Here is a 137,083-nt window from a genome sequence, read left to right on the forward strand (position 1 = left end):
ATTCTGGAAAGTGAGGGCTGGGGCAGGGAGATACTGCAGGCGCCACCATGACAAGAAAGAGATAAGGTATTGGTAAGCCACAAGCCACGTGGCAAAGTATAGATTAATAGAAATGGGCTAAATATAAGAGTAAGAGCTAGACAATGGTAGGCCTGAGCTAATGGCCAAGCAGTTTAAATAATATAAATGTATGTATGTTTATTTTACAAATGGGTTGTTGGACTAACAGGGCTTGGTGGCACCTGGAGAGAAGCTCTCCAACAACACAGTATGGCAAAGGAAAGAAATCTCATATCTTTTATATATTTAAGCCATTTTTATATCCCCATAAATTATATCCATATTTTTTAAAGCATCCTCTTGGACCCCTGAAACTTGCATTGATGTATTCAGAACTTTCTTAAATTATTTTCTCAGACCCATATTTAAACTTTCATGACATTTAAATTCTTATATCTTAGAACATTGTTTAGATCCTCAAAACTTGTATAGACTTCAATATTTTTATTTAATTATTTATCAGAGGCATAACTAGTTAGTTATTAAGAACAGTTATTTTATGTTTGAAACCTGTTTATTTTTAAATATGAAGCCTGTGAGTAAGGCAAACCTGTTTGCTTTTTCTTATCAAGAAACTTAGTAGCTTTAACTTATTAATGCATTGATCAATGAATTAACAAGGTGGCTGTAGTCCTGTGGAAGACTCTGGTTGTCTGCGGTTGCTAAGCTGACAAAGTTATAGCTAGCTTCATCGTCAATACCATCAGAGATATGAGAAGGATCAATCCTACCTGAGTGAACAGAAGTGCAAACCAAACAACTTCAAAATCTATTTTTTTAAAAAAAATAGCAGAGATTACCCATTACACAGACTACTGCATTCCAGGCTCCTCTGGTCTTCATAGCATTGGAAGCAGAAGTATTAGGACAGCATCAGTCTTTGGCTTCCAGGTGAGTGTTTTTTCCTGTGGAGGGGGAACTTGGGGAAGATTGGTCTATTTCATCAGTGTCTTGCTTGTCCACAGTTTGAGCCAGGTTCTGGCAGCAGGTGTTGCATTGGGGCATCTTTCCTAGTAGTCAATGTTATCAACAATCTAGGTAGCATCATCATGTTGTTGTTTCATTTCTTCTTTGGAGATCTTGGAAGTCATTGCTAGGATCTGGGAGACTCTATGTGCCATAGTTAGCTTTATCAAATAATTTAAATGCCATATTCATCAGATATTTGACAGGTTTGAGGACCATTATCTATAAAATATATCTGAGCTAAATAAACCAAGGCTTAATCTTGAAAATATATCTAAGTTGGGTAACAACAACCAGGCCATCATTTTAACCTGTAGATATATTAGTCAAATGGACCTCTCAGGTTTTGTTTTTATCTTTGTAAGTATGTTTTATAAGCGTTTTCCCTATCCATAGGCATTACAGGAGCAGTTAGACTGCAGTTTTCATTTATACACCATAAATATGATATTGACAGTTTTAAAGAAGCAGGTTTGGATTTCTCTATGAAACTCTGAAAAGCTAAGAGCTTTACCATTGTCATTTTATAGGAGGCCAAACATATAGAACCCTGTAGTGGGTAGCTGCTCCAGATTTTCCCTGGAAGTACTACCCCCATTGAGGCTTCTAGTAACTGTCACACCAATGAGGTGGGGCTGAAAGAGGAGACCTTAAGACCCAAGATCTGGATGTGTCGGCTTTTTTGGTTCCTGGATCCTGGACGCTGGAGGTAGATGGAGCAGAGTTCTCCAGAGAACACCGCTGGACTGCACCACACCTTTCCCAGACCCTGTAACCTATCCCTTTACTTGTAAGTTATCCCACAAAATAAACCTCCCTTTTAACTACATGGAGTTGCCTTAATACTTCCACCAATAAAACCCTGTAACCCAGAGGGCTGTAATATAATGATTAATTATTAACTTGTATTCTGGACCTCAGTCCTTTCTCCTTTAAAAAGAATGATCCAATTTTTAATATAAGCATTCTCCAGTGAAGAATCATCAGTTATTTTTAAAATGAAGAAGACCAACCAAAATTAACCCAATATGGTCAAATCTCCAACATATTTTACAGTTTCCCTTCAAATTTAGTATAGTTCACACCCCCTCTGGCCTTCTATAACTTCTCATATACCCCCAGGTCTGCCCTTTCCCATCTTTGCTCCTCTGGTTTAGCCAGACTTAGACAATTCCTTCTTTTTCCCTTCCCTTCATTATTCCAGTCTCTTGCCTTATCTTTTGCTCCCCAAGCAATATGCAAATTTTCATCAAAGTCCTTTTGTGTGGTTTCTTCCAGCAGTTCAGAACACTATGTAGGTACAATATTTCAAACAAGAGCAGAATCACACACATATGTGTGTGTGTGTACATATATATATAAACCTTAAATTTGCATCAATATCAATATATAAAAACTTGTATCAATGTGAAACATTTGAGACTAGCAGTAGTTTTTCTGATCTTAATCAATAATAACTTGTAACCAATTTCCTTAAATGGTGACAAGTACTTGTAACCCATTGAATCCAAATGACCAGAACCCATGTATTCTTTTCTTTTCCTTTGGAAACAAAAACATATTTTTCCCAAATATAACATATCTTTGACTTTTATCCTAAAGTCAGAGCTTCTAAAGTATATAGGCTAGTTCAAGTCAACAGTTTCTCAGACAGTATCAGGAGGGAACACAGCTGGTTAGCAGCCAAGACCAGATCTTGACATTATCAAAAAAACCCATAAATTGTATCACAGTGAATGAAGAACTTAGCTTAGGAAGGAAAGGAGGGGAAACACTGGGCACAGAGTACCTTTGGCTGTCTTATAATAGATTGTTAACCACTTCTCTGTCAGGCATTCCTACAGGTTATCAACTGCAGATGGTAATTTCCTGTAGCCCCTGTACTGAGCACCCTACACCCTTTGCAAGAGCCACTGCTTGGTTGCAAGTCTCCCAGTACTGTGGGCTTCTCTACAACCCTGCCCCTGGCCCCTGAAAAAGCCATAGCTGGCTGTGGGCCTCCCTAGTACCCCACAGTGAGGTAATTACCACAATTCAGTTGATTGTAATGAGAAGGATAAATTATATTTGGTGATGAATGAATAGAGAGAGACCAACATGACATGGGTTAGATCTAGAAATTGTAACAAGTGATGAGATTGAGGACACATATTTTTTTTAAATTTTGTGTGCATTGGTGTTTTACCTGTGTGTATGTCTGTGTGAAGGTGTCAGAAATCCTGGAACTGGAGATACAGACAGGTGTGAGCTGCCATGTGGGAGCTGGGAATTGAACCTGGGTCCTCTGGAAGAACATTCAGTGCTCTTAACCACTGAGTCATCTTTCCAGCCTCCAAGGGCACATATTTAAGTTTATTTTAAAATAAATATTGCTGTCAATGTTGGTCTTCATGTTTGCATCATGACAAAACTGATATTTTAAGTCCTACACTCATGATGATTGTGCTGGCTAATTTTACGTCTACTTGACACAGGCTAGAGTCATTTGAGAAGAGGGAACCTCAGTTGAGCCAATGCCTCCACAATATCAGGCTGAAGGCAAGCATGTAGGGCATGTTCTTAATTAGTGATTGGTGTGGGAGGGCCCAGCTCATTGTGTGTGAGGCCACCCCTAGGCTAGGGGTCCTGAGTTATATAAGAAAGCAGGCTGAACAATACATGAAGAACAAGCTAGTAACCATCACCTGCCTACAATTTCATCATCAGCTCCTACTTCTAGGTTCCTGCTCTGCTTAAGTTTCTGCCCTTGATTTTCTTCATGATGAACTGTAATATGGGAGTGTAAGCAATAGAAACATTTTCCTCTCCAAGTGACTTTTGGTCATGATGTTTAATTACAAAAATAGTAACCCTTACAAAGATTACGATGGTATTAGGAAGTGAGGCCATGTGGTGGTGATTAGGTCTGAGAACATAACTCTGATGAATGACATATTTTTTATGAAAAAAATTCCAGACAATTAGGTTGTACCTTCTATCACTTGAGGACTCTAAACAATGATGCCATGTAGAAGCTAGTAAACAAGTCTTCAACAGGCACTGGGTCATTTAGTACTTGGTCTTGGAATTCCCAGTCTGCAAAAGGATAAGAATTTTATGTAGTAATTTTCTCCAGATTGAAACAACCTATCCTGGTGAGAGGCTATTTAAGACTTAGAAAGAAAACAATTCACAAATCTCAGGAAGTCCCTCCAAATTTACAAAATCCGTAATTCCTCTCCAAGGTTATAGTAGTAAAGACTACTGGTAAGAAAGAAACTCTTAGAGCATGAATTTGTCTGGGGAGATTATCTGATCTGGGAGTTGCCAACAAGTTCTTCAGAGAGAAGAATGGATACAACTTTAGCCATCACCCATAATGGGATGAGTGTTTTTCAGCTATTTTTGAGTCATCTGTACTCCCATAAGTAACCCTTACTCATGCTCTTGTAAATAATCCCAATGAACTCAATATTTTTCCAAGATGGACTTCTATGGAATCATTTCTTTCTTCTGTTGTCAATGTCTTGTATAGGGTAAATATGCTTTTAGAGATTCTGGTGGATCCTAGCAGAATTATCACATGTAACTGAGGAAACTGGGGTCCCTAATGAGGTTCTTGGTCTCATTTATAGAATAATTTAAAAGCAGTCTCTGAAAGAAGCTCAAAGGTAAATTTATTATAGTTTAGAAGAAAAGCCACAAGCTGTCAATCTCAGCAGCCTGGAGGAAGAGGTTAGAGAAGAGGAAGTGAGGAAAAAGCCATGCTGCTAGAATTAGATTATCATGGGAGCCAGCAGCCTCTGGAGTTAGAACGTCATGGGAGTCAGCAGCCACATGGTAGGGAGGAGATCTTGAAGAATGAGTGAAGTCCAAGATGTTGGGAAAGCATGTTTAGAAAAGGGATTTTTAAAGGGGGAAAGGAAAAGATTTCACCTTTCAAAAATAGTTCCATGAATCATTCAGGAAAGTAGGCAGCCTTATGAAGCTGCATGGCTGAGATTCTATAAGTAGCTGGACTAGGGAGTGGGAATTCTGAGAAGGAAAGTCCATTATCTTATTAGAGGGATAAATATTCCTCCATTTCTTTAGTATTTCCTAAGGTGAACCCACCTTCATTAGGATGGGTCCCTCTATCTGCTGACCAAATGACCAACTGGATTTCCTCTTAATGGAGGAAAAGATGGCATGTCTTAGAAATAGATATCTGTTTGTCTCCTGTAAAGGAAAAGTCACATGACATAAACACAAATTTCTGTCATTCATAAGCCACTCTGTTTGTGTTATTTTTCCTACAGTACTATAAATAGACTAAAACATTGCCTGACAGATACTTTTTTAAAAAATTGATAAGCAATGCTCATTTGATAGTACAACTACAAAACAGGTAGACATTGATCATCACCATTTTAGAGATGAGAAAATAAAGAAAAGAATAAATAGTTCAGCAACTTGTCATATATCACAGTGTGTTAAGAGATGAAGTACAAATTTGATCCATAGATTTGGGCTCAAAAGCTCAAGCTCTTTGCCATCATAGGACACTACAGAACCTTCAGGATCTGGCAGTCTTCATCTTCATCACAATGGCTTTCCTTTGGTTTCTCCAATATTCTATTTTCTGTCACTTACTCATGTTTTCCTATCAGATTGTTTTCTTTCCTACTACTCTGTCTTCAAGTCTTGACTGTTTACTGGCTTCTTGTCTTTTATACCTTCCTGAATAAATGTTATCTTAAGGTCAACTTCACACATCATCTAGCATACATTCACCTTCCCACCACTCCACTGTTACTTCTTCACATATTTTTGACCTTTATCCCAACATGTCTTATAGGTAGGAAAAATTATTAGGTCAAAGGTTTTGTGGCTGGATTGATGTCCCAATCTCCCCACTGGAAGTCTTTCCTGGTGACAGGAGATGGCTCCTTCAGGCTCCATATCACCCTTTGCTAGACATCTTAGATTCCTGAGAGTTTCCATTTAACCCAGAGATGCCCCAGAAGATTCCAGTTGTCTCTCCCAGTTCTCTCTCTCTCTCTCTCTCTCTCTCTCTCTCTCTCTCTCTCTCTCTCTCTCTCTCCTTCCCTCCCTCCCTCCATCTTCCTCCCACTGATTCCTCCTCTTCCCTTTCTCAGTTTTCTAAGAAACCACTATGTTTCTCAGGGGTGGAGTTTTCCCTTTCTTCCACATCCATGCCAGCATGAGCTGTCATTTGTGGTTTTGATCTTAGCCATTCTGACAAGTATAAGATGGAATCTCAGTATTGTAGCTCAAGTCCCAAGGAACTCTCTTCTTCCATCCTTAGTAACCAGGCACACACATAGTGCACAGTCATAAACCTAGGCAATACACTCATACACATAAATAAGTAAATCTTTAAAAAGACTTTTAAAATCAATTTATACCTATGTAACTTTATTTTAATACAAGAAAATTTGATCAGAAAAATAGTTGCTCTTGAATAAAACTAAGTACTGGAGGTTATGATCTGCTACCCCCATCAAGATTCTAATAAGTTAGAAATTAATTTCACTTCCCAAGTTGCAGGTGGTTGACTGACAGGCTATTTGCACAGCAGTAAGGTGTTTTAGAACTCAGAAGTGCAAACTACAAAATTCAGCGACCATTGTTGAAAATCACAGAGGATGTTTTACCAACACCTAGTCCGTGAGACACCTCCAGACAGCTGCACCTTTAACCTTTGTAGTTAGTTAGTATCACTGTAAGTGATACTACTACAGGATTCAAAGCTTCAGATGAACAAGTTAAAATAAAAATCCAGTGCACAAGCTTAAAATCAAAGTCTGGGAAACAGAGTTTATGTGTTTATATATTTATATACATATGTGTATATGAATACTCACATATTTATGCCATGATATTCAATCTGCCCTATATTATAATGTGATAAACTCTAATTATAGAGTACGCATTTAGTACAGTATGTTGTGTGGGTATGAACTATTGGTGACATCTACCCATTACTCTATTGAGACGTTTTTTCGTTTTCAAAAATGTAATCAAATCTTATAAAATAATAATGCCCTACCTAACTCAACAGTCCAATTTCATATCCTTTCAGAATTCACCATTTCCACTGAGGATTGCACTGGCAATTTCATAGTATTAATTCAGTGAAGGAGGTTAAATATTAATACAAGTGTGAGACAAATGATTTTCTTCCTGTCTTGGATCTTGTACTCCCATTCAGATTTTCATCCTGAGTGCATGAGGCTAATGTACATGGACCAAATAAAATTAGAGATATTAGCATGTCATAATTAACACCAAATGACCAAAAAAAAAATCATTTTTACAGCTAAACTGAAATGGTCTTTTTTATTTTTTTTTCTTGGTACTCTGGTTAATTATAGAGTTTCAGTTTTAATATGAAACATCAACTCCTGGAACTGGCTTTGATCAGCTTCATTTGTATTTTAAATAATTACTGTTTAATATTGTATTATACATTACACAGATATTCACGGAGAACCCAATTACCTGTCACTTCAAATTACAGGTTCCCAGTAATTAGCTTCTGCCTTAAAAGCCACAATGGAACAGATACAAGTTAATAAAAACTTGGAATAAAACTACACAGCCAGTCAGCAGAGCCGGGCACACTGAGCCTAGGCAGGTCCAAGCCCCTTCCCACTGCACCAAGAATGCGCAAGGCGCCACACCACACCACAGGCACCGGATTCTCAACAGCCTGCCCATGCACCAGGGATGGATCCTGATCCCCCTGCCTAATCCCCAAACAGTTCAAGCCAAAAAAACTGTCTTCCGTGTCCTTGATTTGGGGGATGTGGGGAGGTGGAGTGGCCTGGGAAGGAGGGCTGGGAGATGGGAGGAGGGAGGAGGGGGGAGGGGGGATCTGTGGGTGGCATGTAGAGTGAGTAGAAAATGTCTTATTAAAGAAAAATGGGGAAAAATACTAAAAGGCCATAACTTTATTAAAATGACTTGAAAAAAAATGAGAACAAACAAACAAAACTACACAGCCAGTTTGGCATGAGTAGATTTCAAAATTATCCAATGTGTGTCTTTTAGTGTATTCTCTACACGAATTAATGAAATTTCTGTATAACCCTTCTGAGGCTCCCTCGTGTGCAACAGAGAATGAACAAAGATTGCCTGTCTGGGGTAGAAGGCATGAATCTCAGGTGAGAGGATTCCATCAGTAACCTACTTCGAAACACTTTTGATCCAGACAGAAATTGCTTTCAAAAGCCAGGCCTAGTAATTTATAGAGACTAGTATGTGAAGACCTCTGTGACCTCGAAGGCTTTATTGGAATGGTTCTCAACCCTGCTGTGTGTTAGGATTACTCAGAGGACTACAGTTTAGACTGTGAGAGGCAACGATTGGATCAGGAGGAACGGCAGTGTCTGGCATGAGAATATGCTGTAGGTTTGCCAAGTGTGCCGTGTTTTAGACCACTGCCTGACATGACCACGTCCAGTTGAGTTACCCAGGAGTATATCAGAACGGCATGCAATCAGAGTCCACAGATTCAGAAGCTGTGGGAACCTGCACTAGAAAAGCTAATAAGTACCTGAGGGAAACGTTAAGTGAAGACCAGTATTCCAGGATGTTTAATGTGCGTTTCACCTACCAGTAGCGTGAGCACCACCTGGGAGCTTGTTAAATCTGAGGAACCTCAGACCACGCCTGACCCTCTGCATCAGAACCTGCATTTTAACAAGATCTCGGGGTGACTGGGTTGCAAAGCTGGAATGCGCCACTCTGAAGCAAACTTGTCCTCAGACTGGAAGCACTTAGAGGAACTGGATTAAAAACACACGATTGATAAGCTGAGCAGTGGCTCTCACTTCTCGTGTCAGCATAGGAGTGCTATTTTGATTTTTTTTTTCAATGTTTGTAAGAGGCTTTAAGGAAAGGCGGCTGTATTGATATCAGGCAAAAGTGTTTGAAATACCTTTAGCCTCGTCTACTGCTCTCTGCTCCGGTCTCATTGAGATCACAGAATCAAATCTGATTGCTGTTTACAGCTCTACAGAGGACTTCACAGAACCCCTAACTCCTAAAAAGACCCCTGGTTCTCATTCCCACAACGCTCTGCTCAGTTTCCATCCACCATCAAAGAGCCAGAGTCCGTCCATGTTCTTTGCCCTTCCTTTTCTGTTTGACTCTGGGTCGTGTTTTGTCCCGTTTGCCCTAGAGCACAGCACTGAAGAACCTTGGTTTCATTCTAATGGTTTTTTTCATCTCCGTCCTGAACTGGGTTACATCTCTGCCTCCTCACACATCATCAAGCATCAAATAACAAAAAAGGATAAACTTTCTTTTGGTTTTAACTACCACCGAAGTTAATCCACAGAAAATGATTTCTGCAAATCATCTCTTTCTAGTCTATTAGACAATGATAAATTATGGCTGTCTTATGTAAGAAAAATGTCTCATTTGGGCTGTGTCTCAGGAAGTCCCTTAGCTATGAGATGGTCATATGAGGGAGTGGTCCTGTGTTTTTCTGATTTCATTCAGGTCTTCTGGTGTCAACCACAGCTCACTGCCCGTTAACCTGTGGGCCTGCAAAGGTGTCTTCTCCATCCCTGGCAACTGATGCTCACGGTGTGAAGGGAAAGAGTGTACAGCCCCAATGTCTAAGCAGAAAGAGGAGTGTGTGAAAACAGACATTCACAGAAACTGATGTTTGTACCACGTCTGTATGTTGTACATCTACATCAAAGATAACAGATGACAAGACTTTGAAAAATATTTCCGGAAGTCCTTATTTGGACATCTTGCTTGAGGCAGGTCTTCTTTTCTGTTCACTTATGTCTAACTTGAACTCACAATCGATTTCTAGCTTCCAAGACAGCTTGCCTTCCTTTAAATGTCTTTAATCCTGAGACAGTGAGTACATGTATTCAGTGTGTCAAAAGAGATAATGATGGCTCTGGTCATGGCATTTTTGAGTTTGAGGCTGAAAATGTTGACATTTCAGGAGCATTACTAAAACCCAGGCTGTCCTGTTGTAATGGTAATGTAATAAAATGGGAGATGAATTTAAGAAACAAAATAAAGCAATTCCTGAACTGTGGTCTTCACTCAAAAGACATCTGTAGAATGGATATATTATGCACCCGAGTAAAACTTATCTGGGAATCAGAGGACATAGCCAGGCATTAGATTAGACATAGAGACTAGACAGTGATGGCACACACCCTTAACTCTATCACTCGGGAGACAGAGATCTGCCTGGATCTCTGTGAGTTCAAGGCCACACCGGGAACAGAGCCAAGCGTGGTGGCATACACCTTTAATCCCAACACTTGCGATCTCATGCCTTTGCTTGAGAAGCACACACACCTTTAATCCCAGGAAGGAAGATGGCAGGATATAGAAGGGTGTATAAGGCATGAGGAAACAGGAAGTCTCTCTCTTGAGACTGAATATTTTCTGGAGGTAAGCTAGTAGCAGCAGCAGTACAGCTAAGATCCTTTCAGGACAGGACTCAGAGGCTTTCAGTCTGTGGAAACAGGATCGGCTGAGAAGCTGGTGAGGTGAGGCTGGCTGTGGCTTGTTCTGCTTCTGTAATCTCTCAGCTTTCACCCCAATGTCTGGCTCCGGGTTTTGTTAATTAGTAAGACGGTTTAGCAATTAGAGTTACATAAAAATCTGAGTGAATGAAGCACAGAGTTTATGTTATTATTTCATAAATGTAAATCTAAATAGCTGCCTAAGTATTATAAAGGCTTAGCATAGTCTATAAATCTTTACCGGATTTTCTCTGAAAGTAAATCTTAGGTTGTTTTATGAAATATCTATTTATTTCAATATATCATATATCCATATATTATTTTGGATAGCACTAGAATACATAAGATAAACCCTCCAGTTTTTACCTTGGATACTACAATGTGGACTATATTTTAAAATTCCATGTATTTGTCTCTCCACCTCTAGGTCATGTTTCAATGGGTACATGGAGATTTGTCTATATGTTGCTCTAATTCTATTCTGCATCCATATATTTACTTTGTTACACTGGAAAACTGTGAAAGACATGATGTTTGGACATCCAGCATGAGATGAATGTTTTGTTTTGTTTTGTTTTGTTTTTTTCAGTTTAGACAGATGTTGATGTACCTGTATTTTTCTAAACATTTTTCCCCCAAAGGATATTTCAGAAACATCAGTACTCTCATTCTTGTTTGCTAAACCATTCAGCTTCTCATTTAAGTGACCGACAAATATGGCGGCATATTCCAGGACAAGAATGACAAGAGACAGGTAAGACTGTCCTTCATTGCTGATGCTGACAGAAAATAGAATTGTTCAGGAAATAATGCATACTATTTTCTACTGTCTGTCACAAAGAGGTAAGCAATGCTTTTTGTACTTTAAGTATTATATGTAATATAATTAATGTCCATGCCTACAGGTTCTCCCATTACTGAAGGAGTTATAACTGAATATTTTCATGAGCAGCATGGCTGCTTTCCAACTGTGCATCTTAGTTTCTCGGATGCTACACAGCTTTGGAGCATCATCAAGATCTCCTTTAGCCTGTTTCCTTACAGGTAAGGAGAAGCAACAGTCCCACTGGTGTTAGCATTAAGAGAAGTGATTTAGTAATTCATGAAGAGAAGTATTGATTGTCTGCTACATGCCATGCACCATTGCAGGTGTTCGGGACCTGGTGACGAACAGAACAGATGAGGTCCTGTGCTCACAGGCGACCTGTTCTTGTGACGAGAAACAGACTGCATCACACTCAGGAGAAGGGCTGGCACTCAGTAAATAGTTCCTTCTACACATAGTTATTCAGCCCAGGCTAGAGCTACATGGGTTAAAAATAGTCATTGAATACAAATCTTCTCTTGAATGTGTGCATTCCAATTTCCACTGTAATTTTTCTATAAGTTTACAATGAATAGATATTACCTGGGCTATAAACTCAAATAGCAACAAAAGAGCAATGACGTAACTCAATATACATCTAACACTGTTTCATGGTGTCAAGCAGGGGAGTTATGAGTTAGGAAACCATTCCATAAACGTTATTTGCCTACAGTGTTTTCCGTGTAGATAGACTTTCCAGCGCCCACACACTAGCCTATTCATTCTCCCGTATTTCTCTTGTGCTTAGGTTTGGTCTCTGTTCTGAACTTCCTCCCATGTAGAAAGGCAAGTTCACTTTTTTTGTTTTTGAATCCTCATTTAATATAAAATAATCCTAATTTTATTTATCCCTTCTATACTCAGATACTCCCAAGCTCCTATGAGATTTGCTCCATTGGTAACAGGCTTCTAGCGCTCCTTGGTTATTTGTCTATGTAGTGTGCTAAGGATTGACTTTATGGTTTTGCAGGTACCAAGTGCACACTGTACTACTGAAGTACATTGGCATTCCTTGTCTCTTGTTTTTCTACATAAGCTGTTTTCTTATTTAAATGTTCTATGATAGCTCCATATTTTCAACCTTTGTATAATAGACATCATATTTAATGATTTTCTTCTCCTTTTACAGAGTAGTACTAAATCCCTTTGCCTGCTTTTTTAAAAAAATAATTTTTGTCTTATTTTTATTGGGAAATTTCATACTTGCTTATAGTTTCCATATATGCTTATAATGAGACTAATAGAACGACATCATGGTTTTGAAGAAAGATTACTCTAGGGAATTCTTCTAGGGACTGCGAGCTTAGGCTGAGCTAAAATATGCCTTTAAAAAGTAGGCATGACAATTAATGACTACTGTTGGTGTATTTTCCTCAGGGGTGTGGCCCCTGCAACACTGCACATGCTCCAAAGGATGGTCCTGTGTTCATGCACATGCAGGTGGCATCACATGGAATCAGTGGTTTGAAAATAAGAAGAACACAGGGAGCTTGGAAGGAAGTGATGGGAAAGAAGGACAGGGAAGGACTGGAAGGTAGGAAACTAGGGGTGGTTTGATGAAATGTCTATAGTAAACCTTCCAGCTCTCCGCACACTGACATAAGGGTGTGATCCGTTTTCAATGCTGAAAAATATGATGCAGTTAAGAATTAACAAAACCATCCTGGGCACTGAGGAAGCATGATGAGTTCAAACACAAGTAAATACAAAAATACTGAAAACTACACGATTTGTTAGACTCGATCCAGCGTCCTTGACCCCTGCCCAAGTATCTCCTAGATGGCTCTCATGAGTGCAGCCCATCTGCATGATGTTGCTCTAACTGTCTTCACTCTTCAACATGGAAAGACCTGACAATGACTTCCTATTCTCTGGTGTCAGTGCCCGAACAAACAGAAAGTGTTCTGATGTAAAAGTTTAAATCAAAGGGGCGACAAGCTGTGTGAGGCTAAAACATCTAACTTAGTGTGATGGTCACACTTACAATCTCAGCACTTGGGAGACTGAGGTAGGAAGGCTGCATTTGAAACCAGCCTGGGTTACAAAGGACACCTTAAACAACAGCAGCAAACAGGGCCAGGCTCTCCCCACATCCACCTCCAGGACACACAATGCAGAGGGTCCAGGATTCACCTTTTTCTAGTTCTTTCCACCTGTGGAATTGATCTGAAGTATGGCAAGCTTAGAGGCCTCTCAAATTCCAAATGGCTTCCCTAAACATAAAAGATAACAGTTCTTTCGGGAAGACAAGAGCCTCCCTCTAACTATTTAAAGTGGTGACTTGTTCTGCTTTCATCAAGAACATCCATAAAATCTCAAAAATATGGGGTCGTTGTCTCAGAAAAACTTGTTATGTGCATAATGTAATTTTCCTATTCTTTTCTTTGCTCCCAATTTGAAAACAAACATTGAAAGCCGAGCTTGGCTGTGGTCTTCAGCTGGGGAGAATCACATTTTATTTATTAATTTTAAACCCAAGGACACAGAACTAGGACTAGCCAGTCAGATAATTATACACAGCTGGGGCAGAAAAATGGCTTACAGCTTTAATAACCACATGGCTAGAAGGGAGACTTGCTGGAGGAAAGGAGGGGAAGAAAGATGAGAGAGGATAATAATGGGAGAGAGTTAAAATGATCAAAATTCAGTATTTACAGATATGAAACTCTCAGAAAAGAAACCAAAGTCATGCCTTCCTTAAAGCATACAACAAGCTGCTAGGGGAGGAACCTGGGGGGGGACAAGTGTGGAGACCCCCAAAGCAATGCAGTCTACCCATCCTTTGATGGGTAGGAGCTAAGTTAGTGCCATAGTCTTCCTGAAGACATAAACCAAAGATCTCTGAGATCTTTGATAGAGTAAAGAGAAGAGGGTCACTGTGGGTATGTTGGCCAGCCACTCTAGCCAAAATGTGGAACCCCTGGTTCAATGGGAGACCTATCTCAAAGGAACATGGCAAAGAATGATAGAGGAGAGTACCTGATGTCCTCCTCTGGTCTCCATATGCCTCTCCTCATGTGTACACATACCACATAAAACACACACACACACACACACACACACACATACATGGCTCTTTAAAAAGAAATCATTCAGCAGAAACTGCTGAAGATTAATATAGTTTGGCGATTGATTGCGAGAATAACTCAGCGTACAGGTCTTGAAAGTGGAGAGGTGGTGCCATGGTTTGAACGTTTGCCTCCCCTGAATCCTTCATTGAGAAACAATTGCTGTTGTGTCAGTGTGAAGAGGTGGAGTCACTGGAAGGTCTTTAGGACTAGTGAGAGTATGAGGGTGGGCTCCTCCTGTTCTGATTAGTGGCTTTACACAGGGAGGAAGGACTCAAGCAAGGAAGCTCGCTCTGTCTCATAATGTAACTGATGCTCTCCACCAGACTGTAAGAAGACCTCAGGTTCAGGATCGTGGACATCTCAGCCTTTGGAACCATGGGCTAACAACCCTCTATTAGATGCCCAGTCCATAATTTTCAGTTATATAACAAGATAAATCATCAGAGAATTGGCTAAGGACAGGGATAGATAATAATTTATTCTGAAGCATAAGTTTAGTCTTTCTGTGAAATTCAACCATCTGGAACCAAAGGCCACAGTACAAGGAGTATTTAAGCTGTGGTTATGAACAATGTCAAACAGAGATGAAAAAGAAGCAAGGAAATGACCAGGAATAAAGGCTTTCAGAACATCTGAGAAGTCTTTTCTCTTCCCACTGTGGCATCCTAATCATCTCCGTAAGCCTGTGTAACTCCATCCATGAGGACAGATACTCTAACAGCCCCTTTGCAACAGTGGCCCTGTTTTCACAGAGCCTAGACTGTGGGAAGTACTTAAGATTGTTGACTATTGAAATTATTGAATATTGATCTTCAGGTCAATCTGACTAAATAAGAGAAGGAGGCCTGACCTAGGAACTGGGGAAAATTTGAGATCAAATCATGACAAAATAATCTCCTACTTAAAAGCCTCATCTCACTCACCTGGATATGTGAACTTCCTTCTCCCAGATAGTGGGTGCTGCAGAGCTTCGGCTTCTCTGCTTCCTTTTCAGCTTTTAAATTCACCCTACTTTCTGCATTTAAAAGTCTGCCAGGCAGTGGTGGCACACATCTTTAATCCCAGCACTCGGGAGGCAGAGGCAGGTGGATCTCTGTGAGTTCAAGACCAGGCTGGTCTACAAAACGAGTTCCAGGAAAGGCGCAAAGCTACACAGAGAAACCCTGTCTCGAAAAAAAAAAAAAAAAAAAAAAAAAAGTTTGCCTCAGATCTTTCAGAAGTAATCACTTTCATCATACTGCCTTGTTCAACTTTCTCAGCAGTGAATGTCTTTCTTGGGAAGCCACAGGCTTATTCAAAGACTGCAAAGTGTAGTCACTTTGTGGTGGATAAACATTTGCCACCAGTGTGCTCCATAGAAGACCTGAAAGTCCTGGAAAGCCTGTACAGCTCAGTGATCACCAAAGCAGGCCTACCTACCCTCAAAGTACTCCACAGGGCTACAAGGGATAGATGGGCACGCAGAGCCAGGCAACTCCCCAGCTTCAGGTTCACAAACAAACCCAGGGCCATGTGCATGTTAGGCTGTTTACCACTGAGCTATAGCCTATTTCCAAGATGAGTGATTTTGATGACAGTGTGACAGATGTTTTTCAAGTCAGGAGCTCATGACCAAAAGAACAGGAGAACCCCACTGCAGCATCAGCAGTGAAATGCAAATCCTGAGAGTTAACTGTGGCACAAGGAGCATCACAAATCGGGTAGCTCACTCTAAGAAAACAGGAGTCCCTATGTATTTATTTATCTCAACACATTTTCCTAGAATCTAAGAATACTAGGAATTCTATTAAACCAAACAGGGGGACACTGTGCTAAGCGTGACTCGTTCTAGTTTTAAAGATTATTTACTCATAAAAACAAACAAACAAAAAACAAAACAAAACAAAACAAAAAAACCAATTCTGGAAAAACAACTCAAATCTCATTCAGTTTTTTTACTATTAGAATTTTGGAACTTGCATAATTAACATAATTTAAATTTTATAAGAGCTTTACATTGTTCCCGATCAAATACAGATCAGTGAATTACAATGATGGTCATTTGGATAAATTATTCACCTTTATAACTTCATTTTATCGTAAGCAAAAAGTTAAATTTCAGATGTCAAAGACAACTTTTAGTGCATATGTGCTTGATAGCTTAATCAATGGAAAACCTTAAAAAACACACATGTTTAATGTGTTTAATACTGAATAAAATTTGTAGTGGAACTAAAATGAAGGATGAGTCCACAGTTCAGAAAAGAAAAATATGAAATTTCTGGACACGCTAAAAACACAATTTTTCTTCACATTTTGAAAATGATGGTAGTGGAGGAGTTGGAGCGCTGACTCAGTGGTTAGGATCACTTGCTGAGGACCTGGGTTTGGTTCCCAGCACTCATGTGGTAGCTCACAACTGTCTGTAATCCAGTTCCAGAGGATCTTACCACTCTTCTGACCTCTACAGTCACAGGCAAAACACTCATACACATTCAATGAGCAAATAAATGAATGTGAAAATGTTGTAGGGTGGTACTACATACATATTAAAATGCTCTAGCTGAAGTCTACTAAATAGACATTTAAAGAGCCATGGTGCGGTTTAGAGAAGCTGTGTGAGCAAAGGGGCTGCCTTGCAAGCATGGCTACTGTTCAGCTCTTGGCACCATATAAAAGCCAGGCATGGTGGCTTTGACCGTATCTTTGACCACATTGCTGGGCATGGTGGGGTATCCAAAGACAGGCGGATCCCTGGAGCTCATTGGCCAGACAACCTACCAAACTGATGAGTGTGGGTAGCTGTTCCAGCTTTGACCTGGAAGTACTGCCCCCATTGAGGCTTCTGATAACTGTCATGCCTACAAGGTGGAGCCGAGATGGGAGCCCTTAAGACCCGAGATCATGGTGTGCCAGTATCTTGGTTCCTGGATCCTGGATGCTGGATGTAGACAGAGCAGAGTTCTCCAGAAAGCACTGCTGGACTGCACTACACCTTTCCCAGACCCTGTAACCTATACCTTTACTTGTAAGTTACCCCCCAAAATAAACCTCCCTTTTAACTACTTGGAGTTGCCTTAATACTTCTGCCAATAGATGAACTCTATATGCAGTGCAAGACCTTGTCTTAAATACAGTGGAAAGCAATTGAGGAAGACACTTGAACCTCTGGCCTCCTCAAGCTATGTGCACATGTCCATGTAAACATACATACATACATACACACACATACATACATTACCATCTACACACACACATACACACACACACACACATTTTATATGTGGAACAATGTGAAATATTTATTTTAGCAGTGTAATATTGAAAATATTACAAAACAGCATATATATATATATATATATATATATATATATATATATATATTACCATGATAAAACTCGAGACTAGAAGTCTGTGGAGTACCTACCTTTAAACTTTATTTTAGAATGTGCACTATCAAAAATCACTTAATAGTAACTTCCCATAGCAGCGTAGTTTGGGACTTTGCCAGGGATCATTTGATGGACTCACACAAGCTCTGAATTAAATTCCAACTAAAGCCCAGACTTTGCATTGAGTAAACACCTCAACAGACCCATTCTTGTTCTCTTCTGGCATTTGCTCTTTCTTGTCCAGCTGGGTTGCAAACATACTGGAGTGAGTAATAATGGGAAAAGATTACACAGTCTCAAATGACTCATTCAAGATCCTTTATAAACTTTCTGTTTAAGTTTGTTTTAGAAAAGAGTAAACTGGGTGGATTATCCTGGTTTGTTTAGCAAATATGAGCTGCAGCACAGATGAAAAAATGGTGACCAGATTTCAGTGCTAACACCACTCGTGGATCCATTGCTTCAAAAACAATTTCTCTGCCCTTCTCATGTTAGACAGAATTAAAGAGAAATACCCTAAAAATAGGCATTACTAAGTCTTCTACAACTCGATGTTTGTCTTTCTCTGGAACATTTTCCTTCATAGATTTTTCTCTTGGGAAATGGTTCTGCACAGCACATGCAATAAATCAACTTGAATCTTTAGCAATTTTCATGTATTCATTTCAAAACTTCTTAAGTCTGATCTAGTGAGGTGGCTCAGAGGGCAATTGTGCCTGCCACCAAGCTCGATGACCTGAGTTTTATCACCAGGTCCCAAATATTTAGGAGAGAAGCAGTCATCCCCGACCCCCATTGCACATGCATGCCCCCACATAAACACAAATAAAATAAATTAAAATTAAAATGAAAAGTAAATTCCCAAATTCACTGTGCACAATATATAATTTCTGGGCAGATAGAACATAGGACATGCTGGTCCATCCCTTACTTCTTATGCTCCAGGTGAATTCACTTTGGAGCAACAAAGATCTCTATTGCCACACAACAAGGACATAGCTCTTCTTCTACAGCTTCTTGTACTTCGTTTCTGTTTCTGCTACCCTGGATTTCCATCTCCCTTATGCAGTCTCTGTGATCAAAGTCCATATTATCAACTGTGGGGACGCTTGGCCTTTAAAAGTTTAGAGGACCACCTAATGCTGACTTTGAATAGTGCAAATGTGGTACTTTCTCCCAGTATAGAACATCCCACCAATTTAGTTATTAGAGCGTAGCTCACTCAATAAATAAGTTGTTGTAAACATAAATAGGATAATTTCCACTTAGAGTTGTGTTAAAGAAAGGACAGATCATACACGAATGCCACAAACTCAAAATGAAAAGCAGTCTTTGTTTCTCTTTCCTTTGTTTTGTTCATGTTATTTTTCAGTCAGTGTCTCACTCTGAAGCAAAGGCTGGCCTCCAACTCATGGCAATCCTCCTGTCTTGGCCTCCTAATTCCTGGAATTGCCATCATGCTTGGTTTGAGAATCTCATCTGTCCTGTGCAAGTCCAATTTCGTGTGTAGTTTGGATATCCCAAGAGAAAGATCTTAAAATAACTTGACACACTGTGGCTGTATGATATTTTGATTAAATGTGAGTATAATTGATTATTCTTTCATAGTATCAAAAAAGGTGCTGACTAAAATGAGCCCACGGGCTGTATGAAATGTAGAAACTTTTGTATGGGCACAGATGTCAAGCCTATTCTCTGCTGAATCTTCAGAGATTATGACCATGCCTGGAATACAGTAGTGCTTAACAAGGACTGAAAGAATAAGCCTTGAAGGAATCACTATGGATAGCTGAATGTATGAAAGCTTACTGGTTTACATCATCTGATAATTGGATATGATCATTTAGTCTCTAAATTAAACTTCTAGGTATATAGTAGTCAGGAAGATAACATTTAAAGTTTCTCTTGAGTATATTACACGGGGTCTATAGATTATCTCCTTTCACTACATACTTTGTAACTTTGGACAAAGAACTTCATCTCTCAATGCCCAACTCTCCTTCCAAATGCAATGGTGGTTATCTCTGGCCTGTTGTGAGTTGATTCATATGAACAGTGGGCAGTCTCAACTTTGACCTGTCGCTTTCTAATCATGTCTCTTCCATATAGGGGATTCCTGCAGAGTGTGGACAAAAGCACATTGCTAGACTCTGTAGCCATATCTCCAATAAACATAAAAGTAATCCATCCAGGGAATGAGTATCCCCTGTGATGAAACCAGAACATAAAAAGTTTGCTGTGTATTAGGGTTTAAAGTTGGAAATAAACAGACAAGTCACAATATAGTAAAAGAAGGATTTTTAGGATTCTTTGGTGAAACAAAAGCAGATATAAAAAGTTACAAAGATTTTAGATTTTCATTCACAAAAAAGTCATTCACATTTTACACTATACATGTTATAATATAAATACAGGGAAGGATTATGTGCATTGTAATGAAAAAGAAAAAAGTTCTACTAAGTCAACACAGTGATCTCCTGTGCTCTAGAACACATAAGGATGGGCTATGCTTACTGCGGAGACCCAGGATCTTGCCTAAGACACTCTGTATGCTTGTGAAGCACAGTTATTCCTTCTAAGCCAAAGGCAGTTTCATGAAAAACTATCAACATAGGGCCACCCCAGTCTGATCTTTTTCCATTATTGAAAATTTACTTTGATCTCATGTGTAAATCATAAAATTTATCTATGTTTATGGGACACCCTATGATGGTTCCATGCTTGTACACATTATGTGATTTTAAAGTTTGGTTTCTGTTGACATTTTACTTGTCATTTTTCTTAAAGTTGCTCTAAATGAACTTTGTGAAAAAGCCTTAAGTGCCCTCTTTCCAATAGTGGTTTGCTCTCTCCACCTAAAATATCTGGGTAATGATTCAATGTCGTCTTCAGTGACCACTATAAGGGGCAAATGGGATGGGCAGAGAGGAGCAAAAACTTCAGCACATACACGCCACCTAACTGGAAGAAATACCCACACTATTTCTACACTTACACTCTTTCTTGGAATGGGTAAACACCACTTACTGAAAGCTAAATGCTTTTCCATTCTCTGGAACAAACACTTGAAGCATTCTCTTCATCACATGATTGAATCAGGAACATGGTACCTAAATTATGGGGTTTCAAACTGTGAAGAAAGTATAAAAGCTAATGCTGAAAAATGACTAGCATACTATATTGATTTCAGGTCTTGGGGAAAATAACATCCAATAAATTAAATCCGTATGGCTTACTTCATTTATTTACGTGTGCTTCTCAGCTGCAGCATTCATACATGAACATTCAAAAATTTATAAAGGATTAAAATGGTTATATGTACAAAATGGAGGGTTTTTTTTTCAGGAGTGCTGTTTTTTTAAGAACCCCCCACCCTCCACAACAAGGTATAAACCCTTGGTCTACATCCGTTCCAAATGCCTTGATCTGTTACCTTACCAGCATTAGTGTTAAGAAAGCCATTATAAAGGAAACCTGGTTGAGTTAATAATTAGCATTTTGACCCCTAAAAAAAGTTCCAGGTCATAGAAAAGTCCTCCATTCGGGCCCTTCTTGTGAGTGAAGAAAAAGGAACATGGCAAAGCAGGGTCACATCCTGGAGCTTCGAGTTTCTTCAGTCTCCCATCTGCCGGCATTAGCTTGGACAAGCACGGCTTCTGATATAGATGCAAAGACCCAGAAGACTCTGTTTGCTGGCTGTCCAGGAAAGCTGTCCTCAAACTGGCCCATAGGCAATGGGCAGACAAAACCATTTCCAGCCTAAGCAAACTATAACAAAGCAGCCAAACCAATGATTAAAGGCCTAGAAAGCTCCATAATCATCATTAAATATGCTTGAACTCAGTGTGATGTTTTATTTTTATATACAGGATTAAAATCAACATTAAATCATCTTATTTACACGGCCATCGGTGCTGAAATTGCATTGTTTTTTAAATAGTACAGTAGGCTGGCATACAGGAAATGGTCTGCCCTGGAGGCAGAGAGAGAACTAAAGAAATTAGATAGGCTGGAAATGGGTACTTTCTTCACTCATTTGCTTTCATTTTATTCACTTTTTTTTTCTCTTAATTCCATGTTTCATTGAAAATACTTTAAGAGCACAGCAACCCCAAATGACCAGACAGCAGTCCCCAAATCCAAACCAACTGCTAATACTTCTTGAGGTGCTAGGAAAGGCACGGAAAGTCAGGACTTTGGCTGAAACGATGAAGCACATGGTCGCCATTTTTGAGGATCAGCGCCTTGATCCCTGCCACGTCCGGCTCCAGCGATGCTCATGTTTGGAAGTGTTTATGGAATTGTCCTTTGCAGATGAGGAATTTTTAAAGTATTTCTTAGAATAAGTCCTTTGGTATGCAGATGCTACATGGAAGAAAACACACAAAGAAAACACAACAGTATTACTTGCTCCATACCCTACACTACCGATACCACCGCCATAAAATGAGTGTGTCTAGTGTCTGTTAAAGCACGGTTGTCCGTTCTTTCTAAAGGACCACTTACGGTTCATGCAGGTTATTTTAGGCATAGCCCATCTCCCATTTCCTAGACATCGGATAGTTGGAAGGTGACGCTGAATGAAACCGTCTTTGCAGTGATATCTAATCAAGGAGTTGATTTCATAACGTGGTTTCATCTTTCCAAAGGTCTTGGCATTTTCTACAACAGGGGGCTGGCCGCAAGCAACTAAGAAGAAAGGCAAATGGTGTTATTTCCAAGTAACCTAAGTATTTCAATTAGAGTAAGCATCAGAATCAATCTCATTTCTATGTTTCTCCACTGCAATACCCCACGACCCTCAATCATATACCTTTGTAAAAAGGCATTTATATAGAATTTAAAAAATTGAAACAATTTAACATGTTTAGGTTGAGGGCTGTGGGTGTAGATTTATCTCAGATCATGTCATTTTGAGTTGTGTTTTCATTACAATGTAATATCATTCAATGGCTATATGTTTATCTATCCATCTACAAAACCACTTTTCTGAACTATTTCTTGGTTAAAAAGCACCTGTCTGACACCAGTGAGTAGACTACTGGCACTGTCTTTCTTCTGATCTGTCATCTTTTATCAACCATCTTGAGTTGGGGTGATGATGTATTTACAACAGTTAACTATCCTTCCCTGGAAGAAGAAGGATAATCTTTAACACCAATAATTTGACACATAGACATGCACTTCTCAGTATAAATAAAATGTCTGCTCCTACCTATTCTATACAGGTAGGGTGAACAGGATTCTTGCTTCGAGTTTGTTTGTTTGTTTGTCTGTCTGTCTGTCTGTCTGTCTGTTGTTTGAGACATGTAGCCCAGGCTGACCCTGAATTCATTATGTAGTTAAGGATAACATTAAATCCCCAGTCATTGTGCCTCTGCTTCGAACACCTTGGTATGACAAGCACATGCTTCTGCGCATGGTCTATGCAGTTGTGGGGGCTGCACTTATGCTTCCTGCCCATTAAGCAAGTGTTCTTTGTGCTGCATCCCCAGCCCTCAGGCCTCAGTTTCTTAATTAGCTTAACATACCTATTTAAGATCTTGTTAAAGGTAATAAGAGGGAAGCTTAAACACTTTGCTGTATTTTAATTCACAATGGAAAACCTTAACTATTAACAGATTAAACAAGAAGTGGAAATGATAAGAAGTAGATGTAAGACATCTCACTATGTGTAAATCCAAGATGAGAAAATCAGCTCAGCTGAATTAGTATTCATTCAGGTTTATTTGGCATGAATGCAATTATTTAAACTATTTTAAAAAGATTTATTTGTTTGTTTTATGTGCATCAGTGTTTTTCCTGCATGTGTGTCTGTGTGAGAATGTGGGATCCCCTGGAACTGGAGTCACAGCTCTGCACTGCCATGTGGGTGCTGGGAATTGAACCCGGGTTCTTTGGAAGAGTGGCCAGTGCTCCTAACTGCTGAGCCATCTCTCCAGCCCCTGTTTTAACTATTTTAAACAGCTAACAACTATTATATTTTACTATCTATCCCTAATAGAGGTATAACAAGTATCTTCCTAAATGATATTTCTGACTTCACTTTAACAGGTTCAGCACCATGTGCTAATAACATACACTACAATGCATCATAAAATAATATGACTCTTCAGTGGGAAAAGGATAATCAGAAATTGGGTGTTTATACTTCAAAATCTTAATATATTAAAAGTTTATAATTATTAAATTTGTTTACATACTAGAAGGCTTTTTATAAGTACATTGTTTTTCAATTACAGGTTTAATTTAATAATTAAATCTTCCAATTTACTTCTGCTTTATCCAACTTTTGCCTGCACATTGCATTTACTATAATATGCTATAGTAGGTCTGAGATAATGGCAAGGATCAGGTAGACTGAGGCTACAATGATACAGAAGATTAAAATAATCAACTAAGTAATTGATTGTATGTGATTCTGTATTCTGTTGACAAATTAGAAGCTTAATATATTTTTTTCATTTTGAGGAAATAATTACATGACTTCCTCAAAACCATATGTAAAGGTCATAAAAAAAATCTAAAATAATCCAGTTGAATTCGACAGTGGCAAGGTTAAGAAAGTAGGCTGGAACATATAAACTTGATATCTGACAAGAACATGGCAGAGCAGGAAGAAAGGAAGTCTTCAAACATAGAAGATCAGGTATTCATATGGCAAAATATATTGGCTTCCCTACCTCACGGAACACATGGAAAGTCAGTTACAGGTAGCTTAAACACACAAACATAAATGCAAAGTTATAAAACATTCAGCAAACAATACCAATTATCTTTATGATTTTAGAGTTCATAAAGACTTTCTAAAGCACAGAAAAGTTGAAATAATAAAGAATCATTAAAAAGTTTTTAGTTATCTTCATCAAAAAAATAATATGAGAAGAAAAAAACTACAAACTATGAGAAAATATTTACAAACCATGTAATTATCAAGAGATTAAAATTGAGAATGTAATCAGAACCCCTACAAATCAAAATAGGAGAAAGGAACCAATTCCTAAAAATAAAGAAAAGGCATGAATAAAAAATTAACTAAAGAAGATCCACAAATAACCAATAAATATATGAAAATATATTCAATAAATATCCAAGAAAATATAAATTAAATCACAAAAGATAATATTTCATACCCACCAGACCGGCCCCAAATTTCCCAAATTCAGTAAATATCAACTGTTGGAGAAAAGGTTTCATGACAGAACCTCTCACACATGGCTGGTGGGGCTGTGAGTTGCTACAAGTTTGGGATGTAATTTGCTACTAAATCTGATGGTACATAGGTCTTATGACTCAGCATCTTCACACCTGGAAATATGTCTTACAGAAAGTCATGAAAGTCTACCAAGAGCAAGTTTAGTAATATTGATAGAAACATCATTTATTATATCATTAAAAACACTGACTGCAACACAGATGATCCCTGGCAAGAGAACTCATCAATAAAATGTAGTTGCATGTAATGCACTACTTATACAGCAAAGGCGGAAAATACGCAACTACATACATCCACATGCATAAATCTTAACAAGACAGACTAGCAACAAAAATCAAGGGTTAGACTACATATAGTATAATTCTCCTTATATAAGTTCCAAAAAAAAAAAAAAAAAAATGGAAACGAGTAACCTGTTGTTCTGGGATATTACAGGAAAAGGTAAGGGAACCAAGACGTTATCTCTGGCAGGAATTTTGATGAGGAAATAACAAGATGGTCCAAAGACAGCATGAAGCAAAGACATTCTTTTAAAAGTACCACTTTTCTATATAGTAAGCGTCTGTTCTTAACTGTAGTTAATAATTAGAAGAACTACTTGGACAGGGAGGCTTAAAGGTGTATGAAGTATCTAAGAGATTACGTTTTACAAAACCTGTAAACACTGACATTATAAAGCTCTTCTAGAGCTGTGAAAAGGAATCCATTCTCTAATGAAGTATAGTCAGCATCTTTCAAAACCCATTCCCCATTGAGAAATTTCAAATAAAATTGTATTATGCATGTGGATCTTTCTTGGCTCTAGAAGTAAAGTTCTCAACCTGGAACAAATTTACCTTTCTGTCTCAACTGTACCCACCCCAGAGAATAGGATCATGTGTAGAGATTTTTGGTTGGCGCAGTGGGGTACTATTGGTACTCAGCACACAGTGGCCCAGGAGGATGATAAGTATTCTTGATTCTTGCCATAAAGATAATGCCCTGTTCAAAACATCACCAGGGCTGCTGTGGAGAAACTGCTATAGAACAAACTAGCTTAGGAAACAGCATGTTGAAATCACAAATGAAGAAAGCATGACACTGGGACCATTTGGAGGTCACAGAAGGCAAACATGACATTTGGAGAAAGACAAACAGTTTATTAAAGACTCCTAATCCTGGAAAAAGGAAAACAGCAAATATTCGATTTGCTATTTTTACCAGTTCCACGTAGAAGTCTGAGGGAACACACAGGCAGGAAAGCTTCTTGTGGAGGGAGTGCTTTGGGGGTAAGTCCTCCCTTGGGCGAGAGAACAGCAAAGAAGTCATACACAGCAGCTGGGCTTCCTTTAAGACTAGAATTGTGTATATCATAATGTTCTTTCTCCTAATACAACTTGTTATAGGTGTTAAAGTACTTCATGGATGTGTGTGTGTGTGTGTGTGTTCTATTATTTTTAAATCAAATAAATCAAATGAGTTCTCCAATTTGCATTGGTAGTTTGTGCTCATTCTCGAGGTGGGTCTTGGTTGTCCTAGGAAGCAGATATTCACACTTTAAAATCACTATCACAATCAGTGTTGAAATTCTTCCATTAAATATCCCCTTGCTTCAGGAAGTTGCCTATACAGCTTTACTCCATGCTACAGACACTGAAACATACTCATCAATGACAAACACAACATAAACTTAAAGTTCAGCTTTCTTGGTAATTTGTTTTGCCCTGCTTAACATTAACCAAGTAGTTCTCATTCTGGAACTTCCTTTACAAATGCCTTTAGTGTTTCTTGAGTGTTGGAGGTATTTAATTACAAGGGTAGGGCTAGTAGTTTTGTTCCATAAATTATAAGAAGAAAATAACCTCTACAGGAATGTTTAAAAGTGCACATGCCCATAAAGACCAAGTAGCTAGTAAAAACAGTGAATGGTTTTGGTTGAAGAGTGTAGTGAATATGCCTGCATCCCTCTCTGGGGGTACTTTCTCAGTTCTGCATCCTCAACCCATGAAAAACTTGAACAAGTGCACTAGATCCTCTTCTAAAGACAATACTGACTCTTCTGTGATACATTCAACAGTATGGATGGTAATGTCTTTAATATTCTCTTCACCAGGATAAAAATATCTACAGGCTCTTGGCCAGCAATTTCTTTCTTAAAGATGCTACTGGGCAGGTTTCCTGTATAAATGACACCTTTGTATCTTAAGCACCTGAAATCTAAAGTGAGGATGGTACTGAAACTAACACTTTAATTCTACTGAGACAGCAAGGTATCCTTAGGCCACAAGGAAGGACAGACCATGTCTAATTTGCACCTCCAAGGGTGAAACCCTTCCTCCCTGACATCTGCTGCTGGTTGAGATGGAGATGCAGCACCCTGCAGTAGCAGTCCTTACCTGTTCCCTTCTTGCAGGTGTAGGTGAGATGGTAATTGCAGGGAACGTCATTCCACTGGCCATTCTCATGCCAAATGATCACAACACAGTCTTCTCCCGAGGAAAAGAAGCTGTCTGGCTGGTTGGGTCTCCAGTTCTCGTATTGCTGTACAAGTGGAGAGAAGAGAAACACTCAGCAGTCAGAGGGTAACACGAGCTCTCCAGTGCTGTCTGATTGGAATGGACTCAACAATTGCTGTTCAGCCACAGAACTGACACTATTTTCACTGTAAATACTTTCAAACCCTTGTGGGAAATACATACCATCTCAAAGATTTTGTTTAAAAAAAAAAAAAAAAGCTATATTTTTGTCAATAAAATGTCCTCAAAAAATTTTGGTCTAATTAACCCAGATTCCTAAACATGCTATCTGCCCTTGATTTAATAAATTTCATCATTTAATTATTAAATGTATTAATAGTATAAATGAAATAGACAAAATTTTCACGATCTCTCTCTTAATTATGTTTTTTTAGACAGTGAGCATATACAATCTTGTGTAGTTGTAATTTCTTAGGGCAATAGAAATAGGTTTTTCCTTATTTTCTAACTATAAAAAATGTTTTTCATTTAATGCAAATGCTTTTATCCAAATCCATTGGTTGAGTTTGCAAACTTTGCAATTTATTTGTGTTTATCTGATACGCCTGTGTTCATGATTTTTTTTTTTCCAACACTTCAGAATCACTGTGACTGTGTTTAGTTTATTGTTCTTATTTGGACCAAACGGTCAAGTTTTGCTTTCTGTCCTAATCTTTTACTAAGAACATTTATTAAATGTATGCATATTAACATTAGTGATATGCTTTCAAAATGCACCAAACTATAAACATATGTTACTTGTACAAAGTGTTCAGATATTTATTTGAATGGTTTTCTGCTTTCTTTGCATTCATGTTTTTAGTAATATCTGTTGCTGATCTCTCTCTCTCTCTCTCTCTACACACACACACACACACACACACACACACACACACACACACACACATACACACACACAGTACTTTAGCCCTCTATCATAGTGTTATATACCATTTATTTAGCATCAATACTGGATAAAGATTTCTAGATACTTGATCCTGATTACCTCTTATAATAATTTGAGATAGTTGATAACAAGAGCCTCAGAAATCCCCGAAATAAGTTCCTTTCCTTCCTTAAAATGTTGCCTCCCATGGCAGTGAACAATTATATGAAAAACACATACATGCCCGCAGAGAGAGAGACAGAGACAGAGAGTTAGACCGAGACACACACACACACACAGAGAGAGAGGGAGGGAGGGAGGGAGGGAGGGGGAGAAAGACAGAGAGGACAACCATGCCTTGAAGAATGCAGGAATCCAGGCCTCCACAGGAGAAGGTATTTGGGTCCCAGTCCTGGGTGTGTTCCTGGCTTGCCCCACAATATAGCAAGATTTGAATTCCCCATCTGTGAAATGAGCAGGTTGCCACCTTTCCCAGATTTTGATTGAAGTGGCACTTAAGGTATATGAATTTTTGCCCATGGACTGGTATTTTAAAAATTGTACTAATTGTGTGTTTAAATAACAATACAAATGGCATACCAAACCCATGGTTTTGCCAGTATTCCAACATCATTTTTATTTCTCTTTAAATTTATTACAATTTTTTAAAAAGGCAATATAAAGAAAAATGGGTAGAGAATAAAATTTACTTGTGGATGATGTAAAACTAAAAGTGTGTAGGTATTGTTGGGAAAAATGGGGTGCTGGTGAAATGATTCAGTCGATAAAGGTGCTTCCTACATAAGCTGATGACCTGAGTTCGATCCTTAGAACCCACACTGTAGAAAGAGAGAACTGACTACTCTAAGGTGTTCTCCGTCTTGCACAAGTATGCCGTACTCTACATATGGGCACATGAACATGCACATTAAGCGAAGAAATGTAAAGAGGAGGTGGAAGGATGTCTGCAGAGGACCGGAGTACAGTTCCCACATCCACATCAGGCAGCTCATAGTCTCCTGTAATTCCAGCTGCTGCTGGCCTCCTGGGGCACCTGCTCTCACCTACGCATATGCAGAGACACACAGACCTACACATATATTTAACTTAAACTAATAAAAATAAATATATTTTAAAGAAATATAAAGAAAAAAAGAAAAGCACTCTTCATGACTGTGTTCACATTCATATGAATGTGTTATGAGTTCTTCTTTCCTATCCTTTTGACTCAATTTGATGAGTATTGTCTTCTCCCTGAAGCCTGGGCTGAGCTTTACCTGCTATAGGGTCTTATCATGTGTCTCAGCAGTAAGATTCAGTCATGTGTAGCAGTAGTAAGGTCAGTGCTAAGAAGCCTCCTGAACAAGGTAGGCAATGCAGGCTCCGATTTATAGAACAACCAGATGACTACAGCTGGGAACATACACATCTCTTAGTCTTTCCTTGAAGTCAATTTTAAATGCATCTTTGGTTTGAAATCGAGTAAAGATTTTACTTAGGAAATGTAGTCAGAACAAAATGGGAGAATACAAACAATCATTCTGAATTTAGAGTACATGACAAAATCTTTCCTTTACTTAATCCCACCAGTAGCTGTTTTTGTTACCACAAATAGGCATATTTCAGACCTATTTTACTTTCAAATGCCAATTTTTTTGGTTTGGATGCTTGTAGTGTTTTTCATCAAATGTTTCTTTTTAGTTTTGTAATCTTCAGAAATCTTTAGTTTTAGTTAGAGAATCTTCCAGGAAATATTTCTTTACTTATGAAATAATTTTGAGTACCAATAAGCACTACAATAAAAACTGTGCAAGTTTCTCTACTATGACAGAGAACGGCTATAAGTTTTCTTCTCACAAAAGAAAAATGATTTTAAGAACTTTTAAAAGCAGTCAACTTCTGCATATTTGGGGAAGTAATTTGTAAGTAAAGTGGCCCAAAGTTAGAAGTTCTGCCTTTCTTTCAACCTCTTTGCTTCACTTTACTTGAATCTCTTCCATCATGCCAATCTAATGTGGGTTTCTAAGTTTCTCTTTTCCTGTCCTTTGCCTATTTCTGCCACTTCCCTCCATCATCCCTCACCCTCCTTCACCAAGCCCTGTCTGTTTTACATTCTACTTTCATAAGCAACAAAGCAGAGGTAGGAAATTCATGTCCATGCTGCTGATGAGTAAGTAAGTGAGGAGTTTAAAATGAATGAATCAGTGTAGGGCAGAAAGATCCTTAGATTCAGAGGTCAGAGAGACGGTGGCAAAACAGCATCTCTGGACATGATAAGAACATTCTCTCATCAACTCGTGGCAGCTGTGGTTTCCTGCAAAATATCTGGACAAGATCAAGCCCCCAACATTCCAGCATGGATGCGGGGAGGCACATGAGCCCTCCCCATCTCTACTGAGAAGGAATTGACAGTTGATGGTTGCTAAATGTGTAGGAGTGTGAGGGGGGTCAGTTTTCTTTAGGGGTCTGATCTTGGGTGGGGCAGGATGACTATGCACTAGTGGATGGCCCCTCATCCATGTGTACATGGTCAGTACTGCTCCTACTCAGGGTATGAGTGACAATCTTTCCTCAACCCTCTCTTCCATGCTGCTCCTCCACAGTAGACTTATTCTAACAGTCGCTGTACTCTAAGATACCATATAACTTATCCATTTGTTATCGTTCTTCTATGTAATAAAATATATGTTCCATGAGAAGTGGTTATTGGCTTATTTTCTTTACTACTTCATCCTGAGGGATTGGAGCTATATATGGAGAATGTATCCTTTAAGTAGTTTGATATTTAGAAATAATGAACTAGACTGAACATTTCTTAACAATCCAATTTACTATCCCATCAAAGATGTCCCTTGCTGCTAGCAAAGAATAGGAGAGATTGCAGCCATAATTTAGCCAGTAGAAATAAACTTTCTGAAAATTCTTGACAATGTATTTCAAGAACCTCAAAAAGTTCCTTCTATTAGATCCATAATTCTGCTCCTAATATCCTTTTCTAAAAATGAAAAAAAAGATAGGAACAATGTTTATGATAAATACTCTTTATAGCAAAGTTAAATGGAAACCATTATATAGGAAGACCATATTTTGAATAAATTTTGATGTGGCCAGAAAAATGGAATAATATACAACTAAAAAGTATTTTATTTTTGAAGACTATTCAAAGAAATGGGAATACAAATTTAGATATATGATAATACCAAATTCAAACATCATTGCAGGTGCCATTTGATGTATCTATAAGACCAAAAGAAAAACCCAGTAAAAATGTTATAACATGAGTAACATGTGGTGATATTCTATTTGTGCTCCAGTAAATAAAGCTTATCTGAAGATCAGAGGAACAAGCCAGCCACTATAGTAAACATAGAGGTCGAGCAGTGGTGGCACACACCCTTAATCCTAGCATTCAGGAGGCAGAGATTCATCTGGATCTCTGTGAGTTCAAGACCACACTGGGAACAGAGCCAGACATAGTGGCACACACCTTTAATTCCTAGCATTAGTTAACCATAGAGGTCTGGATGTCTGTACAGACAGACAGGAAGTGATGTAGCTGGGTAGAAAGAGGAAAGTGATGTAGCTGGGCAGAGAGAGGAAGTAAGAGGGCAGGGAACAGAAAGGCATATAGGCATGAGTATACAGGAAGTAGCTCTCTCTGGAGGCTGAAGAGTTGGTGAGGTGATGTTGGCTGTGGCTTGTCCTATTCTTCTGATCTCTCAGTTTCCACCCCATTATCTGGCTCCTGGTTTTTTTTGTTTTTTTGTTTTTTTTATTAATAAGATCATTTAGCAATTTATCTTTCAGTACTATGACACAAGCTTACCATATTTTTATATATTTTCTAAATTCCACAGAATAATCACAGTTATGTTCCTAACCAGTGAAAACAAATGTTATGAAATTACCTATGCATTTATCAAAAATAGTCACAGATATTCTAGCTAGACTGGTTTACGCTAACCTCAGCAGATGCCACTCCACATTCCCAAAGACACTCGACAGCTTTGTGCTCTTCAGCTGACATTTCCTACGGGTCTGAAGAGCACCTGTGCCATTTTCACACTGAAGTTAATTTGAGTTCTATGCCAGTGAACCGTTTCTTGGGGCTTAAACTGACAAACGGTATAATAGTCTTTGTGGGGAATGGCGTTTGGCACCTAGCAATGTTCCTAAATATGTGCCTTTGTTATTATGTGCCAGAGCCCTGGCTTAATTGTGTAGGACCAAGTCTTAGTTGTATGGTCTGTATAAGAATGTCTAACGCCTACAGGTATGTCACACTATTGCCTCCTGATAACTGTGCCATGTGTCTTGGCAAGGATGCTTCACATTTGTTCCTGTAATTGCCAAATTTACTCAGCAAAGGAAATAACAGTTTGCTGCTTCCTCCCTAATCCTTTTATAGACTTATTTAACTTTTATGGCAAATGAATGAAATAAACAAAAATAAATAAATAAATGAAATATGACTTTAGAGTCAATAATGTATTTTTCATAAACATTAAATATCAGGAAAAGCCCCTCCTGAGGAAGTCAATCCAGTTACAATAAAGTAAGCTTCTTATCTTCTCTAGCTCTAGCAGCAAAATGAGGGTTCTTCAAACAAAGAGAAAAGCTCACCTACCATGTGAAATCCTTTCCGTCACTAGAGTTATGAACAAGCATCCTGGGTGTTGGTGCTTGCTTGTTTTGTTTTGTTTTGTTTTTAGTAAGCTATCTCTCTAGATAGCCCAGGCCAACTTTAGACTTGCTTTGTGGTTTTGGATGATCTCTTGTGAACTGACCTAACTCGCCCACAGCTAGAGTAGAACTGGCTAAACAGGAGTTATTCTACGGAGCCAGTGTGGGTCGAGAAGATTCCCTTCAAAATATTTAACAAGAATAAGTGCTGGCCATATCTTTACCTGGTTGTGCATCTGAGACTGGAGTTTCTCACTCCAGACCCTGAACTCACGTTGCTTTCGGAGAGAATGCTAAAACTGTTTGGTTCTTTCATTCTGCACTGATGACAAAGAAAAACCACGGCCAAACTCAAAGGACTGAAGTGGAGGAATGTCAACTCAGATGCAAATTTTATTCTGTTTTATCAGAAGATAATTGTTTGACCTAGTATGAAATTGCTTAGTGCTTTGTATCATATGACAAAATTATTCTGGGAGTTCCAATTAAATAGCTAGCTCTCCACACCTGCAAAACAAGTTCTCAAATGGCAAGCATTTCAATTAAATTAAATTTGGTTATTTTTCAGCTATCCCTCCCAAACTGAATTCAAATATATCACCTGCCAAAATAATAAAATGGCTGAAAAAAACCCTGGTTGAACTCCAACACCTAATAACTACGGTTCTATTACACAAATCTTGTCTCCATATACAGAAAAGTTGTTTCAAACCAACCCTAATGTTGCTGGGAAAACCCAGAGCAGACTGAAGTTGTTCATCTTAGGCTACAAAATTGTAAATGCCTAGTTACTTGTTAAAAATAGTCTTTCCTGTCAAAATTTTCCTGCAGGGTCTCTGAAGCCCACATGACCTCCCAGGCTGGCAGCATGCTAGCCCCCAGGGAAGGACCTCAGGTTCCAAAGCAATTGAATGGCTTCTTGGATTGGGTACAGCTACTTCTCTTCCCAGGCTCCCCAGTTCTCCACCTGAAGTGGAGTCTGCTTTTGACAGTTTTCAATAATGGACTACATGGAAAATCTCTGATAATATGGAGCCTAGCAAGTCAGAATACCTATTCATACACAGTAGGTGATGTTTTATCTTTTAAAATATTTAACATATGACTGTGATCAATGGCACCAAAATCTGGTAAATAATCAATGTCCCAAGGACAACTAACAAACTGATATGATTCAATGTATCTAATTCACCCTTCCATATACAGAAATGCATAACTGCCCTTCTACAAAGGGTTATTAAAAGCTTTTTTTCTAGATCTATATAATACTTAGAAAAAAAGCAGGGAGTTTCCTCTAGTTCTTAAAGGGGAGGGGGACCAGAGGGAGTAGGCTTGGGTTCAGCTTTAAGCACTGTTTTCATTGGAAAAAAGAAAACAAGATTTTCAGGCATTAGCTGCTGCTGCGGTGATTGGCATATTGGATTAGTCTTTAGTTGACACAAACAAAGACCAATTAAACTCTGAGGAAGTGTGTGAGCATCTGTGTAGGGAGGACCACAGGCAGGTATAAGAAAGGTTGATAGGGGAATGTCTTTCTGAACGCTGCAAATATGTGTTGCTCTGATTGGTTGATAAATAAAGCTGTTTGGCCTATGGCAAGGCCGCTTAGAGGCAGGTGGGAAGTCCAAAGAGAGAGACAGGAAGAAATCAGGGAAAGATGCCAGCCTACCATCCAGGAAGCAGCATGTAATGGCACACAGGTAATGCCATGGAACACATAGATGAATAGAAATAGGCTGAGTTTAAGTGTAAGAGCTAGTCAGTGGTAGGCCTCAGCTAATGGCTGAGCAGTTTTAATTAATATAAGCCTCTGTGTGTTTACTTGGGTCTGAGCGGCTGCAGAGCAGGCGGGACACAGAAAAACTTCCAGCTACAAAAGATTCTTAAGTATAAACTGGTACACTCTTTCCCCCCCATGCACCACTCCAAAATAATATTTGGTTTTTCTTTTGTTGTTGTTGCTTTTGTCTATACTAGGATTTTTGAAAGAATTCTTGAGAGAAGAAGCAGGAGAAGCAGGAGGAGGGGTGGGGGAGGGGGTAGTAGTGTCTAGGAGGAGTTGGAGAGAGAGTGGATATGATCTACATATACCATCTCCATTTATGAAATTACCAAAGAATACAGAATAATATTTTTAAGTGACTTGAGAGGCATGGGGGTGAATATGATCAAAACACATTGTACAAAACTCTCAAAGCATTAATAATGTGGCAATAAGTAATCTCAAAGTCCATCTTGAAAAGTAAATTTCAATTTGAAGATCAAAATCTTTAGGACACAAGCTAAGGAATTCATAGAATATTAAAATATCTAGTAAGGGACTGGAGAGATGGCTCAGTGGTTAAGAGCGCTTGGTACAGATTCCCAGCACCCACATGGTAGGTTAGAGTTCAGATATCACATCTTCTGTCATTCTCTTCTGAACTCTGCAGGTACCAGGCATGCATGTGATGCACATACACACAAGCAGACAAAACATTAATACATACAAAAATAAATCTAAAAGAAAACTTTTAAAAATACCTGGTTTAGATCTCTTTTATCATCACCTTAAAACTAAGACCTTTTGGGCTAGAGAGATGACTCAGCAGCTAAGAGCACTGGCTGCTCTTCCAGAGGTCCTGAGTTCAATTCCCAGCAACTACATGGTGGCCCACAATCATCTATAGCAGGATCTGATACCCTCTTCTGGAATAAAGGCGTACATGCAGATAGTGCACTCATACATAAAATAAATAAATGTAACTTTTAAAAAATGACAAACAAAAACTAAGACCTTTTAAGTAACTAGAGGCCCTTGCCAAGAGAGAGAGCCCACCCCTCACACTGTCTAGAGGGCCAGAGACCAGAAGCTGTCAGCCCAGAAACCTAGGAAAGAACCAAACATGACTGGACAAAATTAAAAAAAAAAAAAGTCAATGAAATGATTGCTAATGATATTCTGCTACACTTCTAGTAGACCAGAGCCTACCCAAAGATCATCAGAGGGGCTTCTGTCATCCAGCAACTGATAGAAGCCACCGATGTTAGACAGAGCAGGAGATCAAAGTGACAGTCGGGAGCCTGGAGGGGTCTGAGCTAGGTCCGCTGCACACATGTTACAGTTGTGTAGCTTGGTGTTCTTGTGAGACTCCTAGCAGTGGGAGTGGGGAGTGTCTCTGACTCTCTTGCCTGCTTTTGGGATCCTTTTCCTCCTAGCGGGTTGTCTCACCCAGCCTTGATATGAAGGGATGTGCCTAGTGGATATCTCTGGGAGGCCTGCTCTTTTCTGAAGGGAACTGGAGAAGGTGGAGTGATTCTGGGAGAGAAGGGGAGTGAGGAAGGAAATGTTTGGGGATGTAGTAGATGAGAGAAGAATAAATAAAAACTTTAAAAAGAATCTGAGCAGTAGCTAGCGCCCTTCAGATTCTTTCCACTTGACCTTACTTAATTTGGTTGATAACCACTGTGAAAATCAATAAGCCCTGGTTTTCCCAATAAATCTCTCTCTAGAGACTGTGGCAGTCTCTTCTGCGGGCTCCCAGCCACTACAATGTGGAAAAGAAAAGGAAACAGAGTTGTCATAGACATGAGATGATACTGCATTTCATCTGATTGTGGGCCATAGCTTTGAGATGTACCTTTGTTTCATACGAACACACAAACACACGCCTGTGCACACAAGCATGCACAAGAGTCTACTCATATAGCCCTAGTAATTATTGACACCTAGGATGTGTGTGGAAGAATTTGAGGGTGTCCTTATGCATACAGACTTGTGTAGCAGATGAATTTCTGCTGAAATGTATTAGAGGAGACCCACAATAGCCAGAGGAGTAGACAGAAACATTCCCTGTGAGAGGGAAAGTCGAAACTGCCTATTATGCAGACTTGAAAGCTAATGGACACTTGGTAAATGCTGGCTTCCCATCACAGACAGAAGAAATTTGTGCTGCTGGTAATCTCAGATATCACTGGCATCAGAAGTCCTGAATCTGTGACTGCAAGGACCTCATTATATCTCTCTGTGTATCCACACAAATAGTTAGCTATAATTCTTTACCTTTCATGCCATTGTGTTTTCTACTTTAAAATGCACTACACTTTGGATTTCCTAGAGTAATTAAGGAATTTTTTGGAACTATTTTGATAATGCTAAAAACATTTAAATACCATACACATCCTATTGGTAAAAGTAATCTTGACAACTTTCTAGGGATAATTTTGGGGAAATTTTACTAAACTTCCAAGCATATGACTGCCTGGTAGCTTCCTGCTGTGCTTGCAAACTATCTTATCTTGCATTTAACTATAGAGTTTACAATATTATACATTTCAAAGCTATAGAAACCTAAACAACATTCTTGTATATTGTAGTGGTGTTCATTTTGAAACACAAAGCATAATGTGACCACTAGGTGGTGACATAGACCACTCATCATGGTCATACCTTTTTTTGCCAGCATTTAGAATCACAATAATTAACTCTACATGGAAAAAAAAATTCAAATGTTTATCTGTGGCATGTTCTCCTAGTTTTGTGAAAGCTCTCAGTACAAGAAAGATCTTGGCTAAACAGTAACTTCTAATCCCATGCTGTTCTGTTATTGACTATTACTATTGTTATTGACTATTATTGACAGTTATTGACTATTATTATTATTGTTATTGACTACTATTATTATTGTTATTGCCTTAAGAATGTTCTGCCTAAAAGAAGCGCCTACAAAAGCTTGTTTTTCTGTGTTCCTATTAATAATTAATAGTTGACGATTTACATCAGTGGTAAAATTTGATCAGAAGTAAGTAGTCTATCCACCAAACATCTTCACAGCAGGACTGATAAATAATTATGCACCAATGCACAAAAATGAAACACCTGCTGTGTGAATCTGAAAGCGTATGTTCTGAAAATATCATACCTGTACTACAACCTGAATTCTCTGTGCCTGGGACACACTATACCACTACTGAACTCTGAGAGCTACAAACAAAATCCAAATATAGCCCATGCCACCAAGGACAAGCAGACTATTACCAAAGAATACAAGCAAATTCTGTATATAAAACACTTTTGCAAGAGGATGGGCCTCCCCAGGCCCCCGGATGCATGCACACACATATCACTTTTGTAAGAGGCTGGGTACCTACTTACAACACACACAGTCACACACACACACACACACACACACACACACACATGCACACACACACACACACACACACACACTCACGCAGATGGACATACACTGATAAGTAGCTTTTCACTAGGTAACCTCTAGGGTCAACATCAGTCTTTCTGAACACAAGGCAAATGGTTATCTGAGAAAAAGGCACAGAGACCTCTTATTACAAAAATCAAAACATTTGGTACCATTCAAATGCCTTCCCTCCTGGATAGCTCTGGTACACAATAGGCATTTGTTTGCAGTCTGCAGGGGTCACATTTAACTGTTCTGCTTGAATGAGGCAAAGGCCTTCCCTACAAGGTAGGTATACCCTCTTTTGATCCATGCACTCTGGTCTGGGTCATGATTTATTTATGTTTCACTAGAGGTTATGGTTCTTCTGTTATCATTTAGTTGTACCCACAACTAAAAAAGAAAAGAGCAGCTTTGTTTCCGAGCAGAAAGAGGCATTTGTCTGGGTGTTGCTACCCACTGGAAGCCAACTGAATACGCTGAAGGGAAGGAAAATTAACTTGGGGTCTCCAGATAGCTGTTAAAGTGGCCATGTGCCCATTATTTTCCTAGCTGGCGAAGTTCTGTGCAGGAGAGACAATCTGGCCACTCTTGAGCACAGCACTAGTCTTGTGAAATGTGTGAGCTCACTGCCTGACAAAGCAGTAATTATCAACAGCATTTCCAGAGGGATGTAAGTTACTCCCACTGTGAGACCACTGTGAGACAGGGGCCCCAGGCAGAGCCCCATGGAGCAACATGCACTTAATCCATGCAAAGCACTGTGCCAGTAGGCTCCTCCACTCAAGCTTGTTTGCACAAGTCGTCAGTCATGAAATGCTAAGGAATTAAATGCCAGCGAAAGTGCCAAAGCCACTCAGCTTCTTTCTCTTGGCTTTTTCCATGGTTATACATTGCCTTAAAGTAATTAGCAGTTAAATTTAAACATGTGCATGTGATTCCAAAGTTTCCTGTGGCCGTGCTGGAAAAAGGCATTCATTAAGTTTTCTTCACTTGCTGGACAAACTTGTCAATTACGAGTGGTGGCAAACACCGTATTTCAGCGATTTAAATCATCATTAAACATCTGAGCATCAAGAACAAAAGGTATAGACATGAGTTTTATGCCCTAGAACCACACTATGACTCATAATATCCTCTATGTAAGTTCAGAAGAAACATCTGTTGATTCAAATCAAATTAAACCACAACAGAAGTAAAATTTTTCATTAACAATGTCATGGTCTTTGGTAGAAAGAAATCTACAGTCTTCTACTCATAACTAATAAGTTAAAGGCTGAAGAGAGAGCATATGTTTTTCTTGGCTTTGGGGTTAATATAATGAAGCCTGCAAAGTTTAACATAATTAAATTAATATTGACATGCAGTGTGACTTGTTCACAAAGATGTGGCATTTGGCTTGGAGCTAAAACCACATCAGAGATGAAGCATGCACAAATATCTTTTTTAAAAAGCCTTCTAAGACTTCCTAGTTGAATATGTCAAACTCAAAGATTCTTTTGTAGGAGAACAGAATTTTAAAAATATTTTTATATTTCACTGACACACAATAATATATGTTTTAACATACAGTATAGTATTTCAATACATAGAAACAACATGAAATAATCTAATGGGAGTACCTGACCACCTCAAACATTTATTATCTCTTTGTGTGAAAACTCAAAATTCTCTCTTGTTACTTTGAAAAATATTGTTTTAGAAACTTTTATATATATATATATATCTATATATATATATATATATATGTTTTAAATATAATTAAAACTTATAGATATTATTTTAAAAACATACATATGTATATATGAGGATTTTATTTGGGATCATTTTCTGTCAAATCATATACAACTGTTTCTTGTGGTTAGAAACCTATGAACAAGTCCTGCAAACATCTCTGAATTAATTAGCATTCCTACCTTCCCTTTTGTTGCCCATGACATGCAGGAGACAAAGGACAGAACCTTTGGTGTTTGTGAAGGGACAGTAATGGCTCATCACTGCGGAAGGATGGGTAATGGTTTACCGTCTGTGATTTCTTACCACTTTTCTCTGTTCCTTTAGAATGTCTCTCTAGGTTATACACTATTTTTGTATCATTTGTCTTCATTTCAAAGCTATTTTCCCCCACAATGCACTGTTTGTTAGGCTTACATGTCTATTTTATGAAAAAAGGAAAAGGATCTCTGGATGTGAAGGCAAGCCCACACCAATGTGGTTTTGTTCTGTGTCACAACTCTAGTCATAGATTGGTAAAGAAGGGAGCAGATTCATCAGAATTCAAGTTTGCGTGACAATATTAATCACACTTATTAAAATGGGGAGGGAGATTCAGTCATTGCTCAGAAGTACTTTAAGTAGATTTTCCATAAAATAGCAATTAAAATTAATTATACTATTAGTTAACCTATTTTAGCCTACAACACAACTATCAGGTGCAAGCTAAGATGGTTAGAATTAGAAATATGACACTTATAGCCCTATGATTCTGTAAACTTATTCTAGAACTTACTGAAAAACACACAGGTTTGAGGAATACTTCATAACCTCCCTACAGTTGACTGGACAGTGAAGGGAGAAATCTGGGATGGCTTGTACTTAAGAAGCTAATAGCCTCTGAGGGCCCCCAGAGCATACTGAAAAGCAGGACTGACAGACGTAAGCATGTGAAAGGCATATAGAAATTGCCAAAGAAGAAAACCAGAGAATTTTTTTTTTTTAATCAAATTTTCCAAAAGCTTCCTAGCTATTGTAGAAACATGAATTTCCAGTTGTTTTCCTTCCTGAATCTCTGGACATCCATTCAAAGTGCCATGTCCTTTGAAGTAGTTTCATCCATGCCTCTGATGCGTGAATGTAGGCACTACTGGGGTTGGGAGTGGGCTAACCACAGTGAGGTCAGTGCATGCCATGGGGAGTCCCCTTCCCATATAAGAATATTATTCCTGGGGGTCAAAGAGAAATAAATAAATATGGATGCAGCTTTAAATCTAAAGCCCATGGCCTAATTCTCATCCCTTTGTTGAGGGAGCAGAAGATGTAGTGTGCAAGACATTCCAATGTATTGAGATGAACTTAGAGCAAGAGTTGAGAACATGCTTAGCATCAGGGCAAATGTATGGAAATAACAATAATGAGAGGTCATGATTTACTAAAAGATTTGATAAACCAGTCTGCCTCCATCTGATAAACCAGTCTGCTTCCATCTTGGACTGAGAAGTCATCTTTTACCAAAAACTAAACTAGGTTCATTTTGTTTATGATTAAATCTTTGTTTCTCAAGGACTGGGCTGTGCCCCACCTGTAACCTTAACTACAAATGATTCTGTACTGCCTGTTTCAGGAATGAACAACCATGCTGTTGTTTCAGAAAGTTATAATGGCCACCTTGTTATGACCACCTTGCATCCATGCCTATGTTTTAGGAGGTTGTTATGACCAACTTGTTATGATGCTTACATTCTGCTCCTGCACCTCCACTTATTTGACTGCCAAGTCCCCCATTTGGAAAGCTCCTACTCCTGAGTTATAAAAACTCTTATCTTCACCATGTCCCGTGCTGATCTCTTGAACCCTGCCTTAGTGAGAGACAGCCCATGTGCACGAATAAATAAGCTTGCTTTAATTAACTTGGCCATGGATTTATTCTCTTCTCTGTGGTCTTTCTCCTCAAATCTATGAGATCAATAGACTGTATCTTAAAATATAGCAAATGGAATTAGTGTGATTTGTCTTCAGTGCTGATAGTTAGAATTTTATACTAAGCAAGGGGAAGACACTGAATGAAGAATCTTAAGAGAGGAATAACAGCCCTAAACAGGGTAGCTCCATCAAACTGCTCCCCTCGGGGTCCAGGGCACCTCATAGAAGAGGAGATAGAAAGGATGGCCAGAGGGAAAGGAGGACACCAAGAGAACAAAGCCTTCTAAATAAACATGATCTGGACACATATGAACTCATAGACTTAGGCAGCATGCACAGGAACTGCATGGGTCTTCACCAGATGGGTCCTAGAGCTAAAAGGAGAAGTGGACATGCTCCTTCCCTAACCCAGAAGCTGTGTCCTATTGAAAACCACTGGAGAATGGAAATTTAGTTTTCTCCAAGGGAGTCTTGCTGGGAAACAAACTGCTCTTAAGGGCAGGCTGCATGCCCAACAGTAGATGGACAACAGAAAATGAACTCAGTGGCATCTTTGGAGGTTCCTTGTTTCATAATGTCATGCCAGGACTCCTCCTCCTCCTCCTTCTCTTCTTCTTCTATCATTCCTTCCTTCTCTTGCTCCCTCTCTGTTGTTTAAATTTTCTCATTATTGTTTATTTTATTTATGTTTTCTTCTACTTCTCTCTTTGTACCCTACAGGTCCTTTGCGTTTCTATTAAAGCTTCCAGTTTAGTATTTTCATGAGATTCCTGAGTGTGAAAATGGCTGGGTCTCTGTTTCTTGTTCTTCTCCTACGCTCTTTTTATTTGTTTGTTTTGTCTATTTCCAATGTGTTAGTTTTCATTGTATCTTATCATATTTTACCTTATTATTATTATTATTATTATTATTATTATTATTATTATTATTATTATCTCATAGAAGCCTGTTTGTATTCTAATGAAAGACAGAAAGGGGGCTGGCTCTGGATGGGAGGGGGGTAGGGAGGACCTGGGAGGAGTAGAGAGAGAGGAAACTGTAATCAGGATACACTAGGTGAGAAAAAAATCTATCTTCAACTAAAGGGGGAAAAAGAGAGATGTAAAAAGAGTTCAGTGTCCAGGGAGAGGTAATGTCAGCAGCAGCAGAGAAAACACTCAAGACAAATCATTCATCTAACAATTGGTGCAAGAGATAACCTCAAAGTCAGCTAACAGTATAAATTCCTGATAAAAAAAATGTTTGTCCACCTTCTAGGCTTTAATGCATGTTTAACTTGGAGAATTTAACTTTGTGGCTTTGAACATATAACTAAGGTGACCAGGAAAGGAAGTCATAGCCAAAGTCATTTGTCAGTATTTCTGATAAAACACTGGGTGTGCTGTGCTGTCAGATGTACTGAAGATAAAGAAAAACTGACCAGGAAAAAGCCAAGAAGCAAAGTGAAAGCTGAAATGTGTTGAGGAAAATAATAACAAAAGCATAAATTTCAGGAGAGAGAAGTTTGGATACTATTATATTCAGAACTATACTTTGTGAAATTCATTGGGAAAATACTCCCAAAAATAATGAAAAGAGTTCTCAACTATAACATAACCAAGAGTTTGGCTTTTTATCAATATTATCAACATTTTATTACAGAGGCCAATAAAATGTAAAGATTAATCAAAATCTGCGGAATACAGGCAATTCTGATGACTTAGCCAAATGGCATCACTAATTTAGCTCAGGCACGTGAACTGAATTAGTCTAACTATGAAGTACAATCATATTAAATATGATACGATTATACTATGAGCTTATTGGAAACAAAGTTTAGTTATTTCAATAAATGAAATCACTGACACTGAGATCTAATTAAAGCTTTTTTCACCCGGATTATACTGATTATTCCTGGATACCAAAAAGCAAAAGATAGTATCAGGTAAATAGCAAATGTTTTTCTTTTCCTTTGGCTACCACTTTACCTCCCAAGATGGATAACTCTAATAACTGTCAAACAAAATAAATGTGAGAGAGTGGAAGAGGAGAGGAAGCAGTCTAATACAGAAACGATGTCCCTGAAATTACACATGGCCACTTCCCTTTCCCCAAGTGTAAGCAGGTACCAGAAGAAGGTGGGAACTCTGCAGAAATCTAGGATGGAGTTCAGGAGACATCTAAGCTGTCTTGGAAAGGAAGAGGACAGAGGAAAGGGTGGATCTGAAGGAGAAAAGTGGGCCAGAGATCAGTCAAATGTAGACAGGCTGGTGGGCAGCTGTGCTCTTCTGTTTCCAAATGTTCAAAGTTAGGGGACACTCCTTAACATGTTTTTATTTGTTTGACACAAAGACTGAATTAAGAAGAAAACAAGGGTATATCAGTTTGTTCTGGATATACTTTTGTCAATTCTTTGACAAACCTTGCTTGTTTACATGATTTATTTTAGTCAAGGCTTGGTCCTAAGACTTTAATAATATGCGTGAATTATTGAGACTATGGCTCCAGTTGATGTTCTGTGGTTATTGCGTTACATTTTTCTGTCTTCCCTTAAAAATATCCCAAAGAGATATTTCTCCCTTGCAAACAGTGCAGTGCTCACTGTTTTTGCTGAATTTAGAGCCAACCTTGAGTGTAGAACTGATAATTAGATTAACTTTACAAGATGTTTCTGCCCACATGAAAAATGTAAGGGCACAGATGGGGCAGAAAGATCACCAGAGAGAGAAGATAGGAAGACAGTTGCAAACTATTATCTTCTTAGCGTGGCACAGTCATCGAAAACATGATCTCACAGCAGCTATGTTTGCCTACACTGGGCCTTCACAAGACTGGGCCTGGCAACAGTCCTGTGTACATTCAGGAGGGGCTCCAGGCTCTGTTTCTCCCTGAGCAGCTGGCTGCTGATGGCTTCAGGGGAAGACACAGTCATTTGTCTTCAGATGTGTACCCAATGGTGATCACATCAGGTTCCAATGCATAGCTCTAAACCCAAGGTCACACAGGCCAGGCCATTCTAGTGAAACTCTGTGGGTCACAAAAAAGGACAGAAAGATGTGACTGTGGGAAAGGGATCTGTAGAGAGGAGAGAAGATGGCAGGAGAGAGAGGGAGAAAGAAAGGATGAGAGTAAGACGGAGAATGCACTCCAGCTCTACATACGTACAGGAAAATGTCAAAGGACACCTAATAAGTAAGTACAAAAATAACCAACACAAACGAAAGTGACTTGATCTGCTTTCTTGTGGAGTAGGAAAATAATGATATATCAAGCTCACCTGTATGTCACATATATGACAGAGAAGGTACACTCCCTAAGATATTTTTAATACTCCAGATAGTGGCCAGAAAGAGGTAAATCTGGCCTTATTGAGCTAGCTTACAGGGCTCAGCAATATAGGCTTTATTCTAGATGTGACAGGAAATCAAAACAGGGGTTGGGGGTGGCACAGATCTACAAGACACATATAGTGCCAAGCCAACTTGACCAAGTAAGTCATGAGCATTCAGCTTCTGTTCTAAAGAACAGCTCACAAGGAACTACACCTCTCTCTAAAGTGTGAGAAGGGAAGATTCGTAGCCGTTAGACTTGAGCAGAGACTATCCTAGGACTCCGTTTATTGTACCAGAATTCAATAAGGGGAAACATTAGAAGCTTGATGCCTGTTCCAGCTCATCTTGTTATGACTTGGTTCTGAAATGTCCCTCAGCAGCCCATGGCTTGACCACTTGCTAGTCAGCAGTGTTATTATCTGGATGGAGTTGGGGAGCCTCTAGGAAGTTGGACCTAGCTGCAGCATGCATGTTTAGAGGTGGACTTGGAAGGCTATTTATTGCCTGGTTCCTGCGTCCAGTCACCCTCTGCTTCCTGAGCTGCCATGCTATAAGGACCCATCAAGCTCCTTCCATTATCAACTATCCTATTCTGCCCTTCTTGCACAGCAAAATAAATCTTCCCTCCCTGAAGGTTTTTTCTATTGTGTATTTCCATCTCAGGGAAACCAAATTTTCTTACCAAAAGCCTCCTTATGAACTTCAATGACAAGTAGTGTTAATGTCCCAGACACAGTGATGACAGGGAGGGAGCCAGCTAAGCTTTATTTTGAGTTACTCAAGTAAAAATCATAATAAATTATGCTGTTTATGCACATCCAGAAGGGAGGAGCCAAAAGAAACATTCACCATGGACACAGTCCTGAGATCAGGTACAGGCCTCATAACAGCAGTTTGGGGACTCTGGACAAAGAACTCAACTAACTGCTGAACTCAGTGGATATCTAGACCCAGATGTGTAGTGAGCCCTAAAAGTCCAGAGAAAAGTCCCTGGACAGAGCAGAGCTTCCAGAAGTAGACAGAAGTTCAGGACTGAATCCAGAATGACCCTCCCCTTTTGCCAAACACAAATCCAGGTGACTGGCAGGTAGGAAATAAAATTTAATCATTTAAGTAACTCATGCACAAGAGCTTAAACCTAAAACTTAAAAATTACCTGTAGTTTTTTCTTGTTATCAGTTTTAGAACTTAATTTACACTTACTGTCCAGCTGAGTGGATCTCAATGCTGACAGCATTTCATGAACACCAGGGAATTGCCCGAGAACCACAGCTGCTGGAGGTTTTGCTAGAATACATCTGGACTGAGGCCTGGGAAAAGGTGTTTAATTATTCTCCCCAAGTGACTGTTATGAACAGTGGTACCAAGTGCATCCAGCATGGCAAATCACAGCTGGGCAAGTATTAAAACACTAGGTCTCTTGTCCATTCAGTTTACGAACTTACTGCACTACATATTGAGCGGCAGGCCAGTTGGGCTTACATAGTGAACCCCTTCCTAAAAACCAAAACAAACAAAACTAGAAAAAGCAAACAAAAACAAGTACAGTTTAAGCAGAGTTGTAGCCAGAATTTCCAAGTCATATTCCTTACGTTAAGAAACAGAAATAAATAAGACATAAATAAAGACTATTCAGCATTACTGAAATGGAATAAGATTTACAACATTGTAAACTTCATTACATTAAAAATCGAACCCTTTTCCTACCTAAAAATGAGCCATGCTTTATAATGGAATTTCACTGCAATTGTGTAAGAAGAAAAAAGTACTTGTAAAAATCTGTCTTGCCTCTCTCACATTTTTCTTTTCCTTTTTGCTTTGAAGCTAAAAAAGCAAAGCTAGCCATTTGGAGGGAGGGGCCAGCTCAGCTTTGATTGTCTAGCTGGCCCTTTCCACAGAGTCTGCTCTTCTGTCCTTTAAGAGGTCCACAGCTCCGGGAGAGGGCCCTGGCGGCTAGATGAGTTAGCTGTAGCCACTCGGTCCTTCCTTGCTCCACAGAGGGATGCTAGCCAGCCCAGGGCTCACTCCCTAACATAAAGCCAGTGCCCGGCACCCTAACGCTTTCATCCCCATCAGCAGCTTACCAGGGTGCTGCCATCAGTCCAGCGGAAGTCGTGTTCAAACATCTTGTCATTGAGGCCTATCCACTGGTAATCATGACCCACACCTAAGGGACAGAAGGCAGATGTTTTGCCACTGTTGCAAAGCATCATTTCAAAGAAAAGTACTTTCAGAGTGAGTTATGCATCCTCTTCTCTGGTTTTTTACTTAGCTGTTCATAAAAAAAAAAAAAAAATCTTTCCTAGTTTATCCTTCTTCTGCCCAATGAGGACCAAATTAACAAGCACATTTTCAAACTCTATGAAAAAATTAATAATGTCAGAGGCAATCATTTGCTTAGAGATTAACCATAATTGAGTACTTTTCTATTTTCACTCATGATAGAAAGTAACCTTTTACTTTTCTTGTTAATCTATGCCATTGAAAGCAAAGATTTAGTGAATCAGTAAAATACACCAGATTTTATACATTCTCCCTTCTCTTAGAAAAAAAAAATACATCTTTGGTCAAAACAATAAACACGAAGGCCAAGTATTTCTGAAAATTTTCTTTCAAAGGTATTTTCCATTACACGAATCACTAACTAAAATATCATGCAATAAAGTTCAGTGACCTCTACCCAGATTACAAATTAACAAAACTATTTCAGAAGAATAGAAGGCATCATGAGGATACATTTAACTGAACATCCATGAGCAAAGTAGTTCTACCCATGTGCTATATGAAGACTAGCTGCTCCCTCTTCCTATGAGTTGAGATGTTAGGAGACAGCCCCAGTACTTGGTTTTATGAGCTTTTGATCTTCACCTCTCTGTGATCTTAATGGGCAGGCTCACTTTCTAAAGTTAGACCATTTGAGAAGAACCAATGTATACAGAGTTATGATTAGGGTGCTAGTCCAACTCTATTGTAATTTGCAGGGGAAAAAAACCTCAAAGCAACTTTATGCTTCACTGTGACAACACATGAAAATATTCAAAATAAAAATGGTGGTGATAACTAACCATGATAAGAACTATATTGAGCAATAGGGAATAACTCTTCATGTGAGGGGGAAAATAAAGAGCAAACAGCAATTGCTCATGATTCAACCTGTACACTGTTCCACCTGCCACTGCTGGAATGCTAAGTAATGACATCTTGTACCACATCTGAAGGTATTCTGAAGTGGAGACATAACATGGCTTATTTTATATAGTTCCTCGGTGAGAGACTTCATAAACTGAATGAGGGCACAGAGAACTACTTTAACTGGGATCCAAAGACAGCTAAGATACTGGAAGGTAGAGTGAAGTCACAAACAGTTCACATCCGGTACATACGATTCACAAACATTTGTTCCTCATGAGACAGGATGCTGGTGAGGTGGGCGCCCTGTAGACGACATTCCCTTTCAGCAGCATCCCATGTGCGGCGATGAGCAAAGTATTTGTAGCACTGCCCTTGGAATTTGTGCCAGCCGTAATCACAAGTCTCAGTGTCTGCAAAGAAACAAGGCCAAGATTTATTAGACTTACCTACGTCATTCAAACTTGGCTCCTCAGTTCCTGGGTTGATAGGACACCCAAACTAGTATCTATGCAATGTCCCTGAAGTAAAATGATTCATAAATTTTGGTCACAGTGACAAAGACATCATTGTAAAGTAACTCCATCGGATCCCGGTCAAGAGGGCCAATACACATCTTTGTACTGAAAAGGCATTAATTGCAATTTCCTTAATTAAGGACAGTTTCAAAGGAGACAAAACCAGCAGAGCAACCCGCTTAAAGCCTCTCAGGCTGCAGAGTGGCTGACTTACTTGTGAAATACTTGCCACTAACTTCTTTTCAACACACCTTTTCTAAGCTGATCACTCACTAGTGATGGGACAGAGATTCCCACTAACGGGGTCATGAACACTGTATTTGTACAATGACTTCAAAAGTTCTGGAAGAGTTCACTCCCCGGTGAGCTCTCTGGGAGGCCACGGGCTCCTGTCATGTACAATTTATGAAAGGAAGAACTATCCTGAGCAGCCAGCTTTGGAGACATCGTTAGGAGTGTGTGCTTTCTTCTCCCAAGAAGGAACAAGTGGGAAGTTCCTGATCTCCAAATAAAATTTACTTTCCCTTCATTTTACCAATTCGTAGATTAAAAAAAAAAAAAAATCAAATTCCAATGCTTGTTTTACATGCTACCCATGGTTGCCCATTGGAACTCAAACTCCTGACTGTGGTCTAATTGATTCCTCTTGGCATAGTTTTGAGATTTTCATCCTGAGAGATTTAATTTTTCCCCCTTACTTCAGTGTTTCCAGTCACAATTTGCAATGGATGTGGCTCATCCCTGCAAACAGTCATGGGTCTAGTTTACTCTGCTGTTTGGACGCAGGCAGCGGCTGACTGACTGCTTTGGATAACGTGCCCTGGAAGGTTGCCCTGTGATACTGTTTGGACCTCACCAATTCTCATAGGAAGGACCCATGACACAGCTATGTGATTCAGTGGGAAGTGGCTGGCAGAACCCCAAAGACAGCCAGTGTTGGTCAGCTGGATGTTAGTTTGCCTTTGGGAAAAGTTCGCTTGAAAGTATTCAGTAATGGGGGGTGGGGAGGAAGTCAGGGAAGAAATCAAGTTCCATGTATGAGGTTCTCTAGACAGGATGAGAGTTGGAAACCTCTTAGAACACTTAGAACACTTTTCCTGCCAAAATCGATACTGCAGTGTTGTAACTGCACAGCTTGTCTTAACCCTGCAATTCACCATTTATATTAAGATAAGGCATATAGTGTTAGGACCCAAATTTCTGATTACTACATCAGGAAAAACATCTGTGCATACATTCTTATCTTCTATAAATGGAATGACGTCAGTTTTGCTTTTTTTTCCTATCTTTTGTCATTAAGATGGATTATCAAGGGCTGGAGAGGTGGCTCAGAGGTTAAGAGCACCAACTGCTCTTCCAGAGGTCCTGAGTTCAACTCCCAGCACCCACATGGTGGCTCACAACCATCTGTAATGAGATCTGGCGCCCTCTTCTGGCCTGCAGGCATACATGCAGGCAGAACTCTATACATAATAAATAAATCTTAAAAAAAAAGATGGATTATCAATAACTCTGCTTTTCTTTTCCACAAAAGCAAAACCATAAAATTCAAATGCTTGACCACCTACTTCACAGTTTGGTTGTGGCTTATCCTCCAGAGGTCCATTCGCTGGAGACTAGTCCCTGGTACTGGGGTACCAAGAGGTGGTAGAGCAAGAGATGAGCCTGAGTGGAAGGTAATTAGGTGAAGGGGTGCTGGCGATGCTAATGCTTTTTCTGGTCTTAACATAGGCAGTTGGTTATAAGAAGAGCAAGGCTGTTAGGTTGCCTCTCTTTTGATCTCTCCCCTCTGCAGAAAATTGGTTTGCTTTCTACTTCTCCTTCCTGTCATGGTGTGGCAGGTTGGCCCCAATCAGAGACCAAATAGATGGAGTTACCCTGTCTTGAACTTTCAGCCTGACCAATTAGAAATTAAATAACCTTTCCCTTTATTAAGCAGATAGCCTCAGGGAGTCTGTTATAGCACACCAAAATAGACAAATGTCTTCCTTAGCTCATAAGTGCACAGTCTTATAAGGACATGGGCCCAGATATTCAGAAGCCGAGTTTGTATTAACATCAAGATAGGAGAATTTACCACCTGTACTATCTAAGTAAAACAGAGCCCTTTTCAAAAATTGGAGAGCTAGGAATTGAATGTCGGGCCACACGCATGCTAGGCAAATGTCCTACCACTGACCTATAGCCTTATTTCTTCCTTTATGTCTTTTTTCCTGAAATAACATCTCATTAAATTGGCCAAGCAGTCCTTGAACTTGAAATCCTCTGATTCAATCTCAACTTCACCAGTAGGTAGGATTATAAGTCTGTCCCACAAATCCTTGCCAAACCACAGCTGTCTTATAGCTGTAAATACCCGTAAAATGACCACTTAGTGGAATTAAGGCCCTTTTGTCTTTGTAAAGTCAAAATTCATTTTTATCTCTTTAATTTCTATATTCATGAATTCAACAGCTGTGTGACAGAGGAGGACATAATTGAGGAGCATCTCCCAACGTATTATTTCCATGGAACATAAGAATTGCTCTTGGGCCCAGTGGTGGTGGCTCGCACCTTTAATCCCAGAACATGGGGGCAGAGGCAGGCAGAGCTCTGTGAGTTCAATGGCAGCCTGTACTACAGAGCAAGTTCCAGGACAGCCAGAGCTGTTATATAGAGAAACCCTGTCTTGAAAAGCAAACAAACAAACAAACAAATTGCTCTTGGTGTTTTCCAATTTTATCTAAAAATAATGTGAATCTCAGTATTTTGTTGCTTTTGGGTTTTTTTTTTTTTTTTTTTGGTTTTGTTCTTTCAAGGCAACACTTTGAAGTATTTTTAGTCCCCCGCCCCTGCGCCCTTTCTTCAATATTTGGGACCAAATCCAGAGCTTTGCACATGCTGGGAAACCATTCTACCTCTGAGCTCTGTCACAGGCCTGCATAAATGATACATTCTTAAAAATCACTCATTATTGTAGATGGGCATCATATGCCTCAGGGTCCTTACAGCACAAAAGTCACAACACAACCACCCTGGAAACTCCTGCTCATGACTGCAGAAGCTGAACAGTCTCTCTTCAAAGTACTCCATAAAAATCTGTCCTGGGCTGTGTAGGTGACATTTTCTGCACTTCTGACACAGAGCTGCTAAGCCTTAAAGATGCTGTCAACACCTCAACCCCTCTCCCCAGCCTCCACAGCAGCAATCTGTCTGCACCTGTTTCTTTCCTGTTCCAAAAGCCCCTTTCTAGAGTTTGTGATTATTCACCAAAACACGTCCCCTGTTCAAAGTCAGGAGACTTCAGCAGTTACCCGTGCAGGGCAAAGGTCAGCTGAGTGACAATGACACAGTCTTAGGAACTTTGGACAGAAAGCTGACAGACAACAGCGCTGCTGTTAACGAAGAAAACATTTGTTCTTAGGCAACCTGGAAAAGAAGAGAGAAAAATCTCCCTGTGCCCGGGATGTGAATGAGAAGAACGCAGCTGTGCTGGGTAGACAGCCGGGTAGACAGTCGTAAGCAAATGAAGCACAGGAAGGTTAGGCTGGCTGGAGAGAAAACAGAGGCTCCTGGAAGTTAGGTGGCGCCAGTAATAAAGAAGCTGAGGAGAGGTAACTAGGTCCAGAGTCCCTTCAGAGACTCCATCCCCATTTAATCCCTCAGACGCTCATCAAGTGAGATCTCTGCCCTGGAGAGTTGCTTCAGAAGTGGGAAGATGGCGGAAAAACGTGGGCTTTAGAAGCATGCAGCTCAGGGTCATGTGACTTGTATGTCACCCTAAATGCATCACTGGTCTTCCCTAAGCCTTAGTTCCTAATGCAATGCAAAGTTGTCAGCACTTGGAAAACCATGGTGAATCCATGCACTCTTTAGTGTTTCAGAGTCTGGACAACAGTAGGTGCTCAACAAATATTCAGACAAATTATTGTTTGTTTGTTTGTTTGTGTAGCTCCCTGGACTGGAAACTGCATGTTAATAATCATTCCAATGCATTGGAGTGCGTAAGTGCCTTCCCCTTTTGTGTTCATGAGGTAATATGTTTCTTACTCTTACTTTAAGAATATGAGTTTAGACGAGATGGTGGTGGTGAAGAACTTTAGTCCTAGCCACTTACTTGGGAGGCAGAGGCATGTGGATGGATCTGAGTTCCTGGCCAGCCTGGTCTACAAAGTGAATTCTAGGACAGCCAGGGCTACATAGAGAAACTCTGTTTCCAAAAACCAAACCAAACAAAGAATAACAAAAGAATGTCCTCCTCCACATGTACCTAAAGGCACAACATAATAAGTAAATGTGAAAAAAATTTAAAGGGTATGAGCTTGGTCTGCTTTAATATGTAAAATCTGAAATGGACTTATTTTGTGCAATTTTAAAAAATAAAAAAAAAAAAAACATCTTTAAAATGTAGCCATTAGCTATCCCCTACATCTGTAACTTCAGTCCAAGTGACTTTGGGTTTCCTCTTGCTTTCATCGTAGTAAACATCTGGATTAATGGCACAAAATGGGAGAGTGGGCTGATGTGTCAGAGTGTACATTTGCATTTTGTTTTGTGGAATGGAAGACTGGCATGGAACATTCTTCTCAAAGCCAACCCACGGCGTGACTTTCCATAGAGGAAACCAGCATTCGGAAGCTCAGTGTGCTGAGCCTGCAGTCCGTTTCTGAATGACGAAACAAGCAATGTAGGTACCACTAACCACCTGGAACACTCCATGAGTTTGGCCATAAAGGGAAAACCACAAGGAGTATGAGATTTGGGGCCTTTCTTTCATTCAGAAAACCTAGGCACTTCATTAACAGAATAGTTTCCTGGAAGCAGTGGTACAACCTCTTCCACAAAATATGTGGCAAGCCACAGCTAATGCACTGTAACCCTGGGTCAAGGCATTCCCTAGATATGGCTGACTGTGAACATAAGCCCCAGAATCTCAAATGGTTGTTTGGATAAAATAAGGCAATTCATTAATCTTGGTACACATACAGGTCATGAGGTGATAAATTACTGTTGTGTTCCCAGAAATACTTACAACTGTATTTCTTTTTTTACCAGATGTCTTGAAATTCACCTCAGGATGCCCATTATGATTCCAGCATATCATATCAGCAAAACGAACACAGTCAAGACCACTCTATAGTTTAGATGTTTGGGGCTATTCACATACAAGGAACCCTAATGTAACCTGTGCACTTTCCCAATACAAAGCATATAGAGCAAGTCCCGAAATTAACATCATTAATGTTCATCACACACACACACACACACACACACACACACACACAATGCTATAATAGCTCTTACCTTGTTCACACAGGGCACCAACATAACTTGGAAGGCAGAGGCACTTAAATGTATTAAAACCATCCACACAAGTGGCTCCATTTCGACAAGGGTTAGAATGACATTCATCAAAATCTAAAATAAAATTGTAAATGTCAACAAAGGGGCCAAAAATGTTCTAGTAAGTGAGAGGTTGCTAGATAAGGCACATGATGACAGCTAAATAAAAATTCCAGATTTTATCAAAGTAATTTGTGTAAGTACATTATGTGTTTTATTTTGGTCAATGTTACACACACCAAAAAAAAAAAAAATTCAGTTTTTAAATCTGAAATTGTCTTTCATGAATGTTTCCTTGCTGAAACTGGAAACCCTAAAACAATTCCAAAAATATCTAGAGTAAGGTGTTTCCATTGCTAATTGGTGAATCCGCTGAGCCCTGGAACTAATAAAGAATCTCTTGTCTGGTAGAGAAGCGTCAGTTACTTCCCAGGTTTACAGAAAGACAGAATGGCCTTGGGAAGCCCTGGTGGGTATGGATTTCTTTGGCAAAACCATCAAAGACCTGTTTAACTAACTCATTCAATATACAGTTCGTGTATACACAGGTTTCTTTGAAATTGCTGATGGATATTACAGCACACGCTTTCTCCCACTATAGATGCTAGAAAAGTCCCACAGCTCTTCAGCCAAGAGCATCTTACCCAGTTCACACTGGTCTCCACTGAATCCAGGTACACAGGTGCACACATAGGAAGTCTCCGTAGGATAGCAGGTGCCTCCATTGAGGCATGGATTCGTTTTGCAGTGATCAGGTCCTATCATGTTCAGGAAGATAAGAACAATCAGTCTCTCCTTCTGGGTTTAAATGTATTTTAGCACAAAATGTCACTTACTACTACCATGATATAAGCTTTACCATAGCAGTTCAGAGATACTGCGCATAAAATTAACATTACTCTGGAGTGTTTCTTGGCATTAAAACTAATTATTACAAATTCTATCTAGTTATTTCTAGGATTCAATCATTATTACTTGTAAACAATACATTATAACCCGTCTGTCCACTAATATATTCTATGGCAGATTTAGTTGGCATGATAATGGCATTGATTTTAGTTAAAAATGATTACACATATGTGCACAGTGAATGGAAATGTATTCTTTTAAACGATGTTAGTTCATGTGAAATGGCTGGGAACACAGAACATGCATTCTTTTAGCAGATTGGCTTGTTACCAGTATTTGAATTACTATTGCCTTTTACCAATTAATGCTCAGAAACTGTCTTCGAAAGTGTGCACTGAAGTTTCTTCTGCTACATTAACATGCCTTTTCCAAAAACACGTTCCAATGTACTCCTTTAAACTATACTTGAAGAAAAGCAACACATGGATTAAACTCTACTGTATAAAAACAACCCCAAATACAAAATGCTCACTTAAAATGAAGCCCCAAATCTTATTACAATTTTCTTAATAAAACATAAATAAAACTAATCCTCCTAGGAGATGGATGAAAAGTCCAAACCATAAACTTTTAGTTAAATATAATAGTTAAGGTATATTTTCTAAAAATAAATACTTTATACCTCTGAAGCACATATTTTATTTTGTTATATAGTGTGGATATATGTATTTTATTATGAAATTTAATATTGTTTCATAAATGCTTAATTCTCAAAAATGTCCAAGAATCCAATTGAAATTCAAAAGTTTTGCCAAACATTTGAAATAAAATAGATGCTATATGGATACAACCGTGTTCTCAAAAATCTTACCTCCCCCAAATTCTGAAATAACTGCACATGAAAAGATGTCTAAGTTCTAATGAAACACTGGCTATAGAAAGAACATAATCCATTCCCAGATGAGAAGATCAAACTCAACCTTCCTTAGCATCAAGTAAAATCTGGACAACTACAGGAACCTGATGAGTCTACACATCCATCTATTCATATTAAAAATCAGATGCTTACTCAGTTTCTCTAAAATCTGCCTTGATTTTTCTAAAATACTTTCTCTTGTATGTCCAAAGATTTTTTTAAATCTCCCTACAGTCTTGGTTTGCTGCATACTAAAGAACACTGCCTAGGGTACAAGATTGTAGTCCATGACACACATACTGAACAGAATCCAACTGACACTTAGGTGGTGGCCATGCTTGTGGCACTGTAGCATGCTTTCAGTCCCATCATAGACAACAGACAGCACACTGAGGTCATGTGACAAGCCCTGGCTGGAAAGGGGCTTTTCCTGTGAACTTGAAGAAGTTCCGGTTAAGAGACCAGCTTGGATTTCAGCATCTCGTTCTTCCCTGAGTAGTTTGCATGGGCCAGGACATGCTGACCCAGCAACAGATAAGGTGGGCACCCCCACACAAGCTGCTATCTACAGAATTACAGTAGAGGGGGAGCTCTGTGAAGACACAATGCCGTCAGTAAATAGTATGGTCTGGACAATCCCGAGCTTCCCTTTCATCTGCCAGTTAGTTCCACATTCTATGTTTACTGATGAAACAATAATGTTAGCCAGATCACTGGGTTATCATTATATGTTTAACAGAGTGATACTCCAAAGTACTCTCAGTGTCAACTACCTTGAATCAATTGTATTCACAAAATATTCTAAGTCTAAATCTTTTATTAAAATCATAACTTTCTAATAAATGTATTCTTCTGATTCTCAAGATAAAAATCACAGTAACCTTTGTCACAGTAATATTAACATGACTAGAAGAATAATTCTAAAAGCCATGACCTAAATACAGTATTTAAGATGAGACATACTTTCAACCCACACAGTCCTTAAAACCCTGTTTCTTCTCCCTCCCTCCATCTCTTCCTTTCTTGCTTTCTTTCTAGGCCGGTGATGGTGGTTATTTGTGGGTTTCATTATTATTCCTATTTAAATATTAACATTCTAGGAACAGACAATAAGATGCCTTTTCAACATTATTAGGCTAGATTATAAAAAAGATCACTTTTGTTAAGTAAATATTCCAAGTTTTCTGGTTTACATATTATTTACAAATATCAGTTGTTAATTATATCCTATATTGAAAACGAGTAAAAGGGCAGTAAAACGACCATGGACATGAGAGTAGGGTTGTTTTGTCAACCCCACTTTTGCCGTGGTGTGGCTGTGTATCCTTGGGCAAATTACTGACCCTTTCTGAATACCTCTGTCTTATCCTTTTACATGGAGCTCCATGTAAAAGGATGAGTTTTAAGGCATTTTGTGAAGATTAAATGAAATGGTCTATATGAAGTAGTATCAAATTTATGCTTTTTATAGTCAGTATATAAATAGGAATTAATTTCTCAAGAGGTAGAATGTAAACATACACTAAATAGACTATGACTAAGAGCTAAGTTAGAATTGTGTAGTGTTTTTTCTAAGGAAGGAAATCACACTAGAGTACAAACTGTAATTGATCGCACCAACCACAAGAATCTGTAAGAACAGTTACTATTCTCAAATGTCAGAGGCCTGACAGCTTATAATAGCATCTATTAAAGGAAAGGGACTTTAAAAGAAAAGTCTGATTTCCTCCAGTTTTACAGCTATGATGCATAATTGTCACACATGACAAGGTAATATTTCAGCTGTATATGAAAACACATTGAGTTTTACACCATTATTTCACTTTATCTACAAACTGTATGTTGTCTGTAAGACGCAGAAAAAAATGCAAAGTATGTCTGTAAAGTACAGAAATGTCCATACTTAAATTCATTGCATCAAGTTATAACTCACTACTGTGGCTTGGTTGGCCTGAACAATATAAAAATCTCTATGAATTTCACATTACACAGAACATATATACATATATAGGTTAGAACCAAGGGACTGATCCAAGTCTTGGAAACAGATGTATCAATGTTGACATCTTACCTGGTAGATAAACTGCTGTGCCTTCCACGGACTCTTCATTAATGCCAATCAGGAAAGCAGTTTCATTAGAATTGTCCAGAATGGAAAATGGTGGTATGGAATGGGGAGTATTTAGATCCAGAGTGCTGACTGTTGCCTGGTTATTGTGAGCAAGAATTCTTTTTGACACTTGATTTTCAGATGCTGCTGTTATGGAGTCTTCTCCAATTAAAGATGTGTATGTTTCCTGATTAATTTCCAAGGAAGGAAAGGTGGGCTCCTCAGGCTTCTGTGGAATGGGCTGAGGTACCACACCTGTCTCAACCCTGAAAGCCACAGAAGCAGAAGTGGGATGTGGCCACTGTATAGCACCTACTAACTCAGTGTCATCTGCAGCTGTAAGGCCAGGTCCACTCTCCAGTGTTTTTACACTGGGAGACATTCCAATTGTTTCTCCTGGATCATTGGCTTTGTTTGGGGAATCTTGGGAGGTCTCCGTTTCTTCTTCAACAATTAGTTTGGTGGGAGCAGTTTCCTGTTCTTCTAGTAAGTTAGGCTTAGTTTCACCTTCTGAAATATCTGATGTAGTATCAGGAGACAAGAATGGAGACTCAGTGCTGTGGAAATCTTTTTCACTGGATGTCTTGATGGTTGCTTCAATATTAGCACGGACTTCCTTAAAAGAACCATCCATAGGTATTTGTGATGTGGCAGCACCAGAACCCAGGTGAGCACTTGTGTGGGGAACCTCTGGGTATTCGGAGACTCCACTGTCTACATAGACAGGAAAGGGGGACCGTGGTGTCTGTGGTGACAACTCTGCCAGAGAGAAAACTGCAGGTGTTCCTCCATGTGTGGAGTCAGATCCTCCTGTCACATCAGGGGTCTCTGTCAAGTGCTGAGCCACTAGGCGGGTACTACCAATACTTACATAAGCAGGGGGACCTGTCCATGCCTCCCCCGCTCCTGAAAAGAATTCAGGCTGGAAAGAAGGCCCTCTGTATTTCTTCTCTTCATATTCTTCCTGTGTCCTTTCTAAATGACCCAGTGTTGATATTACTTCACTTTGGTCTGCAATAGCTTGGCCATCCGACAAGGTGCTAGATTCAAATATATCATCCAGAGATACCACTTCTATTTTGGGTTTTTCAATTTCTGGACCAACTGTGGTTAGCTTACTAGGGGTGTGCAGGGTTGACACTGTGGGAAGGAAAGTATCTAATTCTGTTTCTATGCTGGGAACTGGGATCCCAGTTGCAAAGTTAAAGCTTGTGTGCTCTGGATGCTTTATATCCTCAGAACTTACGGACTCATTGTACATTGCTTGCCTGTAGCCAGCAAAAAGGGCATCACCAGAGCCCTCAAAGGCTTCCTCAGTTGTAGAAAGGTTAACAGCTGTCTCGTACTTCTCTTGAACTTGAAGGGTTTCTTCATTACTTCCCTGTGATCCCAGTGGCATCTCTGGATCTAGGTCTGTTTGTATCCCAGGGATGTACTCATATACAGGTTTAGTGTGATCAATGTCTATAATAATGTTTTTATCTGATGTCAGCTCAGGTAGAATTTCAACAATAGCACTCTCAGTAATTGTCAATCCTAAATCTTTACTATCCTCTTTGTCTAGATCTATAATAATGTTTTCAGTGGGTTTTCTTCGGTTAGGTTTCAAGGTAAAACCTTCAAATCTGATGTGGTCTTGCAAACCGCCTACAATACCTTCTGTGGGACTCTCATACAGCACCATGCTTGGCGGCGTGCTAGTTGAATGCAGGGCATTCTCATTGTACTCTGAGTGATGCGGTAGCATTGCTGAAGCTGTTGGTCCATCAGTTGCTCCAGCCTCATTCCTTGACACCTCTGGATGCTTTTCCAGGAATCCATCAGAAGCAAACATGCTGTCTCCGTGACTGGTTGCCTGAGTAGGTCCAGAGGTGTACATTAAATCAAGAGCATCCACTTCTCCAGACCCTTCTCCGGAATTCACATCAAAGACATCAGCTTGTTTTGATGCTGATGCAGCCAATGCATTGGTCATGTTGATATTATAAGTTCGATCTAGAAAAACAGTGGAAGAGGTTGCTGCTGCTTCAGTTTCTGATGTTGAAGAATTATCAGTAGAGATCTGTTCAGTCAAGGTTTGTGGTCTGTGTGTCTGCATTTCCTCTTCCCACCTGAGGGTCTGATTTGGAGAATGCTCTATGTCCATGTGCTGGGTGAAAGGCAGAGGTGAAGCAGTAGGTCCTTCTGTTCCACCACCACTCCAAGTTGTGTGGGGCACTTCCTTACTATCTGTTTTGGAAATGAGCGTTCTAACTTCACCTGTCTCATTTCCTATTCTTACATCATCTTCCACTTTATCACTTAAAATGTTTGTTCCTAAACTATCCGTGTGAGATGTCTCAGGATACAACGTGCTAAGGATCTGCTCCATTTCAGTCAAACTCACTGATGTTGTAGGTAGAGGGGGCAAGGCCTCCCCTGATCCCAGTCCAGAGAATGAGAGATCAATATTTGACTCTTTAATTGTTGGCTTCATAACCTTTTCAAAGAGTTGTAGACTTTCTACATTTTGGGTTGAGGTATCCATGACTACACTTGTAGCTGGTATAGATTCAGTCACTAAAGAAGTAGCTAGGAAAGAATGTGACTTCCCAGTAGCTTCAGGAGGAGTAGTATGTGATTCTGAGCCTTTTATCCCTGGATGTGGAGTAGACTGATGAGCTATGGCCATTTCTGGCCCCATTTCCTCATTAGTGTTGTATGTTGTCTTAGTTGTTAGCACAGAGTAATCTGAAGTTTGGAGTCTAGCTTCAGGAAGTGTTTGGGATTCCAAAATTCTTTGTTCTGGTGCAAGAGAACTGTGGAGAGAGTCAAAAGTCGTTCGCTCTGGAGTTTTGTCCTCAGATGCTGTTTCAGTTTTGGTCGCTTGTTTTACAGGATTGACTTCCTGTTTAGACCATAATTTGGCTGGCTCCATTGTTTGGGGAAAGTCCACTGAAATTGTGCCATTTACCTGTATGTCCCCATTTTCTGTCGGATCGACAGAATTTCCAGTTTCTGCTGTGGACAAGGCAATGGATCTTTTATCTGCTTCTGTCACAGCACCCACTTCTTGAAATCCTTCATCAAAAAATGGAGACTCTGTACCAGAAAAAGTGTCCACAGCAAGGGGAAGCACCGGGTCAACAGAGCTGCTGACTGAGGCCAACTGCTCACCAGAGCCCTCAGCTGAGGCGATGAACTCTTCCCAGGGGAAGGCTGAGATGCTGGCCATGGTACCACTGAGCTCTTTTGCGGCAGGCACTGGGTTGATGTCATCTGAGGTAGGTGGTATAGATGATGAAGTCTGCACATCCCTAACTCGGTCTTTCTCAGAGCCTCCCGTCCCCACTCTCTCCTCTTTTGTTATTGGATAAGACACTGTTGAAGCTTCACTAAAGTCACCACTATAATCTTCTCCCAAAGGAAAGGCTGCAGAAAAATCCCTTCCTTCTGCCTGGGGAGTTGGCTTTCCTGGTACTTCTGAAGTCAGGGTTTCCTCAGATGCCTGGTTCATAACTTCAGCAACTCCTCTACCCTGTACAGTATTCAGAGCCAATCCTGTTGGCTCAGAGGTGGATGCAGTTTCCACACTGGGAGACAGAGTACTGGGTAATTCTTTGTCGACTGGGGTTTCAGACTCTAAAGTTAATAAAAACGAAGCAGTTGTGGATTCTCCATCAGCACCAGCATCTCCTGAGCCCTGTTCCATAGAAAGAAAGGTGGGCCACTGTGAGAGAGTGGGCTGCACTTCCTGGACCAGGGGCTGACTGCTACTACTATGCTCAGAGATCTGTGCCTCCAAACTGACCCAATCATCTGTTTCTTTAAAAGCAGGAGTAGAATTTGCCATTTCCTGTTCAACCTGTATGGGTGTTGTCTCTGGTGTGAAACTTTCCCAGGGAGCTGAATCACTTGCTGCAGCTCCATTTGAGCTTTCTAATCCCGGAGGTAAAATGAAGTGATTCGACCTCTGTGTTGGTGATTGGACTTCAGCGACAGGGACCGCCTTTGTAGTTTCCTCTTTCCCTTCTTTTCTTGTCCTTTCTTCAAAAGATGTACCGGAAACCCACTCAGAAGCATCTGTTGGCATTACAAACTGTGAAGGTCTTCCACCTGTAGAGGGGAGCTCTGACTCCAAAGAAGTGCTGGTTTCAGGACTGTAGACATGGCCATCTGTGATCATTATCTCACCCACATCCAAAGGGGCGAGTGTATCTGGAGGATTTCCCTGTGGTAAATCAGTTACCACAGTGAAGATTTTATTTTCATATTCTTCTACTTCCCCAGACCCTTCCATAATCGGGGCTGGAAAACTCCCTGAGAACTCTATAGTTTGCTTAGATGTCATCTCTACCCAGCTGTCCACAGTAGACAAGGAGTTATCAGTCTGTGGGGTTCCTGTTAGGGTAACTGATTCTTCCTCAGAGACGTTTACAGACACAGAACTTGAAAGTATATTAGAGGTAGTTATGGTAGGACTTTGTTCTGCCTCTTTGCCAAATGCTACTTCTGTAGCCCCAGAGAAGATTGTTTTTTGAGATACTTGGTCAATGGCACCCTCTCCTGAAGACTCTTCAGGAGACAGAGGTATAGGCTTGGGCTGCTGGTGCTCTGGATTTTCAAGGTTTGGCCTACTTTCTGTGATGGACTCTGCCCATTTAGTGGTTTTGCCATCATGGGATGGGATTGTAGGCAAAAGATCAGGCTCACCGCTTGAAAAGTGTTCTGGTGTTTCAGGGTAAGTCTCAGGTTTCCATGTGATTTCTAACAATTCGGTGGCTTCTTCAGATTGGTTAAATTGCATTGCAGTGGACAATTCCGTTTCTGCTATTATAAACTGTTGGGTCTCACTTGCAGAACTGTCTGAGAAATTATGAGAAGGGGCAACACTTTCATACTGTCCACGCCTAGCTTCTGCAGCTTCCGGGTCCTTCGGCACGGTGGTGACAAGCTGCTTCCCATTGATGTACTGCACTGAGGGGGTGGTTGTGACATCCGTTGCATTTGCACAGTCCTCCTCCTCTTCTTCGTCATCTTCCTCAGTGTGATATATGTCTATTTCAAAGGAATCTGGTAATTCAGGTAAAATTTCAGCAAACAGATCATGCAGTGGGTCTGTTTCTTCACTGCATGGCTCATCTTCTTTAGGCTCTGAATCTATTGGATGACCATTCACAACCATATCACTCATTCGACCTGAAAAAAACAAAGAGTTTTCACAATACTTAAATGGAAGATTTGACAGGGTACGACAGAAGACAGGGCTGATCACACTCATACACGTGAGAAAGAGGTTCTGAAGCTTTACAAGTTAAGTGTAATCACCTTGCAGCAAATGGTTCTCACCCTTCACATTTGCTGCTGCGTAATTACAATAAGAAGAAAAATTCCATTTTAAGAGTGTAGGAGCAAATAATCAAAACACTTCCATATGCATAAAATGACAACAGAGTTCTCAAAAGGAAAAAGTAATTACATAGACATTTTAGTCCCCAAATGTACAACTGAGGGTTTGTGAGCTGTGAAACAAAGTTGAAATTAAGAACATTTCACTAGTACACATAAAAAAAATCATTTTAAAAAATTAGTCTCTATTCAGCAAGGAAGGAGAAAAGATTCCTTCTGGCCTCTTCATTCTCTGCCTCAAGTGTCTATTTTTTAAAAAGTAAAATTTGTTTCTATCCCATTTATGATGTAATGGTCACATGTATTCAGTGAAGCCGTGAGAGAACAGCCTGGGTACATCAAAACCAGGACTCCCTAGATGGGAGGGACTGGTCCCCGTTTGTCTATGAAAAGACCAGGAGGAGCCTTTCACCCCTGCACATCATTGTCTCTGATAATATGTGCCAGGGTCAGACTCATTTTATTCCTTGCTATTGACATTTTCACCAAGGATAATCCTGATGTTGTATGTAAACATTCTAATTACATATTTCATATCCTACATATCAAACCATCATTTGGACTGAATGCCACACAGCACCAAACACTTAGCCCAGTTGACTTTTCTGCTGCCGGAAGTACAAAACTCCTAGTCTAGGGTTCTAGGAAAAGAGAGAATGTGAGGCTTCACCCACCCCAGAATGCTATTCAGCCATGTGTGGTGGAGTCCTGCTACTGCAGCTGCCCTATTCACAGTGTCATTAAGGTGAACAGGGTGCTCGTGGAGGCACTGAGCTATGGAAGACACACAGACCATGTCAGGCCTTCCCACCTGCCCAGAGGAATGTTCTCCCTGACACACAGGCTTAGGACAAGCACACAGAAGAGGCGAGTATGACGGAGCCAAAGCTGCCCCTACAAATCCATCTCTAAAAGAGGAAAACATTCTTTTCTGCTGGATTGCTCTTCTTATAAGCATCGACATTCAACATCCAAAGAGAAAAATCTAGTTGAGGACAATCAAAATGATCTTTTTTTCCCAGTTCCAGTCCCACTGTGCATCAGCACAATGCTGCCTGAACTACTAAGGCAAACCCTGTAGATGTGGGTGAACATTTTTCTTATGTCTCCATTTATCCTAACCTATACACTCAGATTGTATTTATTCAAGCTAAGGCATATGGGTATTCAAATGATGAAACTTATTAATAATAATAATTATTATTAGATGCATGCCTAATTCTGGTGAACATAAAAGCTTAAAACTATTACAGGCTTTATCTGGCACAGATGTTGCAATTAATCTTTAATACCAACTTGAGAAAAACAATTAAAAGCCTAGCCTTTCATCAAAGCATCATTCAAATGATGTCTGTCTAATATTAGTTGTCACTATCTTATAGTAAACGAAGATACAATAAAAACTTCAGAGAATTTGAATGAAGATACACTTTGTCCTATGAGAAGGGAAATGTAAAGACAATGTCCAAAGCATATCAAAGACACATTTAAATGCCTTTGCATGTGAGTCTCTTTAAATATAATGTCAATAATTTGATCACTGAAACAAATACTTTCTTATCATCAAAACTATTTGAATTTTGTTAAATAAGAAATAGATTAAGCTATAACTTCAGCATACATTCATGGAAATTTAAGTAGAGGTTCACAAAGTACCTGTCATAAATGGCTTTCACTTTCATGAGTTTCTTTTTGTGTTGCTTCATTCATATATAATATGCTCATTTGATAATTGCTGTTAATTTTTTGTCAGTCGCTGGATATATTTTAGTTTTACTGTGTATTTATGGATGGTAGAGTGGTTAGCATAAAAAAGTGGTTTTCTGAATAACAAGAGCACCCAAAATCCCAATATAATATGGAAACCACAGTCTTCATGTTGTATGGATTCCTAGAAACTTCCCTACTCAATAAAACTTAACTAAAACAAAAATGCAGAATGAGAGTAAACATTATTGTTCCCGTTTTCTGAAAGGAAGGTCCTCACAGGTTGACAAATGATCATTGCTCAGGCTGTGTCAACTTACACATAATGTCCTTGGATTTCTTAACATTAGTTTCAGGATGGGAAAAAGTTAACTACCTAGGGTTTTGAATTAGCATGTTTTTCACATTTTTATTCTATCAGTATGTATCTGGTTTGTTCCCGTGCTTTCAACATTTCACGAACAGGGGCAGAGTTTATATAAAATCTATCTATGCTATGCATAAAAGGGTGAATTCTTCCCTGTCACATGGCCTGCCTGCACTGCCATCAATATTTCCTTACAATTCACCAAACCCTACTTGGTCTTCTTTGTTTATTCATTCTCCAAAATGACTCTTCCGTCCCCTTTGCAGGCACCACCCCCACCCACCACACATATTATTAGAGAGTTGTAAGAGCTATAATTAGGGCAACCAGAAAAGTTTCTTTGTAGCATATGGTAGGGGAGGGGACACCTTTACTATTGTCAAAGTCCTGTCTCCTAGCAAAATAGAGATCTGCTTTATTTCACACTAACAAGAATGACTTCACCAAATGACTGACACTACAGGTTCTTAGAAGAATGAGCCTTTATGGAAGACTGTTTTATTTCAGAATTTTACTCTAAGGATAATATAACTTTTATTTAGACTTCAAGAATCAAACCACAGAACTCTGTAGGCTGCATGTATAATCTTTTCTGTGTTTATATGAGTGTATTTTAACAGCTTGACTTGAATATACTAGTACCGTGGTTAATGGGTTTTTTAATGACATTTCACACAAGGCTTTATGGCTAACTGGCCTTCAACTATTCACCAAGTATTTTTAAGTACTTCTCAGCAGAATTTTGCAGACATAGCACAAGTCTGACAGTCCTTCTGTAACCAGACACAAAACACAGTTGCTGGGATGCATAGGCGACTGGTCAAGGATCAGATTCTCTTCAGGGAATTTTATAATTTCAGTTTAAGAGTCTTTAATTAAATGCAAGCTATTGCAATCTACTCAGCAGAAATATTTAAGACTGAATTGCCTTTAAGATGGAATTTGTTCTAATATATAATAAAAATATCAGGTTTCCTTATTCCAAAAATAAAATAGCCAAACTGTAGGGGCTTGAAAGAGCTTGCAGATTTTAAAGTGAAGAATCATGAAATTCCTCACAATATTAAATTCTTAATCATATATCTGTAGACCCAAATACCAGACAGAAATCAATGTTTCATTTTGCTCACCTTCCCCCATTTATTAATTAAAATAAAATAGTAAGTAGCACTATAAGAGAAAAAAATATGTGATTTCTCAATCAAACTGCCTAAGAAATCCTGAATCTGCAATATTGTTTTAAAATTTGTAACATTATAAATTGTCCTAGCTTGATATTCTAAGCAACAATGAAAACCAAGATACAAATACCCTCCCAAATGTTGTTAGTCACTTTTGCTCCTTCATTCCTTCAGTGCTTAGGTAGCATGTGATGCTTCTATCAATACAGTCCTCTAGAGAGGTCAACAAGGTCAAAGATTGGGAGTTCACTGTGTTCTGTGACCCTTGTCTCCTTATGGCTTAGCTAGCCTCAGTCTACTTGGAGCACCACTCAAGCATGTTGTCTCACCCTGACAGCCGTGGTGTGTTGAGCACAGTGCACCTATTGCTCTGTTCACAAATTTCATACCCAGAAAGAGTGGTACATATATCTAAACAATGGCCTCATTTTGAAGAGGCAGGCATGTTACAGCAATGGTAAGCAGGCATCATATCTTTTCTTGGCTTCCAATAATCCTTGAAGTTTCTTCAAGTACAAAGGCTGAATTTAGATACAATCATCTGGGCTGAGTACACTTAGAGAGACACCACCATGTATAGGCTCTTCTTCCTCCAAAAGGGACTAAGGGATTCTATTCTCATTTCAAAAGAGCAAGAGATTTCTTAGACAGCATTTACAAGCAATCAGAGACATTTGAGAAATTTCTAAATAGTAAGAAGGTGCTACATGAATAAAAAGAAATTTAGGCTTCAAAATGATTCCCAAAACAATTCCCCTGTAGGCGGATCCAGGGGATGGTCCAGGAGATAGCCCCACACTCAAAGAGTATTTGACCAACACAAACTTAAGCAGATAGGTTGAAAAAATAAAAAGATGATATGAATGAACACTGGTTGCTCTTCCATAGGATCTGGGTTAGATTGCCAACACCTACATACCCTCTCAAAAGCTGACTATAACTTCAGTCTCAAGGGATCCAACACCCTCTCTGGCCTCCATGAGTACAAGGCATGCACGTGGTACACAGACATACATTCACGAAAAACAGTCATAATTTTTTATTGAGTAAATAAAGTCCAACCATAAAGTGGAACATTATTCTCTCTCTTTTTTTTTTTTTTGCTTTAGTTTTCTAGTACTCAAGTCCTTTGAAAAATATACATACATACACATAGTAGAGAATTTCAGGCTTTGAAAATCTAGAGAGTCTGAATGTACAAACATAGTCTCAATATTTTTTAATTATTCACTGTCTTTACAAATCTATGTAGGACTCTATGAAGGCAGTGAATACTAGTTCTTTTTTTTTTTTAATTCTTCAAACATAAATGAATTGAACAAACTTACTTGATCAGAACAAAGAAAAAGAATTATTGTGTCATTAAGGCATCAACATTAGTTCCTGTGTTTTCAGACAGAAGTAAACAAGGATCTAGCAAAATGAGATATGCAGCAGTTCTAAGAAACTAAAAACGTGCTGCCCGTTCATAACTACAGCTTAGGATTTGGCAAAAATTATTCCTGCTAGTTTGAAAGTACATGTGAGTCATAGATATTTCATTCCGTTTTCTTCGTCATTTATAGATATCAAGGTGTAGTAAGACTTGTGATAAACACTACACTTGCTGACATCTGGCCAGTGACTACAGGCTCAGTGAAGAAAGTTTAAATCAGACAAGCTCCTCACCCTCAGAACCATCAAGTACAAATTCACCTGACAAAGGCTGGAGACAGCCTCTCCACGGGAGCACAAGGCTGAGGCAGCTGTTGTGTCTCAGCGGGCTGTAGAGTCCAGAACTTTCATGTTATTAGATGTTTTGCCTAGCAAAACTATTTGGGATACATTTAAGACTACAGATGCCAAATATGAACAATATCTCAAGCAGATTTCAAAAAGGAAATAAATAGCGATGCTCACATCTCCCATTAGCAATTCAGATCAGTTGTCTGGGTGGTTTGAGCCGTGACTACTTTATCTGATCTACAGCCAAATGCAGAAGCAGTGTGGTTAAATGATGCATTGGGAGATTTCCCTCTGTCCATCAAACTGTGTCAAGCAGCAGCATCTTGGAGGATCACCTGCTGGTACCTCAGGTTGGTTTGGTTGTGGACCCCAGGAAACCTGAGCGATGCTCAAGGATGGGATGAACATCACAGTTTTCTCTGAGGTGAGTTCTGAGGCTTTGTCTAGTACAGACACTTCTGACCTACTTCAGCTTGTTCCTTATTGTGTTGATGAAAGCATGGCATTCTCTTTCTTACATCCTTATTTACTGAGTGTTCAAGTTGTCTAACTAAACTGTAAATCATACTGCTTTAATTCCCTAGCTACATGATGGCTGGATCGAATGAATGTCTATGGGAGGTAGCATGAAAAGATGAACAGGGAATTTTTTATCTGCAGATAGTAACACAGGCTCCCTAGAAAGCCAAGAAATATGACTATTGAGAGTGAACATAAGAATCATACTGTGTTCCTGCATGTTCCTAGAAACACACATTAGTATTACATTTTCACAGACCGAGAGTTTGAAAGTTTCTCCCTTACTGCAGGGAGGCTTTATATTTTCCAGTCTTCTATTTAAACTTTATGTCATTTATGGAAAAGTATTACATATAGCCCTGATCATTCAAAGGGAATATAGGTTGTATTGATTTATTTTCCTCCTCCAACAGATCAAATCTATCTTAACAAGTATTTAAATCCTCTTCTTGCTACTACATGTGTTTCCCTCCTGATTCATACTCAAGATTATTGGTACCATCTCTCCAAGGGACACTCTTTTAAAATAAGGTAGCTGGAGTCTCAGTCCTTCATGGGATGCCCTCATACAAAGGGATATATTTCTTCTCACATCAACTGTTTTGGGAGAATCATAATAGCTCAATGTACCTAAAAACATGAATATATCTGCTTTTACTAAAACACATCAGTACCATAACCAGTCCCACGCCCCACTAATCACCATCACTATTCTTGGAATTGATCTACAAATGAGGTCACTTTATTAAACAATTATATGTGTATAACGGAAAACTGGCTTCCCTGAGAAGTAATTCTATGCATTTCTAAAATGACCAAAATTGGCAAATTTCCTTTAAAATATAAAAATTTCGGCTTTACCTCTTTAAAACAACATCCCAGAGAATTTTGTTTTTCTTTCCCTTCTTGCTCTTTCCATTCACATTTCTTCCCTTAGCTAGCCTCTTGCTGAAAATGTTCTGAATACTATCTGGACTCCTGTGTCTGTTTCCTGGAATCAATGCACAAATGAAAGACACAGTTTCCCTCACAGCACCCAAACAACACTGGCCAGTACCCCATACTTTATGAAAACATAAGGAGACATTAGGCCAATGCATGGAAACATTTAAAAGAATTTGTCAAAGGACCATTGTTGAGAAAAGAATTAAAATAGCAGGCTGGAGAGATGGCTCAGAGGTTAAAAGCACTGGCTGCTCTTCCAGAGGTCCTGGGTTCAACTCCCAGCAATCACATAGTGGTTCACAACCATCTATAATGAGATTTGGTGTCCTCTTCTATCATACAGGTATCTGTGCAGGCAGAATACTGTACACATAATAAAAAATTACTTTAAAAAAGAATTAAAATAGCTATTGTCATTATCAGCTCTTTTTTTCATGCACATAGAAGAGCTTGAAGCTGCTGGGTTCTGCTCACAGACCCTATGGAATCAACACTACAGTAAAATTATGGGGGAGTTGTAGCTCCTGAGGAGTTGTACTCAGAATGGCACAACTATAAACCAACAGGCAGCACGGAGACTAAACTTTGAAATGCTCTTTCAGCCAAGAACACACAAAATTATAGTTCCATTTGGTTCCTTGCATGATAAGTAACATATTGTTTAATGGCACAGATATGTCAACAAGACTGAAGCAACATTGGCCTACCTGGTTTCATTTAGCATAATGAACAGAGACAACAAAGGTACCTATTAATAAATGTATATCTTGCTGGGCAGTAGTGACGCACACCTTTAATCTCAGCTCTCAGGAGGCAGAGGCAGATGGATCTATGAGTTCGAGGCCAGCCTGGTCTACAAAGGGAGTTCCAGAACAGCCAGGGCTACATAGAGTTACCCTGTCTTGAAAAGCCTAAACAAACAAACAAGCAAACAAACAAATAAATAAATGTATATCATTAAGTGAGCTAAAGGTAGTCATAATCATTCTTACTGAAAATATATTTGGGGGACTGGAACAATGATCCAGTAGTTAAGAACACTGGCTGCTCTTCTAGATGACCTAGGTTCTATTCCCAGCACCCATATGATAGCTCACTCACATCTGTCACTCTAGTTCCAGGGGAATCTGAAACTCTCTTCTGCTCCCTATAGGCAGTACCAGGTGTGCAAAGTAGTGCACACACACACACACACACACACACACACACATATACACACAAGTGTGGCAAAACAACCACACACGTAAAAGACTAAGATAAAATCAATTTTTAACCAGAAAGTGTGTTTCCCCTTTAAATATTCAGCTCATTCAGGTATGCATGCTTCTGTGTTGTTTCAGTTATGTCTGCAATCCCCTTTTCTTCTGGGCCAGAGGAACACGGCGTCCCAGAGGCTAGCTCATCCACCCAAACACTAATCAACACAGGCACTATTTTTTATAACACATGGAAGCCCCCAGAAGATACTGTTTGAAGAATGAGATCTGGTCCTCTATTTTAAAAAAAGTAAATTACTTTACATACAGTTATAAAATTCCATAAACATAAAATGTGATTTTTTAAAAAATAATATAAATAGTATATATTGGGTGAAAATTCACAATTAAAAGTAAATACAATTTTAGAAGAAAAATAATTTTTGTCCAGAATTAAAGCAAAAAAAAAAAAAAAACCAGTAAAAATTATGTAAGACTTTCTTATATAATCACCTTAAGTACGAGGTAAGCAGTGTCCAGTGATTCTAAGTGTTTGTCCAGACTCCTCGTTAGAGTTACTGCCCCGTATTGTTCATCTGCCCAACAAGGCCAAAGTTCTCAAAAGCAAGACCATGGCGTTGTGTTTATGTTTCATATTTTAAAATAGTAGAAGAAATAGAGCCGATGGGAGCCATTTCTAAGTGGTGTTACCAATAAGGGGCAGTAATTCTATATACCAATAAGGGAAGCTGAGCAAATGAGTTCTAATGGAGAGGCCAAAATACTGTCCTTGTCAAAATCTGACTGATGCACATATTACTACATTAACAATTTCATCAGAATCTTACATTTATGTAATTCCTGTCTAATGTTTAGTTTTACACCTGTCTTATACTTTTACACTTAGGATGACAGAAAACCAGTAAAAACATTTTTAAAAGAATGCCTAGCAGGATTAGGCAGAACGGACACATGGGGGCATATATAGGCCTATATCTGGAGGTTTGGGCTATGAGTACTGACATGATGTTGGCATTTAAAATCTGCACATTTCAAAATTATTCTTTGACTTTAAAGATACTGCTACATTTGGTTTTTGTTTGTTTGTTTTTGTTTTTGCAGTTCCAGTACAGTACCGTGTAACATTTCAGGTAATTTGCCTGAGTCCTCTTTACAAACCACAAAACAAAACAAGAAAAAACCAGACATAACTGGAGAAACTCTTCCCAGACTTTCAAATCCTGTAGCCTTCATAAACATTCACAAAGAAAGCCTTTTAATAATTTTCCCAAGTGCAGGTGTGCAAATTACTCCTGAAATAGGCGAGTCAAGTCTTCAGCACTCTTGAACCGCTGTTAACCACACCCCACAGCATTTTTCAGCTCATAAACCCTTTACAGGCTGTGAAACTCCTTCAGATTTTTAAACTGTTAACCACAGTTGCCCTCCAGCAGCAGAGCCTACACTGCCATTAACATCCATCTGAGTATATGACGTAAGCAAGCATTGAGTAGCATGTTTTGTTTTATGGTATTTCATAAAAATCAAGCTTTATATCATGCTCTGAGTGCAGCAAAAAATATGAATGCCTTGGTTTGGTGTAGCTTGGGTGGCATTTTTACTTACTTGGATACACAGTATACGTGAAGGTCAATTTTACTCTGGTGAAGAGGTTTATACAATGGCACATATACACCGAGGATTTTCCAGTCTGGAAATATAAAAATGTTGGGTTTCCAGGCTTCCCTCATTAACACACCTGCCTTAGAGTTTAACTGAACATCTGGGTGAGGGTTTTCATGAGCAAAGTTCAAAATACTGGGAAAATTAAATTATTGTTAGAAAACTAGCAAAATTTGTAAATTGAGTAGTTGGGTCTAAGCAAATCTTACTGCCTTCTGAAAGTAACAAGCCGTGCTATCATTCTTAAGGAGAATGAAAATCTAGAACCCATAAAACCAGATGATAGACCGCCACAGTGTTCCTTGCTCCATCGCATACTGTAATTCTCCTGCCTAGTGGAAATGGCCAGCTATTTCACAATTTTCTCAGAATGTCCTGTCAGCATAGCCCTAGGATTTAGAAGTGGAGGGAAGGAAACAAGCACCCAGGTCCAGCTGACGGGAGACCACGAGGCACATATAAAGGCCTCTTCTTCATAAACTGTTAACAGAGTTAGACCAGGCAGCCCCTCCACTTGAACTGCCATTTATAAAGTTTGCATTTTTGATTTTCCCTAATAATTGCCATTTCTTGGTGAGGGAGGGTGGGGGGTGGGTTCAAGTTGTAGCCTATTTATTCCATTTTGTAGTTAGAATGCCCTAACCTGAATGTACAATTTCCCATTCAGAAGAGTTGTTAGGCGCCGTATATTTCTGTTTTCGTAATGTTTGATACAATTTCATACTGTTTTATACATTTGATACAACTTAGTATGTCACTACCAATAAAGTAAGATAAATTGATAAGATTTGTACTTATTTGGTATGTTCTTTTTGCATTCTTAAATCAAAGGTTGATACCGATCTCCTCTCACCTCTATTTCCCCCTAAGGTTACAGTTTTGTGTTCCTTTTAATTCTACTAACAGCAATCCTCACTCCTACTTGATAACACTTCTGTTTTCAACTCCAGTTCTGAGAGATGTAGAAGTAATGTAGAAGACAGGATATTATTTATGATTCACAAAATACTGTACTTATAACAAAAGCATGTTTCATTCCTGGCCTCTACAAAGCTCTGCTGGGAACAGAGGAGTTGATAATGCAGGGCTGTGTAATCGATTATTCACGCTATGCAAATATTTTCACATCAAGAAAATTCTGAAGAACAGCAACTAGTAGAAGTCATGAAGTCTCTATCTACAACTCTAGATACCAACTAAATCAAGGGTACAGATACCTGTTCACTTTCAACAGGTGTACTCCTGATCACCATAATGAAAATGTCATCTCTCTTCTGCATGATACTCAATAGGGCATATCCCAATATCAAGAAAGAAACTGAAAAAACAGGCATCCTTCCCATGTGGGCCACAGAAAATTAAACATTCATTCATTTAATACTTATATTCAAATTTGAACCAAACAATTTAAGAAAACTTGTAGACTTAAGCTCTAAATTTAAAGGATCCAAACAAACATGAAACAGTCCATCAGACTGTCTGTGCTACATAGTCTCAACTCAGCTTTCCAAACTTAACGTGATGGTCTACTCTCACTTCTACGTAAGAACAAGACATGTTTGATAATGACAACCACAAGTATCAATCAATGCAAATAAATGGCTCTTAGAGGAGACAGTGAAATCACAATAAAAGAACATCATGACCTAAGTTATAGGAATAAAAGGTAATATTTACAAGTCCACCTACTAAAGTTATATTTGTTAATGATTCCAAGCAGTTCCTAGAACTTAGCTAGATTGTGTTGGTTCTAAACAGTTCAAGCCACATTTTGAAAATATACTAAAAACAGTCAACATCTTGAAAACCTTAAATTTAGATTAAAGTAGAACTATTACCCATTCCACAACTTATGTGATAAACCTGCAAAATCCTGGAAGAGAAAAAAAACAAACAAATCTTTAGAGATATTTTGGTCAACCTTAGGGATATGCAAAATCACTGAGCTGTCTACATTGTAAGTGCTAGAGGTTAATGGTTGCAGACCAATGGAATGTTAACACAGTCTAGAGCTACACTTGAGTAGTAATGTATGGAAAGACACTGGAATTAAAACACTTTGTTCTGCACGTTCTGAAGTGATGTAACAGTGATGAGGTGGTTGTATTAGATGACAAAGCAGGGCTTCTCTTATGACTTTTAAAATAAAACTGTATCTAACATTCTTCCAAACAGTTTATAACATAGCTTTCCAATTCTTGTACAGATGCACGAAGCTAACATATTTTTGACACTCCAGTTATCATCTAATGGCAGCATTTCATATGCTGGTTATTTTAACTTGCAAGATAAAGTGCTGATTGCCTTGAAAGCAAAGACTTACCTGTCTTGTTTTCTCTGACCTCAATAATATACACATTTATATCAGGCTGGGATTTTGTCCCTGACGGAGGTGGTGGAGTAGACAATGCCTGAGGTTTGGAGGTCGTTTTTCTTGCCACAGTGGATGGTCCTGTTGGCTGTGTTACGGGAGGCCTTGAGGTCATGTGATACTCCTGATCAATATCAGCTTCCGTTGCCTTAGCTGTGATATCGATGGGGGTTGTGGAAGGGTGCTGTGTTACAGATTCCCCAGGAAGTGTAATGTCACCCGTTGTCCTCTCACTGGGCTCCCTCTCACTGACAGGTGGTTCTTTGGTGAATGAAGAAGAGGGCTTGAATGGTGGAGTTCTGTGAAGGCTGTCTACAGACGTGAAGGCACTGATATCACTTGGAACTACTGGAGATTCTGGGAGTTCGGTGGCTCTGGGCCTTTCAAATAATCCTGAGCCTAAATCTGCATAGTCTGGGGTTGGCTTCTTTCCTTCCTCAGTAGCTTCCTCCATAAGCTGTGTGACATGAGTCCTGAAGGGCCTCAAAGTTGATGCAAATTCCGTTAGACTACTACCTTCTGCTTCATAATTTAATTCTGGCTCTGTACTTAGAACACCTTTTGGCCTAGTGGTTGATGTTAGAGTTACCATTGTCTCCATTTCCACTTTGTGCTTTGTTATAGCACCGGGTGGAGAAGATGTGCCATGCTCAATTGTTCCCACTACAGTTGTTTCTAAAACTGGGACTCTCTCAAACCCTGTCACCCATCTGTCTTCAGAGACAGCAGTGTATGCTGATCCCTCCCCCTCTTCTGTTAACACTGTTGTCTCCTTGGTCATTAGTGCAGTAGAACTTATGGTTTGTGGTTCTTCCGGGGTTTCTCCCTGTATGATTTCTGTTGTTCGCAAAGCTTCAGGAGATGTGGTTGCTTCCAGGTGAGTCTGTTCAATGACATCCTGATCAGATTTGCCTAGAACCTCAGATTCCAGGGGAACAGAGGATTCCAACACACTCCATTCCGTCTTGGGAAATACAGAAAGAGGACTAGTGTGGGACATGTCTACATAAGTGGTGGGCTCCTGGGTGCTACTATAATTAACAAATGCCAGTCCTTCCACGTCGGAGGTGTGTGCAAACGGGGGGACAGTAAAGACTGGTTTGGAGGCATCCATATCTTCGCCTGAAGCACTTCCTTCCACAGTTGCGACAGTGACTTGGTGTCCCATGCTTGTGGCGGGCAGAACTCTGTCTTCAGTTGTAGACTCTGTCAAAGTAGACTTTTCAGCACTGCCAAGTGATGTAGCTGGCTGAAACGTGACTGTAAATGCTCCCGACGTTGAATCTGCCTCCGAAACCCTTTCTAATGGTGTTTTAGTACTATCTGGGAAAAGAGTATATCGGTCTCCTACATCTGTGAAACTTGGGGTTTCTTTATCCTCCCCAATTGTTCCCATAGTGCTAAGTAAGACAGGGGGTAATTTAGTAGAGCCGGCAGGTTCTGTTGAGGCAGAAGGTTTGGAAGTTGAATTATCTTTATCCCATGACCATTTTGATACTGTGACCACTTCCACATTTAGAGTACTGTGGGTCAAATGGGCTATTGTAACATCTTTGTGGTGCTTTGTAACATCTGTTTCTAATCTAGTCAGAGTCGCCATTTCTTCTACAGCTCTTGCATCTGTTGGCTTCACACTTAACTTCCCAGTTGTCAATGCTGGGGAAACAGATTCTTCCACTGAAGGATCTGTAAAATGATTTTTTTCTGGTGAAGCTGTAGAGGGCTTCATTCCAGAGAAGTCTTCTTCTATTGTACCTGTAAATGGATCTTTAGTGCTCTTCTGTTGTATCTCATCAACTGTGTAAGTATCTCTTTCCAACTCTGGTATTGGTGTTTCTGTTCTTTCACTTCCGTGCACCACTCCTGTGTGTAATGGGGGATAAATAACTGTGGTTATTCCCTCTACTGATATCATGTCACCAGAATAGGGAGGCAACTCTACTTCTGTAAGATGCTCTGATGGAAAGGGGGTTGTAGGCTGTGGTTGACCAAAAGGCTCTTCAGTCGTTTTACCATTGGCTTTTTGTTCTTTCTCTTTATCTATGAGTGATCCATCTATGGCAAGCATACTTACAGGTGAAACAACTGTTGACAATGAAATGGACTCTAGGTCCCCTGGCTGGGAGTGAGTAGAGTCTTCTGATGTCTTTGATATTGTGATGACTTCTGGTATTTGGCTGAAGACCTGGGTGCTCTGACCAGATCTAACTGTCAGAGTTCTGTCTTCATCTTCTCTCAAGGTGAATCCATAGTGACTTGTGGTCTCCAGTTCAGGACTGGTGCTTACTGTTGGCATTTCAGTTTTGTGTTCTGGGGTCACTTCCATGGATTCAAATGTTGTTTCAGTTTCTGGCAATACCTTGGAAGAAATGTGCTTTGTGATTTCTGTGGACGTTACTAAGGGGCCCACTTCTATTTGTTCAATCTGTGTAACTGATTCATGTGTTTGCATATCCTCTGTGATTCCATCCTGTGAGCCAGTAGCATGTTGGGAGATGACAGTTGTACTATGGAGTCCTTCCTCCTTAATTTCAGATGTATCTGGCATTCCAAGTGGTCCCGACCCAGAAGGTAAGTAGTCATCCATATCCCAATGGTTCTTGGTACTCCTAGCAGGGGTAGGTGATTCAGTGGCTAATCTGTCTGTGATAGCCTGAGACTGGACTACAGATTTCTGTTCAAAATTGACTATATTTCCTGCAGGAGGGAAGTGTGTGGTAATGATAGGTAATTCGGTGACTAATGGAATGGTTGGTGTAGCTCTGTCAGGTACCATGTGTGGTTCTTTGGATAAACTGGGTGATGCAGTTTCTGCGAGGATATTCATTTCGATGGTGGTTGCCTCTGATACATTCTGTTTAGCTAGAAAAATAATTTCAAAGAGTTAATTAGACACGTCACTAATAAGGGGTTGTATGACCAGTGTTTAAGTGTTGCTCTGTATTTTTCAGTGGACCAAGTGATCTGTGATACAATGGAGTCTAAAATCTAAACTTGAAATTAATTAAAAGGAAGATAATTGATCACTTAATAGTCACAAACTGATAAGTTGCTTTGTATTGTAAGTGTTATTACACTTGATTGTATAAATAATTGTTCTCATAAAAAAAATGAACATCATGTGTTTTAAGATAAGTAGATGCCCAAAAGTTATTAACACAGAATTTTCATAAATGTTTATCTGTAATGAACAACAGTAGTGACATGAGCCTTAGAAGGATAGCTTGGCTTTGTTATCTGGAGACGGATGTCCCCTGCTGCTAGCTTTCTCCAAATAGTGCCTTCTTTTCAAGCTGCATAGTGTCTCAGGGGAGAGGGAGTGTTTCAGACTGCAAAACAACAAAAAGCCACATCAAATGGAACCAAGTTACACATAAACCATGACCTTGTCCATAACACGCAGCCTTTCATAAAAACAGGATATTGAACTTTTAATACCCGCTCTTCGTTTGGTTCCAGGTGTTGGACATTTGTCTTCATCTTCCTCTCAACTCTGGAGGCATGTTGTCAGCAGATCCTACAAAATGTCTGGCAGAAGCTGGTTGTCATTTCCTGTAGTCCTACCGTGTGCTGAACAATCTACACCGTGTTTGTACTTATCCCGGGTCTTGGTTCTCAGTCTCACTTTGGCATGAAACACAAATGCATTGGAAGTAAAGCAGCTATGTGATCATCTTCAGCCTGAAACTACACGCTCCTGGGGCATCCTTGATCATCACAGAGGGGGCACACGCTACTCCATAAAGGAGCCCTGTCACTATAAAATGCTACTCTATAATGACTCCAGGTTTATGGAGAATGGCTGACTTCAGGAAATTTAAGATGTATAGAAGTGACAATATTATATGTAAAAGTTCCTCTCAACACAGAGGAAATGCAGCAGGCTAGCATACAAAGATGGCATTTTCCAAAAGAATCTGCACTTTCTAAAATCAAAATAGGAGTTGCCAGTGAATGCACAAGGAAGATCTGTAAGGAGCCCACATCCACCATCTTGTTACATTGCATATGATGTAAAATCGCTGTGGGAGTAATGCTGCTCCTTGATATTAGAAACTGTTGCATCAGTAGATTCCAAAAACTTTGTATATTCCCCCAAAACACTCACTGAAAACCAAAATCAGGTGCTTTCTGCCTTCATCTCTTCTGTCAGAACTTCATGATAAGATAATATGATTTTATCCTAAATCTGAACAAGGTGATAATGAATTCTAATGGGGCCGGGGGCTGGGATTTGTTATTAGCTCTTGATATTCTCCAAACCATTTTAAAAGTCCAAAAGCATCAGTGTTCTAATGAACATGTGGTGTTCATTTACACTATAATACAAGTTCTTTAAAAATTCATTACTACTTATCCTTTTATATTTAAAAAGAAATTAACTCAAAAGAATACTGGGACCTTGAAAAAGTGTGTTAAACAACCTTTTTCTCCTCTTGTTTAAAAAAAAAAAATGAGCTCTTTCTGTACTTTTTTGCTGGCACAAACATTGGTCAATTTTGATTGACATGAACAACTTAAAGACCTAAAATGTGTCTGACTATTTTTCTTTTAATTCAATTCTCTATCCTCTGAAATTCCATCACCATTACCTCACTTAACTGCCAGATTTTATGTTTGTCTTATAACTGCATTCTTTAGGGAAACAGTAAAAAAAGATGTATGGAGAATGTTCCCATGGAAACATAATTCAAACACTTAGACACCTTTGTATTAGAGAAAATTTAATCATATTATCATTAATAACAGCAGAATGGTAACTTGACTTTTTCCCTCAGAGCATTTTTCATGGCCAATGAAATTAACTTAGAAGAAGGTGACATCACATTGGAGCCAAGTGAAAGGCTGAGGATTAGGTCCTCCTGTTCAACCTAGTAAGTATATAATCCTATGGAAATATTTTTAGAGTGTTTTAAAAATGGACTCAGATTTTAAAATTCAATAAGCACATGTCATTGTCAATTATGACTCTGATTTTCTGTTGCTCTCCTCTAGCCTTGCTGCAGAGTAAGGTGATAAAGCAGCGAGTCTCAGGAAGTCAGTTTTACAAAGCCAGGATTGATGTGACTTTGCTTGCAGGGGAAAAGGAGAGGCTTAATAATTTTAGAGCCCTGTTTAAGAAAGTCTGCTTACAATTAAGTTAATTAATTCTATGACTTGGAATGGAAAACCTCAGACTTCCTTTTGGGGTGGGGTGGCTTTTCTCATCAACCTAACAGCTGACCGCCATCAGAACTCAGTGAATCTGATAATATGTGCCATTTGCTCCATCTATTCCAGAAACGGAAATGATCTTTGAAAACATCATCTACAAAGAAACAGCCTAAGAATAAAAACCACCATTGTATAGCTTTGCTGACGATTATTATAAAGAGGAGAATACAGTTCTAGAGTATTGTGGAAAGTACCCCTCCCCCAGTTTCATTCACATTGAACACTTGGATTTGGAAAGACTGCTATTGCTTTTTCAATGCCATTATTGAGGAAGCCAACAAGAACCCACATGCTTTTTTCCCCACAAATACTCCCTTCCAATCTTTGCAGCTGTCTGCCACACAGATGTTTTACATCAACATGCTTATGGTGTTTTACATCCTATGGACTATCTTCTCCATGCTTCTGTCATGAGACATGAGGCAGATTTTTCCTAACAAAATATAAACCCATATCATCAGCAGAATGGCTAGTTTCACTCCTATATGATCTAAATTTTGGAGAAATGCCTGATTTTAAACCAACCCTGTCATATTATATGTGAAATACACATGAGTGTCAACATGGGAAGAATTGAAGTAGTGGGTGTTCCACAGTTTGACTTGAGGGTCACATCTGAGGAGAGTACTCATATTAACACAGTAGGATTTGAATTTTAACTGCCATTTTAAACTTCTATGAGTGATCAGATGGTCATTAAGTCACATTCAATAAACAGGAAACATTTCGAAATACAAAGTAAGGAGTTATTACATTTGGTACCTAATGGCACATAATTGTTTAGGGCACAGAAAAGTCAATGAAGTGATTATAGACTAGAAGAAAAGCCTACTTATAAACATGAACAAATATATACGAAAGTATATTAAGTGTTGGGAACCAACTGAACCTGCTCTAGACTCTAGTTGCAAACCTAATGAGAGAAGGAAGGACAGAAAAACAAGGAGGTTCAACCCCAGATCAAATGGGAACTAGTTTAGTCATTAGACCTGTCCTCTATGGAATTGTTCCAGTTGGAGGAGATGCAGAGATAATCAAGGAACTATGTTCAATAGAAATGCTGCTATTTGAATTTGATCAACGACTTAAGAGAGTAGTTCAAATTCTACTGTTCAAACTTGGATTAAAAAAACAAACTAAGAGTGAGGGCTAAAGAATATTAGAATGAATTTTTTAGGAAACATGTCATTTTCCCTCTCCTGGAGATCCTTAGTGACATGTATTATGTATTATGACTTGTATTATGAAATTTTCAAAAGTCTTCAATTATTTTCATTCATTTAAATTTGAAGATATTTCACATGGACTTTCAAAACCCTGAACTGAATTCTTTCACAGAATGTTTTTAATCCTGAAGCCAAAGAAAATTAGGAAGTAGACAGTTTTCATCACAGGAATATAGTCAGGAAGGCTATTTTTAAAAGGCACTTAGTTGCCTGTTTTTCAAATCTATTTGACCAGATAATTTTATCCATTATCTGATATTGTATTGTATTATTAACTGCTTTTATAAGGAAGGGGGCATTAGAACAAATTGAGATTTGGAATGTTTATTTACTATGTCACTTAAAAACCCATTTTTTATGTTTGACAAAACCAAATGATTTACAGCATGCATGTCTTTCTTATTCAGCTTATCAAGACAACTGCACACCACAGACATCATTTTGGGAACTGCAGCTGAGGGCATGCCTAGTCACCACTAGACTACATGGCAAAACTGGACATCAGTCAAATCATTTGGAAGTCATTTCAAATCTTTAAGTATACACATACTAAAAGAAGCTTTGCAAAATGCACTAGGAACTGGAGGAAGCTGCTGGCACTGAAGCATTCCAACCTCTTCTGTGCTCAGTGAACTAGGGACAATAGTCTAAGGACAGAAGAAATAAACAAGAACCTGTACATCAGGTTACCTAGGGGGAAATATGGTAGGCATATTATTCCAAAATTCTGTACATTTAAATGAATAGAAAAACAATAAACACCAACCACTTTTGCACTTAATGTATGTTAAATTTAATGTGGTCAGTCTATTTAAGTCTAAGGACCTTGCTTTTCATGCATCCATGTAAATTCATTTAGATAAACAATTTAATATTTTCCAGGATCTATTTATTTAATAATAGTCTCTATGGCTACAGATGAGCTTTGGTTTCCATTTTACCCTCAAAGAGAAAATGTGTTATTTTTTTCTTCTATTTTTAACTTTATACAGTGCAGGAAAATTTAGAGGGAGATAGTTAGGCCAGCCACGTGATTAGCCCCTTAGAACTTTTCCAGTCCCACCCCCTTCCAACCATCACGTCAATAACTTAATGTGAAAGTCATTTTATACCTGATTTACATGAATATCATTAACAAGAGAATTTGGCATAAACAAATATGCATGTCATATATACATACATGTATATATTACTATATTTAGGATGAGATTTCTCATTATTACTGATGTTTTTCGGAAAAAGATTGTGGAAGACTTCATTGTTTCGAGGCCTGAGAAGAAAAGGTAGCATTTGCTAGGCCTTTTGTGCATGAGCCAGCTTGAATTAAGCTAATACACAACATATGGCTATAACAGAAAAGCAAGTCTAAAGTGGAGATTTAGGCAGAGGCAGCCTAACAGGGAGACAGAAGTCTGTGAAATGAAACCTTCCACGCTTCTGTCAGCTCATGGATCCAAAATGTTTTCCGACATACTGCTTAAGTTCATAGCTCTGTCTTTTTAGCACTGAAAAAATGCCTAAATATTTCACTCTAGAAACCAATTAATAATTCTCTAGTTATTTTAATTACCTATTGCTCTAGCTAGAAGAATTAGAAAGCTAGATCAATACACTTCCTGTGTTATATTGATATTTAATTATTATATTAGTCACTGTCAGACTTCCAGCAAATCATTAAAATATCTAATCATTTGTCATTTAGCAAACATAATACAGATCCCAGAGTAAATACTACCATAAAACTGACTAGTTATTGTTTAGTTAAGAAGTCTATAATTATCATACTATATAATGTGACTAATGTTTAAAAAAATTTAAGGATGTCTGAAAATTTAAAATATGTATAGCATGAGTGCTATTTAAAATTAATTTTATAAGGCAAACCTAGCTGAATAAAGCTAATTCATTCATGTTACATGTTTCAAAGAGGCTATATTATACTCTAACTAACTCAAAGCAAAATTAATGACTAAAAGGCGCATATTCTATTACTTGAAACAAAATGAGATATGTGAATTCTATTGATTATTTGAAATTGTGGTTCCTTTTAGGTGGGAATTGAACATAATCATCATCAATTTCAGCACAAATACTCACCTGCAGTGACTTAAATTTAAACTGTCCCCCTTTTACCATAAGAATGATATCAAAGACAACAGAAACAAGGTTCAAGCGTTTAACTCAAATGCTGTTGGCTGAACATGGACATCCCAACAGTGGAACTGCATGTAAAGGCTTCCATTAACAGGAAATGACAATTCAGGGTATGTTCTGTGATTTTTGGTGTAGCAGAGTGAAGCTAAGACTCTAATCTGACATTCCCATCCCTTCCAAAAAAACAAAAACAAAAAAAAAACCCACTTGCCCAGCTCCCTACCTTCTTTCAACCATTATGTAGAGTTAAGGCAGCTGTGTCTAAGTCACCGAACTGTCTCTGTTCCATGCACACCATACAGGATACAGAATCCATCCCAACATCTACGTGAACCTCAGTGAAAAGCTTTGCCGCAGCTTTTAAAATCTCTAGTTTTCAGAAAGACATCAAACACTTACGTTTAAAGCAGTAGGCATCAAATCTGCTATCAGGGAGAGGGAAGCATGTCTGGTTCTCAAAACGATACAGGGTTCTCACCCCAAGTAGACCACCTCCACACTGGGCCCTGGCCACAGTCACAGGGTGCCGCACACTGGCGTCGGACAACCACCCGTAATCACATTGGTCAAAGCCGTTCCTCCAAGCTGCATGAAGCTCCCCAACAGTCGCCAGCCTGGCATCCTGGTTTTCACACTCTTCTTCGGCCTCCTCAAAGGTGAATTTATTGGGAGCAGTGATGTGAAACACATCACCTGGAATAAGAAGAGGAAGAAAAAAGCCTTAGGTTTACTATTCACTCTCTTCCTGTTTTGATAAATGCGGAGAGGATGCACGATGCTTTGTACAGTAAGGAGGCAGCTTCTTATGGAATCAAGCAAGGAGTAACATGGTTACTCCAATAAAACTATTACTACTATAAAATAAAAACAATACACCACACAAGTTCAATTCTACACAAGTGTTTGTGTATGTGTGCATGTGCATGAGTATATATGTATATGGATATATATGTGTATTTCCTTCTAAAAAGCATTCATTTGCTAATAACATTTGATAAAACACTTTAAAAAAGAGAAATCTTTCCAAGTGATTCTTCAACATCCTGTCTAGAGAACCCTAAAAATCAAACAGTAGCCCTCTGACCTCATCTTCCTTCATATTATGATGGCCCAAACAGATTAAGCTTCTTGATCAAACTACAAGATTTTTAAAACATCCCCAGGAATCTGATTTGGGAAAGGATGGAAGCCGGAATGAAAGTCTCTTCACTCCACCTGTCTCCCTGGCTCAGGGTTGTTGTGAAGGTTCTGTAGGCCACAGCTGCACAGCAGTGCAAGGCTAAGGGTGTATGAGGGCTGACATCAGCTCCCACTGAACAGCTTAAGGGACCCTGGCCACTATGGGGGAAACCTCCTCCCAGCTCATTTTTTTCCTACTTGCTCTACAAAGAGAAGAAGACACGTGTTCTAATTTTCTCAAAGTCACCAGAAATGTCAGCGGGGGCTCTAAGCAAGATCGATAGACTATCATATCTGCTGATCAATTAACAAGCAAATCCTGAACACTTGCTGCGCGCATCACTAGATCCAATTAGCAGAGCCGCCTGCTCATTTTCATGAACATATTACAATAAAATTCTGGAAAACTCAGTCGTTAAACCTGTATTTTATTTGGGCAACCAGTGTTAACAATTTGCTAAAATAAATTTAACTCAAATTAAATGATGCTTTGAAGATATGAGCACAAATGGGTAAAATCAGACAAAACACTTAAGATCACCTAAATAAATATAACTTGAACAGGAAAGTAGACAAATGAGATGGAGAGGAAGCTAATATTTGGACAGGCCAGTCTTGCAGAAGCCGGAGTTCTGTTTCTGTCACTCAGAGGCAGTTTCTAGCTCTGTGATATTTGAGACAGTAAGGACGCAGAGTTCTTAGAATGTCAATCTATGACCTACTGTAGACCCAAGCCAGATGGAACAAGCCAACTGCTTAAATGAACGGTGCCATTAGTCTAAGTGTGTGATAGTTTTATGAGAAAAAGAAAATTAGTCATAGGAAAAAAAAGGCCAACATACACATATCAGCTTTTCTTACTATAAACCCAAAATTTGTACTGGGGAAAATAAACCAAACCCCCACTAAGAGCTGCTAGATAAAGAGAAAGAACATTATTTTTACCAGGGGGTTAAGAATGATTTTATATACTATATCGCCTAGACTGGCCAACAGCAACAACAACTGTAAACTCAAATCCAAATATGCACACAAAGAACACCTTCCCCTCCCTACCCCTGTAATTCAATGCTCACCCGCATAAGGTTTAAAGGCCTCAGAGTTTCTCTACCAGTTACACAGTGTGCATCCAGGAATACGTGTTCAATAAATGCCATTTCTAGTTCTTTTTAGAAATCGTGCTTTTTGTCCCATGCTCTTAAATCAACACATTAGATAAAATTAACTCTGGGGCTACCTGGAAAAATCCCCGAATTCCGTCTAAGGACTTGGCACGAAGCAACTTGGAAAGGACTGGAGGGAGGTGTCAGCCTGAGCAACCTCACTCTTCTCAGTGTCACACCTGGCTTGGGCCTGAAATGGATGCACATTTAGGGAGGTGAGCATGCCCATTTCTCTCCCTCAAAGGTACTCCTTGGTTTGTTGTCACAGCTGACATCACTCTGGGTATCTCAGCTTCCTGCGTCGTTAGACACTCTGTTCTAAAGAAAAACTACTCTTCCCAGAGACTATCAAGAGTGATCAGCCAGGTGGTGGTGGCGGCGCACGCCTTTAATCTCAGCACTTGGGAGGCAGAGCCAGGCGGATCTCTGTCAGTTCGAGGCCAGCCTGGGCTACCAAGTGAGTTCCAGGAAAGGCACAAAGCTACACAAAGAAACCCTGTCTCGAAAAACAAAAAATAGAGTGATCTACCAGCCAGACTGAAGCAAAGAATCTCACTCATTAAGGAAAATTCTGCTTCTAGAGACAAAACCAGAGAAATGGCTAATGAGGAGCAATGTCCCCAGGATAACAGGATCCCAGTTTAAAAGGACAAACACGGCTGGGTATTAAAATGAATAAAGATTTAGTTATTGACAAAATGGTTATAAAGGGAAATGTCATTTTCATTCATCAATGAAGAGCTATTTAGTAAACTTTCCATGAAGAAATTATCATCAAATCTAACCTTACATCAATGATTTAGCTCACTTGAAAGATAGGACTTCTTTTCAATATCTGTGATATTCACAGAAGAATGATTTTACTAGTTGAACTTTTGTATCCTGAGACTGATTAATTTCCACTCCATTTATGTGTAAGAACCTTTCCAACCTTGCAAAGATTTGATTTCCTTTACTTTATATTTTATATTTATTTTTATTTTATATATGTGTCTCTCTGTGTATATGCTCATACACATGCCAGTTCCCTCAGATGCCAGAAGATGTCAGAGTCCCTGAAGCTGGAGCTACAAGTTGTTCTGAGTGAGGCAGTGTGAGTTCTGGGAATCAAACCTGTTCCTCTGTAAGAACAGAAAGTGCTCTTAAACACTGAGCCATCTCTCCACCCCCAACATTGTGACTACTTAAAAATACACATTGAAAAAAGTCACCCCTGCATATCATGCCACTTGGATGAAAATGGGATGTTTAACTAGATTGATTGAGGTTGTTTAAGGCAAGGATAGAAAAAGTTCATTTATAAAGATAAAATGTAGTCACTTGCCCTCTGTGGCATGATTGATACTTTGGAATAATAAGAAAAAGGAAGGAAAACATACTAACTTTAACTCTGCTGCAAAATTAATGACTTAATCCTTCCTATACTATAGTATTTTAGCATAAACATTAACTTTGCTCATCTCAAAGCCCTACTAATATAACATGCCCACATCACACAACTATATTATTGTCCTTTAGTATTTTGTAATTAATGCTGAGTTCACAGCAAACCACACTGCCTATACACCTCTTCCCTGTGAAACAGTCTCCAAACAATCAGCATCTGTTGATGAGTTCATCTCTTGAGATACTCTGGAAATTTTTGCTCTAAAGACATGTGTTTCAATGAAGTAAAGAATTCACAAGTGATTTCTAATAAACATATCTTAAAATCCTGGTAGATACTAGAAAGCCTGTTCATAGAAACTAAAAACATGAATCGGGTTACCAGACAGAACCAAAGCAAGAGAGAGCAAATCCAAGTGTGTAGTCAGTTGTCTCCCATAGTTGTATCAAGGACAGCAAGTGAAGAAGAAGGGGACCAGAGTAGGGTTCCATGGTCATGTGTCTAAATCAGCAATTTAAACCAAATGGAGGAGGTCATCTCTTTAATATAATAGGGTCTGTCTCTGAGCAAATAAGGACACTGCATTCACGCTACTCTCCCAGCACCATCTTTGCAGTGTAGGAGGCAAGTACAGAGCCTTCTGGGAGGAAACTGAATTTTACTAGCATAGGACAACTCTGCTCCATTGCTTTCCGTCCACACATGCACCTGAGCGATCAAGGTCATTTTAGATTTAGCAGACAGCTGCCTCCTAGGAGGACAATGGCTTCTCAGACTTTGACAAGAAATCCACCGTAAGTTCTAGGAGTGGTTTCATCAAAACAGCTATGTGGATTTTTTAAAAGTTTATACATACATAGTCACGTTAGTGTTCACATAGACTATGATGAATAACAGAGGATTTTACACAACATAATTTGCCTATTCAGATAGAAAATGCATAAACATTATCACATATTTTCAAGCCAGTTGCTTTGAGTTTTAACCTACTCCTTTTTATTACCTCTCCAGGAACGGTCTAGGGTAGTGGTTCTCAATCTGTGGGTCACTACCCCGTGGAGGTTGAATGACCTTTTAACAAGGATCTCATATCAGATATCCTGCATGTTAGGTATTTACACTATGACTCATGAGAGAAGCAAAATATAGTTATGAAATAGGAATGAAAGTAAGTTTATGGTTGGGGGTTACCACAAGAGGAATTGTATTATAAGGTCACAGCATTGGGATGGTTGAGAACCACTGGTCTAGAAAGAACTAGAAGACACCTCATTTAGATTTTACTATCTGTTGACACTGCACAAACTAGAAGTTTCTTAATCAGGGGAATTAACATCATCAGAAATATTAAGGAGAATTACTTTAATTTGACCAGTAGCTACTGCAGGACTCCTTGAAAGCAGGCCATGTGCTTTTTCTATGCTCTGAGTGCCTGATGGGAAAGAGCCTTCTTGGCACACTAAAAGGTGACACATACTGAAACAGCAAGAACTGGCTAAACAAACTAAAGCATGAAAAATGATCCCTGGTGTGCAAGCATTAACACTTCTTCCCAGGAGACCCAGCAGAGCTGTTAAAAAGCGCAAGTCCAGAGCAATCCTAGGATGCCCTCAGTGGTCAAAGCTGAGGCCTCACCATGGCTTTTTGAACCGGGGAATTTGCTGGGTGGCATCAAAAATACTAAGTTTCTTTTTTTTTCACATGGGCTTATTGGTTCTGTTGTACCAAACTATGTACTGTGAATATTGTTTCAGTAAACTAGCAAAATCCCTGACTTTGCTTTAGTTTCTCTATGAAATTTATATGTATGTATGTATATAATATATATATATATGTATGTGTATATATATGTATGTATGTATATATATATATATATATATGTATAACCTTGTTATTTGGGTAAACTTACATGTGAGCAGCTTATCATTGGCTGAAATGAGTAAATTGGAAGTAACCAAAGAAGATGAACATCTAGGTACCCATGAGTCAAAACCAGTTGCCAAATACGCCAGAGCACATGGTGTTAACAGCAATTCAATATAATCATTGGCTTCAAAATATTCACAAACTTTTTCAAAGGCTTTCTCTTTCACTCTTTCTCTGTCATATTTTGACTAAAATACATATATGTATTTTTAAATTAATAATGTTAAAAATGAATAAATGAATATTCATTATCCTCTGAGTCACAAATCAATTAACTCTACATGTTTGGCATAGCATCTCATAAACATTGTGAACTGCCTCCTTAAAGAGCCACTATTTAGGGAACTCATGAACTGTGGACCAATAGCTGTGGAGCCTCCATGGGACTGGACTAGGCCTTCTGCATAGGCATGACATTGTTTAGCTTGAACTGTTTGGAGTGGCCCCTGGCAGTGGGAACAGGATCTGTCACTGGTGCATGAGCAGATGTAGTGGGTAGCTGTTCCAGCTTTGACCTGGAAGTACTACACCCATTGAGGCTTCTGTGACTGTCACACCTACAAGGTGGGGCCGAGACAGGAGCCGTGTGTGGCTCTCTTGGTTCCTGAACCCTGGACGCTGGAGGTAGATTGAACAGAGTTTTCCAGAGAACACTGCCAGACTGCGCCACACCTTTCCCATTCCCTGTACCTATCCCTTTACTTGTAAGTTAGCCCACAAAATAAGCCTCCCTTTTAACTACGTGGAGTTTCCTTAATACTTCAACCAATAAGCGGGCTTTTTGGAGCCCAGTGCCTATGGTGGGACAACTTACACAGGCTTGGTGCAGGGGAGGGGCTTGGACCTGCCTCAGCTGAATGTGCCAGTCTCTGCTGACTCCCCACGGGAGTCCTTGCCTTGAAGGACATGGGAATAGGGTTAGGTTGGGGAGGAAGGCTGGGGGTGGAGGAAGGAGGAGAGGGGCACCTGTGGTTGGTATGTAAAATGAGCAGAACATTTCTTAATAATTAAAAAAAAAAAAGGAGGTGGGGAGAGACACTATTTTTATATGCTGCAGATACATGTCAGTTCCACTAAGATTGGATCTTATGACCTGCATAAAAGTCAGTCTTCTACAAACAGTAACAGGGATGTTCTGGGCTGGCAGAATCACCTCAGTGAAGCTCAGAACCCAGGGTCAGCATTGGGCTGCCAGTGTTTCTCCCTTGGGAGCAAAGACCCTTGAAAGGTGTATATGTGCTTTCCAAATTTCTCACTTGTTCTAGGCTGAGGTTGAGGCAAACCCACAAATTATCACTAACAGACTGGTACAGTTATGTACAGTCTATTAGTACAGAGGAATACAGGAAAATCAATTGATTTCTGCACACTAGAAGTAGATAATTAAAAAAGAAATTAAGAAAAATCCATTTACATTCACATCAAAAATATACTACTAAGAATAAATTATGCAAAATGCTGTAAATTTTATACTCTGGAAACTAAAAGCATTCTTGCATGAAATCAAATATTGAAACCCCCAGAAAAGCATCCCATGTTTGTGGACCATAAGACTTACAATTGTTATGATGGCCAAATACTCCCACTTGATCTGGAGACTTAATGTAATCTCTACTGAACCCTAGCTGACTTCCTTGTAGAAACTGGCAAGCTGATTCTAAAATTAATTTAGGAACCTAAGATACTCAGAATAGCATCCACACTGGGAAAGAAGAACAGAAAAGGTCTCATGTGTTCCACTTTCAAACTTTTCTACAGCACTATAGCAATAAAGGCAATACTGTACTGTAAGTCAAGCGTTAACAGATACATCGATAACCCCCTTGCTGTGGAGGCAGAGATAGGAAGATCAGGAGGCAAGGACAGCCTTAACTACACAGAAATTTTGTGGGCAGCCTGTATCATAAGAGATTCTGTCTCAAAAATCACAACAACAACAACAAGATGACATACTAGTGGTATAAAGATGGGCAAGTAGATTAATATGACAGAATTGAGAGTCCAAAAATAAATATGTGTCTGCTTGGTTTGTTTTCAAGAGGGTGAAAAACTCATTAAATGGAAAAAAATACACCCTGTGAGAAACTGTGCTGGGCAATAGAATGACTTTGAACCTATATCTCATGTTACATATAAAAAGTAACTCAAAATGAATCAAAATAAAAGAAAGAGAATTAAAAGTCATGAAATTCATCAGAGCATGGTGGCACATACTTTAATTTCAGCACTTGGGAGACAGAGGCAGGAAGATCTATGTGAGTTCAAGGCCAGCCTGCTCTACAAAGTGAGTTCCAGGACAGCCAGGGCTACACAGAGAAACCCTGTCTCAAAAACCAAAAGCAACAACAATCAAAATGTCATGGAATTCTTTGAAGAAAACCCAGTGGAAAGTTTTATGACTGGAGATTTGGCAATATGTCCTTAGTGTTGACACCAAAAGAACACAGTAATAGATGGACTAGATTTGGTTAAAATTAAAAACTTCTCAACTTCAAAGGGTCCTAGAAAAAAATTTAAATGACATCTCACAGACTTGGGGAAGTATTTTCCAGTAATATACAAAGTAATGACCAACAATTCAAATGGAGAGAGAAAAAAAGATAAAGTTTAAAAAAAATCTACAATTTCTATCAAGAATTTCTTAGCTAACTATTATGTGTGTCCGTGCCTACGACAATCCCTTGATGTTGGCTCAAAAATAAAATACAGAAACTTATGGTCTTTTTGCCTTTTCTCAACTGAGAGCTTAAAGTATTTTTCAGAAATAAAACTGGTAACATCATATTTGAAGAAAAAAAGAAAAGAAATTAGAAAAAAAAATACAAAGTACATGAAACCAACTTTAAAGCAGGATGTTTGTTTGTTTGTTCTACAAGAAATCCCAGTGTGAGCCAGAAGAGCCAATCAAGAAATTCTGGAAGCACTACACTTTTGAGTACCAGTAATAGAGAATGTTGGAAAGACAGGCAGTGGGGGGTGGAGGAGGGATGTTCTCTATGCTAATAGTGTGCCACAGTGAAGGAAGGGAAGGGGAGGCCATGAACAAGCTCTGCAGAGGGCCAGGTGCTTGGGATGCACTCAGAGTCACAGTAGAGAAAGAAAAGATTCAGACTGAGCAGTTTGCAGCAGGCTAGGTTATTGAGGTTTTGAAGACCAGGCAGAATCTGTGCTTGTGGAAAAACACATAAGCACGGTGTTTGGTAGGGGAAGGGCAGGGTCAAAGTGATGCATGTGAGTGTTTGGTTATAAAACAGGTCTGCTAAGGAACTGTTAAGGGCACTATTTGTGAGCAGTAAACCAAAAGTGAATGACAAAATGATTCACAAATAGGAAACGTTAGTGTATGTGATGGTTTGAATAGGAATGCCTCTCCCCAGGCTCTTATACTTAAGTGTGTGGTCATTAAGGGGTGGCCTTACGTGAGAGAGGGATTAGGAGATATGGCTTTGTTGGAGCCAGTGTGGCTTTGTTGGAGGAAGTGTGTCACTGGGGGTGTAATTTGGGATTTCAAAATCTCAAGCCAGGTCCAGGTGTCTCTTCCTGCTGCCTGTGGATTCAGAAGGAGAACTCTCAGCTCCTCTCCAGCACCATGTCTGCCTGCACGCCAGGCTTCCCACCATGATAACAATGGACTAAACCTCTGAAACTGTAAGCAAGCCCCAAGTGAATGCTTTCCTTTGAAAGAGTTGCCATGGTCATGGGGGTCTCTTCCCAGCAATAGAGCACTGACTAAGACAGTGTGGAATAAGGAAGAGGTTTATGGCTAGAGATGAAATCCTAAAAATTAACATTTCATTGTTTAGTCTTTTGTTTGTATAAAATACTTTTGCACTCCATTCATCCCACAGATCATGTAAATTACGATTTACATAGAGACAATAAGAAATTAAATTATTTACTTTGTTGATTTATCCAACCTATGGAGGATCTACTGTGTGACTATGACATATTAGGCATAGAAAAATGAATTTGTGTGGGTGTTTCCCCTCCCAGAAGCCACTGACTAGCAAGAGAAAGAAACGAAGGCAAAGATTTTCAGAGACTGATCACCGACACACATTCAAGGTTCCTGGGTGATAAAGGAAAGAGACACCAGATAAAAGAGAAGGTCCTCAGGGGAGGTCTCTCAGCAAACTGGGAGCCTTTGTAAAAGCTAGAGAGCCAGAATGGGAGCCAGCTCCTGGAGCTGAGGTTAAAACCTAAAGGCAGGGCTGCATAGAAAACACAGGCCCTGAGCAGATAGGACACAGGTCTCCACAGTTAGAAGAGAAGGAACTCTGAGGCAATCAGTCACGTCAGGAGGCAAGCCTAGGATTGATTCATTTGCAAGGGAACTTAATGGGTCAGCCAGGAAGGGAGGCTCTCTGACCTCATTCATCACATTCCCATTTATCTGCAGAGAAAATAAAAAGCCTTTAAAAAAAAAAAAAAGCCAACTATTTTCTGACAGGCACTTGCTACCATTAGAAAACTTAACAAATATTTTTATTTAAAAAGGATTGATTTTTTTAAAGTTTGAGGTATTTTTAGCTGAAACATTTACATTGTGCTCTTCCCAGCTTATTCTTAGCTGTCTCATCTGGGAATTGTTTCCTGCAGTAACTGCCGCTGGGTACACAAGTCTAACCCACTGCCAGCTTCAGCAAAGAACGCAATAACTCACAAAGCACCTTTAGAAAGATTTAGGCCCTCAAATGGCAAGACCATGGCCATGTGTCTGTGGTTACATGACTCTGTGGAGAAGGAGAGGCCAGAATGATCCTGAATGCTGTGATACAGGCAGACAATATCTAGTCAGAGTAAATTTATTTCAAACAAATTTGGAGGCATAATAGAAAACCATTTATTTGCCGCAGTGTTATCTTTTAATTATTCAATAATATTCCAGTATTAAGTTAATCACATTCAATAGGATCCTGTCTTCACGATGCTCTGTTTCTGGTTGATCCATCTGTCCTTCAAAGTGTCATGACTCAACTTGGTTTTGACAGAGCGCTGCACTCTTAACACTGTATAGCAAGTCTATTTTTAAGAAATTGCTAGGGATGGAACTTCATAGTTTCCAAAGACTTTTTCAACATCTAACAATCTTCATAGCTAGAAACATTCACCTCCTCTAGAAGCTAATACATGAAGGTGTGGCTTCAAATGCTTTTCTTCTCTGACTGCAGTGGGAATAGAGAACCTCTCATCCTCATAAGTGATACAGCAGCTATGATTTATTAATCACTAACTTTGTGCCATACAATGTAGTAAAAGCTACGCATATTATCTCATTCAATCTCTGGACCATGCTTCAAAAGTAAATACTCTAAATTGCAAAGTAACCATTTAAAACTTAAAGACGCAAAATTTGCCCATGACCTGACAAGTTATAAATGGCAGCATAAACTGCACCAAGGTATTTTTTTAAATGATATTTAATTAATTCTTTTAAAACTATTATACAACATACTTTTTAATCACATTTATTCCCCTCTCAGCTCTTTCCGTGTCTACCTCCATGAGTACAGTCTGAGTTATCTAGTTACTCTTCGGAGTGGGGTCTACCCTGGGATGTGGTAGCCTGGACTCGCCCTCTCAGCTGGGAGTGCAATTTCATGCTCACCTTCCCTTCAATATTGGGATTTCTCCAAAGATACCTTCTTTATTGATTTTATTTTTTAATGGTCTTAATATGTAGCCCTGACTGGTCTGGAACTCACACTGTAGACCAGACTGTCCGTTAGCTCTCAGAGCTCTTCCTGTCTCTGCCTCCATGTGCTGCGATTAAAGGCAGACAACATCATGGCTGCCTTGACCTTTCTTTTCTTGATGCTGAAGAAGTGAGCTGCCTCTTGAATCTGCCTTCAGCATGGTCTTCACCCTTCCTAAGCACTGGTGGTCGCCTGTAGGCCAGGGCTCGAGTTGTGAGTATCAGACTTCCAGGGACATAAAAGTAACATATTTCCCATAAAATCATAATATGAACTGTGAGTTTTGACATATTCTGGAACCAATAATATGAAGCTTAATTTCTTGCCATGTTGGCACCAGCATTAAGCCAGAGCTTCCATTCAGCCGTTCTCTCCAAGAAGAGCAACAATTGGTACTCTTCAAGTTGATGTTGCTAAGTGATAGTGCCTTGTAGGCTACATATTAAATGCATGTTCAATTTATAATCTCTCTGTGGGTGTGTAATCTCATCACAAACCCAGGCCTTCTGGAGTCTCAATCGTTTATCTATTTTTCTGAATCCTTTTGTCATTTCAGCTCTACATCAAGTGCATCTCAACATCTTCCAAATTCAGTTGATAGGAAAATGGAGGTTACATATAGTAATGATTATTTCATGAATGTTAACATCTGTATTCCTATTTTAAACCCTAGTTCCCATTGATTTCTTAATAACATTATTCTTGTACTAAATCTTATCTAACAAAGCATCATAAGGTCTAGAACATTTCTAATAAGACAAGCTAATGTTGAAGTACTCACTAGTGGGTATAGCTGATACATATGTCCTTCTATAGTTTCTCAATTATTTTCCAAAATAAAACTGAATATTATATTCATATGCTAAACTATGCTATACATATCACTTTAGAAAAAGTCAGAAAATTGACTGGTTAGAATGTATATAATAAGCTAACTTTTAAGAAAAATGTCAATGTACATATGACATACTAAATTAAGAAAGAAAAATGCTTAACATTCTGTTAATGTAATATCTTTCATGATAAATAATTAAATTTAAAGAAAAATTAGTGTCAGGATCTACAATTTTCAGTGCCTTCACCAGCTATCATATACTTTGCTTCCTTGAACACAATTAAATATGGGAGGAAATGATTAAATCCATGATTGCAGCAATAGATATATTCCATGAGCATTCTGGCAAACTTTCAAATTACCTTTATTAGGACAGCAATTGAAAAGAATTAATTAAGAGAATTAATTGTGTGCTATCAACTTTTCACATGAATTTTTATCAATTCAATTCAGCTGAAGGCCAGGACTTTAGCAAAGGAATGAGAGAAACTTTAGAAGAATGATTGTGGCCTTCTGCTATATCACCAGCCACAAAAGTTTATGGAACCTTCATCCCACTCCAATTTCAAAGTGAGAGAAAAGAGCAGCGTCTGAAGATTTTCCCAGTTCCCTATGGGCAATGCACAAGGGAGAACAGGCTTTTGGAGCAATGTCATTCTAAACATGCTGGGTGTCCCCAGAATCATCAAACGTCTATGAAACAAAAGCATTGCCGCTCTGTTGACACATATTTTAACCTGTGTTTGACATACTGTTTGTATTGATTTTTTTCTTGTTCTCTTTCAACTTTTATGTACCACAACAACATGGTTCAAAGTCTGTTGACTCTGTCATGCTATATTGCACATGACAAGTTTGGAGTCACCAAAGATGTGAACTACTTATCCCAAGTAACATTACACAATAGAGTTGGACTACATTGAGACAGGCGTGAACTTAACATAGAACACCTGCCTTGGAGCTAAGTGATTACAGAGGTAGAAAGGGACTCCTATTCACTGTAGCAAGCCCACGCCTGCAAGCCCAGCACTGGGAAGGCTAGTGCAGACAGATTGTGAGTTTGAGGCCAATCCGGGCCACATAGCCTGGTTTTAAAAGAGAGAGAGAGAGAGAGAGAGAGAGAGAGAGAGAGAGAGAGAGAGAAGAAAGAAAGAAAGAAAGAAAGAAAGAAAGAAAGAAAGAAAGAAAGAAAGAAAAGGAGGGAAAGAAAGAAAGAAAAGGAGGGAAAGAAAAAAGAATAGACTAATAAATCCTTCCTCGAGGTAAGTTTCATAAATATACCAGGAGTTATTCTCTGACAGAATTTAATTCCTGAACACGAAAGTGACACTTGCAGATGGTGGGAGGCCACTCCCAACTGGTCCAGTGTGGCTAAGAGACGCCTGGCAGATGTCTACCATCCAGGCTTTCAAAACCTCAACTGTCTGAGAAAGCAGGACTCAGGCAGTTCCTTTAAGGGACATTGGAGACTAGACCAACAACCCAGGATCCCTGAGCACACAAGCCTGGCTTTTCGTCAAGAAGTCTGGCTTAAGATTTGTGTCTGAATGTTCACTATATCAATAAGATTTGATAAAGTTCTCTCCAAGAGATCGGATCTTACACATATCTTTTATAAACTATCTCCGGTGCAGACTTAGCAGCAACATATATATCTATGCATTGCGGTCCTGAGAGATTTTAGTCTAAGCTAAAACCATGATACAAATCTCCACCCTACTGCAATAGCAAGAGGAAATCTCTTCACTAGAATGACATCTTCCAAGTAACCACTTCCAATTAAAAAAACTATTATTAAAAACTATTTTAAAGATATTTTAAGCAGTTAAAATAAGATGAAGGGAAAGCTTCTAATTTTATAAGCATCAATAGTAGCTTGGCTAATATCTCTGTCTCACTTTGCCCAAATACAAAAGCAGGAGCTGTTGGCACTGGAATCTGTTACTCAGAAAACATACTTACTGGCACCAAATCATTGTGACAAAAATGCTAAAGCACCCTTGAAGGCACATTTAATCAATGCATAAGGGAAATGTGGGCTGCTTATATGCTAGCTCTGACATCTTGTAACTACTCATTCAGTGAACAGAGTTGTATAATCAAGGCCTGGTAAAGTGGCCCACGCCTGACCCCCAGCTATGTGAGAGGCCAAACAGCATGATCTTTTGAGTCTGGGAGTATGAGATTTACCTGGCCAACATACCCAGACTCAAAAGAACAAAGAAACAAATAAAAACATCAAACAAACAGAATTATAGAATTTTAATACTGCGAGGGACTTTCTCCTCTAACCTCATTTTACTCATAAAACAATGTGTATTAAGTCAAAATTACAAGAATAAGTCAGTTTAGTATCACCTATTTAAATACTTGGGCTTCTAAGATACCTGTCACTATAAATGAAAATCCATTTTAAAAGTCATAGTAACTTCTATCCTGTTGGAACTTGATCGAAGAATGGAGTTAGTTGTATGATGAGAATTCTGAGTGCATGTGAGAAAACTCCAAGAAAAGACAAGAGTCTTGTGACCTCAGTTTCTTCAAACACAAACGAAATTGTTTTTGAAATGTGTTTATGTACACCTCCCGGGTGTATCAGATAGAAGTGAGTTTACTTCAGATTATTCATTACAACTGGCTATTGTTACTTGTTTATATGCCTCTCTGAAAAAATACGTTTTTGCCACACGCAGCATGCCTACCTTGAGATTGTACCCGTGCGACTCCTCTTAACCCTCAGAGTATAAAATGTCTGATGCTCTGAATAAAGTTGACTATGGCATGAGACTTTAGTCCGCCTCATCTATTGGCTCCATTCTCCAAGGTCCCACTGCCGCTAGAGTGGTAAATACCATCATGTGAGCCTTTTATTGGAAAACTACTTGGTACTCTTTAGACACTTTCCCTGGTGAACGCAAATACTCTTTGCTCAGGCAGAGAGAAATGACAGAGCTAAAATGGGTCAGACTACAACATCTTGATGAGAAAAGGCTTTATCTAAACTGGCTTTCACATCCCTGGTAAACAGCAGGCTACCTACAACAGTAATACCTACTGTCATGTCTTTATGTCATGTTGAATATGTGGATTGGTTGGATGAATGACTCTTTGGAGAAATCCATGTGACAAAAGGGATGTGGGAAGAAATCTGATACCACCTCACTTGCCAATTTATAATGTTTTCCTTGATTGGGAGTTGTATTTATCTTCACTCGGAGTCACAACAGCTTGTTCCCACAGGGTTTCTACCTGGCTCTCCCTAGAATAGGTGCCTCCCTTACAGTTTTCTATTCTGAACGCTCTAAAAAGGCAGCATGGCTATGAAGAATCTGCCATTGGCCACGATATTTCCATCCCACATAACCATTTACACATCCCTCCCTCTCTTTCCACTGTAATTTTGGCTTATCTTACCACAAAATCATACAGTCATGGAAATAAAATACTGCTGTGTGGAATGCAAACAAGCCTGAAGACCGGCTCCATGCTCTGGGCTCTGGTTCTCTCTTAATTTTCTCAGTTCACGTGAAGCTATAGAAGGTTAAATATCTTACCATCCAGATGGTCCACATAACAATACACATCGTAGGTTTCATGGGGAGAGCGGAATCCATAGGTCCTGACCCCCTCCTTCCCCATCATGTCTCCATAGCAGCCTTCTCTGGGAGCCCTTATGGGGTACCTGGGGAGGCACAGGAGAGGTGAGTGGCATCACTGTCACTAGCAAAGTAATACTTACAAGCTTTTGGGCCCAGGCCTCTTACCTAACAGTTTGATCAGACAGCCATCCTGCGTCACACTGCTCAAATCCATCTTCATAGGCAGCGAAGAGCTGCTCTGGTGTTGCTATCACTGCCCCAATGTCCAGGCAAGCCTGTTGAGCCATCGCAAAGTTCAGAGTGTATCTACTGGTCGCTGCCCTGTAGTGGAATACGACTCCTGCAAAGACAGCAAACCAAGGACTGTTTCAATGTGTAAATCCCCCACTGGATTGTGCAAAACTTCAGAATGAAATAATATGCCAACTAATAATATTATCATGGTTGCTTATTTTTACTATGCAAAACTCTTGTAGATTGATGGTACTTAGAAATGCCACTTCTCTCGGGGTCCTGCTCCTCATGCTACATCTTTGAATCCTGCAACATTATGACCTTTACTTTCACGGATAGTGTGATGTGGTAGAGAAAAATACCAGGCTATCTTCAGGACAATGCCTATTTCTGTCATCATTTTGCTCCTACTCATAAACTAGTCCAACTCTCTGAACCTTAATCTCCAGTCTTATCCAGTAGATCTAACATTTATTTCATCTGAAGGTTGGGTAGGTTGCAAAGCACTGTCCAAATATGCACCATATCCACTACCTGGCTAGTGTTATTTTTGTATCTGGTATGATTGATACAAATATACAGTTTTCATGCCAACAGAGGTCTGAAATAAAGTTCTCCACGCTCCCCAAAAGCAAGGCATGCTTGCTTCAGGTTCCACTTTGTTGTATTTTACATATTGCTAAGGAAGTCGTTAGAAACTGTGTTCTGGGTCTCAAGAGAGTGTCAAAGAGTGAAGAAAGAGCAGGAAAGGGGTGGAACTCTTGGTCCTTTTTTCTCACTTCCACATGCTATCCATTTTTAACTGGAGGAAAAATGATTCATCAAAATGAATCCAACTGATATGCCAGGGAAATCATCACAAAGTACCGATTGGGGCACCCTAATTTTATAAGTAAAATTTTAACAACTCATATATTCAAGACCACTTTTTGTTGTTGTTTGGAATAAATTGTGGTTTCCAAGATATCTGTCAATCACTCTCCTTGAATCCTAGTCATTTCCTGGGGTTGACAGATTTGTCACCCACAGTCAGACTGGCTATCAGACCATCTCTGTCATGTTATTTTTCGTATTGTGTCTCTGTCTCCAGACAAGCCAGGAAAAGAACTGTGCAGGACTAGAATGACCGTCTTGCAGATAAAGCCTGTTATCAGTGCCCACACAAAGGGAGCTGCATAACAGCTCATAGATGGACTGACTGGCAAGGAACATTCCTCTTCCTGTTTCTGATCTCTCGTGTCTCAGAATGTCATCAAATGCCAATCTACCTTCATGTGGCTTCTCTAAAACTGTCTGGGAGAACATAGACAACATGCACCTAGTAAGCATGAGAAATACCCTAAAATAACTTTTCAGCTTTCAGTAAGAACTTGAATGGGTTTTAATTGGATTATAGTGGTTAAAGTTTCAAGTAATCTTGGGAATTATAAATCTTCCACATGTGCTAAATATTGGTACTAAGAGGTGACAGAGCAGAGGGCCTCCTTGCCTAAGGCAGGAACCATCAATCCATATGCAAGTGTCTGCAATTGTTGGAATAACCTGAGGACACCATGGGGCTAAGAAGATTAGGTGGAAGATATTCATTGTTTCTGAGCAAGAGGCAAATCCATTGCTAAATCTTTAATGATGAAAAAAATAATGTAAGAAACTGTGAAACTGAGAATTTTAGAGAGTGAATGTGTGTGATAAACAGCTATGCATATACATGTATATGAACCTACAATCCTTGGTAAACTAAAATCAGTGATGAACTCAGGGATCGGAGGAGCTCAGGGATTTAGTGGATACATGGGCAACAGGAAACAGATGAATTTAATGATAAAGGATGCTCAGGGAATTTGTTTGTTGCACCTAAAATTCCAACCATTTCCTTTTGGCTAAACAAGAAGGAGTTTTTAATAAAACTCCTTTTATGTATTTCTGAAAGATAAATATTTTATAGAGAAATTGAAAGTTGGAGGAAAATCTGTTCCATCATGTCTGGGTATTAGAGTTTTGCTTAATAACTTGCCAACACATTCTGCTTCCAAGAGCTGCGGCATTATGTGTGTGCCCAATTAAAGCAATTTCTCCTTGCTTTGTCTTCTAACTTAAGCTCAAGTGACATATGACCCACCATTACAGGGAGGATGAAGGTAAAAATGTATCATTACAAACTTAATGGATAGCAGCTAGTGTTAAAATTACATTTTTTCATTCTGATTTCTTGCTCTGAACCACATGAAAATTCAAATATTGATTGCCTTTGTAAGACATTATGACATAAATCATGGTTAGTTTTTCAATGTAACTTTTAAATGATACTTCTTGAAATTAAACTCAAAGGCATTTTTGCATTTGTTGTGTGTGTCTGTGTGTGCACAGGCACGGAGGCATGGGTAAACGCATGCCCTTTTACCGTGTGGATTCCAGGAATCAAACTAAGCTTGTCAGGCTTGGCAGCAAGTATCTTTCTGTTGAGCCAACTTACCGGCACTCATACATGATCAAAATAAGGAGGCTGAGGTTCTAGTTCAGTGATGGAGCACTTGCCTAGCATGCACAAGAACTTGTGTTTGAAAACCACCCCCAAAAATCACACCAATAGAATTAAGACAAAAAAGGGGAAACATTTTATATTTATATATCTGTGTGTATACATATGTGGTATTTGGAATGAGAATGTCCCTTAGAGGTTCATATGTTTGAATTCTTGGTGCCCAGTTTGTGGACCTGTTTGAGAAGGATTAGGAGGTGTGGCCCTGTTGGAGGAGGTGTGTCTCTGGGGCAGGGCTTTGATTCCAGTTAGCTCTCAGCCTCCTGCTTAAAGATAAGGATGTAAGCTCCCAGCTACAGTCCCAGCACCATGCCTGCTGGCCTGTTGCCCTGTGGTCTTTGCCATGATGGCCATAACCCTTTGTAACTAACTATGAGCCCTAAATCAAACATTGTCTTTTTTTAAGTTGCCTTCGTCAAGGTGTTTTGTCATGGCAATAGAAAAGTAACTAAGACAACATATATAGAACATCAAAGTTAAAATGTAGAATAGTTTTTATAGTATTCTGATGCAATCACTGGTAGGTCTCAGGACTAAAATAATGACTTAAGAACTATGTACTATATCTTGAGGTTTTCATTATTTCCAGTATATTGTATAATACTAAACTCAATCAATAAAGCTGCTTCACAAAAAGATACCTTTTCTTAATGAATAAGTTTGGTTTCAGTGAAAAGCAAAGATTCTTGGATTGATGTGTTTTCCACTTGTTCATATCCCGAACCACAGACATCCTTGAGGACTGGCACATACTTCTTTCCTGGGTATCATGCTACAATTTTCTTACAAATCTGAAAGCCTTACCATCCACAGTCAGTGACTTGGTGTCCTGAGTGTCTTCAATCCCATACATGACATCACAGCGGTAGACACCTGCATCACTGGCACGGAGTTTGACCATGGTGAGGGAGGCATCACCCACATCCTCAGGGTGCGTAAGCACTGACACTCGCCCTTTGTAGTCCTGACCAATCTTGATATTGCCATCTTGGGCCACCAGGACAGTAGTCTCTTTTAGGTCTTTTCCATTTTTGTCCACTTCCATCTTGGACCATTTGATTCTGAGAAATTCACTCGTGTTGTAATTGGGCGGCAAGGTAGGCATGGTGGAAAAATGGCAAGGTAAGCTCACTTTTCCAGACAGAGAGCCTTTAACAGGGGGGCTTTCTTCCAGTTTCGCTAGAGGAAAGACAAAATATCAGATGAATAATGCTGAAAAGCTGAAACCTAGTCTATTGAGTGTGTGAGTGGATAGGCAACAGTTAGAGAGCTTTCGTTACATCTTGAGTGTGTGGAAACCTGAGAATGATTTATATAAAGAAAATAGCATGGAACTTCAATAATGCTGTTTAACAATGATGCGGATTAATGATGTTCATCTTTGCGCACTGAAATACAGAGCTCATTTGAAGGCATTTATCACTTGGTATTTAACATGAAAAAAAGGAAGAAAAAGGCAAGTACAAGCAAAAAATTAAGGGCAGAAAAGAACAGGGCAGGCTAGAACACAGCAGCACAGACTGTTAGATCAAGCTAGGGTGGTGGGTACCTGTGCCTATAATCCTAGCACTCAGAAAAATGAGGCAGGGCATTGCTCTAAGTTCCAGCCTAGCCTAGACCACAATGAAAAAAAATCAACCCTCCCCTCTCTCCCTTCTCCTTTTTCCCTTCTTTCTCTCATAAAAGCAAGACTAGTGTTAAGAAAGGCAGTTGAAAGGGAAAAACACTCAGATTTATGGATCAGAGGAGAAAAGTCATTTTAGATAACTGCCATATACATATTACTTTAGGAAAATATAATGAAAAAATTAACATTTGAAGACCAAGTGAGAATGTTCAAATGGGACTTGAGAAGACTTGAGAAAGGGCAAGGCCCCTATTTTAAGAGTGCTCTTCAGCCCAGTGATTGAGGCAGGCAAATTTCCAAGGCCAGCCTGTACTTGTTCCACTAACAGGTCAGAGATGAGAATCATTTAAGGTAACTACCACATTACCGTAGAGAAAATAAAAAAATTGAAAGAAGAATTCCACACAGTACTTCCTGAGACTGGAGTAAGGGCCAGTCTGAAGTCTGAAGAGCCCTCCTTGGGGTCTCCTTCAGCCAGAGGCCTCATTTCGTTCTAACTCCAGCTGCGATCACTTTGCAGAGACACACTGCCTTTCATTATCCCTGGGCCGGAAAACCAGCTTCTGTTCACCTAGCCCACCTAACACACTCATTTCTGTCTAAGCTCTTAAACATTTAATGACAAAGGGTGCACTGGTTCAGTTTAACACCACTGCATGCAAAAGAAAACATCCTTCTGCTCTCACCCCTGCCCTCCTTCACTTCCTGGCTTCCCTCACAAGGCTAACCCAGGTGTTAGAAAGGATGCAAATTATTGTTCTTGCAAAGCAATGCTCACTTCATGAATTGATGGCCAAAAGTAAAGAGTTGCCCCCAAATCAAGTGACACACTGTGACTTTTAGCTACTAAAATGATGGTTTTGGTTTTTTGGGGTTTTTTTTTGGGGGGGGGGTGGTTGTTTGTTTGTTTTTAGCATCATGCCAGTCATCAGACAAATATGTGTCCCCATGTAGACACACACAGGCAATGATACAGCTCATTGGACCCTTATCAGTCAGCTGGGTCATTTTCAAAATTACAGGAAGATGTTATTCCCTTAAAAAAAAAAAAAAAAAAAAAAAGAAAAGAAAATTCTTTTTTTTTTTTTTTTGGTTTTTCGAGACAGGGTTTCCCTGTATAGCTTTGCACCTTTCCTGGAACTCACTTGGTAGCCCATGCTGGCCTCAAACTCACAGAGATCTTCCTGGCTCTGCCTCCCAAGTGCTGGGATTAAAGGCATGTGCCACCACCACCCAGCAAACTTTTTTTTTTTTTTGAGCTGAGGATCGAACCCAGGGCCTTGTGCTTGTCAGGCAAGCACTCTACCACTGAGCTAAATCCCCAACCCAAAAAGAAAATTCTATTGCCAAAAAAAAGATGATGGGACTAAAGTGGGCACAGAGGCTCGTGCTGGCAATCCCAGGATTCAAGGCATCAGGATAGGTGACTCTCCATTAGCTGGAGACTAGCCTGTGCTACATAGAAAATTCCAGTCTTGTCTGGGCTGCACAGGGACACCCTGTCTCCTCCCACAAAGATGATTAATACAATACTATGTCTGGTGTATTTATGATAGAATCACTGATTTATTCCAAAATTATAATGATTGTTACTTTCAGGACTAGTTCGACATTCTATTAATTTATATGTATGTATACGGATGGCCTGTTCACAGGATACGTAACAAAATTAACTAAAAACGAGATGACCTATTGGCTGCACTGTTACTCTTTAAGATACTCCTTAGGTTTTTTGTTTGTTTGTTTGTTTGTTTTTGCAATATAATAGCAAGGCCACAGTCTCTTTTCATAGCTTAGGAAATAAAACCTCTGACTTAGCGTTCACTCTTTGAAATGGACCCGATTTCTTGGTGAAGATGCCCCTTGAGAGGAAGAGGCAAGGCCCTAGCTGGCTGGCAACTCACCTGAGCCAGAACGCGGACCTCATTATATCTAACCAAACAATTTTGGGCATTGGCATTTATTAACTTCCTCCCCTGCCCCTAACTTCATTCACACAGGCAGCCTTCATTGTGTCTCACTCTCTAGACCCCTGCTTTGTTCGCTGCCAGAACTGAGACCTTTTAGTAATTTCATGGTCGCTTTCATACATCCATCAAGTCTGTAAGAGACATGCTAAAAGTGACCGCTACTGGTTGACATTCCTTCAATTTAGAATCACCTGAAGGGATGAAGCATTTCTGTTTTATTTGTTTATTTATTTATCTACCAAGAGCAGGGATTCTAAGACATGTGAATTCTGTGTCTAAAAATCTAGTTTACACTTATTGCATGTTCTAGGAGTTCACACTTTGCAGCCTTAAGAATCATTTAGCACAAATAAAATATAGTAACATTGCTGGGGTTTGTTTTTAATAGAAAAACAATTTTATAACAGTGTAGGACAGATGATCTCTGGTTACTTAATATCTATTTCTAAATTACATTTTTTCACAATTATAAAAGCATAGAGGAAGAAGACATAGGGTTCAGCCAGCCCTATGAAGTAGAGAACTTCCTGAAATATGGACTATATAGAATCTGGGTTAATTGCTACTGTAATGAAGGACACATTGAGACAAAAGGCACTGTTCCAAGGGCTATGTACTCTTCTGGCTAAACACACAAATACTAAAACTTTTGCTCTAAAATGAAGATAAGATTATATCAAATTGAATCTTTAGAATAAAATTAACAAAAAGATGTGTGGTCAAAACTTTTGAGTATTAAGACTTGGGTATTCACTGGGTCACAAGAACCAACTTAATTACATCTAAATATTTTAAGAGTTATCTTAGTAGTCTGAAGTATAATGTAGATAAAGCATTAAAAAAACATCTGCTGCCTGCAGGAACGTGTCTGAATCTAGGAAAAATGTATCCTGACAAAATCAATGTTTACTGTTCCCACAGTTTATGGTCTACTTGAGCACAGAAGGGAGAAAGCACCATGTAACGATTGATCCGTTACTCCTCATTCTCTGCACAGACTCTGCATAGTAAGAACGGTGTAAATTCCGTCTGTGCAGAGAGAGATTGAGAAGTTGGGATTCATTATGTTCTTGTTCAATTCATGACCTCACTACCCCGTACTCTATTTTGTATTATTAGAGGAATGTTAAAATAAGTGTGCAAATTTCCAGGAAATGAGAGGGTTTCTAGTGCAATAGGCATTGCTAAAGAAAAGTGCCAAAGCCAACAAATCCGTGTGACATGGTGTTCCTTAACATGAGCCATTGGCTTCTAGGACCTGGGTCCGACCAGAGCAGACGCAGAAACCCCTGTCAGCTCAGCAAGTTACTGCTGCCTGTCCCACTATGTGCTGGAGAATGTGTTTTATCTGGACCTTAAACTTTTACACTTTTTGCTTCTGCCCCTCACAGGAAAGAACCAAATATCCCCTAAGTTAGCTAAAAATTGATTATGTGTATTATAAAGAATGAGGCCTCAAATGCAGTAATTGCATGGTATTGTTAGCTATTAATGATTGCTAATTCTGTGGAGGAAATACACCATCTTTGTTTTGTTTTCATTATGGGAGTCTCTGTGTCAAATGAGGGAGGTCTTGTTGTGACTGTCGCTGTGTGTCCTCTTCCATTATTAGCCACCCAAACTGGCCCCCATCCTCTCTACACTCCTGTCTTCACTGGGTGCTATTAGTCTTTCCTCTCCGGTCTCTTGATCTACTTCCTGGAAACATCTAAGAAGATGGTTTGGGGTCGATTAACAGATGCTGGACCCTGGACTCCCATCCTCATGGCCACCACCTGAAGTAAGTTAGGATTTCAGTGTCCAGGCTGCCACATTAATCATCCAAATTAATTCCATGCCGCCACTTCTGTACGCCGACAATCCAGTCTTTACAGAACAACAAAAGGTTTAAAGTATTTAATGCTACATGTCCTCTGTGGACTGAAACTCTTCAGTGTGTGCTAGTGCTCACAGAATAAAATCTTGTCTTCTGAAAACCTGTACTGCCCTGGATAGATGTTTAGTTAAGAAAATGGTGAGGGCTATTTCTTCCTGGCTTGCCTTCTCCATCCCCACCCTCTGATACTTACTGGATGTGGGAAGCAAATTGTTCTTCTTGGCACTTCAGTTTCCTCTTTATAGCACATGGGTAATGGATGTTTTGGTTAACCAATGTTAAGCACTTAAAATAGCTTCCAGCTCCCAGTGAATCCTGTCTACGTGACTAGCGCTGCTTCTGTTTATTCAAGCTGATCTCTGCTTATCTCTCTGCCTGTGTCTCCTTCTCTCCTTTTGATCACTACTGTCCAACAAGAGTGAGTTTCCTGCTGCTTACACAAGTTTATCTTTTTAACTTAAGGGCAGATCTTAGCAGGCTGGTGACTTTTCATTCTTATTTCAGCTCACATGTTACTTTCTCAAAGAGACCTGACCTACTTCCCTGAACCGAAGCCATTCTCTAGGATGTCATTCTAATTTATTTTCATCATCAGAAGATATCTAGAATGATTACTTGTTTGTTTATTTCCAGTTCATATAAATTTTAAGTTTAATGAAAACAAAATCCACAATATCCACTGATATATCCTCGGACACCTAGAATAACACCTGATACAAAGAAGGAATTCCAAAAGAATGTCAGGGGATAGAAGGATGGATTGGTAAATGGATGGATGGACGGATAGATGGACAGGTAGATAGATGGGTGGATTGGGGGGATGGATGGATAAATGGACAGATGGAGAGATGCTTAAACCTTCAGTCCTGAAGAATGAATTAAAATATGACTAAAAAGAAGTCCACAGAGGATGTGTCAAGCAAAAGGAATCACATATGGGAAAGAGGGAAGACGAAAGTTTTTGTAGATGGGCAGACTATCTCAGAAAGTCTAGCGCATGGGTGTGCAGACATAGGAGCCAGGCATGCTGAGCGCACAAAGCAGAAACAGATCAGTCTGTGAAGCTTGACGTAGGCTCTTCAGATTCCTCATTGTGTCTCCTTGATTACACTAAACACTAAAGGTAGAAAAACGGAATCCGCACTGAATAGGTATGAAAGGTAGAGCTAAGAAAGGCAGCGCATGTGCACCGACTTGCCAGTTATCTTTCCAGAAACAAAGACAAAGGGAGATGCTGACAAGCGCTTGCTGGCGACATTTTTTAACTTCCCTAAATTCAAATTCTAGACTCCCAGATTTCATTTTCTTTTTGGTATAAGAAAGTCTTTAAAAAGTAGTTCAGAAGAAATTAGAATTCTAAATATTCTCAATGCTCTAAGAGAGACTTTTTACATTGTTCAACTCGGGGGCCAGATATGGTAATGCATATTAGTAACCTAGCATTTGTAAAGCTTGAGGAGGAAAACTACCATTTTGAGGCTAGCTGGACTACATAATGAGACACTGTCTCAAAAAAACAAAACAAAACCACAGAAACAAACATATGAACAAACAAAAACAAGTGATCTAAGAGGTGAGTGAAAGGTTCACTCACTTGAGTTTGTTACTTTGGTCTGCTTGACTTATCAAAATACACTGCATTCAGTAATACTTTCAGTGAAAATCTTAAGCAATGCATAATTTTTTTAAATGATTCTTCATCATAGTGATCCCATATTATAATTCCATTCCCCTGTGTTTTTTCACACATTAGTAACGAAAGTGTTACTCTACTTACCTTTATGTAGTGCATGGGTTACTAATAAGATTGAGCACATCCATAAGACGCTTTTCATATTTAGCAACATCTTGTCCTGGAAATGAAGAAAAACAAAGTATACCACAAGTACTGATGGTGGTGGCAGGCCATAAATCACATGTTAATAAGGTACTGGGTGCAATAAGAGAGGCAGTTCTCTGTGGACTGTAAAACCAGGAGGCTCGTAATAGACCATATCACAACATTGGAATTCATTTGAATCACCAGGCTTGCACATGATGGCCACAGCTAGACAGGCCACGGGAAGGATACTAGGGATGACAGCCTATGTAAATAAGGTGAGGAGTGGGCACAGAAAGGATAAGGTACCCTCAGAATCTAATCAGAATGAAGAGAGTGAACGTGGACAGAATAAGAAAATGCCAAAGATGACGCAAAAGAGAGGCTGAAAAGCACCAGCTTCACATCAAGTTTGAGGTGAGAAGGAACTGAACCGTGGTTCTGGCCGATGCTATCACCAGCAAGAACAAGGCCTTTGGAAGGTTTTTGTTGTAGTGGAAACACAAACACCACTGCCTGGGTAGCTGGCTGAACAAACAAAATAAATGTATCCCAAAGAGCTGCTAATTGCAAAAGTGACCAGTTTTAAAGTGCTCTCAGCAGCTTTTAGGTCTCGAGCGTAAACAATGAAAGAAGATGTTCTTCACTGAAAGTCAAGAAACACTGGCCTTGGCTGGGCTACTAATTTACTGTGTGCTTTGGGAAAGACCTTTAACAGTCTGAGTCACAAAATGGGCCCTTCCAAGTCTGAATTTATAGAAACCAGTCTAGTAAGGATAAGCACCGGGGTGAGGGTTGTTAGTGTTCCCATTTAAATATCTCTCAAAGACCCACATTTTGAGGGTTTGGGACTGAACTTGGCCTTGCTGGAGTTGTGGCCTAGTGGGAGTTCTCAGGCCATCAATGCTGGGTCCTTAAAGGGAATGTGGGCTATGGATCTCTTCCTCTCTGCTTTCCCTCTGGCTTCAAAGGAGCAGCCCATTCCACCACATGCTCCCAGGCATGACATGCTGCCTGTCCACAGGCCAGCCAACAAGGCCAATCAATCAAGCACTTCGTCTTCCAAAACTGTGGATCTAAAGAAACCTCTCTCTGTGTATAAGTTGACTGTCTAGGCTTTTTGCTATAGTCTTGGAAGCAGACTCACAGGGATATTATTGTTTGAATATATTCAAGAACATTTTGTTACTTGCAGCCACAGACATCTTCACTGGCTCATATGTAAGTTGGTACCCTATTGAACTCCTTTTGCCTTCCTTAGAAAACAAATTCTGTACTACCTAGGCAACCTGGCCTGAAATAAGTAAATGATGAATGAATTCAAGGGCGGTTTGTGCTTAAATACAATTTAATATTCCAGGACAGCTACTCATTTGTTTTTAAATATTCTGCATTGGGTCTTGTTTTATAAATCTAAAAACGTGCTACAACCAAACTGTAACAAAACTGTAAAATGCTTAGCTTATGGATTGTCGCAATGGCTTGACAGTGTTTTAGAAATAAGAGATATTAATTTCATAGGCAAGATGAGTACTTAGGTCATAAAATCATATTAAATACATGCAGCCAATGAATATTAACTTACTCAGGGTAGAGAACCATACTTCTAGACACTACTTTTTTGTTTCTATAAAGAGAAATTACTGTCTTTCTTTTTTAGATTTCTTCCTTTTTCTACAGGAAACTTTTATAAAGTAGTTTTTAATGTTTGGGCTCCACTGTTAATCAGTCTTGGATTCAAATTCTGAATTTTCTACTTAAACTCTCAGATTATAAGTAAATGAATATGCCTCTCTAAAATTTATTTCTCTAGTTATTTAAAGATGAAAATTAATATGCATTATAGAAATGATTGAAATACCTGAAAATAAACTTATTCATAGCTGATATAGTCAGTATATAGTGATTATTATTAAAATTAGTAACTCAAGCTTTTATAGATGCTCGAATTGCTTCAGGTCACTAATAATAAAGAAATCTGAAGCCCTAAATCATACTTAGGGTTACCTCTATAATAGCAGTATATAACTTTATATTTATAGCAAACTCCCATCACTTATCATTGGTTTTAATTTTTTAATTATTACTTTGAAATATATTTTACTGGCCAGAGAGGTGGCACAGTGGGTAAAGGCACATACTGTTTAGCCTAATGACCTGAATTTGGTTCCCAGGAACTACTAGGTAGGAGAGAACTGACTCTTCCAATTGTCCTCTGACTTTTACATGCTCACTGTGGAACATTTGCAAACATCAATAAACAATACATAAATGTGTTTTATATGCACTATAAAACAGTAGGCTTCTAGAAGACAGAGCTACTTACAAATTCCCACAATAGTCTACAGTGCTATGTTCAACACTCCTTGGAGAGAGTTAGTAGTCAAATGCGTAATCAATATTTCCACTTTGAAGTACCAGTAATGCCTTATGAATGTGAGCATGCATATAGGGCTAATTGAGAGATGAAACTGTTTAGTTGAATATTGGTATTACCTAGTAGTAATATGGGCACATCAGTATTCAGACAGTCAAATCTTATAAAACAAAAGAGAAATTATATGAGCCTGACTCTGGAACATAGCTTTTGTACTCTTATTTCCTGCCCAGGACAAATGTTCAAAAACCTAACTCTTTATATACCATGTTTAATTCTTATAAACACATCTTTATTTTTTTTCTAAATTAAAGAGAAAAATCTGTCTTCATCTCTACAGCCCACCTTTAGTATTCTCACCTGCCCAGAGACTACCACTAAGCCTCAACTTAAAGAATGAGTTCTGTGCATAAAAACATAGAGATGCAATACGTTTGGGATGCACTGGTATAAGTTACAAAACTGTGCTTGAATAAATTACTCCTGAGTGAATACAAGTGCTCTCAAACTAAATTCTAGATCTCCAACTTCACTAGGAAATGACCCAGAAGATGCTGTGAAAGAGCTGTATTCTGATTGTCCCATCACCAGTGGGGACCACACAGCGGCCTCCTGACCTGGGACTTTGTGCTGGAGGTCACGGGTGCTCCAGCTAGCCTCTTCTCTATCTCCACTCATGCCTGTCCTGTCAGCACGTTTGCTACACTTAAACCAAAGGATTCTCAGTCATGGCTTTGGCAGCCATGTCCCAGAGCTGTTCCTGATATCGGGTGTCTCCAATCAGTATTCTTACAGTCCCATCATCAGTGTGTGTGAACACACATGTCCCTTTTCTTTTTCAGTTTTGGGAGACCTACGCCCGTGTCTTTAAGGAAGCTATACCACTTTTCTTCTGCATCTGAGCCTAGTAAATGAGAACACTGACTCCTTCTTTGCTCCCAGCATGCTCCAACTCCCTTTTCTGCTCTTCTGCTGCAGAATGTCTGTCCTCTAAGTGTGGTTGGTTGGTCAGTGATAACAAATCTCTATACAGGGAAAGACTGAGGAGATAAGCCAGCCAGCAGTCTCTATATTTAGCCATATACTTCAGTAAAGTCAAAAATAGGAAAAAGTCATCGAACCATCAAGGTCCAGCTGACTGCAGCTGTGTAGTTTCCTGGGAAATGAAAGACAAGGTCAACGCAACTTCTGTCCCTCTGAAATGTCTGCAGAGAAGAGGGGCACCTCACACCAGGGATAGACCGCCAGGGTTCTAGTAACCAGATATTTAGTATTCTCCCTTATTCTTGGGGAAACCTAGAGGGGTGAGGGGAACCTAAGGACAATGGTTGTTCTGAGGCCAATCAGTTGTTCTGGACCCCTGCTTGTCTTGGAAACCTCAGCTATAAATTAGATATAGTAAGCATTCCATGTTAGTCTATAGTACTTAGTTGATTATCTCAGGGAGAGTCTCTGAGAGATGCCTCATGGCTCAGACTCCACAGTATTAACTGTACCGCAGAAATTTGTCACAGCCTATACCTAGACTGCTGAACGTAGACTCAGTTAGGCTTTTTAGTGAGGTCCTTTAGCACTCTGTTCTCATCAGTGAGCTTTTGTCTCATTATCCATCTCCCCCATGCTCTGTTTCCACTGCAGAACATGACACCACTTTACTTACGTGTTTGGGGATTATTGTCCTCCTTTAGCTGACACAGAAGCCTTAAGAGAAAACCTCTAATATTTTCTTCACTCCTACTTCTACAGTACCTAGCACGTTCAGTAACTGTTTGCTTTAAAATGATGAATACGTTCTTACTTTATGTCATTAAATACATTCTCTGTACACTTTTCCCTTTTACTCTCTTTGCTTAAACCACATATTTCCAATCAGCAAATACAATTTTCCATGCGTTTAGTAAATATGTTTACTCAGCAAGTTCCCTGGGATGAATCTTTAGAATGGTTCAAAGCTAAGAAATTATGCTTCAAACCGGGTGTGGTCGGGCACACCTTTAATCCTCACACTTGGGAGGCAGAGGCAGGAGGATTTCTGTGAGTTCAAAGCCAGCCTGGACTTCAGAGTAAGTTCCAGAACAACCAGGGCTGTTATACAGAGAAACTCTGTCTTGAAAAACCAAAAAATATGCTTTCAATCCATATGTAGTAAGGCACACCTGTATTTCCAGCACTGGACAAGCTGAATGAACAGAAGGATGAAAAGGGCAAGGAGAGAACTTGAGTCCAGAAGGAATCTCAGACTTGCCTTGCGGCACATCCAGACCCTGCCCTACAACAGACCAAGCTATCAATAAAACACTGCAAGGGAAAATACCGTGAGTGGTATTTCAACCATTATCTATATAATATCTGAAAGTATAATTTCCAGGTGAAAGAACATACACACTTTTCAATATCTTTTGCTAGTAAATGAAAAAAAAAATGTTTGCTGAATTGTTTTCTAAAGAAAGTGAACTTATTGAAGTTCCTATAATAATTTATAATTTGGTTCTCTACAACTCAACCAACACACAATTCCCAAACTGTTTTCCTTGTCTGGCTGATGAAAAAATGATGCAGTGTGCTGTTGCTATTTTAATGATTTTTTAAAAGATTTATTTACTTTATGTATATGAGTGTTTTGGCTGCATGTATATATGTGCACCATGTATATGCCTGGTGCGCATGGAGGCCAAAAGAGGGCATCTGATACCCTGAAACTTGACTTACGATAGATAGTCGTGAACCACCATGTGGGCTCTGGGAACTGAACCCAAGTCTTCCGCAAGAATGAGTGCCCTTGATCACCCAGCCATTTCTCCAGCCCCTTATGACTATTTTTTTATAACTATGAATGAAGTTAAATACATTTTCTCACAGGATTCAAAAAATTTTTTTCTGCAACACTACCAGTCTGTAATTTTGCTCAATTCAATATTTGTTTTAATAGGCATAGTATATTAGTATCTCTTATTTATGTAGTTTTCTATCTCTCAAATCTTTTTCATGGGCCTTTGGTCTTTTAAACATTATAACTGCATCCACCTAATAAACTGTGATGCTGAAAGTCCAGCAGTTCCATTTAGCTTGGTTTCCCAGCTGGAGCACCCAACACAGACTTCTAACACTAAACTTACCAAGTGTAGTGGTCACTCTGCCCTGTCTCATGCTAGGCTGAAGCAATAACTTAATGGTTAAAAAGACTATAATTTATGGCCTTTTACTTCTGTGTTCACTATGAAATGGGTAATTTCTTTTTTAAGATATTTATTTTATTTTGAAAGTATATGCACGTGCATGCCTGTGTGCCCATGTGTATGCATGTGAGTGCATGAGTGCAGGTGCCTTGAGAGGCCAGAGGTGTCAGCTCTCTCTGCATCTGGAGTTAAAAGTGATTGTGAGCAGCCTGACATGAAACCCCACTCCAGTCCTCTGCTAGAAAAGTGTACACTGCTGCACCACTGAGGATCCTTCAGGTGCTGAAAACAGGTCATTTCTGGCAAGCAGTATGTATTTGTACCCTTCTATATATAACACGTCGATCAAACGAGGCTAGGTATGTCACTAACACACTTTTAAACAAGATCCTATGTACTGACCACTGGGAAAAAAAACCACCTTGTCATATCCAATTCTAAGAACTTTACATCAGATTTGATTTTGTGTCCTAGATGCATTTACAGATTTTTTTTTAATCTACCAAGTCTAGATTATAAGAAGAAACTGACAAACCTTCACTAATCCAAGTGGAACTTGGTCAAGACATGTCTTTACTCTCCCTTGTTCTGACTCCAAACGTAAGCAATAGGCAGCACATTTTTCCACACCAGGGCAAGTAACCTCCAACAATGGGTGTTTGTCTGTCTCCTCACTGATTTCTCTGGGTGGGTGGGGAAAATTTTAAAAATCCACCTAGTATAGGCATTCTTTCTTTTGCCACAAAGCTCCAAGAAGTTCTGACCCTCGCAGAGCTATAGCCCATCTGAAATATAGAGTCTATGGAGGTTTGTTCAAGAGTAAAGTCAACAAAAATGTTTAAACTCCACCAGGAAAAAGAACCAGATTAAGTATATGATTGTGGAAGAGCCAGCTGGTCTTTGTGCTTTCAGGGGCTCTGTGATGCCCCATTACAGACCAATCATTAACCTGAGAGTGTTTAAACGTGGTCCTGTAAGGAGAGACGGAACAATGGGTGCATCACCCACATTAATCATATGCAGCTTTGAGTTAGCTTTTCAGATCCTTTGGAAAACAGAAAGTTACTCGGAAATAGATGGAGGCAGCTTGGAATAGCAGGAGGATTCCCCCTGCAATTTACAAGAGCTAAGGAGGGAGGGGCTGATTATAAACACCCATAAACCCGAGGACATTCTTTTCCTTTCTGTTTTAAAGGAAGAAATAAGACTTATGAAGAGGCTTAATTTTAAACCACCAAGAAAAACCAAACTTTGAACTCATACATAAATTCTAAGTGATGGTCTTGAATCCCATCCCTCTTTCCACCGCCCATGAGAAGATTAAGGACTGTGGACTTCCTGCTGGAGGAAGTAATTGCTCAATTGCTTCGGAATCCATTGGAAACCTTTGCAGCAGTAGTGGGGACACGCAGATGCAATGTGTCAAATATCCCTTTCTCACTTTGAGCTCAGAACTAGATCTCAGATCCTTTGAGACCCCCCTCCTTGCTACATTGCTCATATAATGGGAACCTACTCCACCTCAGAAATCTATCTGATGCTCCCATTGTTTTCCTATTAAATTCAAAATATTTCATTTTAGGATTTTATGTGAATATTTCCTGAGTTCAACACAGTTGCCAAGCAGTACTCAACAGAATTTAGGCCACAGCTTTTAAAGAGAAACAAAACCGATAATGGACCAATTATAAACAGAATTTAAGGTGGGGGGGGGGCATTAAATCCTAGCTCTTCCGAATTAGAAGCTGGAGAATTTAAAGTGAAAATACAGTAGCAAAGTCCAGTCTACATCGCCACACCCACCGCACCCCTACCCCCGCCCTAGATCTTTTATCAGCCATTTGGCCAACTTGTGGGAGACACCTAGCCCCGCCCACTCTAAGGGTCCTGGTTGACACTCAGTTACACCAGCATTAATTTTGTCTCTGGCTAAACATGGTCTTCAGGCAAATATGAATGTATTTAAAAGCGAGCGCAACGAGCAATCACAAGCTTGTCTCATTTTCGTGCCAAAGAGTTGACTACGAGTAAATCTTCATGTCTCCTTTTAAAGCAAAAACCCTGAACCGTGCATATCACTCCCAAGAAGCAGGAGAAAAAAAGAGTATTTTAAAGGCTTTTTATTTAGGAGCGTTTAGTGCCATCTGAGTAGAAGCTGGGTCCGCTCCAGCTTCAGCGAGCCCTAGGAGCTGTAGGAGGCCCGCCAGCCAAGGCCCCTCCCGGGGCCAGCCCAGTCCCGCCCCAGTTGGCCGCAGCCGCGGGAGACCAAGGCTGAGCGGATCGCCCGAGCAGCTGTGCAGCTGTCTCGAGCCCAGGAAGTCACACCCGTCTCGCGCCCTTAGCTGAAGCTCCAGCCCACGTGGCGGATGGCGAACCCCCCACCCCACCCCCGCCGCCGCAGAAGGGAGTGCCTAGCAGGGTCCCTCCCCAAAAGCCAGGAGAGCTCGGGTAGGCGGGGCGGGACCACCTTTGCTTAGGTAGTTCCTTCCCAGGCCAGCACCAAGGCAGAGACGCAATAGTTATCGCCTTGAACATAATGGGCACGAAATTTGAGGTCAATATTTCGAAATGAGTCCTTCCGGCTCCTGGCTATTTGCGTTCATCTGTTTCATTGTCCCCAGTCCTTCCCTGTCTTTCCCACTCCTTTCCTTTGCCCCTAGGCGCCTCCTCCCCAGTTTCCACGTGCAGCGCGTGCCCTGGTGTGGAGGAAGTTAAGTTGGATTAGGGGGCATTCTTTTGCAATGGCCTGGAACAGGGTCCTAGCACTGCGTTCAAGGACCTTAAATTTGCCAAAGTAAGTACCTCTATCACTTTTCTCAAAGATGAGTAAATTGCACGTCAAGAAACCTCAAACCTGGCTCGGTTGCCAGACTTGTGTGTTAGTCCACCCAGCTGCAGGCGCCGCCCAGAGCGCCGCGGGAAGCCAGGGGGGACTAAAGAAAAGGAGCCCCTGCTCTCTGGACGGCCAATTTCCTTTCTCTCCATCTTCTCCAAACCCCAAGATTCACGTCCCAGATTCTGAAGTGGAAAACTGACCATTAACCCGGGGTCTTCTCTGTTTGAACCCAAGGATGCGAAAGCGGTTTACTGGCCTTCTTTTTCTCCGCTTATGCTGAATTTCTCCATCAGGGGGAGCTCACGCCTACTACAAAACTCCCTATTCCTAGACATCTGGGTTCTGCTAGTCCGAAACACCCAACTGCAAGCAGATCTTAAAGGGCGTACCGCCCCCCCTTGCTCCTCCCTCCGGGCCTGCCTCCTCGGACGGAGAAGGAAGGGTTTTCACACCAGCCATTCATTTGTCAGCCATGGGGGAGGGGACGCAAAAGCGGAGAGGAGGCAGAGAGGGGCGAGAGAAGGCAGAGAAGATGGAGACAGAGGAAGAGACACAAAGATGAGGGGACACAGATAGCGAGACTCCACGGCGGCTGTACTCGAGGCGGTACAGCACTGTAGCCTGGCCGGGGTAGGGGGTGCATTTCTTCCCCTTTCCGCAGGATCCCAAGAACACGCAGGACGCGCGGAGGCGTCCGTAGTTGGATCCGAGAGTAAATAGTTCAGGCTATGACATTATTTTCTTACCCCTATTTCTTCTGTCTAACCCTCTGCCCGCTCCACGCCCATTGACACAGAGAACAAGCCGGGACCACCGGGATGTCCCGGGTCTGCAGGCACCAGAGAGGTCTCTGCAATGCCCACGCCTACTCGGGGCGAGAGGACTCGTCTGCCGGGGCGTCCCCGGGGACTCCCGGCACGCGCTCTCGGTCCGCCACCACTCTACCAGCCGGTAAAGTTGCTCAACTGAAGTGGAGAAATGAGAGCTGGTGAAGATACAGAAGGGAACAGAGGACTTCTGTAATCCAGACAAGAAGTCTGGACCAATTGGTTCCTAACTCGGGTCTCCGTGCCACCTTTGTCTGGAGAGCGCTTTGGGTCCAGGTTTGCTGCGAAAGATGAGGGCGACAAGTCCCCATTTCGCTTTCCAGGGCGAGGACGAAAAATCCTGCACAGATCTCTGGTTAGGGGGAAGCTTTCCCGCCCAGGAGCCTCCCAGACCTCTACCGGGTTCCAACAACCCCACCCCCAACCACTGGCTCTGGCTCACCGCACGCAGGACAAAAGAACACAGGGGCAACGTGAGGGAGCTTTGACAGCCCCCAAGTCATCAAAGAAATGTAACCCCAGTACCCTGCCAGAAAGCTTTCCATATTGCCTGCGCGGGGGCTTGGGAGGGGGGTCACGTCCGCGCAGGTCCTAGGTAGCTAGAGTACCCCGCTGCCTGGTCAGGAACTGCCCAGGGGTGGCTTTCCAGGAACCAGAGATACTGACCACACACCAGGAGCCAGGAAACCAGGTGGTCTGCCCTAAGGTGGTTTCAGGGACCTGTATTTGGGCAAGTTTGGGGACTCTCCATTCAAACTTTTGCTTCATTCAGTTCAAAGACAACAACAACAACAACAAAAATCAAGGTGTGAGGAGTACCCCCCCCCATTCTTCCAAATCAAGATAGCATGACTTTTGTAGGATTTCTTTACAAAATCCCGTCCCCCTATTCCGTCCGTCCTTTTCCTCTACCCCACCCCGGGCTTCTTTGTCTAGATCTTTTTTTTTTTCAGCACCAAGCTCTGTCTGAATTCCTCTCCGACAAGCCTCTTCAAAGTTACCTGCATGTTTTAAAGTGCACATATTTTCTTAACTTCGCCTTACTGCTAGTCCTCTTGGCTTTAATTAAAGCCCTCTTCCAATTGCAGTGTACCTCTTTTTTCCCTCCCGCTGAGCTCGGCGGGTTTTCTTTTCCCAACAAGTTTTAGCCCCTTTCTTTTAAATGGGGAACAAAAGAAACGTGATTACCTTGAAAGGCGACTTGCTGCAGTTTGTGGGGGAATTCACTGCTGAGCTGTGAGGATGGGCTCCGCCTTGCCCCGGCAGATCACATAGGAAGCGCGGTGGCCTGGGGAAGGATGTGGCGAGTGCGGGACGGAGCTGGAGGTGAGGGAGGATGCACCGCTCGCCGCAGATCCCGGTCGCTGCGCCTGTCCACAGCACCCAATGCTCGCGGCTGCTGCGCCCGCGCGCCTGGAGTTCTTCCCCCAGAAAGGCTCGGGGCAGCTCGCCTGCAAGTTCAAATGCGGGTTGTGACACCCATCGTCATTATATCACTGTACCGTCAGCGCCGAGGAGGAGACTCAGCGAGAAGGAGGAGGGAGAGGAGGAGTGTTCATTCACAGGCTCCAGAAGCGCTCCGCAGCTTCAGCCACTCCAAAGAGCCCAGGCTTTGGAAACAGGCGGAGGGGCGGAAAAGAGCTCCCAGCGCCCGTCGTGGGGACCGCCTGCCTCCCTCGCCAGGCACTCCCACCGCTCAGCGGTTCTTCCTGACAAGGAGTACCAATCGGCTGGGGGGGAAAGTCTCGCTCCTCATTCAGGGGCTCTGTGCCATCTCGCTGTGCGCTCTCAAACGACTGCCTTCCCACCGTCCCCACCCCCACCCCCTTCCCCGCCCTGTGCTGCTACTTCTGAATTAGGGGAAAGGAGTCCCCAAGCTCTGGTGGGGCAGGCAAGCACGGAGCAATTAAGTATGGTCAGTTCCTAAGAGCGGACGGGACTCCATAAAATCAGCCAAGAACTTGCTTATAATGTGTTTATGCGCCCACAGTGCTTGCCTGTCCCATCTGAAGAGGTGTCAGGCTCCAGGCTCCTGCCAACCTGAAAGAGATACTGAGAAAAGTGAGCTCCAGAGAGACTGTAAGCGTACGCTGCTGCTCTCCCTAGGGAACTGCCCAATGGGGAGCCCGCGGCATCAGGCCTTACACAAAGACCCTGGCAATAAAGGGCTGGACAGGAAATCCCCCAGGCAATCCCTTGTCCTATTCAAAGAGAATCCTTTCTCTGACATAAATCCGCATCTTTACTTAAATGTCCTCCGCTTTCTTCCTTCTTCCTTCCCTCTGTCTTTTACAGGACCCCTTGGAGAATTTTCTGCGCAACACAGATTCCTTGGACTTATCAGTCCTTCCATGTTGTCAGGAAATGGACTCTTTGTATTTTTTTTTTTCTACTCAGGCTTCCCCAGCGATGTAAACATCAGTATAGGGAAGCGCACCCTTCACTGAGTCACAAAAGACTTCCATTTGAGACCTTAAAGAGCAAAGGGTCAACCAGTTAACACAAAGGGTTTCTGCCCCTCGGAGAAGGACTTTGAATTTCCCATTACTTTGAAGTCTAGTATGATTTTATGCAGCAGGGACAAAATAAGTTCGCAAGACATGTCGAAGTAACTCTAGGAGTACTGAAGCAATTAGAAACGTTCCCTCCTACACCAATATGGAAATAGCCTTGTAATTATTGGCTCTGGATGTTTTGCTTAGAAAATGACCTCAAGCACAGGACTCCAGAAACAGTAGTGATTAACACAGAAAGTTTGTCTTTGATGGATTTCTTTAATTAGATTAGCTGCAACTCACAGTTCTGAATTTGTAACCCAGACTCCTCAGAATGTGGATTCCTTCTTGACAGTTTATAGATTCAATATGATCATAGGTTTTAAGTGATAGACATGTTGTAGATTTATCAGTACGATTTCATCCTCAAATGTGTGTTTTTCATATTTCCTTTTATTATTACATCACTCACAGCAATGAGTGGCATAATATCCTATGGACCTCTTGGAAGTCAGTGTGAATTGCAGTGAACTAGTTACCCTTAGGCAATGATTATATTACCACTACTAAATTTGAAATTTCATCCCATTTATTGTTTAGAATGGAAGTCACAGCTTGGAATCAGACTTTAGCATTGCATTTAACACTCAAGCAAAATCAGTTATAGAAAGTGGCTTACCCCGGGTAACACAGTGAAACCAGAGATGTTATCAGAACACAACTCTGGAGTCAACATGAATTCATTCAAAACAAAGAAAAATGAAGTCTTCACTGGAATTTATATTCCAGGCATTGGGGTAGTTTTTTTTTTTTCTTTCTGAAATGCTTCAAGATGTGTATCATTAATCTATTTCTTAGGTTTGAGGGAGCCTAGTTTGAGTTTTACAGAGTTTAAGTAGTTTGCCTGAGGCTACTCTGTGACAGATTGTTGGCCTAAAACTTTATCATTTCTCTGTTACCCTAATACAGTTGAATAAACAATTCTGTGAAGATGCAAAGCACAAGCAAGGAACTGGTAATCCATTGCTATCCATTTCCTAGACATGCTAGTGATCAGTACTCACTACAAGCATCATGTCCAAACACACTACAAACACACATAATGAGACATCATAAAAAGTCATTGGTTGGATATGTTTTATCGTAAGATATTTTATTTTCTCTTGTCAAATGTGTTTCTTTAGCTGGTCAACATTTATTGTCCCTCATATCATCTACTGACCTGGGTATAGAGGGCAAAGGCGCTTCCCCGGGCTGTGTCAACTTACTAAGGTATGGACAAGGCTGAGAAGCTTCATGCTGCAGGTCTTGCCACTTCCGAGACTCCCAAAATTATTATTCAGAAAACTATGTTATGTCAAATAACTAAAATAAAATGGTACATATCTTAATATCTTCTGTCTTTCTCTGGGTACAGATCCCCTGCTTTGGCTATCTAAATTAACATGTTTTTTGTTTGTTTGTTTGTTTTTTTAAAGAAAAAAAAACAAGGTATATTTGGGATAGCCTATAAATATATTAAACTTCATGATTTCTTTCTGCATGTGTCTGTGCGTTTGTCTGCCTGTCTCTGTCTCTCCGTCTCGTGTGTGTGTGTGTGTGTGTGTGTGTGTGTGTGTGTGTGTGTTCAATATGTTTGCTAGTGTTTCCCTGTGTGCATGTGTGTAAGTGCAGTCTAAACCTTAACCCCTGGCATCTCTCTAAGTCATTCCATATAGATAGATAGATAGATAGATAGATAGATAGATAGATAGATAGAAAGATAGATAGATAGATAGATAGATAGAAATAGATAGATAGATAGATAGATAGATAGATAGATAGATAGATAGAGACAGGGTACTTTTGTTTCTGCCTCTAAAGTACTGGGGTTACAGACATGAGCCATGGTGCCCCTGCTTTTTTAGGTAAGTGCCAGATATCTGAATTTAGGTCCTCTTGCTTCTGCCGAGAGAGCACTTCACTGTTTCAGTCATGTCCCCAGCCTCTGAGTACTTAGGATCATGAGAGAAAGCTACAGATGATGTCATTACAGAAGTGACATTAAGGACCAACACTTGGACTTTTGTAAAGAAAGGTTCCTGAAGGTATCTTTCTTTAGAGAAAACTAGAAAGCACTTATGTCTGATTCTCCAATGTCTGACAAAATTCCCAGAACTTTTAAAATGGGAAATATTATTTTATAACTTGTAATGTTAATAATATATTTACACATGTATTATACTCAAGTCTAAGTAAAATGGTAACTAGAATCTCATTCTGTGAGTGCCCCTTTGAGATCATGCCTTTCTTTGTACAGGAAATATTGGGTATATAAACTCCAGGATCTCAGGCAGATAAAGTGAGATATTCATTCACATTGTTGGTGTCTACAAGAAATTAAAAGCTCACCACACTATGCCTCGATGCCTTGCCTTGATCTAGTCTTAAGGAACTTGGCTGAGCTTGTGGGCAACTGCCCAGGGTCTTGAAGCAGAAGAAAGATATAGGTGGCAGGTGTAGCCCCAGGGATTTCCACTATCTTCGTGCACACTTCTTGCCAAGGTCCCGCAAGATCACATTTCAGTGTTCTCCTGCTGTCGATTGGACGAAGGGCTTCTAGACATGACAGTATCTGTTGCTGGGCTCTGGATCAGGCTGTCCTATTCAAATTGAAAAAACAAAAAACAAAAACCAAGAGGTCAGGTTTCCGTGCACCGATCTGCTGATCTTAGGTACAACCCAGCAAAGTCTACTGTGCTTGGATCCTTAAAGAAAGCCACAGATTATAAATGTACCTCAATGATTTTTTTCTTAATTCCAAGAAGAAAGCCAGTTCTTTAAGACTGTCAGAAATTTTAAAAAGGAACGACGTTAAAGACCAACATTTGTACTTTTAACCTTTTAAAAGTTTTACAGGAGTGCATAATAACGTGTGTGTGTGTGTGTGTGTGTGTGTGTGTGTGTGTGTGTGTCTCAGATATACATAGCACAAACAAATATACTGAGGAAGGCACAGCTACAAAAAAAAAATCAACAAAATAAGATATTAAGCCTTTGTCTCCTCAAGCTCCTAAATCAAAATGTTTCAGTAAAATATTTCTTTCAATAGATAATCAGCCCTCCTCACACCACTATAAATAACATACATACATGAAAGTCATAATGAAACCAGTCACTTTCATATGGTAACTTTTAGAAGTAACTAAAATATACAAGTTATTTTCTTACTCTCTGTGCAAGGCTGGATAGATTTCTCTAGAACTTAACTGGAAGGCCATCTACATCACAACAGAACTATGCAGGCCAAAGCCAAGTTCCAGCACGGACTGATGGGAGAGGCTGGACTGCAGGCAGAGATGACTTCATTAGAGAGAAGAGAGACTCTGAGTCTGTCCACACAGCAGCCAAATGGCTCTGCGCACTGCACTCACCCAGGGAGGCTGCCCCAGGCAAAGCATCAAAAACACTAACCTTGCTACAAAGAAAAAGATCAAGACCCTAAGAAAGCAGTCCAACTGAATGAAATCACAGCTAGCCTCCTTTTTCCGCCCCTCCTTCCTCACTTCCTCAAACTCTTGCCCTTCCTCCTCTCCAATCCTCTGAAAAACATGGGGCAGTTTCTGTGAAAGATTTCCCCCGACTGAACCAAGAGATGAAGGGGTGGTTTCTGAACATAGGGACTCCGTAGAGATTTTAGCATCTATGAGTCAGGCAGAGAACAATGCAGACGTCTTCTGAGAGGCAAAACCTGGGCCATTGCTGTTTGTTTTCTGCGGCTAGCAGTCTCCAGTTATTTTATTAGACCACAGAGGGACACAGAAACAGGGAGTTTAGTGAACGCCATTGAATTGAGAGTGCCACAAGAGCCCATTAGTGTGTCCGTGGTTAGCAAATGAGGAGGTAAAGCAGGAAACATTTCTACGGAGTGGAACCTTTGGAGAACACCAGTGTGGCCACCGGAACAGAGAAGTCCAAGACAGGTATCCCATTTTAGTCCATTGATCAGCAGAATTGTAAGAACTGGTTGAATGCCATGGTCTTTAGGTTCTTGTCCTGAAATATGCACAGTCACATTCTAACACACAGACAAATGGAAGTCCAATATTTGTTACGAAAATTCAAGCAAACAGCAGAGGTTGTATAAGACTCAGCAAACACTTGTCACAGACTGTTCATAATGCTCTTTTATTTGTTCAGTTTGACAAACCACTTACCACTCTTAATGCCGTTTTGCACTAAAACCACAATTTTCTTATTTCTATTATGCAGTTAAGTCCAAGACACATCAATCAATCAAATCAGTCAATCAGTCAATCAATCAATCAATCAATCAATAGCGCTCCATTGACTACACATGCGGTACAGAAGAACGGCTGCCAAAGACGATGACGATGTCCTTTACTGGAAACTGTCATGCATCAGCCATGTTTCTTACGTCCACACAATGAAAACAGTCCAACAACACAGCTTCAAGCTTCATCTGAACTTCTGAATGTCTCCCACAGTCGATAAATCAGTTTTATCCACATGCTGCAACAGCTGGAGCATGCGGCAGCGGAAAAAGACCAAGAGCGAAAGACAAGCATTAAATGTCATGCTCCCAAGAAAAGAAGGCCAGAGAACGCAAACACAGCAAGGGCCTCTGGGCTGCTAGGCACAGGTAGGAATTCAAGACAAGAAAAAACAAACAAAGACCGAAAAAGGAACTTGCTGAAAAGTGTTCCTCACTATCAAACAATTAAAATAGTGTGTGTTTTTTAAAATTCATTTCAAAAGCTTCTTTCAAAAGAAAACAAAACGAAATCCAATTGAGAATGTGCTATGACCATCCCCCATTTCCACAGATATTTTGGGATCTTTGTCTCCTTCATCCCTAGGAGCCTGAAGCTGCCTCTTCCTTCCACATCTTCCGACAAGATGACTACTATCTCATTCTGTATTCCCACACAGAAAATCTGGAGCCGAGGTGGTGAGGTCACCCAACATTGATAAGAAAGTATGGAGGCTGGGAAGGGAAGGGAGAGGAGGCATCTCAAGCTGGTTTTTAGGTTTTTATTACAGGCAACAGGCATATACTCCTTAGGGGATGATGACTCAGAGACTTTGCCTAAGGGGTGTGTGGGGGTGGGGGAGATTCTAAAGCATTTGTGTACTTGGTTAAAAGCTTCTCCAAAGGGTGTTAATCCTGCACTACCTCTGCCATGAGGGAAAGTTTTCTGGGCTGTGGTTTTATCTCCACCGGAAAAAGGACTAGGCAGTGCTCTAGGCAAGAAGATGCTGAGCTGCAGTGGGAAGGCAGGCAAGTAGATATCACGAGGGGGAAGGTCTGTGAGTAGAGTGTGAATAATATTTGCTGTAATTCTCATTGTTTTTATATCACTACCAGGTTGTAGAACTAGCAACCATGAGTTTCTTACTCAGTGGGAGCAGGTTGTGATAGCAAGTCCTAGGACAGATAGATAGGAAGGGAGCTCCATCTGTCGCTTCCTCATAACCAGATAGACACGAAGGGAAATCCTTCCATCAGCCGCTTCCCCATAACCAAAGTCAATGTCCTACTCCAGGACATTCCCTCCAGCTGCCATTCTCATACCCAGGCATCACTGACGACCACTTCCTCCTGAGTCCCTGCCTCCAACCCACACCAAGGTCTTCTTTGACACTCAAATGTCTCAATTCTGGAAAACAACCCAGCTGCCACAAGAGAACGATTCTGGAAAAGATCAGTGAATCTTAAATTCATAGAAGCAAAAGCAAGGACTGTAAGTACCCCTAAGCAGGTCTTTTATACTATGATATCCAACTGTAAACATGCTTCTTAAGTATAGCACCTAGATTATAACAGTGGGTGTGTGTTCTGTCTCCTGCATGGGTCCCTCTTCTCCTTCCATTTTTTTCCAACCATAATAATTACTCAACCCTGCAACAGTGCATTTGATACAAACAACCAAGAAAGTGTCCTTTAGTCTCACAGTTTCTGAGGGGTCTGTCTGTAGCTGTTTAGACCCATGCAATTGGGCAGAACATTATTACTGCAGAAGTGTGTGGTGAGGGCCAGCTGTCACATCTTCTGGGTGGTTTGAAGCAGAAAGAGAAAATGCCAATGGGTGCTGGCTTTCTCCCTTTTCCCTCTTACTTCATCAGAACCTCAGCCTACAGAATGGTATCATACACAGTCCTAGGAATCACTTCTATTCTCTCTCTCTCTCTCTCTCTCTCTCTCTCTCTCTCTCTCTCTCTCTCGTGTGTGTGTGTGTGTGTGTGTGTGTGTGTGTGTGTGAAGAAATACTACACCAACTCAGGGTACTCTATGCCCTGTCGTAACAGGAATGATGACAGGAATAAAACATGCTTTCTGCCTTGAGAAGGGCTACAGACTCCAACACTCCAATACTGAGGCTATACAGTTAATCTAAAAGAAGGAAGAAGGAAGGGAAGTACAACACAGAGAACCATGAGGCGTGTGGTTAGCTTTGTAGTACAAGTTGTCGATAATGAGAGAGCTTGCTCTAGGACTGCAAGATCTTAAAACATTAATCAAATCAAATCAAAATGTGGGACGACACCTACCTATGAAATGCCAGGACACAGCCTCAAATTTGAATGATCCAGGAACAAGTGATGGGAAGACAAAGAGCAGGGAGTCATTTTATTCCCCTCCTTCATGCTCTCCTTTTATTAGTTCCCATCTTTTCTCCTTATCAGTAAACATCTTTATCTCCAAGAGGATAGTATGTTCCCCAGATGTTTGGAAAAGAGAAGAAGCAGAGATAGTGGGAGAGACAGAGACAGAGAAAGACACAAAGAGACAGACAGACAGACAGACAGACAGACAGACACATTTCTAATGAGACAATGAAAGGCAGATGCTCTAGCCCTGTCCAGTTCCCTCTCTCGGGGTCACATGACCTCAGCCTTTGCTACCAGCAGCTCTGCTTTACTTGATTTCTTACTCTGGCAGCCAAAAACCCCTTGCAGTGGGGAGGCCAGCTTTGTAGCAGCCAAGTAGCATTCGAGGTTGTATTACTCTAAGGGAGTGCTCAATAATAATACTGCTAACTCCGCACTTCTCATGGACAGACTTAAGCAATAGGCTTTTCAGGATTTTATAGCCCAGAGACTATATTCCCAGAACTAAAGGAACAATTTCCCAGTCATGATAAATAGAGACTGGCACATTATGGTGTAAATAAAACAAACAACAAGCAAACAAAAACTCGATATACTCTGGGAAATATAATTATGTTTTTATAGGGAAAGAAGAAGTAGAAGAAAATAGATTTGAAGAATACATGAACCTGGCGAATAAGCCAGAAAGTTACTTATAATTAGACACTGTTTCTTGAAATACCCAGAGATGTCTCATCAAGACTGAAAATATGCGTGTCAAATGCAGAAAGTGAGAGAGGACAGGGTTAACCTGAGACAGACGGAGCAGTGGGTGAAATAGGAAAGAACGAAGATGGGTATAAGATTGTGTGGCTTAAAACCACGTTATTTGACAAACTCTACCCAGTGAGAACCTGGAAATGACATTGTTTTCAGTCACTGACTGAACTAACTTCTTGGAAGCCCCCTCCTCACAAGAGATTATGTGTCCTTAACCTTGGGTAGATGCCAGAACTCTGTGTACTTTTAACTAATAAATTCTGTCTTTACATAGTTTAAAAGGACAACATCAAGTGCTAGTCAAGGCTTTTTCTCTCTGAAGCTTCCATATTTGTTGCTCAGGGAACATGAAGCAGAAGAGAAGGGAAATTAGCCGGCTCTGTCTTGTCTTCCCCACCCCCTCTTCCTCCGTAGAGGAGCTACAACCAGTCTGGACTGCTCTCTCTCTCTCTCTCTCTCTCTCTCTCTCTCTCTCTCTCTCTCTCTCTCACTCTGTGTGTGTGTGTGTGTGTGTGTGTGTGTGTGTGTGTGTGTCCTATTTCCTTTATGGACAGTAATTGGCAAATAAAAAGTTTTAGATATTCCAAAGAGACATAATTCTTTCATGTAGGTTACTACATTTTCATCGAAATCAAACCAGTGAATACACTCCTTTGAGTACAATCTACTCACTTAGCAAATTGTTAGCTATCGTGCCCACGCTCTAAATTGACTTCTGGAACACATTCCTCAGAAAGTTAAGATTCTGCACCCCTTGCCCATGTCTCTTACCCTGTGACTCCAGATAACAACCCTTCACCCCTCTACTTCTCTGAATGCAACTGCTGTAGACTTCATGCCTATAAGAGCATGGTGCATTTGCCTTCCTAGCTGGCCACTTCTGGTTGGTGTAAAATCCTGTAGGTTCATCTGTGTCATTAGAAGTGGCATGATTTATAAATGTGTATCTATGTGCAGGTGTGTGGATATGTCTCCATTCATCTATTTATCACTTGACGCACTGGTTCCTTAGCTTGGTTTTTGTGACCAATGCTATCATAAATAGTGATGTGTGGTTGGCTCTTTGACATCTGCTTTCATTTTTGGAAAGCATGTGTCTGAAAGTGGAATTGTTAGGTCATATAACAGTGCTGCTCTTACTTTTTGTGAAGAAACTCCATACTGTTTCCCTGAAGGATCCACAATTCTGTATTTTCATAATGATGTGTGAAATGTTCTAATTTTTCCTACATGTGTTCTTTCCAAATTATTTTATTTTAGTTTTTTTTAAAATTTCATCTGGTGTAGATGAATGTTTTACCTGCATGTATGTCTGTGCACCCTGTGAATGCCTAGTGCCAGTGGGGATTAGAAGAGGGCATCAGAGCCCCTGAAACTGGAGTCATAGAAAATGTGAGCCATCATGTGGATGCTGGGACCTGAACTAACACCCTCTGCAACAGTAGCAGTGCCCATAACTGCTGAGCCATCTTTTCAGGCCCCATGTCCTCTTTTTGATGTCTTTATTTTGACCATCTTGACAAGTGTGAAGTGATGTCACCATTTTGATTTTCAGTCCCTGGTGAATTGTGATGTGGAGCACTTTTTCTTATGTCTGTTGCCCATTTCTATGGCATCCTTGGAAAAAATGTCTACTAAAGTCTTTTGCCTATTTTCATTCAGGTTACTATTTTTACATGTTGATTGTACTAGTACCTTAGATCTTTTGACTATCAATCTTTTATCAGATTTTTTTTTTTTTTACTTCCCTGCCATCTTTTTTCCTGATTATTTCCTTTGCTAGGCAGAGACTTCTTCATTTGATATAATTTACTTGTTTGTTCTTGCTGTGTTGTTTGATTGGTGTTATAACAAAAAGAATCATTGTCGCAAACAGGTTGTGAAATATTTATTTACACTGTAAAGCTATGTCTCTGCCTAAGGAGCCTTCTGATTGACTGAATAAAGAACTAAATGTCCAATAGCCAGGCTGGAGAGAGCGAGAGACTGGGAGGAGGAAACTGGGCATGTGATTTCACAGCAGACTTGGGGCAAGTCACATGCGCATTACTAGGATGAGGTAAGCAAGCAACATGGCAGAACATACATTTAAAAATATGGGCAAATTAAGAGCTGGTTGAGGGAAAACCTAAGCTAATAGCAAGCTTCCATAATTGAAAGTGAGTCTCCAGGGCATTATTTTTGGGCTGGCGGTCCAAAGAGAGCCCGATAAAAAGCTCGCTACAAAGAACATTTCTCCTAGTTTTCTCTAGAAGTCTCTCACAGTTTCTGATCCTGTGTTTAAATCACTAAAACCTTTTTAGTGGACTTTGTTTCTAGCATAGGGTTTCAATCTCATTTCTTCTGCATGCAGTTAGTTTTCTAACACCATTTGCTGGAGAAACTCTCCTTTTCTCATCATCTATTTTTTTCATGTACTTGCCCAAAGATTACTTCACTGTGTGTAAATAAGCTTCCTTCCATACCTTCCACGTTTTTATTGTTCTGTGTGTCTGTTTTTATGAAATACCATGCTACTTTGAATATTATAGTTTTATAAAATAATTTGAAATAAGAAAATGTGGTTCTTCCCATTTTGTTCACAGGAACTTCGTAATTATTATAGTTTCATAGGAATTTCACAGGTTTTTTTGGATTTCTGTGAAGATGACGATGGTATGGATAGTTTGACTGTGTCCCCAACAGCTCATATATATGAATTCTCAGTGTGCTTATGTGGGGGGGAAGATGGAGCCTAGTGGATAGGAATGACGTCAATGAGGACATCACCTTTAGAAGGATCATGTAATCCATGCAAACGAGCACAGCTCCATCAAAAGCTGCCTCTCGAATATCTCCTGTTCCTAGTCTCAACATGGGATTCTGTCATAGTGAGGTACAGCCGAAAGGCTCTCAACAGAGGCTACAAATGTCACCAAACTCTGAGCTACTCGAAATATTACCCAAGCTGGGCAGTGGTGGCGCATGCCTTTAATCCCAGCACTCAGTAGGCAGAGGCAGGTGGATCTCTGTGAGTTCGAGGCCAGCCTGGTCTACAGAGCGAGATCCAGGACAGGCACCAAAACTACACAGAGAAACCCTGTCTTGGAGATAAATAAAGAAAGAAAGAAAGAAAGAAAGAAAGAAAGGAAGGAAGGAAGGAAGGAAGGAAGGAAGGAAAGAAAGAAAGAAAGAAAGAAAGAAAGAAAGAAAGAAAGAAAGAAAGAAATTTATTCTATGTGGTTTTCACATCATGTATCTTGATCCCATTCATTCCTGTTCCTTCACATCTACCCTCCACTTCTGCTCCTGCACACACACACACACACACACACACACACACACACACACACACACAAAACTGAACAAAACAAATTTCAAGAGAAAAAGTGAAGAAAATAAAAATGAGAAATTTTACCCAGCTAAATAGCTTATTTAACAGTGGAAAGCAGATTGACACAAACAGAAGTTTGTATTAACTCTAGAGGCAATAATTTGTTGTTAATCTATGCACCATATTCAAGTGATTTTGTGTATTTTTGCTATATGTGTGAGTGTGCATGTTTATAGGCGTGCAGGTACACATACGTATGGGTACACATGTCTGTGCAGTTGTGCCAGTGCATGTATGTGTCTGAAGGCCAAAGGACAGCCTCAGGTGCCCTTACTCAGGAGCTCCTCACCTGTTTTTTTTTTTTTTAATGGTCCTTCCCTGGAGATATCCAGGTAGCAGCTACCTGTCCCCACTTCCCCAGCACTGGGCCTACAAGCACAAACTCACACCAAGACTTTTGTTTTAAAATGGGTTCTGGGAATTCAGTTGAAGTCCTGGTAAAGTCCTTGCAAAGTAATCACTTTTCCAAATGACCTATCCCTCCAGCCCATAAGTGATGCTTTTATGTTGATTCTGGATGCTTTGATCTTATTTAATCTATTTGTTCCATCAGTGTTCTTTCTGTTTTTTTGATAGAATCTCTATGGCTAAGGTCTTATAAACAAGAGATTTATTCATCTCATAGTTCTGGATGTTGGGGGGATTATGCCATCAGCTTGATGAAGACCTTCCTAGCTACATCACAGAATTAAATAGGGATTATGTTATTCCATAATGTAATCCTCCCTTCTCCTCTCTCTTTCTACAACCAGTCTCTTACTCTTCAAAAGGAAGCTTTAAGAAATTCCAAAGATATCTATGGGAAGTAAGAAAGTATTGCAAATCATGCACATAATAAGAAAGGTATACCCAGAACCTAAGAGGCATTTTACAACTCAATAATATGAAGACAAATAATCCTGATTTTAAAGGGGCATATTGAATGAGCATTTCCTTAAAAGTGTGTGTGTGTGTGTGTGTGTGTGTGTGTGTGTGTGTGTGTGTATGTGTGTTGAAATTACTGTGAAATTCATGAAATGTGCTCAGTATTGTTATTAGTCAGGGGATACAATTCAAAGCCATTGTGAAGTACTACTCCACACTTACTAGGATAAGGAAATCAAAATGTCAGGTAGTAATAAACGCTGGTGAGAATGTGGAGGAGGACCACAGTCCCTCCACTGTCAGTTGGAGCACAAATGTTGTAACCAATTTGTGAAGCAATAAGGAAGTTTCTTGGAAAGAAAGTTAAGTGTAGGAGTGACTGTTTTACCCCAAAGAAATGAAAACATAAAAACCTCATCACAAAAGTTTGTAGCCACATCACTTATAATAAACACTGGAAACAAATCAAAGCTATCAATTGTTGAATGATAAATAAGATGCAATATATCTAGAAAACAGAATCGTAATTAGTGTTAAAATAAAACGAAGTGTTAGTTCTCTCTATATCATGGATGGACTTGAAAATACAGCAGGGGAAAGAAACCAGTTGTAAAAGACCACATCTTGAATGATTTCATGTATAAGACAATAGACATGCCAATGCAAACAGAAAGTGGCTGGCTCATGCTGGCTCAAAGGACAGGCCAGAGCAATCCTTAATGGGCATGAGGCTTCACTGTGTGGTAATGAACGGATTCTGTGTGTTAGCAGCAATGGTGGCTTAGCTCTGTGAATTTACTAAAACTCGTCTAATTGTATAATTTAAATGATGAACTGTATGGTATGCGCATTTCATTGCTTAATGGTATATTGCCAGAAAATGGAATGTATACTTTTGAAAAGTGACCTGAGATACCTGTTAAAATTGTGGGTATCAAACCCTTCTCCAGTCCTAGTAAATTAGAATATCTGTGAATAAGCTATACTATAGTCAACATCTGTAAGTTCACAGAAGTCATTTTGTGTGTGTGTGTGTGTGTGTGTGTGTGTGTGTGTGTGTGTGTTGTGTGTGGTGTGTATATGTTTGCATGCACATTGCTGCATGTGTGATTGCACATGTGGATGTGCCTGCACAGGTATGCTTGTACATAGGAAGGTCACAGGTTGAAGCTGCATGTGTGATTGCACATGAGGAGGTCCCTGCACAGGTATGTTTGTACATAGGAAGGTCACAGGTTGAAGTCAGTTTCTTCTCCCATCTCTCTCACCCTTAAGTTTTAAGGTCTCCCACTTGAAGGCAAGTTGGCCAATTCAACTGAGCAGGCTACCTACTCCAAGGCTCTGCAGACCAGTCTCCCAGCATTGGGATTGTATGTATTCTACCACACTGGCCTGGGATTTACTGAGGACTGGGGATCCAAATCCCAGTTCAGTCCTGATACTTCCACAGCAAGTCCTTTGATCATTGAGTGATTTCTGTAGCCCTGGAATCATTCTTACCTGTATGACATTGGCTAACCAACAGCTAATTTATTCAACAAGTGAGTCACGTGAATATCTATTGTACTTTCCACCATATTTTTTCCTGGCTATAGGGATGGTTTGTGAAACACAGCACTAAGAAATGGTTTGAGTCAAAATGAATTCTTTTCCTGGTGTTACTAAGGGTAGCCAGGTGCAAGACACTGTCTTTCAGCTTTCACACGGGGATGCTTAAGGTACTTATGTAGCTGAAGCGCTCAGGAGGTTAGGCGTACTCAGCACGTTTTCTCTTTTAAATACCTTCGACTTACCATGAGTTTACCAGGACACAGCACCATATGAGGCAAGGAGCATCATTCTCTACAGAAGAGGCTCTTCTCACCCCTGGCAGAGACTGCTAGGTATTCTCCCCTCCCCAAATAGGCCATTCCTCCTTTTCATCCCACACTGGGGTCATAGTTCCTAGGAAAACATTCTTTAGAGTGTCTTATTATAGTCAGATAATTTGAGTAAATTCTGAAGAATGTGGCAGGCAGGTCAGAATGACAACATGGCCTTCTCTCTTCATCATCTGTTCTGTTGTCTATGATTCATGGATGTGACTTGAATCCTCTTTGTGAGAGCACTTTATGAATGGCATAAAGGGAAAGAGAAGAATCCCAGGTCCCTGATGCTATGAGTCGTCCATCTGTTCACATGCAATTATTTAAATCATTCCATGAGAGAAAAGGGATTCACAATGGGTGAGTTTCTCTAGGCCATAGTGGTTGAATCTAGATTCTAATGAATGGGTTAAGCTACCTCATTCAGTTGTGCAGTCCAGGTAGTTCTCATATTGCTCAGTTTGTAACTTCTGTATGTACACGGCCTCGGAGAATCCTTTCCACTTCTCAGAACTGGACAGACACCTCCAAGAGGTGTCACTCACTTGACACCTCAAAAGATTAAAATATACTTCCTTCATTATATAATGAGATAACAAGAATATCTCAATATTCTTATGGAAAAGATTTTTTAAAAAACCTGAGCATTTATCAGAAACAAATGCAAAAAAAAAAGTTAACAAACATAAAATGAAAACAATTCTTATGTTGAAAGGTTTTCAGCATTGTCAGAGGCCAAAGCAAAGGCTGTGTGGAAGGGCAATTGTAAGAGCTATACATGGAGAGCCACTCATTTGCATGTATTACATACCATGTTTGTCCTTCTGAATCTGGGTTACTTCACTCAGGATGATTTTTTTCTAGATCCATCCATTTGCCTGCAAACCTCATGATGTCATTATTTTTCTCTGCTGAGTAGTAATCCATTGTGTATCTGTACCATATTTTCTTTATCCATTCTTCAGTTGAAGGGCATCTAGGTTGTTTCTAGGTTCTGGCTATTACAAACAAAGCTAATATGAACATAGCTGAGCAAATGCCCTTGTGGTATGATTGAGCATTCCTTGGGTATATGCCCAAGAGTGCTATAGCTGGGTCTTGGGGGAGATGGATTCCCAATTTTCTAAGGAAGTGCCAGATTGATTTCCAAAGTGGCTGTACAAGCTTGCATTCCCACCAGCAGTGGAGGAGAGTTCCCCTTGCTCCACATCCTCTCCAGCATAAGCTGTCTTCTGTGTTTTTGATCTTAGCCCCTCTGACAGGTGTAAGGTGGTATCTCAGAGTCATTTTGATTTGCATTTCCTAGATAATTAGGGATGTTGAGCAATTCCTTAAATGTCTTTCAGCCCTTTGAACTTCCTCTGTGGAGAATTCTCTGTTTAGTTCTATAGCCCATTTCTTAATTGGACTGTTGGGCATTTTGATGTCTAATTTCTTGAGTTCTTTCTATATTCTGGGTATCATCCCTCTGTCAGATGTGGGGTTGGTGAAGACCTTTTCCCATTCTGTAGGCTGTCGCTTTGTCTTGTTGACCATGTCCTTTGCTCTACAAAAGCTTCTCAGTTTCAACAGGTCCCATTGATTGATTGTTTCTCTCAGTGTCTGTGCTACTGGTGTTATATTTAGAAAGTGATCTCTGGTGCTAATGCATTAAAGAATACTTCCTACTTTCTCTTCTATCAGGTTCAGAGTAACTGGATTTATGTTGAGGTCTTTGATCCACTTGGACTTAAGTTTTGTGCATGGTGACAGATATGGATCTATTTGCAGCCTTCTACACATTGACATCCAGTTATGCCAGCACCATTTGTTGATGATGCTTTCTTTTTTCCATTGTACATTTTTGGCTTCTTTGTCAAACATTATATGTTCATAGGTGTGCAGGTTAATGTCAGGGTCTTCAATTTGATTCCATTGGTCCACATGTCGGTTTTTATGCCAGTACCAAGCTGTTTTTATTAGGTAGCTCTATGGTAGAGCTTGAGGTCGGGGATTGTGATGCCTCCAGAGGTTGTTTTATTATATAGGATTCTTTTGGCTATCCTGGGTATTTTGTTTTTCCATATGAAGTTGAGTATTATTCTTTCCAGATCTGTGAAGAATTGTGTTGGTAATTTGCATGTATTACAATGGAAACTGAACATGTGTATTTCACATGTATGTGTGGCAGCACAGTGATTGCGCTAAGATCAGTTTCTAATTGTAATTACTTGATTTGTGAACCAAATATGTGGTTTGGAAATAAAAATTGGTACACTGTAACTCTATTGGGGGAGGGGCATCCAATTTTGACAAAAA

The 137,083-nt window shown here is 39.9% G+C and overlaps 1 protein-coding gene and 1 non-coding gene across 3 annotated transcripts; both read right to left on the minus strand.

Annotated features, from left to right (window-relative positions):
* Positions 1-20,104: 20,104 nt before the first annotated feature.
* Positions 20,105-120,453, minus strand: Vcan (versican). 2 transcript variants are annotated; one of them, XM_036206890.1, is made up of 15 exons: positions 120,006-120,453; positions 109,560-109,635; positions 103,114-103,488; positions 99,702-99,876; positions 99,492-99,619; positions 84,151-84,444; positions 75,110-78,019; positions 58,037-63,253; positions 54,845-54,958; positions 54,162-54,275; positions 48,615-48,773; positions 47,316-47,398; positions 27,413-27,557; positions 22,328-22,510; positions 20,105-22,186 (listed from the first exon to the last, which is right to left on the minus strand). In XM_036206890.1, exons 2-15 carry the CDS (start codon positions 109,627-109,629, stop codon positions 22,059-22,061), a joined length of 10,095 nt encoding a protein of 3,364 aa, XP_036062783.1. In that variant the 5' UTR covers positions 109,630-109,635; positions 120,006-120,453; the 3' UTR covers positions 20,105-22,058. The 2 variants fall into 2 exon arrangements, with proteins under 2 accessions (XP_036062783.1, XP_036062782.1); XM_036206889.1 differs by lacking the exon at positions 58,037-63,253.
* Trnav-gac lies at positions 105,188-105,268 on the minus strand. The gene has a single exon. It is a non-coding gene; the product is annotated as a tRNA-Val (tRNA).
* Positions 120,454-137,083: the final 16,630 nt, after the last annotated feature.

This window comes from Onychomys torridus, chromosome 15, assembly GCF_903995425.1.
Source record: "Onychomys torridus chromosome 15, mOncTor1.1, whole genome shotgun sequence".
Taxonomy (NCBI): Eukaryota; Metazoa; Chordata; class Mammalia; order Rodentia; family Cricetidae; genus Onychomys; species Onychomys torridus.

What these genes read in the sequence shown, in the direction of transcription:
- Vcan (XM_036206890.1), bottom strand. Translation starts at nt 109,629, where the DNA reads ATGTTGCTAAATATGAAAAGCGTCTTATGGATGTGCTCAATCTTATTA. An exon ending in AACCCATGCACTACATAAAG is followed by an intron (nt 103,489 to 109,559) that starts GTAAGTAGAGTA and finishes TCTTTCCTCTAG; the next exon opens with CGAAACTGGAAGAAAGCCCC. An exon ending in CACCTGCAAGAAGGGAACAG is followed by an intron (nt 22,511 to 27,412) that starts GTAAGGACTGCT and finishes CTTTCTTCTTAG; the next exon opens with TTGCTTGCGGCCAGCCCCCT.